The sequence below is a fragment of the Juglans regia genome, chromosome 4, assembly GCF_001411555.2.
Source record: "Juglans regia cultivar Chandler chromosome 4, Walnut 2.0, whole genome shotgun sequence".
Lineage (NCBI taxonomy): Eukaryota > Viridiplantae > Streptophyta > Magnoliopsida > Fagales > Juglandaceae > Juglans > Juglans regia.
Genome location: NC_049904.1, coordinates 30822146 through 30935917, shown reverse-complemented (window position 1 = coordinate 30935917; position 113772 = coordinate 30822146). Strand labels below are relative to the sequence as shown.

The window sequence follows — 113772 nt, the reverse complement described above, 5'->3', positions numbered from 1 at the left end:
CTCTTCCTTTTCTTCCCCTTCTACTTTCTAATATCCTTCTGAATCAGCTTAAGGTCTGTTCCTTTGAGGAATCACTTGAAAAAAAGAAACTTTCCAATCCTTTGTCCATAAACTTGAGGAGTATCTCTATCACTTGGTTCACAGTTAGGACCTGGGAACTTAATATCTTCAAGTAACTCCCAATCGGGAGCTTCGTTGTCTGGATTCCTTACTCTTTTGCTTTCTTCATGGTTATCCACCGATTACGATGCACTAACCCACCAACAATACATATCTTATTGGGATCAAGTTGTAAAAACACGAAAATACATGCTAGAAAGTAGAATCTGAATGAAAGAATACATAATACGAAAATGGTGAAGATGTACCTGCGGAAGCCATGTTTGGAGAATGCAAACAGACAGATCTTCCCCTCCTTGCTTCTCACAAATTATCAGCTATCAATGGGGCAAGCCAATGGACATATGGAAGGGAGGAGGGACATAGCCTCTTATAAAAGAAAATTTATGGAGTCTACCCATTAAGGACTCAAATTCCAATGGGTCTATAAAAATTTCAGAATAAAAACCCTTGAGTTTCCAGGCCTACATACGTAATTATACCACAATATAAATAGGATATAATCCTATATTACTAAGGTGCAATAAACCTCAAATGATCACTCAACTTAATGGATTAAAACAAAATACCATTGTGAGCTATATATATATGTCTAACTCGTTTTTATAAAACATGCAATCAAATGAAGCCCATATTTAAAATTATTCTAACATTCTCCCACTTGGGCAAACATTGATTGCTATAAAATAAAACTTGTTTGAAAAATGACTCTCGGGTTAGACTACATAGGTGGCCACACAAATACATAGCTCAAATGATAGTACCTTAGAAAACACGATCCGGTCCAACAAGAATATCAATATCGAACATGGAAATCGTTACACCACTTAAACGATGTAACACCACACCACAACTATAAATGCTAATATCCTTATCGACATGGATCCTCATCCTCCGACCAATGTGGTAGTATGTAGTATGAACTTAGCACTAATGTGATCAAAAGTTGTGCTAATTCATATTAGTCCTCATAATGCTTCAAAATGAAGCCATATGTCTCTAAAAGAGACTCATCTTATGTCTTTTGTTCATATATCTCGAGATCATAATGATATTATAATAAAAGATATAAGCCAAATACATGCTCAAAAACTTCGTGTATGAATAGGAGGGATTTATTTTTATTGGAAAGGGGCTGCACCCTAAAACAAATGGGTTGCCTATGTACCCTGTAAAGGAATCAAGCCAAAACGTAGTTCTTTTTACAAGTAACTCCTACTAACCAAAAAATCAAAAGTTTCCACGATACCCATATTAGTAACATGTGTCTTAAAAACTTTAGGAGCGAGTCCCTTAGTCAAAGGATCTGCAATCATCGCCTCTGTATTAATATGCTCTATATTTATCTGTCTTTCCTTAACTCTATCTCTGACTACCAAATACTTGATGTCAATGTGCTTAGATCCACTAAAACTTTTATTATTTTTTGAAAAGAACACCGCTGCACTATTATCACAATAAATAGTAATTGGCCTCGAGATGGAATCAACAACTTTCAGTTCAGAAATAAAGTTCCTTAACCAAACAGCTTGGATAGTAGCTCCATAACACGCCACAAATTCAGCTTGCATAGTAGAAGATGCCACCAGAGTTTGCTTAACACTCTTCCAAGAAATAGTACCCCCATCTAGCATAAAAATATAACCTGAGGTCGATTTCAAATCATCTTGACATCCAGCAAAATCAGAATCTGAGTAGCCTACCACCTCAAGGTGATTTAAACGCTGGAAAGTGAGTATGTAACCTTCGGTTTTCTTCAAGTATCTCATAACTTTCTTAGCTGTTTTTCAATGCTCTTGCCCTGGGTTTGACTAAAACCTACTAAGAACACTAACTACATAGGCAATATCTGGTCTAGTACAAACTTGAGCATACATCAAACTCCCACAATAATAACATATGGTATGTTCTTTACAGATTCCCTTTCGAGTTCATTCCTGGGACATTGAGTTTTGTTAAACTTATCTTCTTTTATGATGGGTACATCACCAGGTGCATAGTTATGCATTTCAAACCTTTGTAGTACACGCCGTATATAAGATTTCTGAGAAAGTTCCAACAAACCACGAGCTCTATCACGACATATTTCAATGCTAAGCACAAAAGAAGCTTTTCCTAGATCTTTCATCTCAAAATTAGCAGATAACATTTTCTTTGTTTCATGAAGTAATCCCAAGTCACTGCTGGCAAGCAAAATGCCATTTACATACAGTATAAGAAAAATAAAGTTTCTCCCACTGGTCTCGCGATAGATATACTGGTCAACTGTATTTTCAACAAAATCAAGTGAAGTTACAACCTCATCAAACTTCAAATACCACTGTCGAGATGCTTCCTTTAGGCCATATAAGGATTTATTTAACTTACATACCAAGTTTTCTTTTTCCTTCTCACCAAAACTTTTAGGTTGTCTCATATAAACTTCTTCATGAATATCTCCATTCAAAAATATTGTCTTTACATTCATCTGATGAAACTCCAAATCATAGTGTGCCACGAGTGCCAGGATAATTCTAAAAGAATCTTTAGACGAAACTAGTGAAAATGTTTCATTATAGTCAATACCTTCCCGCTGAGTGAACCCTTTTGCAACTAATATTGCCTTCTTTCGTTCAACATTCCATTTTGAGTCTAATTTACTTTTAAAAATCCATTTGTTGTCAATGGCTTTGGTAGCTGGAGGAAGTTCAACAAGTTCCCAGACTCTATTCTTTTCCATAGAATTCATTTCATCTTCCATAGCATTTAACCACTTATCTGACTCAGAACATGTCAAGGCTTGCTTAAAAGTAATAGGATCAACTACATGCCTAATGTTAAAATCACTCTCTAACAAATAGACAATGTAATCATTAGGCAATGCAGATCTTTTTTCTCTTTGAGATCTTATAACTTGTGGTTCAGAAACTAACTCAACCATTGTTTGATTTTCTTGTTGTTCATGTTCTTCACTAACAATCTCAATTGGTGGAGAAACTACTCTTTTCTGTACAACAGGAACTGGAACAACAACTGGATTAGGATCAGGAAATAGGTCCTTCAATACAAAACTCCCACTGACACTAACATCATTTTCCAAAATTTTTGTAGTAGTGGACTCAACAATTCTGGTGCCATGATTAGGACAATAGAATTTATATCTTTTTTTATCTATCTGGGTACCCAATAAAATAACCAGGAGTAGATTTTGGGTCTAGTTTCTTTTCAAAAGGATTATAAATCCTAACCTCAGCTGGACATCCTCAAACTCTGAAATGAGCCAAACTTGGCTTACCGCCTATCCACAATTCAAAATGAGTTTTTGAAACAGTTTTACTGGGAACCCTGTTTGAAATGTACATAGCAGTTTTCAAAACTTCACCCCATAAATATTCTGGCAAATTTGTTCTGCTCATCATACTCCTAACCATATCCTTTAGAGTCCGATTTCGTCTTTCAAAGACACCATTCTGCTCAGGTGTTCCTGGCATGGTGTATTGAGGTACTATTCCACACCCTTGTAAACATTTTACAAAATCGCCCATGTTTTGACCAGACTTATCATACTTCCCAAAATACTCACCGCATCGGTCAGATCTTACAACTTTAATACTTTTCCCACATTGATTTTCTACTTCCATTTTAAATATCTTACATTTCTCAAAAGCTATAGATTTATCATTAATCAGGTAAACATATCCATAGCGTGAGAAATCATCAATAAAAGTTATGAAGTACTTATTCCCACATATGGTAGAAGATAAACGTCCACTAATGTCGATATGTATTAAGTCCAAAATGTCGTCACTCCTAGTAGAACCATTTCTTGTAGATTTAGTCAGCTTTCCTCTTATACAGTCCACACATGTGTTAAAATCTGAAAAATCAAGAGAGAGAAGTATCTCAACTTTTATCGATCTCTCCATTCTTTCCTTTAAAATATGTCCTAATCTATTATGCCACAACATAGCAGATGATTCACAGATTAAAGACATTTTCTTCTCTACATTGGTAACACAAGAGACTTCACCAAAAGAAGCCAAAGACATTCAATGTAAACCATCACACAAAATACCATTTCCAACCAAACGAGAATCATAAAACAATTCAACTTTTCCATTGCCAAACTTAAAAAAAAAAAACCAGATTCATCAAGTTTTGATATAAAATTCAAATTCCGTCTCATTGACGGTACAAAAATTGTGTTATCCAAAATAAGAGAAAAACCAGACTCCAAAGATAACTATACTACTCCTATAAACTCGACCTTCACTTGAACTTCATTCTCAACGCAAGCTTACTTCATTCTCACTTGGCCTCCGTTTGCTTACGAATCCCTGTAAGGGATTCGCAATGTGAATACTTGCACCTGAGTTTATCCACCAAGAATTTAAAGGCACATCTACTAAAGAAAACTCAAAACAAACTAAGGTCAATGAGGTACCTGTCGAGTTATTCTTCTTCTTCTCCAACCAAGGTTTAAATTTAAAACAATCATTTTGCTAATGACCATTCCTCTTACAAAACTTACATTGATAATTTTTCTTCATAGTTTCTTTAGGACCACCAGAAGTCTGACCTTCAAACCTTTTACTGTAATGATTTCGGTGTGACTTATTTCCCTTGTGAAACTTAGACTTATGATTATGAAAGGACCCCTTGTTTTGTTGTGGCTGAAAAGCTAATTGCATAGTTTCAACAGTCTCACGATGCATCCTGCACTCCTCTTGGGCACATACTACTATCAAATCATTTAAATTTCATTTATCTCGCTGAGCATTGTAAGCTACATTTAGCTGATTAAACTGGTTAGGAAGACTGTTAAGAACATGATAAACTAGAAAAGGTTCAGCAATGAGAATTTTGAGGGCTTTTAGCTTAGAGGATATATGTATCATTTTCATAATGTACTCCCTTACTCCACTAGAACCATCATATTTCATACTCATCAGTCTATCCACCAGGTCTCCAGTTTCAGCTTTATCGAATTCAACAAACCTTTGTCCAATGGCACCCAAAAATTGCTTAGCATTATTATTGTCCGGAATAGCTCCCATAATAGAATCTGATATAAAACATTTGATGATATTTAAACAAAACCTATTTGCCCTATCCCACTTTTGATATTCAGTCACATATTCAGCAATGCTCTTGTCAGTAGGTTTTGATGGTTGCTCCTCCAGGACAAAATCCAATCCAAAAAGACCAAGAGCAATTTCTACGTCTCGTTTCCATCTCACATAATTATTCTCAGTCAAAGTTTCAATAGTAGATAATTGACTTGAAATATAGGAGGCACTCAAAACTGTGGAAATATGAAATAGTACATTTTATTAAATTATCATCCAAACATAATGCATGCAGTCAATGGATGATATCAAATTTTTCTATTAATATGAGCTATTAATTAGACAATCCATAATTAAGCTCGGAAACATATGAGTTTCATTATGGTAAGAGCCTTGGTGCATTATTGTAAAGTCACATTTGGGCTGACTAAACAACATGCTATAAGGTACTCTTAAAACATACCACAAAGCTAATTAATAAAGTCACATCAGTTTCGAAATACCATCACCTTTAGGTAGAAGGAAATTTCTAGACTAATGCAATCTCATTAACTAGTTCACACCATTTTCTAAAATGTCACACACAATAACACATTTGGGCAAGATATTATGTGCAATAAATTAGAAAACAAAGATATCTTTTTTTTTTTTAAATATCAATGAGTATGCCACTTTGGCGGTTACTACCCACTAATATTTCAAAAATTTCACTTAATGAAAAAAAAAAAACAAGGATAATCTGAATGCCCATGAATTACAATCATAAAATGATAATAATAATCATCAACTTGACACAATCAAAGTTAGAGTTCAAATGTGATTGTGAGACAAAAACAGTGTGAATAGATCAAGTATATAAGACAACAAATATGTCTAAAATTAAATATGAATTTGGAAAGCATATATATACAAAATACTTATAACAAGTCACAAAATTAACATGTATCCAAAACATGTTAAGAGATAGAGTACATATATGCACAGATCATATAAGATACTGACTATTTACCACAAAAATTATCATAATATACAGTACACTGTAGCCCTTAGAAAAATGTGTAAATAATATTCAAAATTATAAAACAGTGTCTTATGATGTTACAAAATTTTTTCAAAAAATATACAAAGAATTAATAGGGCGAGTACATAAATTCTGGAAAAATAAAATGAGGAAAAATACTGTTCACGGGGCTACACGCGATGCACGCGCCACCTGCTTCGCGTGGGCAACTTTCTGGCTGGAGGTGAATTCATCTTCAACCTCCAGTTGGGTCTGAAATCAGGTTGTGGGTCAGCAATCCGGGTCTACGGGTTTTCAAATGGATTTTTCTCAATTTCTTGCAATTCTTGGGTCAAAAAATAAAATTAATTTAGGAGAAACAATATTTAGTGCCCGAAAAATACATATATGATGTTTTAAAACAATGGGTATTCATATTTAATGAAGATTAATCAAACTTTGAAATGGGTATGAATCCTAGTTTTGTAAAAACTCAAAACCGAAACAAAGTAACGATTAGACACATCTAAAACAAGTAAATAGCATTCCAAAAACCGATTTTGATATGAGTTTGATCAATGGACTATGTAATACGATTTGCTTGCCCAAAAAATGGTTCCGAAAATACAATAATTTGATGTACAGAGAAAGAACCGAAAATACAATCATACGAAAATTTCTTTCATTGTTACGAAGATTCTAATTCTAGCAAAGTGGCTCTGATACCAAAAGTAAAAACACGAAAATACGAAAATACATGCTAGAAAGTAGAATCTGAATGAAAGAATACATAATACGAAAATGGTGAAGATGTACCTGCGGAAGCCATGTTTAGAGAATGCAGATAGATAGATCTCCCCTCCTTGCGTCTCACAAATTATCAGCTATCAATGAGGCAAGCCAATGGACATATGGAGAGGAGGAGGGACCTAGCCTCTTATAAAAGAAAACTTATGGAGTCCACCCATTAGGGACTCAAATTCCAATGAATTTATAAAAATTTCAAAATAAAGACTCTTGAATTTTCAGACCTACATAAGTAATTATACCACAATATAAATAGGATATAATATAATCCTATATTACTAAAGTACAATAAACCTCAAATGATCACTCAATTTAATGGGTTAAAATAAAATACTATTGTGAGTTATATATATATTTCTAACCCGTTTTATAAAAAATGCAATCAAATAAAACTCATATTTAAAATTATTTTAACACAAGTTTCTCAAGAGCAATTTCTTAGTTTGGAGGGAAGAAAATGAGGAAGAGGGAAGAAAAGAAGGAAGAAAAATGATGAAAAAAGAGAGTCATACCCAACTGGGTCGGTCGGTTACATGACGGTTGGACACGCCGGTTGTAGGTATCAAAATTTTTAATTTTATTCATCTGGCCGCGTGAAGAAGAACAGTACTCCACGAAAGAACACGTGTCATCGATTTACACCTATTGCACAGAATTTCGATCACACTCCGAGTTACGACCTCCCACGCCTTTACATTCAGCTTATTTTAACCCCCAACGGCTAGATAATCCCCAGACCAATCTTCTGCCGTTGGTTTTTTCTCAGATCCAACGGTTACAAAGGCAAGAAAATTCGACCGTTGGCCGCTCCACTTCAAAAGCCCACCCCGCTTCATACACTCTTCGTCCTCTCTTACTCTGTACTTGGCACTTGCGACCTAGAGAGAGAGAGAGACCAAGAAGGAATTAGTCGCCGGTAGGCTGTAGCTTTAGTTCTCGGATATATTCAAGCGATTAGAAATGGCGTCAAGACCTATTGTTCCACCACAACCCAAAGGTATTTCTTTACTCTCCGTCGAGGGATTCTTTTGAGGATTAGTATGTTCTTTGTTGTTTTATTTTTCTTTGAATATGAGTTTCCGTATGGTTATTTGTTGATACCCACCCATTTATTCAAACGCTTTTGTTTGGGCTTCGCTAATCTTTGGTAACATATCTTCTGTTATTTTCTTTTTCTTTTACTCCGACCCTTCAATTTTGTTATAATCTTTTTCTTTTACTCGTATTTCGACCACCTTTACTTCGAAAGCTTTTTTTTGGGCTTCGCTAATCTTTAATAACATATCTTCTCTTTGTTATTTTTTTTCTCTTTTACTCGGACTTCTCTGGTTTTACTGAGTTTTACTCTGAAGTGTAGATCTTGCATACGAGGGGTTCGGCTTCTTTGGCCTCTTTGGTTGATGTTCTCTATTCTTTCTGTTCTGTTTGTCTGTCGAGATAACTGTCAGGAGAGCATTATAAATATTATTTATGATCCGTTTGACGTTATTTTGGATTTTCACGCAAGGAAAAAATTACCTTTTTGTTTTTAATATATATTCTCAGGAACCGAACAGTAGCGGATTTCATTTTTCTGTTCCTATATCTTTTGTTGTCTGATATGTGCTGCGCCGATCCGTTTTTTCAGAAGAAACGTTATACTCTTTCTTATTGAAATTCCTTGGAGTTTTTTTTAGGTGGGGCGGTAGTTGGAGGTAAGCAGCAGAAGAATGATGCCCCCGGAGCACGAAACCGCAGAGCACTCGGTGATATTGGGAATGTGGTAAATATCAAAGGAATCGAAGGCAAGCCTAATCGTCCCATCACAAGGTCTCTCTTACTTTTCCTCTCTTAATGTATTGTTTTCATTTCTGATTTCACATTTGCTGAATGTTTATGATGGATTTTCTAGGAGTTTCTGTGCTCAACTGCTAGCAAATGCGCAAGCTGCTGCAGCTGCCGAGAATAACAAGGTTTCGTTTATCTTTCTTTTTTCTTTCATCTCTTCTTAATTGAAAATCATGCGTTTGGTGATTGAAAATAAGTCTGATTTCTTTTTTCTTTCATCTCTTCTTTTTTCTGATTGAAATTATGCTGGGTGTCTCGGGGTTTTGCAGAAACAAGTTTGTGTTAATGTGGATGGGGCCCCACTTCTTCTTGATGGAGTTGCAGCAGGTAAGAAAGCCGGGGCACCAAAGCCACCGCAGAAGAAAGCCATCGTTAAGCCGAAAGTCGATGAAGTAATCGTCATAAGCCCAGATACGCAGGACGATGACGCTAAGGCCAAGCTAGAAAACCCTGTGAACAAGAAAAATGATGGAGAAGGAATGTCTAGAAAGAAAGCACATGCCTTTACTTCGGTTCTTACTGCTCGTAGCAAGGTGACATTTTTATTCTCTCCTTGGGCTACTTTTGCTCTAAAGACTAAAATCTTATCGCAATTTGGCAGGCTGCTTGTGGTTTGACCAAAAAACCTAAGGAGCAGATTGTCGATATTGATGCAGCCGACGCCGGTAATGAACTGGCTGCTTTGGAATACGTTGAGGACATATACAAGTTCTATAAATTAGTTGAGGTACATTTTTCTCCTCTTCAGTTTGAGTTCATTCTTCAGTTCAAGTTCAACTCTGACGATTTAGTACTTGTTATGAAAAATCAGTGGTTTATATAATGGATCGTGCTACAGCCCCCGCTGGGGCTGTAGTGTATTTTTGTATGTGTTTTTTTTTTAAGTTATTTTTTATATAATTTTTTTAATATTTTTTAAAAAATAAAATAAATTTAGAACATTATTAAAAACACTTTCTTAATCAAGAAGTAAAAAAAAAAAATTATTAAAAAATACTTCCTTAATTACGAAGTAAAATAAAAAATCATATAAAAATATTTTATATTTTACTTCGTGATTAAGCAAGTATTATTTAATAATATTATAAATTTTTTTATTTTTTAAAAATATTTAAAATCATTAAAAACATCTACATAAAAAAAAGAATTAAAAAATACACATAAAAAAATACACTAGAGCTCCAGCGGGAGCTCCCAGCGGGAGCCCCCGGCGCGCGGGGAGCTCTAGCATTTTCCTTATATAATATCCCAAATACATTTAGAGGGGACTCTTTATACAAGTGTTACTTTTTTAAACTTTTTTTTCTGTGGAGCTTTCGCTCGAGCCCTGATTAAACTTTTCTTCAGCTTTCTTCCAGCAATCCATCATGTGACATAAACTCTAGACAATTACAAATCACGTAAAACCAGGTTTGTCACATATGCCAACACAAATTTTACATAACATGTTGTTCTTGTATGTGGTGCAGAATGAGAGTCACCCTCATGACTACATAGACTCGCAGCCTGAGATCAATGAAAGTATGAGAGGGATTCTGGTGGATTGGCTGATAGATGTCCATAGGAAGTTTGAACTGTCTCTCGAAACTCTTTATCTGACAATCAACATTATCGACCGGTTCCTGGCAATTAAGACAGTGCCAAGGAAGGAATTGCAGTTGGTGGGCATCGGTGCGATGCTCATGGCCTCCAAGTATGAAGAAATATGGCCACCTGAGGTACTTATATATCGTAACTAGTTCCTCTACCTATCAAATAGGGGTTTATAAGCTTTGACAGGAGAATCTGTGTTGTATGCAGGTCAATGACTTTGTACACCTTTCAGACAGCGCTTACACTAATGAACAGATTCTTGTAATGGAGAAAATTATACTTGGCAAGCTGGAATGGACCTTGACTGTGCCTACACCATACGTATTCCTCGTTCGTTTCATCAAGGCATCTCTTCCTGATCAGGACGTCAGTATACATTCTTTCTGATTTAGTGCACAAGCTGGAAACCCTTTTCTGGTATTGATTATATTGATAAGCTGTATATTGTCTGAAATTGTGTAGTTGGAAAACATGGTCTATTTTCTTGCTGAGTTGGGTATGATGCATTATGCGACCATAATGCATTGCCCATCAATGATTGCTTCCTCGGCAGTCTATGCCGCTCGTTGCACCCTAAAGATGATCCCAGCTTGGAACGAGACCCTTAAGCTCCATACCGGCTTCTCTGAACCACAACTGATGTAAATTGCCTTTTTCCTTTTCACTATTGTTCTCTTGCGTGTAAAAATGGATTTTATTTTATTTGAAATTAACTTGGTATTGCAACGAACAGTGACTGTGCTAAACTACTGGTGAGCTTCCACTCGACGGCAGCGAAAAGCAGGCTTCAGGCTGTATACAGGAAGTACTCGAATTCTGAACGGAGATCTGTGGCGTTGCTTTCGCCGGCCAAGGCTCTCTTGCCTGGCGGACTATGATCCAATCTTGCTTTCAAGGCGACAGTTTAGTTGACGGTCTAGAAGAGAGAGTGGTTGTGGGACACGACAATTTAAATATCTATCATCAGTGTAAAAGGCAAATTTGTTTGCTTTTTTCTTTTTGTCATTGATCCTTCTTGTTTCCTGCTTTTTGGAAACGGGAGCAATGTATTTAGGGTAAAAAATCAGAAAATTCTTTCGTTCAAACATTTCAGAATTCATCAATTGGTGAATTGCACTTTCTCATAAACTCCTTGGAACCTAATAATAAAAAGAAGGCATTCGTTTTCCCCAACAAATCTCACACCGAACCAGAAAATTTCTGACGCTCGAGCATCGCGTTCTAATCCAACCCAACCATATACAACAGGGTTGTATTTTCTAAGAATACTGATTTTTGATCATATCCAACCTCACCTTTTTCCCTTGGCGTTGGTTCCATCGTATTGGTAGTTTCGCCGTTTCCATATACAATATATAAAAGGTGATTGTTTTTATTGTATTGAACCGAGAAAGAAGACTATCACATTTTATAAGAATTAAGGTTGACTTTCTTCAAGAACGTTTCTTCACGGTCCTATGCTGCATTTTAGTTTTATTATTTGCTCGAATGCTTTTAGTTGCCGCCCTTTCCGAGTAAGATGCCATGACCTGGAACAGTGCCCTTTCGGTGATTCACTTTGTATGATATTGCCAAGCTGTGGATGGATGCCTTATATCTGATGTTTAAGCAGTATTCTAATCCCCCCGTGTCTATTAAAACTAACTGTTTTCATAAATATAGTTAGTGTATAAATGATGAAAGCAGCATGCTTTCATCATTGATGTTAAGTTTAGATATTCTTGTCATGATTTGGACTTCAGGTCAACATCTATTGTGCGTGAACATTTTTCTGACGTTACAATGGAAGGATCTGATTGCTTAGAAGATAAAAGAGGTATATCAAGGGTTTATGCAGATTCGGCAACTTCCCCTGTTTCAAATTTGTCTCTCTACTCAAGAGAGACTCGACCATCTTTGCACACGAAGGGCACTATTCCAGGGCATGAAGAAATGTATCTTGGATGGCATTGATGAAGAGTGTGTAGGTTAAGTAAGAGTTTGGTCTAAGACGAATGTGAGGCCAAGTGCCATGTCGGATGCTTTATGCATTCTTGTTACTTAAAACAATCATTTTTGTTTGAAATGTATTGTGGTACTGAGGTCTGCTAAATAACCTACTGTTATTTAGAGGAGGCCTATTGGCTCATTACTCTTTTAGATGAACCAACTATACCATGGACAAAGCATTAGATCCATTGGCCGCCACCAATCTCCTATTATATCTTGGATCCAACGTAATTGCTTCCATCTTAAAACTCAGGCACATTCTTACCTAATTATTCTCTCTCCTTTTGAGATAAGATATAAATTTCAGAGATAAATGAGCTCAAAAGAGGGAGAACAGGTACATGAAGAAATCTAAAATGAGCACTAGCTAGTACCAAAATGATGAGAAGTGTTGGAAGTGGGCAAGGATTGTGTTGTGGGACTAGATAATTAGGAGACCATACAATTCAAGCTTTATGTTTAAGTTTTCTTTTCTGTATTTGTTAGATACTATGATTTGTTTTGCTTCTGTCTCTGTCACTTTCTCTCCGCCTCTAATTGTATAAAGACATCAATTCCCAGCTACCCTTCTACTCTCAAAAGTCTGCTTCAAGTGTGTAGCCCAACTTTTCTGCAGCTTGCCCTGATCTTCCTGTCTTTTTTACAGTGGCATTTCATTTGCATAACCCCTCCACTCCCTCCCCTCCCCGCCTCCCTCCTTCCTGTCCTCTTTGAGGTTGTTACCAACTTGAGAGTGTTTGGTTTCGGGATTCAAAAATGAAATAGTCAAGTTCAAGTCCAACCACAGCATTTCATGAAGATGGTATCTTGTGTAAAGGGCGAGCATTCCAATCTGAGGTAGAAGGTTTGTTCTTGTTCCATATGGGCCTATCAAAGGTTTGTGCGGTTCTACCTTTTTGTGGATAATTGCTACACAAGCGGATATGGAAGACTTTTTGAGATTTTAACGATGGCATTCGACCTACCATGGAAACCATGATGGCTGAAAATGAAGGTTCCATGGCATTGACGCCTTTTAGTGAGGTTGGCCAAAAAGCACTCAACCTCTTTGGACTAGGACTTTTTTTGAGTCTACACGACTGAGTTTCTAGATTTTGGCCTATATCTTGAAGAGAAATCTCATAGTAATGAGTTTGATCTTCAACAGCATAGTTAAATGAGTTGGATGAATGAATTAGTACTAATGATCCCATCATTTTCATGTCATCTTTTTTATTTTGTTTAAATTTATTTTATACAGCATTATGATTGGATTTTGAAACCTGAAACTGAGCAGTCAAGGGAGAGGTAAAAAACAATTGCTGATCATTGATATTCCATATGAAGAATGATTGGATCTCAACACCTTCTTCACACCTTCTTGGAAGTTTAATACAAACTGTTCTGAGAAATCAAAAGGCACATGATTATCACATGGCCCATCAATTCCTTTCAATGTCAATTGATTCTCTTGGTCTGTGCACACTATTCATAGCATGTTCTCTATGAAGATTGAAGACATCAACCACACCAATTTCCAATTTTCTATTATTTGTCTGGTTTAAATAACGAGACAAGATGAAATGATTTTAAATGAATTAAATAAAATATTTTTAGAATATTTTTTTTAATAATATTATTATTTTAAGATTTAAAAAGTTGAATTATTTATTATATTTTATATAAAAATTTAAAAAAATTATAATGATGAGATGAGATAAAATCATATTTATATTCAAAGATGCCAAAAATTGATTGGTCCAAATATATGTTTCGGACCCAACAAGCAAAGTATTATCTTCTTGGCACTTTGTGACCTTTTGTTCCAACCTATGGGAGATAATTTGTCCTATTTTCATTGGGGGAATTTTTTATATTTAATTTCTCAACTTTTCTGCTGATGAAACCACACAAAAATAATCACAAAAACCTGATTAACATTGAAAGCTTGGAATCTGATTTACATTAAAGTCAACCCTAATTAATTATAGCTGGTGCTTGCACTGAACTGTTGCCATCCAAAAGAAACCCACCAACAAAAACAAAACATGAAAAAAAAAAAAAATTATATTCATCAATTTTACACATCACAAATTATATATATTTTTTTTATTTTTTTCTTTTATTAAATATGTAGTATATGAATGATGAGTAAAAAAATTTAATAAATTTAAAAAAAAATAATATAAAAAAATAATATATAATATATGAAATGATAAATAATAATAATAATAAATAATAAATAAATAATAAATAAAAAAGGGTTATCAAACCTTAGCTAGTTGATTTCCCACCAACAACGTTAAAGAAATGAATCTCAAAAAGTGATCTGACTTTAATACCATCCCTCCTAATCCCACCCAACTCCCTATTTTTCCGTACAGAAAAAAGAGCCAACTTTGGGAATATAAATGAATCATCATATCCAAACTCTGTAAGCGTCATTTCCGAAGTACATTTGTCTCTGCCCAGTGCCCACCTTCTCTTGCCATTTGTACCTCTCCCTATTCGGTAACACAATCCCACCGGCTGGCCCTATCCATCTGGTGTAGTGAGCAGAGGCGGAGCGTCACTCTCACGCGCCACCACAAGTATTATTGACAAAGGATGGAAAAGTTAAAAAATAAATCTTTAGATCTCGTTAACACTCGCTCACACTCTCGAGTACACAAATAATAATAAGAGGAAAGACCCTCATATCCTGGGGAAAAATATAGCAATAAAATAAAATAAAAATCCGTAAGAAAAGCATCAGCAACAGTAGGAAGCTGGAAAGAAAGCAACAAGATCCACCTCGAACCCCTCTCCAACCCTCCCTCTCACTCCCTCCATCTCTCCTCTTCTCCCAATCTCTCAACTATCATCACCTTCACAACAGCACTCTCTTTCTCTGTTCTCTCTCTCTCTTTCCTTCGTGCTCTTTGCTCAAATCGATTTGAGTTGGGAGGAGAAAGGTTTCTTTGTATACGAGTTTTGTGTGTGTCTCTCTCTTTCTAGCCACCATCACTACCACCCTTATTGGCTTTCCTTACTATTATTCTGCCGGAATTAGCTCAGAACTAAAGGAAGGGTCCAAGTAAAAGAAACTGTGAATTGGGTGTGAGAAAGAGCCAGATTTGAGGAGTAGTATGAGGGAGGAGGACTCGAATTGGTTCTCCAGATGGGAAGAAGAGCTCCCATCCCCTGAAGAGCTCATGCCCCTCTCCCAAACCCTAATCACCCCTGATCTTGCTTTGGCTTTTGATATCCGAAGCCCCAATAACATCAACAATAACAGCCCCACCCAACCACAAGCCCCACCCCAATCCCAGCCTCAACCCTCTCCTTCGAATCCTTTGCCCGCTTCGGCCACCACTCCTCCCCATCCCAACTCAGCGGAATTCGCTTCCGATTCCGCCGACTTGGGATCTGGGCCCGGCGGCGAGGAGCCAGCCCGCACGCTTAAGCGGCCTCGGCTTGTATGGACGCCACAGCTGCACAAGCGCTTTGTTGACGCTGTGGCGCACTTGGGGATCAAGAATGCTGTGCCCAAGACCATAATGCAGCTGATGAGTGTGGATGGGCTAACTAGGGAGAACGTCGCCAGCCATTTGCAAAAGTACCGTCTTTATCTCAAGCGAATGCAGGGACTATCCGCCGGCAGCGGTGGAGCAGGTGGCGCCGGTGGATTGCCTGCCACAGCTGACCCCGCCACTGACCATTTGTTCGCGAGCTCCCCCGTGCCGCCGCATTTTCTGCATCCTGGTCGCCCCAATTCGGACTTCTTGCCATTTGTTCCGGTGGCTGCCTTGCAGCACCATCATCACCAGCAACAGCAGCAACAGATGGCGGCTGTCGCAGCGGCGGCAGCCCACCCGCAGCTGCAACAGCAGTATCACAGGCAGGTGGGGCATTTCGGGTCACCACCAAGTGGGCAATTTGAACATCCATTTCTGAGTAGGCAGTCACAGCCGTTGCATAGGATGGGAACACCAGTGCACAATTTAGTACCGGGGTATGTGGAGGACTTGGAATCGGCTAATGGGACAGGGGGGAGGAAGGTTCTTACTCTATTTCCAACTGGGGATGATTGAGTTTTGGTAATTGTTGATGCCTTCTTTAACGTCGAAGTTATCGTTTGATTCCGTTTCTGGGTCTTTGTGACATTGGTGTCTGGTGGTATTTATTAGATTTTTGTTTAGCTTAGACTCTTTGTTGTTATTATTGTGTTAGTTGGCTTTATCCTGGTCGTAGTAAGTGGTATTGGGCTTCCATTGGAATCCGAAATTTCTGGGTCCAATAATCTGGGTTAATTAAGCTTCTGTTGACAGCTGGATGTCTTTCATCACCCTTTGTGAGGTTAACCTTGGGGGATCGGTTCAGTCATGGCGTCCCTCAGTTCTGTGGACTGCTAAGTGTATAATTACATTATTTTAGTGGTTTTATATGTCTTCTTTGACCTTCTGGTGACGGATATCGATCATGATGTCACTCTGGGCGGCAATTATGTTTCTAAGCTCCTCTATGACAGCAACTATTATGGTGCCATGCTAAGGATTTATTCAGGATGTCTTAGATATATCCCATGATATATAGTCTGGGAATCGGCTGGTTTCCTACCTCTCATGGTCTCCTCACTATTGAAGGGTTCTTATTTCCAAGGTATGCAGAGCTGAAGCATTCAATTGACAAACCATAGAGATTGAGGTGAGGATAAATAATGCTGGAAAGTGCTGTAATGTTTCTCTAGAAATCTCAAAATGGGGTTTAAGGTACCGAGTTTCTGAGCAATATGCAGGAATCTCGTGTATGTAAGCAAGACCTCATGTTAATTAGCCTAATTTCATGTAGAGTTGTACTTTTCGTACATTGTGCGACTCTATAGAAGACTAAACCCCTGAAACAAGGAGGCCTCTTTAAAAAGTCTGATGGTTATTACATTGTTGGTTCTATTTAATGGTCCAAGAATATTAAATAACTTAGTTCTCTATTTTTTTTTTTTTTTGGTTACTTAATTTTTCTGCATCACTTTCAAAATTTCAATTCTGACATAAGTTGTTTTTAGATTTCCCGGATAGATTAGAATTTTCCTCTATTGTCAGTTTGGGGTGCACAGTTTTCCAATTACCCTTACCTACATATGAAACATCCATTCTGTTTCAAATGAGTCTGCATTTTGCTTCCATAGTCCAAGTTTCTGACTCATCATGTATTAAAAGATATAACAGGAGAAAGGTTTTCTTTCAGTTCCCGGAATGAATTTACATTTATTTGGAGTGTGATAAAGTCCAAATTGTTTGCACTTTCTATATGTGATGGGTATTAATTTATTCTGCATCTGATTATAACATGCTTGAGTTTTTCTCTTTATACTCCAGCAGGAATTTGGCCTGAAGTTGCATTATGGTCTATTGTTTTCCAAGTAAATGTAAGGAAATTACAGAACACCTCCTAGAATTTATGGCAGGTTGCAGTTGAAATGATTGTTGTGATGTTTGAAGTCTTACAATTCTTTTCCTATTACTTATGCAAAGCATATACTTGATCATATTTTCTGCTTAACCTCCCTGGATTCATAAATCAAGCATTTGGAAGTTGGTTTATCTGTCTAATTCATTATTATCCTACCACATGGAGGGATGACTTGCCATTCTACATAAAAGGGTTGACTGCAAAATTCCTACTGGTTGACTTTATCCTAATGATTGGATACTGATATATAGAGGGAGATAAGAGAAATAATAGTTGTAGTCGTGAATAGACAAGCGCCGTGCAGTAACTTTTTTTCAAAACGACTGTATGCAGGAGATAAGCTTCCTATAGTTGTCAGACATTTTTCAGCATTCTTTCAAGCAGCAGAGAGTTTTCATCTCTGCCAGCATATATCACAATCATACTCTACTAAACTTTGTTTGCTTTGAAATGGCTGTTGGTGCTTTTCATATACAGTAGCCTTGGCCCGTGTGACAAATATGTTCTCTCGATTTGTAACGAACCCAATATATGAGTTGTATCCAAACGTCAATTTATAAGTGAGAGTTCCTACCTTTTTCCAATTTCCTATATTTCATGTTTTTTCTGGAAAGCAAATTATGTGTTGCGAAGCAAAAGTACTGATGTGAACTCAAATAAGAAGTATTAATGTCAAAGGCACTCCAATAATAGATAACAGACAGGAGTTGGGACTTTTACATTAGCAATGATGCTTATTTTGGCATGTCTCTGCTTTTAGCACGCATGCCTCACATGCGCCCCCATCAAAGTTGCGGCATTTTTCTTTTCTTTTCTTATATTTCTTTTATTGAAGTGAGCCCTTTCATGTCTTCAACTTCTAGGCTCTGGTCTGGAGCGCACATACAATTAATTTGCAAGCAAGCTGGTGGAAGACACCCTGGGGATCTCACCTAATAATTGTGCACTAAAGAACCAAGTACTATTTTATCATTTTTTGTTTTGTGGCTTTCAGACTTCAAAAGGCTTGATTTGCATCTGACATCTGCAGTTCAGAGGATGAAATCCTTTTTCCCTTGTCACCAGCTCATCATTCATCCCTGTGACATTAGAAGGAAAGCACTAGTCCCGGCTATATTAATATCCTAAAAGAATTCTAATTAAAATTAATTAATTATAAAGTCCAAGAAACTCACCCCCATGTGACATTATTGCCTTCATTTTAGGAGTCGACAAACTCAAGATGCGACTGAATACAATATTTGTCACTTCCTAAGCATTATAGAGTGTTGGGCATAATTTGAACACAAGATTTGTCACTTCCTAAAGCAATGTCTCTCTCCCCAAGAAAGACATCAAAATAAATAAGCAATATTAAAAGAAGAGCACCAAATGAAAAGCGTGGTTCCACTACAAAAGGATAATCGTTTTATAGTAAAACTATTACAACCCACTACCAATATTATAATCCAAAATTTTGAGAAAGAAAAGAAAAAGAAACAAGCTAGAAATTGCAAAAGAGTCTCAAAATCCATAAACCTAATAGCGAAGCACTCTAAAATTATAATGAGGTCTGCATGTGAATCATCAGCAGCAGGGCAATCACCACATAATTGGTACTCAATGATTCTGTGCATATTCAAAGGTCAGTGGCTGCTGACAGAGTGGAGCCTGCAAAGTTTTACAAAAAAACAGTAAATCAGATTTGAAAGACATTGAACAATGACATAACCACTTGTGCATGCTTAGAAACTATGAAACACAGATACCCCCAACTTGGAAAGTAAATAAGGAGAAGAGCATGTGCGAGCCGGTCTAATCAGAATCCCTTCAAAGTAGCCTCCAACAAATCAAGAGAACTCCACTGTTTTCTATTCAGAATTGGTATCAATAAACCCAAACCGTAGTATTGTAAACACAGGTTTTGACAGAATTCCCAATATAAATAAACAAGATGTAATTTCCCAAATATAATTTGTGAATCAGCAGAGAAAAAAAAGGGGCCCTTAACAGCATTCTCACCATAAATGACAAGGCATGTGAGCACTAGTTAAACACTTTTACAATACGTAGTCGATTAACATGGTCTGCCAACCTTTTTTTAAGCAACCCACTTTTTATTAGTCCAAACGCACTAGCTATTATCTATCTCTATTTTTATTTGTGTGACATAAGACCATTTATATGAAAATTGCAAAGCAAGCACGATGATCATACCAAGGCAGAAGCTAAATGCAGATCACAAACACAATTTTGAAAATAACCTAAAAAATAAGTGCACACACTCACCAACTATTTTCCACCAATTCTTGCCACAAATAATCACATCAACACTCCGTATTAAATTACTAATGCATTTTGAGTTAAAAACAGATCATTTCAATAACAAAGCCATGACGTGATAACTGGAAATTTCCATAGAGAATAAGATCGTGTATAACTCAACAGTCCGTACAAAATCCCCTTGTGGCAGTTATCAGAAAACCAGATAGACCCATAAACCTTTGGCCAGAATGTACGGAGCATCCGTACAATTGTGCACCACAACTAATGCATCCTCTTTATAGTCCTAAAATCATAATCAATAAGAATATCAAGGGACAGTGGCCTACCTGGAAAACAGCTTGTCTAAATGGCTCATACGACTGTGCATACATCATTACAGCACTCGGCCACTGCATCATGTATGCAGCATCTCCAGACGTCTGATTCGATCCCATGGCACAAAAAGGGCTCATAACGGGGTTCATTGGAGGCCTGTAGTTGGGTGTCCTTGGCATCTGACCCAACTGAGAAAAACCAGTATCGTACTGCACAAATGGATGTTGGCCCTTTTGCATATTGAAAGGCACTAAGTTATAGTTTTGATTGGCTGGAAGGTTCCTAACATACCTGCATCAGTACGAGAGAGTATTTCACAATAGAGGAATGCATGTTGGACAACAAAGAGGGAAAGAAAGCACCAAAATAGATATCGTAAAAGCTAGGATTGGACTCGAAGAAGACAATTAATTCCTTTTTCCGATCATCCCATAACCAAATCACTAACCCCCAAAATACAGGGGAGGGGGGCCAACACGCTAGACAGAAAGGGAAAAAACTTGAAAATAAAATTCTTGAAAAGGCAGAGACTGAGTAAGGTCTGCATCCAGGCTAGTGCTGTAAAAGGCCTGCAGCAACAGTGTAACTCAGATGTACAACACAGCCAAAACTGCTAAGACAGCTATGTCCTTCCTACATAAACATTCATAATCTAAATGGCTTCTTGATCACAAACCCAATAGAAACAACAGGACCATACCTCTCATAACTACGATCATAGTCTGGATCAGTACGATCCTTTTCCCTATCTCTAAAAATGGCAACTCGAGAAGAAGAACCAGCATCCTTGACATAAGTGTTCTTTTCTTGATAAATCGTAGAGTTCCTGCTACCCTCAGTCTCATCCTTGCTCAAACAAATATTTTTTCCATCAGTTGGGATCTGAGAGAATGTATCATCTGAGTCAAGACTGCTAGGACACCTGAAGATGCGGGCCCGTGCCCGGTCATACTCCTCCTTCCTCTCTTCCACACTTCTAACAGGACTTCGTCTGAGCCCAACATCATTAGCTCCATTTGCAGATGCTCTGTTTGGCCTAAGCCTGATGGCAATTTTAATCTTCTCAGATTTATCAGTTTCTGGCTGATTTGCAGGTATTTCAGATAAACAGACAGCAGGGTATCTGCTTTCTCCTATTTTCCTCACCAAAATTCGATTTCCCTGACCATCTAAGCCAATATCCTGAGCCATAGTTTGCAGGCCATAGTGTTGAGCAACACGATGTGCAGCGAGTCGAAGGTAGGAAGTAGGAAAATGTGGGAACTCAAATTGCTGCTGATCAGGAATGCTCAGAAACCTCTGGATATCGAGTTCCATTCGTAAAACTGAAACAGACAGATAGTGCAACAAACTTCATTTTTATAAAAAAAAACTAAAAAATAAAAAAATAAATTACCATGAAAATAAGAATCAAGAGTCTCAACAAAAATCTCTTAAAGAGAACAACAAACAAGCTCAGCAGATATAACAAAATGCAGTAGAAGATTCAGCTAACTTAAAATCATGATTTATCCGTAGCCACTCATTCAAGAACAACATCTTCATTCACAAGCAACATAGATTCATCACTCCACAAGTGAAATGATGGCCCAATCAGACTTATATCTAGGATCTATTTTTTCCTTGCCAAAATTAAATCCAAAGCTACATCAGAGCTGAAATTAAATAATTGCCACACCTATCTATAGTCACAATATGTGAAGCACCGTCAAAGGAATATCATGGTTCCAATCAGAACTTAGAAAGTTAACTAAACAAGTCAGTAATACTCCAACATCTGCAGATTGAATCTACTTACAATATGTATCAGAACCACCTATAGTTCTCTACTGGGATCTTAACAGCCAAGGACAAACTTCTAAAGCCATTTCTGCATAACCCATTGACTACCCAGTAACAGAAGGTATACCACAACAAGATTATCTATATATAATTTTCTTGATTCCAGATTCAGTTCATAAAATTTAGATATCTTTCAAGCTTGCTTAATTTTATGTGCTGGGATGAAGATAAATTGTTCTTTTTTAATTGTAGGATGAAGATGCATTTTGAACCATGCCAATACAAGGTTTACTTAATAAGTCAATTGTCAGAACAAAGTTTGGCCAAGGTCATGTGATGCATGGACCAATGGCCCACCAATTTCTATCGTAACTTGACAAAGAAAATGAGTGACTAGGCTGGTAACGACTAGGTTCCACCAGGCTAGAACACCTGATCTTTCACATCCTACTAAGACTGGCAGAAATAAATTCTAAAATACAAGTTCCATATATTCGGAATTGGAATCAACTCCTTCCATTATATCACAGTTTAATAAAGGCTACAAAGCACAATGCATTTAAGAGATACTAGCAGCATTCATTTACTATATAGATCATAAAAATTGATTGTATTAAATTTTTTTTATAGGGATTGTATTAAATGTATGAGGCATGAATACGAATTAACATCTTATATTCATTATGCAGCAGTGAGTCTAGAACAAAATTACTCAATAGAAGTATAAAAGATAAGGTTAACCCAAAGCTCTACTGAAATGAGTCAACTGACCCTCATACACCACCCATTTCCTACATTGAGCATATACTTTCAAATCCCACAAACCAATTTTGCATAAAACCATAAACAAACAGATTGATAGTCGTATTCTCTATCGTTTTGCATTAGTTTTTTCCAGCTACAAAGCAAAAGGTAACCCCCAAATCAAACCCATATCAGAAAAAAATCACAAACCCAACAGAACTAGATCCAACTACCATCGACCCAAACCCTAAACCCAATCCTATCCAATCAAAACAACTAAGACCCATAAACCCCAAGGCCAAAAGAATTGTAAAAATGATAATCAGAAACCCAAGAATTATAGAACACCCAGCACCCATAAACGCCGGAACCAAATTCAGGTTTGCAAGATGAGATTTGGGACAGCGTAAAAAAATGCGATTTTAAATTAAAAGGAAAGTACCGACCGGTGAGACGGTGACGAGGGTTATGGAGAGCCTCAACCAGGAAGGGGTCCACCATTGACTCCTTATCTTTGAGCCCAACAAGGCCACCACTGGTAGCAGAGGCGTCCATGGCCATGACGTCTCTCTGTCCAAAACCTCTCCAAAAAGATTCCTCTTCTCCTTCTTCAAGAGAAGAAGAAGGAAAAGGTTATTGCCTTCGAAGCATTCAGGAAGAGAGCAAGGAACCCTTTCCTTTCTTATCCCACCAACGAAGAGAGGAGGATGGAAGGGAAAGGACGAGATTTTATGTGCCAGAATCTTCTTCTTCCTCGATGTGAAAACCCATAAGACAAAAAGTCATCCCAATATTATCTTTTCTTTACTTTTTCGGGAGCCGCAGCTCTATCCTCCTTTTACATTATTCGTTTACGGTACGATTTGTTTCTCTACGGTTTTGCCACGGAGGACTGTATCATGTAATATTGGCCAATGTACGTATAACATCAACATGGGATCCCCATTTATCACTCATCATGGGTCCCATGTTCTGTAAGCACATTCCTTAATGGACTTCCTTCCTTAATAGAGGAAATTCTATGAATTTAGGCTTCGCTTGTTTTCGAATATGAAATGTGATGTGATGAGTTTAAAATTAAAAAATTAAATAAAATATAATTATAGTATATTTTTTAATATTATTTTTATTTTGAGATTTAAAAAAATTAAATTATTTATTTTATTTTATATTAGAAGTTGAGAAATATGTAATGATTAAATGAGATGAGATGTTTTTCCAAAACAAACGAGACCTTATTCCGCCGCGAGGGTTGTAAGTAAAATTCCGGATTAAGTTTTCTCATCATCTTTTTAATTATCTTTCTCAAACTCTCAATTAATGCAAATGATTATTGTTAATATGTAAATTTGCCCAACAAACTAGAAGGAAAGAAATAATAATTTTCGATCCACAATAATAATTTAGGTTTCGATACAGTGCTCTTTACATTCATTTATGAAAATAAATAATAAATAAGAAAATAAAAATAAATATAGAGAAACACAAAAATTAAGTAGTCTGGCATAAAAGTCTATGTCCAGAGGTTGTATGGGATAAAATCTACTATAATTGATGATTTTACAATCTTTTAATACAATAGAAGAATTTATGAAAGATTCTTTGAAATTGTTATGTATGGTGAAGTTTGGGCGTATGGAGCTTTTCTAGAGAGCCTGTTAGATTTGTGGGGATCTCCTTCTTATATAAATATCTATTTCTTTAGAGTAAGTGAGTCCAACTTGTCTTGTCACTTGTGAAGTATTTTTCTTTTAAAAGTTTGAGGCTTTGTTTGGATGACAAACATCTCTCAATTCATCTCAACTCATCATTACAATTTTTTCAAATCCCAATATAAAATATAATAAACAATTCAACTTTTTCAAATCCTAAAATAATAATAATATTAAAAAATAATATTCTAATAATATTTTATCATCTCAACTCAACTCAACTCAACTCACTTCAACATCCAAACGCAACCTGAGTCTCTTTTATTTTAGGAGTTTGAGTCACTTTTCCTTTAGGAGTGTCTTTCCTTATCTCTTCTTAACCCTATATCTTGGTTTGATTTTCTATTTTATCTATAAGTTAAATTATAGGTTATTGATTTGACCCCTATAATTATAAAATTAATCATCATCATTTATTTATAAGGAACTACTAGGGCCATCGAGAGGTATCTCGTCAACTCCCACTAATAAGTATCAAATAAACTTTTTTATTTTGTGCGTTTTATTTCATGCATTTTTAAATCACTTTGATCATTTTTAGAATATAAAAATAATCACAACTTCATTAAAAAAAATTTCCTAAAATATTAAGTAAGAAAAAAATCAAATCGATAGAATTTACTTGGAGAATGGGTCGGTAGCTTAAGTATTTTCCTTATTTATATTCTAATATTTTCGTAATAAGTAAAGAGATAATGGTTAAGAGAATGATAAATAATATTTTTTTAAATATATATGTTTATATATATAATATACCTAGAACTATTAACATATATCAAATTAAATTTGGATTGGCCGAACATTCTATTGTTGCCGGATCGTATCGGGTTGGGCCTAACTTATTTCAGGAGGTCCAACGACCAAAGCATAGCGGACTACGAGTCAGAGCAAGGGGAAAGAGGCCCAAGGCCCACGGGGAGGAAATTAGATGTAGGGACGCCAATATTTTTGACATCTGCACACACTAGTAGTCATGGGGCCACACTGCTCATAAGGAGAAATACTAAATGCAAATAAGGATCACAGTAAGGCCTTCTGTCCCTAACAGAATGCATGACATGAACCTCTATCCTTATCAGAGTGCATAACACAAACCCTTGTCCTTGATAGAATGCATAGAATGTGGTTGCACTCACCAACTTGCCACAATGACGTTGCCCATGGAGGCCATGTCGCATTAAAGACGAGAACATAGTGTCTTGTACAGAAGACAGACGTCAGACACATTTGACGTGAGATTCAGAGAACTATCTCGATAGACAGTATAAAAGCTGAGCACCATATTAGAGTTACTCTCTTACGTTCTCTCGTATAAAAAAATTATCTCTAAAGAGCAGAGTATTAACTTAGACATCAGAGATGTTTCATCAACCCTGAGCCCCCACTTTCATCGTGTTGCAGGTGATCGAGCCCGGTGACTGGTGTGTGAAACACATCATTAACAATTGCATTTGAATTACTAAATTTGGGTATTTAAGATTTGGATTATTTGTTAGATATATTAAAATTTAGATTTGGAGTAGATTTTAACATTTCAATTTACATTTAAAAAAAAAAGGGAATTTGGGCTTTACTAGATTTTAACAAGCCCAACTACATTGATTCCATGCCCAATGGACTTCATCTTGTAAAGTAAGAATGTTATGTAAGGCCAGTTTAGTTTCACAAACATTTATAAGCGTTTCATTCCATATAATCTCAACATAAAATCACCATTTAAACATAAATATTTTTTATTTTCAAGTTTTTAATTTTTCATCTAATCATTATCTGTTCATTACAACTTTTATAGACTTATAAATATAACATAAAGAAATAATTCAATTTTTTCAAATCATAAAATAAAAATAATATTATAATTTTCTCTTAACTTTATAATTTTTTTATTCTAATTTTTCTCTTCTATTTTTCAAAATTCCATAAAACTTTTTTAATTCAAACCACTTTATAACTATTTAAAAATTATTTACAAATTTTTCATCCCATCCATATAAATAAACGAAGCCAGCTATGCCACAATGACATTACCAATCAGGTCGCATTGTATTGGACAACAGAACCACACCAGCTGACCCGGCCCATGCCTTTGAATGCGAGTCATGCTTGTACCATAAATCAAACTTACACCATATAGTGAAAGGTCAATGCTAGACATTTTTTTAAGCCCAAACCCATATTGATTTTTTTTTTTTGAAAGGAAACCAATATTGAATTCAAACACGTAAACTCATCCCTTTGATTTTCGAAAATATTAGAACGACCTTGCAAAGGAATTATAAAAAACTCACAAATAGGATATATATATATTTTTTGTACAAGTTTAAAAATTGTATATAAAAAATACTTAAAGCCAAAGCGTGTGTTAATGTTGTGATTCGTACGTCTTTAGGTTGAGTTATAGCAACTCGAGTCTTAAGTCTTTCACTTGCATAATTAAGCACACACGAAGAGTTGGAGGTCTTGGTGGTGGCCTGTGAGTTTTCGATACTAAAGTCAGTATATCTCCTTAATAATTTGTGCGTAAGTTTAGAAGAATTAAAGAGAGTTATTCATACTTGGAGATCGAATTTTATACGAGGTTTCTAGTGGGACAACTCATACATGACTTTGAGGAGCCTATGTCATTTTCACTGTTTGTTTAATTAGAATCATTTAATGAGACGTGGCTTTTGAGGCGGCGTCATTAATGTGGTGTGACTCTCTGACTCACTCTACTCTGTGGACATTCCATGTTAAGTCCATTCATGCCTCATGTCAGGAGATCAATGGTTCTCTATATTTCTCATCCATTTGCCTGTGCAGGTTCTCGATGATAGGGTGTCATCAAAGTGGTGTCAAGGCGGCGAGTCCTATCTGCCCTTGCCGTCTACTTTCTCTATTCGTGTGTTGCTTCGTAGGTGAGTCTTACTCGTGGGTCGAGCATTCAGCAGAGGCCCACTGACTCCTTTTAGTGGAGGCTCGTTGGGCTTGGTTGAACTCTCTAACTTACTTCCGTAGTGGTCCCTCGTGGACTTACTTTAAAGATCGTTAGGAGGAAAAACTCCCTTACAACATGTATGATGTATTATTTAGAATTGTGAAATGTGTGACATTCTCCCATCATTTTTTAGGTCCTATTAATCTCTCTTTCTTTATACTGTTTTTTCTTTTATTCGCAACAACGTCTTTAAAGGAAAACACCGAATTTTATTTTGAAAAGTTCTCACTAAATCACGATTTCTCGTTACTATAGATATGTGCCGCACATTTCTAAGTTATTTTGACACATGGTTAAGATGTTTTGTACTTGTAATGACGTGCCATATCACAAACAATGAGTTAGATTTAAAAATTTTACAAAAAAATATAGCAACAGAGTTATACATACATACTCTTGGGGAGCAAAAATGGATGTAATATTTCGTAGATTTATTATATTATATATAGGAATATCACTCAATCATATGTGCATTAATCCATCAAATTATCCATTTCTAGTTATAGAAAGTTGATAGGACACCAAATGATTAGAATAGTAAGTGCAGAACTCTCGGGAGAGTCTAACATAGATTTGGGATAAAGTAAATTATTAAATTCATCACAATGATTCATATAAATTATCGAACCCATATTGTCTTAAAATAATAATTTTTTTTAATATAAAAAATCAGAATTTTTTTATAGCAAAAAAAAAAAAAAAAAAACATATCGGAGAGTGAGCGTGGGGCCTCTTCCCACTAGTTCTCCCAGTCCTCAAGCAAATAAACATAGCTTTAGATTAGGCGCGTTATGTCACGCGCGATGCACTCACTTGGGGAAGCAAATTCACTCCGATCGGGACTATTTCCACTTAGGGCCTGTTTGTTTTCAGAGATGAGATGAGATGAGATGAGATGAGTTGAGATTAAAGTTAAAAAGTTGAATAAAATATTATTAAAATATATTTTTTAATATTATTGTTGTTTTGGGATTTGAAAAAGTTGAATTGTTTATTTTATTTTGTGTGAAGATTTGAAAAAATTGTAATGATGAGGTGAGATGAGATGAGATGAGATGTTTTTGAAAAACAAACAAGGCCTTAATTAGCATGGAGACTTGACTTAGGAGAAGAGAAGACCCCAAAGAATACGGGTCTCTGAAACCCTCTTCGTTCCGAAAATCCTAACAATGGCTGACCGTGACTTTCAGAGTTTATCGTCTGCATTCGATTCCCTTCCAATTCCACCTCTTGATTCTATGTTCACATCCGAGGAAAACAACAACGTCATGAGCTCCGAGACATACATGTCGGATCTGGGGATGGAGTTTGGGTTGAATGAGAATGCAGATTTCGATTTCACTTTTGACGATCTGGAAGATCTCTACCTCCCCTATGAAACCGAACAAATCCTCATCTCCGACGGTGTTGATGCGCTTCAACTGCCCAGTTCTGCCCCTGTTCAACCAGTTCAGCTCTCGAATTCTTCGTCGCAGGACTCGGGCGCTTCCGGAATTTCCGGAGATCGGGGCTCCGAAGTTGCTAGATTCCTGAATTCCTCAGCGTCCGAGTCTGACCGCTGCGGCCTCGAGTCTTCTCCTCGTGTTTTTTCTGATAATTTCGGTGCTCAGTACTCCAGTGTCGATAGGCTTTTGAATGTTCAGTCTCTAGACTCTGGCGGTTGCGACCACGAGTTCTCGGGTGGCTCGGTATCTTCGCAGGGTTCAGGGTACCGCCCTCCTTCGCCCGACATGATTGTCGTCGATCAGAAGATTAAGGTGGAGGACGATAGGGGGTCGAAAAATTGCTCGTCGAAGAGGAAGAAACAGCAGAACGAAGGGAACGCCAAGGATTCGAGGACCACAAAGTACCTGAGGTCGTTGGATAATGCGGATTCCAATGGGACGACGAATGGCGAGGAAGAGAAGAAGAAGACGACGAGGCTGATGAGGAACCGCGAGAGTGCACAGCTGTCGAGGCAGAGGAAGAAGCACTACGTCGAGGATCTGGAGGATAAGTTGAGGTCTATGCATTCCAGTGTTTCCGAATTGAATTGTAAGTTATCTTTTATTATGGCTGAGAATGCCACTTTGCGCCAGCAATTGAGTGGTGGCGCCCATGTTGGAATGGGTGCACCGCAATCGGGAATGTTCCTCCATCCCGCGATGGCGCCTATGGGTTATCCGTGGGTGCCATATCCGCCCTATGTGGTGAAACCGGCAGGGTCTCAGGTTCCGTTGGTTCCGATACCGAGACTGAAACCAAAGCAGCCCGTATCGGCGCTAAAGACGAAGAAGTCGGAGACTAAGAAGAATGAGGTGAAAACTAAGAAGGTTGCGAGTATTAGTTTTCTGGGTTTATTGTTTTTTATCTTGCTCTTTGGTGGGCTGGTTCCTTTTTTGAATGTTAGATATGGAGAAGTGGGGGGCAAAGTTCCTGGAGGATTGGGCAATGTTAATTATAGGTTCTTTGGTCAACACCGTGGTAGGGTTTTGAGTGTTAACACAGGTTCGAATGGATCTGTGGAAAGCGTGGCAGTTGGATTTTCTAGTGGGGAATCTGATACTTATAACAGAGTAACTTATGAGAGAGGTCGCCTACAAGGGAATGAGTGCGAACTTGAACGGAAAGGACAGCGACCACAGCCTTTACCAGGTTCTGATGAATCTATTCGTCTCGGAAACGTTAGCGAGCCTCTTGTTGCTTCTTTATATGTGCCGAGGAACGATAAGCTTGTGAAGATTGATGGCAACTTGATAATTTATTCTGTTCTGGCTAGCGAGAAAGCTATGGCATTTCAAGATACATTTAGAAAGAAGAATAATAGAGAAACGGGTTTAGCAATTCCTGGAGATTTGGCTCCTGCATTTGCAATTCCTGAAGTCGGAGGGAATAGAGGGAGACAATCTCATTCGTATAAAAATCCCACTGGAGGACAGAAGGCCCTTGCCTCCGGTTCTACTGATACTTTGAAAGACCATTTGAAGCCGACTGCAGCAGATGGCAAACTGCAACAATGGTTCCGTGATGGCCTTGCAGGTAATAATTGTTCTCTCCGTTTGCCTATCCCCCTAGACCCTTTATGTATGTATTTAGGATTGTGGTGCATGGCTTGATATGTTGCATGCTTCGGGAAAAGTCCCGTGACTATTTTCTTCCCCTAGGCAATGATAATTATAGTGATGGGCTTGGTTTAGGTCACCTTTTGGTTCTTCTTCGTTTCTTTCATGACATATTGAGGAAAGTTGGCTACCTTCTGTCTGGCTTTAGTAATTGAGGAAACGGATTTGATCACCAAATTCAAGTTGTTTGATTCGGGTTTTAACTGCACTCAAGTTTATGTATATTTGAAGGGACAATTGATGTTTTCTCTTTGCATTCCTAGCCGCTGTAGCAAGTGCACACATGGATTCTAATCTAGGGTCAACATCTTTATCCAGTCAGTGCATTGGATAACAACCTTTGAGACACGTGAATTGAGACCCTCTAGCCTAAATCGGTGACGTTCTCCAGCTGCCATGTGCCATATAGGGAAGCTCAATTTGGAGCTCCAGTTTGATTTCAGGAGAACATTTCTCATCACGTCTGACTAAATTTGATTCGTTGCAGGCAAATCATTAATTTTATCCTCCCTTTCTTTTGAAAAATTATTTACCCGGTTAAGGTTATATTGGTTTTCATTTCTGGTGTCTGTGTGCTGGGTTGATGGGTGACATTTGCTCTCATGTTTCTCGTGTCTGCGCATGTTGTTTCGATTAAAACTGGTTTTGGAAATTGGCAGCCCGTTGTGCTTGGCAATAATTGAACACCTTGTTAAGTGCTTGTTATTTTTCCTTTTACAGGGCCAATGTTGAGCTCCGGCATGTGCACCGAGGTGTTCCAGTTTGATGTCTCGCCAGCTTCCACTGCAGGGGCTGTAGTTCCAGCATCCTCAGTTTCCAATCGGTGGAATGCTACTCGTGTTAACAGGGGGCGGAATAGAAGGATCCTTAACAATCTTCCAGCACCCTTGGCAGGATCCAATTCTAACTTTACTGAAGAGCACAATGGAAAACAATCACAGAAGGAAGGCTTTCAAGGCAATAAATCTACTTCACCTATGATAGTTTCTGTGCTTGTTGATCCCAGACAGGCCGGTGACGATGAAGTTGATGGCATGATCAAACCCAAGTCTCTTTCTCGGATTTTTGTCGTTGTGCTTTTGGACAGAGTAAAGTATGTCACTTACTCGTGTGTGCTTCCACGAGCTGTTCCTCATCTTATGACAACTTGAAAGTGGATAATTAGCTTTTGGAGATACAGAACACTAGTCCAATCCAACTCCAGCTCCCAGTTTTGTATATAACAGAATAATTAGCAGCATCTATAGCAGAATTTCTACTCGGAATTCAATACTTTACTAACCTCGACTTGTTATGTTATACGGTAATGTTCTTCAGTTGAGATTCAGTACCTTACTATTTTACTTGTCATGTGTATGTTCTCTCTCTAGTGTGTCCCGAGGTACTATTTTCAAGGAGACATATTTATCATTTCTAGATAGATAGTCGGCATGCATCAGGGTTCGGAAGTCACGCCCCGTTACTGAGAAGTTATTTGGTGCTATCAAAAAAGCAAGAGGAAATGACTTGACAAAGAAAAAAAATGGAGAAAATGATATTTCATTATAGGCCAATGGTGTAGATCCTGGCCAGTCATCCTTTGTTTCTAGCGCAGAAACTAATTTAAGAAATCTTCACCTGTCAATATGCAAATTACTCGTCTTGCATGGCTTCTTTCAACACCTTTGGAAAAAGTGTATATATCTGTGTGTGTGCAAACTCAATCCTCCACATAAACACTGATCAAATGCTACAGTTCTATCTAGAGTATTAATTTTTCATACAGGAGAAGTGGGTTGGAGACCAAATCAAGAATAAAAAATATCAAAAATTGATGAAATGCTTCCCGGTTCAGTGATGTTGTACATGTAAAAGTCAAGTAAACAAATCAAGGACAAAGCTACACGTGAAAGGAATCAAGCATGGCTTTCAGAATTTTCTCAGAAGTTTGCCACTGTTTATCACTTGCACTTGCTACAAATAAGACAACAGTGTTTCCCTTTGCTGTTGCCTTTGCAAGATTGTGTGAACCCGTCAAAGCAAAAGGAGTTTCAAGCTCATATTTGTAATACTGTAAACACCATAATAAGAAAAGTTAAGATTATGACCAATGAAGAACAAGAAGACGAGTAGTAAAAGCAAGATGGATAATACTAACAAAAAAAAAAAAAAAAAAAAGCAAGATGGGTAATAAAAGAAAAATCAACATCTGTACATATGCATATGTACACAAATATGTGTATGCCCGCGGTCGTCTGTTTATATTTAAACATATGGATACACTTAAAAGGTATTAAGTCTACTCTTTAAGAGCAATCCACTGTGACATATATCATCATGATTAAACATGAAACTGAGACATACACTTCCTAATTCCTCAAAGACAAAATTATTTCGTAGTGAATCACTCTCCCCCATAACTGATCACTCTCCATACACCATCATAAATATTACTCTAGCTTCTGTGAAGTCTTCTTCAAAACTCTGTTCCTTTGGGCAGCCTCGATAGACCTTAATGAGCTTAACTTTCATGATTTCCTTATTTCTAACTCCCCTTCTAGATAGGTATACTTTTTGTATATTCCCATGTATTTGGATTGCGCCTTCAAATGGCATCTTATTACTTAAAAAACATGCACTGAAGACTAAACTTATCACATTCTTGCCCACATATATGTGATGACAAGAATGCAATAGGCTTCATGCATAAGCAAACTTCACAGAATATGAATATGAAGCAACAGTGTCATTGTTGTTGCATTTATCTGTTGTAATATTTGAACAGCATTGAATGATAGAATGGAGGTGATTTTGTTTCCATTGCCACTTATCAAAAAATAATTTGTTTACGCTGCCCTACTTTGAGCATTAATTTTGTCATGATCTCAGATTCTCATATAGCATCTCCTAACACCAGAAAAAAATCCTGATTCAATTCCTCTGCTTTTGTGCAACCAAATCAAACATACTGTGTAGCCTATTTCTGTTTTTTTTTCCTCCTTTTAAGCAAAAAGAAAAGGGTGGGAACACGAGTCTAAAAGACAACATGAGAGATTACGAAAGTAAATCTTTTCTGGTAAGCCGTATAGTAATAAGAATTGTACCGTCTGATCACCACCCTTTTCAACTGATGTCTCAAGGAGTTCATCCGGGTCATATGTATTTCCAGTAACAAAAGGGCCAAGAGAAGCAATCAACTTCTCAGGGCTCCCAATTTCTTCAATTGATGCATTGGGTTTGTTGGTCAGGCGTATCAAAGGTGAAGCCACTACCTGGATTTTTCCCTGTTTCTCATCTTCAAATTTCACCTCCACCCAAGGTTCTGCACATTTTGGTTGGCAGTAATTACCAGATAATATGTTTGCCACTCGTGTCTGTTTCCAAGTTGGAGGGAGGATAAACTGGTAGGGTTGCACATTTCCTGCAAAGAACTAAATCTCAAGTATCATTAGCATATATAAAAGAAACAGAATAATTGGGAAAAAAAGTTGCTTGAGAAAAGTAGGACATGATATTGAAGTAGAAAAAAGAGTATGAATTGTATGGTTAGAAACTTATCACTACAACAGCATTTGATACGCACAATATCATGTAAAGTCTTTGTAAATGATTGATCACGTATTTGGTCAACTTATTTTTAGTTTTCAAGTACTAACTGAGAGAAAAGTCGGAGTTTAAGTCAGTTGATGGCAGTGACAAGTGACAACAACCAAAAGAAGCAAGGCATCAACTTGGTGGCAATATCAGAGGCCGTAGCAAGCTGACATATAACAGTGATAGTTGTAATGGTGATAGTGATAACAATTGAGTGACTGTGACCGGCGTAGCACAATTATAACAGTTCATGAAAGGGATGGTGTCAATGGGGTGGCCACCGTGATGGTAGTGGTGATTGGTCAGAAATGGTGTTGGCCCTGGAATCTATAGCAGTATTATTCTGGCGACAATGATTGTCGACTGAAGTGGCAATAGATGCATAACTGTTACAAAATTGTAATGGATCAATTGATGATGGAAGCCAAGGGTGTTGGCCAAATGCTGGAAGTGGTAATTGCTTATGAAGCACAAGTGCGCCCAGCAATTTCCGTCAAAACCATGCTATTAACCCAACTACCAGAAAGAGGACTATAGTTTCCCTGATTATCGCTAGTGGTGCTAATAAAATTAGCAAGTATCAGAATAACGATCAACATACAAGCCGACGGTATTAAGGAAAGTGATTCAAAGATGCACAGCTCACAAAATCAAGACATTCTCTGTAATTAGTGTAGGCTAAAATCTTGCATACGTTTCTATTCTTTGTAACAGTTAGTATCTTAACATTAATTACTATATATTTTCCTAAGATGGAACAGCTGCATTGTATATATAGTTACGGATCAAATCAATAAAATGTGTGGGAAAGTTTCCTTTGAAAACTGCAGTATCTTATTCTCTATATGGTATCAGAAGTTCTATTCTCAAACGAGTTTTTTTCGATCCCTTCAATGGCTTCCGCAACAAACACCAACACCCAAACCATTTCCTCCACTGAAAATCCTCTTGTCATCTTCAACATAACTGCACAAATCAATGAGAAACTCACACCCTCCACCTTTCCCCAATGGCGTGCTCAATTTGAGGCACTCCTAATCGGTTATGACTTAATGGACTATGTCAATGGCGACTCTCTATGTCCTGTCTCCGATGGAACCCCCCTATCACAGACCAAAAGAACTCACTGGATTCGCCAAGATAAGCTCATTCTTAGTGCTATCCTTGCTTCTACATCCACCACTATCACACCTCTCATTGCCACAGCCAAGACCTCTCAAGAGGCTTGGACAAAACTCAAAAATATGTATGCTAGCAAGTCGCGTACACGAGCAATGCAGTTGAAGGAAGAACTGACCTTGATTCAGCGAGGGAATCGCACGGTTCCGGATTATCTCCATGCTGTTAAAGCACTTGCTGACGAAATTGCTCTCATAGATCATCCCATCTCAGATGATGATCTTACCCTATATATCCTCAATGGATTGGGTCCGGATTTTAGGGACATCGCGGCTCCTATTCGCGCGAGAGAGAAATCCCTAGCTTTCGAAGAGCTCCATGACTTGCTCGTTGGACACGAAAGCTATCTGCGCCGTATGGAGGTTGCCGCCACGTAGCTTGTCGCCGCTGCTAATTTCACTTCCAGGAACCCCAGCTTCCATGGAAATCATTCTGGAAGAGGAGCATCCCACACGGGAAATGGTCCATCTCGTGGATCTTCTCACACAGGCAATGGGAAACAACGAGACCAGCGTCGCCCAAATCCTTCTTCGGGCCGTAACAACTCAGCCCAAAAACGGTATCAGCCCAAGTGTCAGTTCTGCGATCAATTGGGCCACATCGCAAAATCGTGTCCCCAGCTTCAGTCCACTCCAATGTCAGTTAACTGTGCTGCTACATCAAATTCTGGCGACACCAAATGGTTGATCGATTCTGCGGCGTCTCATAATATCACTGGTGATTTATCAAATTTGACAATTCATTCTGAATATGACGGAACTGATGAAGTGGTCCTAGGTGATGGCACAGGTTTGACTGTTTCACATATTGGTTCTCTTGACCTATATTCCCCAAAAAAAATTTTTCATCTCACTGATACACTTTGTGTGCCAAATCTTCACAAGAATTTAATTTCTGTTCATCACTTTACCAAACAAAATGATGTTTTTGTTGAATTTCACCCATTTTATTTTCTTGTGAAGGATCGGATCACGGGGGCGATATTACTAAGAGGGGCGTGTGAAAGTGGTGTCTACACGTTTCCGAACTCATTGGCGGCTTCTCAATCCAAAATGGTTGCAAATGTGCATGAACGAACTTCAATTGATGGGTGGCATAAGCGTCTTGAACACCCCTCACTTAAGATTGTTCAAAGTCTTGTCAATTTGTTTTCTCTTCCCCTTTCCACAAAAAAATTACCATCTTCATGCGTTTCTTGTTCTATTAATAAAGCACATCAACAACCATTTGGCTCTACTAGTTTTCAAAATCATTCGCCTCTTGAACTTATCTATACTGATGTTTGGGGACCCGCTCCCTACACTGGCTTAGATGGTTCTCGGTATTACCTCATACTTGTTGATCATTATACAAAATATATGTGGTTTTATCCGATGATCACTAAGTCTAGTGTCTCAACCATTTTTCCACAATTTAAAAATCTTGTTAAGATGCGCTTCAATTCAAAAATAAAAAGTCTATATTCTGACAATGGAGGAGAATTCATAAGTCTAAAAATTTTTTTATCTCTCCATGGGATTAGTCATTACACCACTGCTCCATATACACCTCAACAAAATGGTATTTCTGAACGACGTCATCGTCACCTTGTGGAAACGGGTCTTACATTACTTCATGATGCATCATTACCTCTTTCATATTGGCCACATGCTTTTCAAACCGCTTCTTACCTCATCAATCGTCAACCCACACCACTTCTTCAAAACAAGTCTCCCTTTGAGGTACTTTTCGGTCAAAGGCCAAATTATCACAAATTAAAAAAATTCGGATGCCTTTGCTATCCTCTTCTCAAGCCATATAATGCCAATAAAATGGAACCCAAATCCTCACCGTGCATATTTCTTGGCTATTCTCAAACTCAAAATGCATATAAATGCATGAATCCCTTGAACAAGAAATTGTATCTTTCTAGACATGTTCTCTTTGATGAGTTGCAAACCTACTCCTCACGGCTTGAGCCCGAAAGCCCAATTCCTCTCCCAAGCCCTAACGTGTCAAGCCCAATTGAGTTTCTTTCTCCGTTACCTTCTACGCCTTCCCCTTCCCGTAACTCTCAAATTCGAAATGAACCTCCAGTGCTCTCATCTCCTATTACTCTACCATCTCAGCCATTGTTGCCGCTCACAAGCTCGGAAACTGTAGCTGCTGCTACCGCCGCACCTCCAGGTAATATTTCCTCTTTCTCTCCTCATACTTGTTCTCATATACATGAAACCCTAGATCCCACACATTCACATTCGCATGACTCTGTGGCCGTCAATGAGATTCCTCAAAACCCCAACCCACCAACCCGAACCCATTTGATGACCACACGGTCCATGAATAACATATATAAACCCAAACAGCTTCATCTTGTCACCAAACATCCATTACCAACATCCATTGAACCTACATGTGTCGGTCAAGCCGTGTCTCACCCAAAGTGGCGTGAAGCCATGTCTAGTGAGCTTACTGCTCTTATGAGACATGGTACCTGGGATTTGGTATCACCACCGAAAGATTGTCACCCAGTGGGCTGTAAATGGGCTTTTCGGGTAAAAAGGAATGCCGATGGCTCAGTTGACAGATTTAAGGCCAGACTTGTGGCCAAGGGCTACAACCAACGTTCAGGAATTGACTATAAGGAAACTTTTAGTCCGGTTGTCAAGCCTGCAACAATCAGGTCTGTGTTAGCAATTGCAATGCTAAATGCTTGGGAATTGAAACAAATGGATGTCAATAATGCGTTTTTACACGGTAATTTGACAGAAACTGTCTATATGATGCAGCCTCCAGGCTTCAAGGATAGTTCCAAACCTGAGTATGTTTGTAGACTAAGAAAGGCTATCTATGGGCTTAAACAAGCCCCACGAGCATGGTATTCAGCACTTAAAAATGCTATTGCTCAGATCGGGTTTAAAAATTCTCATGCTGATTCCTCACTGTTTGTTTATTCTAATGCATCCACTACATGCTACTTACTTGTGTATGTTGATGATCTCATTATTACGGGCAATCATAAAAAGTTTGTATCATCTGTTATTCACAAGCTTGGTACTCAGTTTTCATTAAAAGACATGGGTGCTTTACATTACTTTCTTGGTGTGGAAGTTATTCCTACACGTGCTGGTTTATTTTTATCACAACATAAGTATGTTCGTGATATTTTGGAAAGCACAAACATGTTGGGTGCCAAAGATGTCTCCACTCCTATTTCAACAAGCACCTCTCTTCAACTTTTGGATGGCACTGCAGCAGTGGACAGCACTGAATATAGGCGTGTACTTGGCAGCTTGCAATATTTGTCATTGACGCATCCAGATATTTCTTTTGCCGTTAATAAGCTATCCCAATTTATGCACAAGCCTACTGTTACCCATTGGACGGCAACCAAGAGATTACTCCGATATCTCAAACATACAATCTTTCATGGAATTCAAATCCAAAAGTCAGCAAAACCTCAGTTAACCACCTACAGTGATGCTGATTGGGCAGGGAATCATGATGACAGAACATCAACATCGGCCTATATTACCTTTCTTGGCTCTAATCCCATTTCTTGGAGTTCCAAGAAACAACGTGCCGTTGCAAGATCAACCACAGAGGCCGAGTATAGAGCATTAGCAAATGCAGCAGCTGAAACCATGTGGTTATTATCTCTGTTCAAAGAACTTCAGTTTCCGATCCAAGCTCCACCTTCTCTCCTTTGTGATAATCTTGGAGCTACTCATTTAAGTCTCAACCCAGTGCAACATTCTAGAATGAAGCATATCCAAATTGATCTTCATTTTGTGCGGGATTTAGTTCAACGAAATCTGCTTAAAGTTTGTCATGTCCACACTCAAGATCAGTTGGCAGATTTAATGACAAAAGCACTGTCAAAGCAACGAACAGAAACTTTGAGGAACAAGATCGGTCTTGCCGATAGAAGCCCCATCTTGCGGGGGCGTATTAAGGAAAGTGATTCAAAAATGGACAGCTCACAAAATCAAGACATTCTCTGTAATTAGTGTAGGCTAAAATCTTGCATACGTTTCTATTCTTTGTAACAGTTAGTATCTTAACATTAATTACTATATATTTTCCTAAGATGGAACAGCTGCATTGTATATATAGTTACGGATCAAATCAATAAAATGTGTGGGAAAGTTTCCTTTGAAAACTGCAGTATCTTATTCTCTATAGGCGGGACATCTTCGCTTACCCATTTTGACGTTTGTGAGGCATTGAACTACTTATTGAAGAAGAGATAACAGACACAGACTCACAAAATTAGGTCGCCGGAGAGAATGATACACCCCAACTCAATTTCCTAATTAATAGGACCCTTCTGCCATTAAGGCAATGAATTAGACAGTAAAATATCAGCCCGAATAACTAAAAAGCATCAACCCTTCTTTCTAACACCAATGCATGAACCTCCGAGCACTCATTTTCAAATAAACAAATTTAAGTACGATGAATGCTCAAAGAAAAAAAGAAAGCATGAATCGTGTACCTGCGCGAAGAGCGGGGGTGTCTCTGGGAGAAGCCTTGAAGAGGACGAAGGAAGGGTCGGAAGGCGAAGGAGGGAGGTAGGAGCCAACCTCAATCTCTTTAGCCGCCGAAGGAGGAGGCCGCTTCAAGTCGAGAAGAGGAAGCAGAGAAATAGCCTTCAAGAAGTCTCTTCTGAGAGAGGGTTGGTTAATCTGCTTCAGAGGCAATGGGGCTGTGGTTTTGTGCTTGTGCGTGGCTTTGAGTGGAGATTTTGAGGTCAAGAATATCGGGTGGAATGCAGCTGTAGAGGCAGTCGCCATTTTCGAGACGACGAGATCTAGAGAGTTTTTGAGGTGTGTGATTGGATTTGGCTCAATACGGCCCCATCGGTCGTCTTCTTATCCATGTTGCAACTTGCATGGATAGTACGTAAATCTTATAATATTTAGAGTAATATTTCGTATATGAAATTCAGTTATTTAAAAAAAGAGTAGAATTTATTATTAAAAAAATTTATTTTTTTTTATGTAAGTTTTATTTTTATTTATTTATTTTAAAACGACTGTACGACACTTACACACTTACGATTGATTGCAAGTATTATTTTTTTAATATTTAATAATATTATTTATAAATAATATAATTTTAATTTTAAATATTTCTATAATTTAGTTTTCTAAAATATTGGAGACAAATAATTAAGGGAATTGTATCAATTGATTTTAAATTGCACAACTCTGCTCATTAAAAAGAGTAATATTAAGAACAAGTTTTGAATGTACAAGTTTTACAAAAAAATGAAACTTACAAAACAAGTAATTTTTTTACACTTTTTTTATTGTGTGGAACTTATATATTTAGGACTTGTATGTATAATTATTTTATTTAAAAATGCATCGCACTATGAAGAACTTTTATTATTATTTTTTATTAAAAGATCTTCTACAATTCAAAAAGAGATAAATATAATGATATGCATTTATGTAGATATTAGGTGTATAGAATTCAGCTTTGAAGCTAATAGACAAGTCATAGATGTTTTCACATACCACGTTAAATTACGTTAGTATATGTATATATTTATTTTTATAGAAAAAGAAAATTATAGACTATAGGTATTTCTCTTGATATTTGATGGTTTTAACTCTTTGGATTGAAGCTAAAGTTGTCCAACGGTGATGCGCTGCCAATCCACCCAACCCAGTGGAATCGGACATCCTTGTTTAGGTATGTCGTTTTAATCCATTTATTATAATTAATAATTTTCTTTTTGTCAGTATCAGTAAAAAAAAAATATTGAATTTTAACATCGTTTATTCTCAGTCTCATGAATATTATTATTTATTTTTCATGGTAACTTTTTTCACAATTTTATTTATAAATGAAAAACATACTTTACATGGAAATCAAGGATGGAGTTTGTGGCAACACGGCAGAGGACGCGGACAAACATAAGTGATCCGGGAAAAAAAAATCCCACTAAATTTAGACGTAGTGAGAGTGAGAAAATCCCACTAAATAGCGAGACAGGGAAGGGGAAGGTTTGTGCAAAGCATGTCATTTCCTTGTTAGTTTCGTGGAGGACCTTCAGATGGCGTAGCAGCTTCCATATCTATCAGTGAGTCCCTGTCATGATCGTAGCTTTGCTTTCACTGAATGTTATTTGGGCTTCTCATGGTTTTCGTTTTCCGTTTTCATGATTTGCTTGCTCCACCCATTTCGTCGGTGGGGGAAGATTTTTGCATTGCTTCTTGTTTTTGTCGCCTTTGTTGATGGTGGGTGGCCAAAAGGAGCACATATTTCCATTTGATTGATATCTCATTCTTGTTATGCTTTTAGTGATTACCTATTTTCGATTGATTTGTTTGATATAAGACCATTTGTAAATTCCCATTCCAAGAAAGCTTCACATTCTATTCAAAATATTTATTCTTTTTTTCTTTCTCGTTCTCTCTCCATTTACCCCCTATAAGCCTGAGCCGTCTTCACAGCTACCCCTATACTCGACGCTGGCTCCAAATGGTATAACTTAGGTTGGGAGAATTCTTGAAACTGTTATGTGGTAGCTCATTCTCCTTAACACAGAGAATATGATTTTGTTTGTGGAATTGGACCTCCCGACCGAGGGGGTGGTGGTATATGGAATCTTTGGGTGAACATGATTTGTATAGATGCATTATCTTATGAAATCTTGGGATTTTGAGTATCCCCCGGGGGATAACTTTCCACATCTCCTGGGTATGCCAACTTTTTAAAAAATAAAAAATAAAGAAGCCCATTTAAATATTTGCTGGCAATGAACTTTCAACCCGTTATATAATGACGTTTGAATGGTTTAGGATATCTACATGGGTAATGGAAAAAGTTCTCCAAGGCTTTGAGAAAGCTAACAGAAAAAATTGTGGGTTTCTTTGATATATTTATGTCCCTATTCATTTTTAGGTTTTGGTTTCTGGGATTGATCAGAAAAATGGATGCAAAACAAAGGAGGAGAGCTGCCACAGAAAATGGGGATGCAGGGGAGGACTTGGTCCTTGCAACTTTGATTGGGAATGGGGATGATCTGGGCCCTCTTGTTAGGCATGCGCTTGAGATGGGACGGCCCGAAGGGCTTCTTCACCAGCTAAAGACTGTTGTGAAGAAGAAGGAAGTTGAAATAGAGGAGCTCTGCAAGACCCACTATGAGGAATTCATTCTTGCTGTTGACGAACTTCGTGGTGTGCTGGTTGATGCGGAAGAATTGAAAGGTGAACTTTCAAGTGATAATTTTAAACTACAAGAGGTTGGCAGTGCTCTTTTAATCAAACTCGAGGAGCTTCTTGAATCTTTTTCGATTAAAAAGAATGTGACTGAAGCTATCAAAATGTCTAAGAGATGTGTGCTGGTGTTGGATCTTTGTGCCAAATGTAACAATCATATTTCTGAAAGCCAGTTTTACTCTGCATTAAAAACTGTGGATCTGATTGAAAAGAATTACTTGCAGACTATTCCTGTCAAGGCACTGAGAACGGTGATTGAGAAAAGAATTCCAGTGATAAAACTGCACATTGAAAAGAAAGTGTGTAGTCAATTTAATGAATGGTTAGCTCACATAAGGAGTTCTGCGAAGAATATTGGACAGACAGCAATAGGTCATGCTGCATCAGCTCGCCAGAGGGATGAGGAAATGCTGGAACGCCAGAGGAAAGCTGAAGAACGGAGTGTTTTTAGTTTAGGAGATTTTGCCTATATGTTAGATGTTGAAGAAATTGATGAAGATTCTGTATTGAATTTTGATCTGACACCTCTATATCGGGCTTATCACATTCACACTTGCCTCGGTGTCCAAGAACAGTTTCGTGAATATTATTATAAGAATCGAGTCTTGCAGCTCAGTTCAGACTTGCAAATATCTACAACACAACCTTTTGTTGAGACTTATCAGACATTTTTGGCCCAAATTGCTGGTTACTTCATAGTGGAGGATTGTGTCCTGAGGACTGCTGGGGGGCTATTGTCAGCTGATCAGGTTGAGACAATGTGGGAAATTGCTATAGCTAAAATGACATCAGTGTTGGACGAGCAATTCTCTTACATGGATTCTGCGACCCACCACCTCCTGGTGAAGGATTATGTCACTCTTCTAGGGTCTACTCTTAGACAATACGGGTATGAAGTTGGCCCACTTGTTGAGGTTCTTGATAGGTGCCGGAACAAATACCATGAGCTTCTTTTGGAAGAGTGTCGTCTACAAATTGTTAATATTCTTGCCAATGATACCTATGAGCAGATGGTAATGAAAAAGGATACTGACTATGAGAATAATGTTTTGGCGTATAATCTGCAGAACTTGGACATAATGCCAGCTTTTCCATATATTGCACCATTCTCCTCCATGGTACCTGATGTCTGCCGCACTGTAAGATCATTCATTAAAGGGTCTGTTGATTACCTGTCTCACGGGGTGCATTCTAATTTTTACGATGTTGTGAAGAAATATGTGGACAAACTTTTGATTGACGTTTTAAACGAAGCAATACTGAATACAATTAGCAGTGGCACCATTGGAGTGTCTCAGGCCATGCAGATTACTGCAAATATATCTGTTCTCGAAAGAGCTTGTGATTTTTTTCTTCGACATGCAGCCCAACTATGTGGTATCCCAGCGCGAACAGTTGAGAGGCCTCAAGCTAGTTTAACTGCAAAGGTGGTTCTGAAAACTTCCAGGGATGAAGCCTATATTTCTTTGCTGAATTTGGTGAACACCAAGTTGAACGAGTTTATGACACTAACAGAAAGTATCAATTGGACTTCAGAGGAAATAGCCCAGAATGGGAATGAGAATATGAATGAAGTGATCATTTACCTTGACACTCTTATTTCCACAGCGCAGCAAATTTTACCCATGGATGCTCTCTTCAAGGTCGGGAGTGGAGCCCTTGAGCATATATCCAACTCAATAGTCGCAGTTTTTCTTAGTGATAATGTCAAGAGGTTCAATGCGAATGCTGTTATGGGTATTAACAATGATCTAAAGATGCTAGAGTCTTTCGCAGATGAGAGGTTCCATACCACTGGCTTGAGTGAAATATACAAGGAAGGTAGTTTTAGGGGCTGTTTAATAGAAGCACGGCAATTGATAAATCTTTTATTGAGCAGCCAGCCAGAGAACTTCATGAATCCGGTGATAAGGCAGAAAAACTATAACACACTGGATTATAAGATGGTGGCCAACATCTGTGATAAATTCAAAGATTCTTCAGATGGGATCTTTGGAAGCCTTTCCAACAGGAATACAAAGCAAAGTGCTCGGAAGAAATCCATGGATACGCTGAAGAAAAGACTGAAGGACTTCAACTAATAAGGCTTAAGTTATATATTTGCATCAGAAGTAGGATTCTTTCCCCTGCAGCCTGCGAATATAAACTTTTGTATTGTTCTTGTTAATGTTCAGAATGAGTAGGATTCTTTAATTTTCCTTGCGATTTATATTCATATAATAGAATTTGCTCACATTCCCCTTCCTGATCAACTTAATAATGTCATGTAAAAGTTTACTGCTTCTATCTTTTATGCAGCTTGCTTTTTCCAAGAAATGAAGATGGTCAACTGATGTGGGGAAAAACATTTGTACGTGCGTAGCTTTAACGGTCTCGGTAGACGTGGTGCCAGCTCTGTATTCCCCTGCCTCCCTTTACATATAGATCCATGCTCAAATCCTCAACCCAATAAATTCTAGTTCTGGTGATCATAGATTATTAGAAAAAAAAGCCTAAGACAAGATGGTTGCAAGCTAGCAAGAGCCTGGGGGGGTCAAAGCACCAACACTATTTTATGTAACCTGATGTGTTAGACTTTCATATCAATGATGTATTAAGAGTACTCGGTTAGGTTCTCAATCAATTCTACATCGACAACCATATCTATTTGATACCCAAAATCAGACTAGCGTGTTTTCACCATGTAAAGGAATAAAACCCTCGGGTTTTCTGGATTCTAGAACATCTCTTTCACCCTTAAAAACTGGTATAGGTTTTCACCATATATCCTCTGTTTTTTTTTATTTTTTTTATTTTTGGAAGATGCAGAAACCATAACGCCCATTCTGTGAGAGAGTTTGAGAAAGCACAATACAAGCAGATATGTAACGCACATCCCTACATGAATTGAAATAATGTTATCCAACAAACCGATCATAGTATGCATAGCTAGTACTAGTAGCTCCTTTGGGGCAGGCATTATCCGAAGCCTCTCCTCAAAGGCTTCATTACCCCCAGAAACCCTCTCTTCCGCTAGCAGAGATTGCAAGTCACTACATTTGCCAGGCTGTTGAACTCAACGGCTTTGGAGGGCATTGCAGGGTACCTTCGTTGGCAAAAGGTCATTAATCTCTTGACTGATTGCAAGTATTTACGAGTGGTCTCATCATTCATGATGTGGGCAACACTATTGGTGTAGATCTTCTCACGGGCAGAACGTTCATGGATACCAACGCCATGGTGACACCAATAGGCCAGGGTGCATTTCCAATGGCCATCTTGATATACTGGTCCATTGCAGCTAAGTAGTCTCTTTTCATGCAGCATTCAACCACCACCAGCAACGCTTGGCGAATATCATCCGGGAGAACCGTCTTCCTGCAAAACTTGAAAAGGGGATTCAGATACCGAGCACACTGCTTAAACGTGGCCACCATGGACTTCCCCTTGGCCGTCCGCTTCTCGGCATCGGGCATCTCATCCAATTGATCCTGGTTCCACTAATTTAACAGCCTCTTGAAGAACACTAGAATCTTATCCTCCACACACAAGTCCTCGAAATTGGCTTTCACCATATATCCTTGATAATTAATTGTAGTACCGTTATACATGGACTGTGAGGACTAGTCTCGAACATATAGACAGTTCGATCTACTCATGATCAACCCATATCATGTACTGTTGATCATCGATCCGAGGCATATTAATTAGTAGTCGTGACAATTCCTTAAGCCATCTTATAACTTTGAATCACTTGCATTCATCCTTAATCATTACATAATTTTTATTAATAACCCAAAAGAATAAAGATAAGTAAATTTATAAACTGATGTATCTTGATGTAGTACTTTATATTATAAAATAGATCTAACGTATAAACTATGTCAGTTTATGATCAGTTTACTTTTATAAAATCTTTTTATCCTAGTAGCACTTCTCAAAAAAGATTATGGTAAACCACGTGATGTCTGTGCACGAAAATGACAATTGACAGCATCGCATATATGATATCATATACCATGCATATAGAATTTGTAACACACGTGAAAAAGCATACAAGAGTGGATAGATACGTACAGATTACATATATGGTACGATTTCTAAAATATTACTATCAGAAGAATAAAATTATACAACTTATATATATATATATATATATATATCACATATTGATCACACACTTTAACAGTCCATGCCCCCATGAGCTTTTATACAGCATGCTGTAATCCTTCGTCTAGAGCTTTTATACATTTACAGATTATATACATGAATTAATGGCATCCACACCTCTTCCTCACCTTTACGGGTAACCCGCCTTTGATCCTCAAAGTCAAGGACATTAATGGCTCAAGACCCTTGTTCTTATTTACCACATCTATTTCAAACCTCTCGATCATTGATGCTGCAATCGACTTCATCTGAATGTATGCTAATTCTTTTCCCAGACACATTCTCGGTCCGGCATGAAACACCGGAAACTTATACGGGCTCACTTGCCGACACACTCCTTTTTCCAGCCATCTTTCCGGCAGGAACTCACGACAATTCTTTCCCCAAATGCTCTCCATCCTTCCCATCGCGTATGTGTGGTATGCCACAATCCAACCCTTCTTCACAAATGTGCCGTCCGGCATGATATCATCGTTCAGACACGCTTTAGTATCTATCGGAACGGGAGGGTACAGTCTCATCGCTTCTTTGATTGCTGCATGTAGATACTGCATGTCTCGGAGCTCATCAAAGGTATACGAATCGCCGAGGTTTTTTCCTCTATGAACTCGGATTTTTTCGAGCTCCTTCAATATGTTTCGCTCTACCTCCGGTTTCGACCATAGGAGCCAAATGAACCAGCTCAAAGCCGAAGAGGTAGTATCCCGACCCGCAAGAATGAAGCTTATGACAATATCTCGGAGAAATTCAGGTGAGTTTGCCTCATTTGCGATAAAACGAGAGAGTAGGTCTGCATCTTTATCCACCTTTTGTTCCAATCTCGACCGTATAATATCATCTGCAAATTCATGGACGGTTTTGATTGCGTCTCTTAGCCTTCGCTCTGATCCAATGTTGAGAAACTTTTTAAGCTTCCCCAAAATTGGGATGGCATACAAGAACCTCCCAGAGCTAAGCGTGGCAGCGTCCTCGAAAGCCCGCATGAACTTGGCCCCGACGGTTCCATCGCCGCCAAGACTACACGGGTCGACGTTAAATGCCAGCTTGCAGACGTTGTCGAATGCGAAGCGCTCCAACATGTCCTGAAAATCCAAGATTCGTGCTGTTTCCGAGGCTTTTGATAAGATCGGAACCAGTCTCGTCTTGGTCTCCACGTTGACGTTTTCCATGACGAAGTTGCGGAGCGATTTGGTGTTGAATTCGTAGCTAGCCGTTTACCTCTGTACCATCCAGAATTCCCCGTCAGAGTTGAAGATTCCTCTGCCTAGAAAATCTCCTAGAAGCGTTATGATGCAGTCGCCTTTGGGATAGTTCTCGAAGTTGGTCTTAAGCACGTGCTCAACGTTGGCCGGGTTCGAGGTGATGACGCCCTGGATCTTGCCGGGACGCCTAAAGACAGAAGTATTTGTGAGGCAGTTATCGAGAGTTTCAGTTGTCCAGTCAAGAAAACGGTGTCGGTTCTGCAATAATTCAGGCAGCGTTCCGAGTATAGGATACACTTTAAATCCTTTGTGGATGGGTTTCTTTTTGGACGTGTACTTAAAGAGGAGGTAGACATAGATCATGGAAAGAAGAAAGAAGAAGAGGCCGAGAGATTGGACAGATAAGAACTGATCCATAAGCGAATAGAGAGAGCTGGGGGAGAGATCAGAGGGAGAAAGAGAGAGCTTTTAGGGTTATATGAGCGAAATGGCCGGACGATAGCAATGGATTGGATGCGTGAAGATCGAGGAGTTTTCGATGGTTAGTGTATTATTTATGGTGGAGAAGATAGCAGGTAATTATTGTTTTTGGAAAGTAGATAAAACCCTTGCAGATAGCAGTTGAGCTTAACTGCAGTAAGACAACATGTACGTACATGTCTCTGAAATTGGAGCATTGTGATCAGAATGTTCGAGGGTTGTGCATGTGTTTCAATTTGTACCAGCTAGCTTCTTCTTAGATATTGCTCACTTGAAAGATTGCAAACCTCAGTGTTTGTGTATGTGTCTCCAAAAACTAAGTGCTTAATTAGCATAAATTTTTAAAGAGGTACTGATGATTTGGCCTTAATTTGAATGAGGTTTTCTACCGGCAGGCACACTAGTACCATTAATTAATCCTGAAGTAATTATTGGTATATATAATAAGAGTGGTGATTAAAGTACGTAGCGGTTGTTCAAAAAACCAAACTCAAACTAGTTTATTTTGAATAGAAAAATAATATTTACAATCTTGAAATGTGCAATGGTGATCCCAACATATTTTATTTGGAAAAAAATAGATAAATTTGATATCCATATAAAAAAAAAATTACTTTTTTAAAAATGATTTATATTTTTTTAAAAGGAAATACACAGATATTACATAATTCAAGATTGTATAGTATTTCCCAAAAATAAAATAGATCATACCATAGGATGAAAGTATTTAAGGATGAGAGATCATGGGTTCGTACTTCGTACGTACACAATATTTGTGCAGGTAATATATAGTTTGATGCAAATAGACTTTCCTTACTAGTCATGCATGATTTGAAAAGAGCAACAAAAGAGAAAAATGATAACGTATATATCGTGGATCAAGACTTATTTTGTTGTTTTCATTTCAACTTATTATTATAATTTTTTTAAAATTTTAACATAAAATATAATAAATAATTTAATTTTTTAAAATTTTTAAATAATAATAATATTAAAATATAAAATTTTAATAAAATTTTATTATCTTAACTCAATTCAATTCAATATCTAAAATGTAATCTAATTACGTGGCACGAAGGAAATCAAGCTAAGCAAGGACAACGGTCCTGGATTTATATTGTTATATATATATATATATATATATATATATATATATATATATATATTAATTTCTATGTACACTTGACAGTCTTATTGATCAGACTATCCTTACGCACACTTGAGGCTTGATCAGTGATAATTTTTATTTTCATTTTCATTTCCATCAAAATTGGGTGAAGTGTAAAGTCAAGTTCAAACTCAAGATTTAATTTTGATATTATATAAAATTAATATCACTTATCTAAAAAAAAATTTAAAAGAAGATATAAAGTTAATTATTTATATCCTTTTAGCACATGGACTCTCCATTTTTATTCAAGAAAGATCCTCATTTTCCGCCTGATCCATGAGCTCAATTGATCGAGTACGTTTTTTTGCTCTCTCTCAAATAGTATATAAGTTGAAACGAACAGGGCTTTCTATGTTTTATATCTTGGAGTGAGTAAAGATTAATAAAATTGGGAACGTGAACATTTTATAACTTGTTAAAAAAAAAAGGCCCCCATTCCATTTTCATGATTACTTAATTAGCAGAACCTCCATTAATTGCCACATGAGCATGCAGTGAGTACCATAGCCAGCGCCTATCCAAGTCAGGATCGCATATATATTTGATCGGATCCTAGCTAGCTACGAAGAGAAATTAGTAGGCAAACTTTGATAGATTGTCCCTGCATGGTTCCTTTCTCGTGGAAAATGAGCTGCAAGAAAAAAGAAGAGACTGCAAAAGGTTTCGTTTGTTTTTTTATATAAGATGAGATAAATTTAAAGTTAAAAAATTAAATTAAATAAAATATAGTTATATTTTATTTTTTTAATATTATTTTTATTTTAAAATTTAAAAAATTTATAATAATTAAATAAAATGAGATGAAATGATTTAAAAAATTTTTTGAAAACAAACGCAACTGACATGAAAAGTGGGTCAGGATCATCGAAGTGGAGCATGCAATTAAAAGCATTGTTATCAAAATCTGATGAGAGTGATCTGGCCATCGAGTACTACTTGGTGCCTTTGTGGAGCTTTTAAAAGAAACTTATGCTTTAATTTCAATGTCGATTTTTAATCATTCACATGATAAGACTAAACAACAGATATATATATATATATATATATATATGTCTATGCATAGTATTTCTTATCATGTATCCAATCTAGCTAGCGTCGGCATGCACTACCTAATTGATCTTGCGGTGGCAATTACAAAAGATATCTGATTAAATCTCAATATGGAAGCGTGGAGCCAAGGGCGCGAGTTAGATAATAGTACTACCACCTGGCCAGGTTTTGCTCCTAATTCAACTCTAAACAAACTTATTTGTAGTGATTTATTCTAACAAACATTCTATTATTATCACTTTTACGTATTTTTCGTATATTCTGTTAATGTTATTGAATCCGTCATTTTTTTAATATAAAATAATTATTTTAATTAATCATATTAATAAAATACACAAAAAATATATATAAAAATAACTTAATGTAACAGAACTTTTATTTTAATTAACCATACGATCGGATCGAAGCATAGCACTAGAAAATATTAAATGAGAGAGATAAACGCATGAAGTGTGCATTACAATATTATTAATTGTTCATTCAAATTTCAATATTACTCAGAATATTTATAATGACACTACTAAATGCTCCATTTTATGCCTCTATTTCTCTCATATACCTTATGCTTTGGAAACCTTATCCGAGAAGGCCGACCTCAAGCCGTACTAATGCCTGCTAATAAAGTTTGTAATTGCTTCAATTAGCTTATCCGCTTGAGCCGCAGTCTCCGGATCCATGTCAATGGCTAACTTGTTGAAATAGAAGCTGTGACCCATCCCATGATTCATCAAAACCTCTACGTCCTTGCCGGCCGCCTCCATGGCCTTGCAATACTCCAACTCCGAGTCTCGAAGGAGGTCATTCTCCGCCACCACAACCAGAAACGGAGGCAGCTTAAGGCCGGCGAGCGGGGGCGCCAGCGAGCCCATTGGGCACGTAATCGGATGATCCTTCGTACTCCCAATAGGCAATGCCAAGCCGATGAATTTATTCACCATTTCACGTGTTAGCAATGGCGTTTCGGGTGTTTCCAAAAATGACTTGCTCGGTTCGGCTCTTAGAAAGCCCGGGTGTAAAAGTACACCTCCCGAGAGATGGACGGGGTCTGTATCAGTATCCCCTGTTCTTGCCGACAATTGATGCACCAAATTCCCACCTGTGCTATCCCCGACGAGAAAGACTCGTGCAAAATCAGCGTAAGTCTCGAGCCACGGTTCCGAAGATTCACCCCGAGCCACGGCAAGAAGCCAACGGAAGGCAGCGTAAGCTTCATCGCATGCAGCTGGGAGCCTGTGCTCGGGAGCGAGTGGAAGGTAGACAGAGACACAGATGGCTCGTGCCGTGCGCACGAGGCGTGCATAGAAGTGGTAGTACATGAACCAATCAGCACGGCTGATGCAGAAGCCGCCCCCATGAAATTGAAGGAGGAGGGGAAGCTTGTTCTTGTCCTGGGTATCGATCATGTTCTTTTCCGGGATATAAATCCGAACGGCGAGACCGCTGTTTGTATCGACCACCACGTCGTGAGTTGCAACTCCATCAACGAATTCTCGATGAGGTGGAACGGGTTTCATCATGAACTCAACCTCCGGCGGTCCGGTCCAGGTGCGGTCGGCTGTACCATCAGCGAAAACACGCAGCCAGCCGGTAACCTCTTCAACGATGGACTGGTTGGGAGCCATGGTGCTGGAGATTCAGAATTAGGGCCAGGCAGATATATGAAAACCCAAATGGATTAACGAAGAAATTAAAAGGGAGAAGTCAGATTATCCGGTCTCATTAGGAAACACCAGAACTAAACCAGAAAAGCCAAATGAAAAGAAATCACGAGGGTGAAAGAGAAGAAAAAGCAGAAGAGAGTACAGATAACTCTTGGGCACTTAGGTCAGTATAACAATGAGATGACATTGTTTTTTCCATACCCCAAAACCAAAGAGAGAATATATTTATAATTATGGATTGTATAATTATTAGTTAATTATTTAAAAAAGATAAATAAAATATAAAATTTATATAAAAAAATTAATTTTTTAATAATAAATTTTATTTTTTTAAATAATTATACGGTAAATATATATTTTATAGTTATATATAAAATTATTCAAAACCAAAAGGATCCCTCACGATCTGAGAGTATAAATTAATTATTTTAAAAAAATTAAATAAATACGAGATTTATATAATAAAAAATTAATTTTTTAATAAAAAATTTTATTTTTTAAAAAATAATTATATAATATTTACCTATTTTATAATTGTATATAGTATTATTTTATAACTATATATATATATTGCAAAATAATATATATTAAGTTGTAGACTCATCGACTTAGATGTGGTGCGATGGGTGATAATAATTTGTTTACGGATTGTTTTCAACTTCTTCAGTTGGCTAGAGACTAGGCCTGCAACCTGACCTGGTCCAACCGGGTTTAGACCCGAACTGACCCGAATAACAATGTTTATGGCGCCAAACCGATCCGAACCAACCCGAACAAAATGAAATTGGGTCGAACCGTACGACCCGACAAACCCACCTTCATTTTCACAGGAGTTTCGACTCTAAGTCGGCGAGGTAAAACTCGAACTCGTCCGAGGGGTAGGTTGGGTTTAGCGGCGCAGCGATGGCCCTGGTTCTTATCATAACCATAAACATTATAATAAACTGTAATTACAAGAGCAAATAAACAAATTACTCTCAAATAATCTTCTATATACAATAAATATACAGTAAAATAAAAACGAAGAAACTCATTCAGGTACCCAGGTGGGTTGATGAGAAGAGTTATCACAAGCCTCTTCAAAATGGGTCGCTTTCAAAAAAACATCAAAATGCAATCTTTTCTTAGGTTTTAAATTGTGATGGTACTGCATAAAAGAAATTATTACCAACTCTTCAAAACCATATTCAACCCACTCCCACTTCTATCTTCTTCCTACTCTCCAATCCCATGCTCCTCGCTCACCTGCAAAACCCATACTGTTATGACCATGGCAATGAAGATAAGAATAGTAGTTGTCGAGGAATGAAGAAGAAGCAAGCTGGGCAGCATCGTTCACTAGATGGAGAAGAAGCAAGCTAGGCGGTGCCGTACCAAGACCCTACTCTTACGGTCCTACCTGTAACCTGCGACCCGAATAAGCTCTGCGCGTGGTCTCCTACGTAGACACCTCATCCAATGAAGGCAACCTCGCTTACAAATTAATCGGCCAGTTGGAGATGGGAGGCAGGGTTCTCATCCGGATTTGGGAGGCTAGGGTTTGAGAACTGAAAATAAGTATTATTTCTAGTCGGACGGGTTGACACCCAAAACACAGACCCGCTACTTAGTCGGGTTGGAGATCCGAAACGATTGCACCCGATAAAAGTCGGGTCGGGTCGAGTTATTTTGATCGGGTTAAACGGGCTATCGGATTATATGCACAGCCCTACTAGAGACTTGTATAGATTGGACAAAATAAATACGGTTTATGTTAGACGTAATTTTTAATGTGTATAGTTTTTTATTGGGATAGGCTTATTTCTTTGTTTGGGAGGATTGATTTGTTTGTTTCAAAGGTGTTATTCCGTCATAAATGAGATATAGTAAAATTTATAGAGGTACTTTCCTCGTTTTCTATACATATACATATATATATATATATATATATATATATATATATATACACATATATGTGCAAGGTAGGGACAACGTGTTTTAATTGAGTGAAAACACTTTTTTTCTACAAAAATGATATTGTTTAATAAAATGATATGGTTTAGTAAAAACAAAAATAATACTTATTATAATATTTGATTAGGTGGCATTTTAGAATTTTAGAGTTATACTAAAAACTAACTAATTTTATTTATGTATTCTTAGGTAATGTATGAGCCTTTTAATTAGATAGAGACTTTAACAAAATCATATTCTCTTTATTAATTGATAATTTATTTATTATATATATATATATATATATATATATATATATATTGGTAATGAAAAAGTTAAAAAGTCCAATTGCCTTAAAATATTAGTAAAGAGAAGAATTGGTAAAGCAGTCAATTGCCTTAAAAATATTATATTTTTTTTTCTTGATCCGTACTGTTTTCTTGGCCATTAGAGGCTTAAAGCAGGTTCTTGTATGTGTTTGATAAGGATGGTCTTGAAGAAAAAAAAGAAAAAAGAAAAAAAAAATTCAAGCTAGCAAGTGTTCCTGTCTCACAGATATGCTATATTTTAATGGCCAGCAAATCAAGCTACACTGCAGAAGATGAGAATACTCAACAAGTCAGGCCACATTCATGAATAATGATCATACGATTTCAATCCCAGAGCACAAAATAATTATCATGATCTTGAGAATTCTACTGTATCTTCTTCTCAGATCTAGGCCAACTGGCCTACTCCACGATATTAATTTATATAAATTCAGATGTCGTACGTCAAGTTTATCTTCTTCTTTTTATCTTTTGCTTTGGGGTCCATGCATGCGTCAAAGTCTAAAATCCTTATCATAACATTTAAGACAAAACAAAAAGTCCCTATCAATTGACAATGTATCTCAGATTCTCTAGTTTCAAACTTAACAATTCAAAAATTTAAGTTTCATTTTTTTTTTTTTATGTATCAAACTATCAATCGAACATACAAAGTACTTCCCATTTTGGAGATTAACTTCTTAACATACAAAGGCAATATACACAACCGCAAGAGATCAAAAAATCCTGCTGGTGAAAACTAATTATCAAGCATGAAAAATAAAAGTCAGATGACAAAACCTCCACATGCAATGGTATAAACATATGTTTTAATACATATATTGCTGAACTGTCACAAAGATCTCTCAAAAGGTTAAAAAAAAGTTTGATACTACCAAATGCAGCCAAACACCTAGATTATAATATATTTACAAATATTGGCTCAAGGTTAAAAGTGTTTGTGTGGGAAAAGAAAATTCCAATATATTCACAGATGCTCTCAGCCAGCATGGATACAAAACAGTTCCCTAGTAGATTATGTGCTTGCTTCACAGAATTAAGGAGAACAATAAAAACAGCTTCCAAAGTAAAACCAGAGGATTCTCATTGGCCTCAATTTAACCATAAGCAATCAATTGTTCAATATGATGATCCAGCAACATTGTCAACAGCTCTCAGGTGGCACCTTGCTCAAGTTCATGCGTAAGAGAAGCAAAACCATCCACACAAAAAAGTCGATAGTTTTGCTGGGCTCTACAACTGGCTATCACGAAATAACTACAATATAAAAAATCGAAAACCATGAGCCAACAGAGAATATTTAAAGGGAAGAAATGAAAGTTAAATATCTGTCAGGTTGCTGGATAGAATGGTTTTCATTTCTGTTCAAGACAACAAAACATCAACTAACTACTGGAATTATGACATTCAGAGAACAAGACCAAAGGAATTTGATTCCATCTAGTTCATTTCCACCAAAATTTCCATCATCATTGACTCCTTGGTGCTCTACCACCTGAAGTTTATCATTCTGCCTTTTCTTCCAGTCCTCCATTGGGTCCTTCCAAGCCACACTCCCATACCCATATACTGCAAGATCTTTTTTAGGAACCTTTGGTCTGGGTTGCACTGTGACACAGACGTTAAAAAGCTCTAAGCTCACTATCTAAGTAAAACTGAAATCTAAACCAATAGGAAAAAAATATGGAAAAGATGATGCAACTACTTCGATGAAAATTACATGGTACATATGGTTCAGTATAAGGCACTGAATGGATTCTGTTTCCACGACCCATGAATGAGGGACAATAAGAGCATGCTGATCAGCAGAAATCTCAGAATCTTAAAACAGAAAAAAAAAAAAAAACATCATTACAAGGTGGTCATCACATCACGCATATCTGCACCCATGTATACATGAAAATAAACATTTACTGACACAAAGGCGAGGAATAAGATTTGAATTCATACTGATTTACCTCTTCTCCATAGGTCAATAGAGGGAAATCAGAACTAAGGGGAGAGGTCTCATGTTCTAAGTGTGTAGGTATTCTAGATGCATTAGAGTGATAGCCACGGCCAGTGTTAAGGCGTGCAGAGAGCATTTCCTCTGAAACTTCTTGTGAACCAAGACCGTTGAGGTTTCCATAATCAAACTCATTGTCCAAATCATCAATGCCATCTATCAAACTACCTTATAAAATAAACTTTTTTTTTTTGTTTAATAAAATAAACTGCGTTCATAATAACGGACATTATAATTTTGATCTGAAATATTCATTACAAGCCAACTACAATATTAATGGTTTCTCAGTATACAACTATAACTGACATGGTCTAGTCCATGCTGCAAACCTCTATCAAACTACCTGAGAGACAACACAACTAATCTGTCAAATACAAAGTTAACAAATCTCATACTCTGTCTAAAACGGAGTAGAGGACACACTCTATAGACAGAAGTCCAAGAGACATACTCTATGGATAGAAGTCCAAGAAACAATGTGTTTTTTTTTTCTACAACAAAAGACATAACATAAATTAAAGATACATGGAAAAAAATGAATTACATCTTGGAAAGATATAGATCCGCATTTTCAACATTTGAGGAAACAATAACAAACAAAGTGACTGTGATGGCGCGTCAAAGCCACACGCCATCCTAGAAGTATGGAGGTCAGTCAAGTTTGAAATAACCGATGGCCATAGCGCTCACTGTGTGACATAGTTACAGGCACTTCAGCCTCCACTGCCGGATGAGATTTTCTCCTATGCATTCGACCACTTACTCAGTCCCATGTTTCAGCCAAGATTTCTAGCCATGAATGATATACATCGGCGAGCATGGGCCATGCATAGTTGAGAGATATTGCTTATCCATTTGGCAGCCTATGAATAAATTGTTATGTTAGATGTTATTTTTCATTTACGGCTTTGTGTTGAGAGATATTTATTTGATGTTGCTATTTGTTATGTTGATTTGAAACTCAGTAGACTTGATTGTATTATGTTAGTTGTTATCGTTTGATCTATATTTGGATATGATTGGATATTATTATTATTATTTTGTTAATTGTTAATGCTATGAATATATTGCCATCGTATGACTTTTTACTTATGTCTACAAACAGTATACACTCCAGTGTTAGATAATGGATGGTCTGATCCCATGGAGCCAATATATATCCCTAACCTAATTAGGGTCCTATCCTCCCGACGGGGAATGAATCACCTAATGCCACAGCATAATATAGGCTTCTGCGAAGATCATATATTATACAAAGAGTAATGTTACATACAGTCGTGGAATGCGCAAACGCTGTGCAGTCGCTTTGAAAAAGAGTGGGTCTACTATTAAAAAAATAATTTATTTTCATATGGGTCCCATATTTATTCACTTTTTTCAAAGCGACTGCACGGCGCTTGCACACTCACGACTGCAAGTATCATTTTTCTTATACAAATTTTGAATGGACATCCTGATAACTGTAAGGAGATGTTCCGCATGGAGGTACCCACATTCCGTGCATTATGTGCATTGTTACGTACCAATCACTTGTTGCGTGATTCTAGGAGATCAATGATGGTGGAGGAATCTCTGGCTATGTTTTGTGTGCTTGTGGGTCACGCACATGCCCAAATCCAACGCATTGTTGGAGACATGTTTCAACATTCGTCACAAACAATTAATAAACATGTGAGAAGGGTGATAAAAACACTATATAAGCTTGGGAAACATTTGATTGTGCCAACACACAGAGACGGCATTAACCCCTATATCTCAACTACATAAATTTTCCTTGATTTCAAGTAAGAAATCAAATTCAAACTTATTAAGTCCAAAATAAAATTGGACTTAACTTCATCTAAGGTAGTTGTTTATTGACAATTTTATTTCTGACTCAATAGGGATGCATTGGTGCGATGGATGGCACTATGATGGAGGTGATCATACCAACTGAGGTACGTGAGGCATATCGAAACTGATTGGGGCGAATTATCCAAAATGTACTGCGTATAGTTGATTTTAATATGAAGTTTACATTTGTATATACTGGATGTGAGAGATCAATGCATGACGCTCGTGCCTTCCACCATGCGTGCAGTGATTCATCTACTCATTTTCTATGGCCGTCCGAGGGTTAACCTCTTATGCTTTTCCCTTTTGCAATATTTACCCTTAGAAGTGATTTATTTTTCCCTTTATAAATATTGAATTGTGTGCTTTGGACTTAAATAGATCTCTCAGGTCAGTATTATCTTATGGATTATTTTAATTACCGCCATTAACAATTCGTAATATCATAGAACACACTTTTGGTGTTTTAAAATAATAGTTTAAAATTTTGAAGTTAATGCCTGCATATTCTGTTGGGAGGCAAAGACTTATTATTACAGCTTGTAGTGCCTACATAACTTTATTAGAATGGTGACTCCCGATGACTAGCTATTTTAGAACTGCAGCAGGGCGCAGCTCCCTGTTATTAAGCGTGAGGTTGGTGACGGGGCATCCTTATCTCTTAATGTGGACATAACGACTGAAGGAAGCCAAAATATGACTGCAATAAGAAATGAGATTGTCATTTCTATATGAGAAGCTAAGGGTGGCCATTGATGATATAATTAAAAACGAAGCATATTTGTAAAAACGAAGCTTTTGTTGTGATGGTGTAATTTGTTATTTTTCCTATATGTATTTCATACATCCCCTTGTTATTTATATTGTTACGATTGGCGCTTTCAATTGCATGATATTTCATGACACTACCTGATTTTGGAATGACAAATGTATAACGTGCACGTTATAATGTAAATAACGTGTGTAATCGGAAGCAAAGTTATATAGAATATTAATGAGAAATGGTAGGTCCTTTGCGATTTTAGACTGAATTATTTGTGAGTTTATTGAGCTTGTGATTTTTTTTTTTTATTTTAACAAATGTTTAAAAGGGTTTGCAAAATATTTGATAAAAAAAAAAAAAAGAAGAGAAAATTACACATACATAATGCAGGTAGGTGAAATATGCCTGGGGATGCTTGGATATACTTATGAAATAAAAGTAAGCAATAGAAAAAACCATAATGGTCTGAATGGCCCTACATGGATGCAAATTTTGTCATCTCCAGCCCTTTTCCAGTTGCATGGACATGGGGTTTTTATTAAAATATTATCCAAAATACAAAACAATAATTGCTGGGTCTCATCCAATCAAATACTATAAAAAAAAGTTAAAATAATATCATCTTATCTCTATAAATAAATAGATATTTTTAAAATTAATCTCATCTAATCTCAACTCATATATCTTAATATTTTTTTAATAAAATCATAAATTTGATTACCTCTCCCTTACCCTGGAGGAAACGTTCGAACAAAACAAACCAATTCGAAACAAATAAAACTTCCCCCTAACCAATAAAATAATTACCGATTGCAATGAACATAGGTAGTGCCCATTTTATCCAAGCTATACAACCCTCTAGTCAACCTAGGAAATTGAAGACAATATGTAAACAACCTATTTTCCCCCAACGCCCCACCTTTGGCCAAAGATTCCGCTACTTGATTTTCTTCTCTATACAAATGCTTAATAGAGAAATCAAAATCCGCCAACATCGACATCAATTGATCCCAATAATTCTAAAGATACCAAATTGTACATTTTTTTACTAAAATCCAAAAAACCACCACCAAAGAGTCGCACTCAATATCTATAGACAGATAACCCAACTGATGGCATAATTTTAGTCCTTCTATCACAGTCCGAAGCTCTGCTTCATTATTAGAACAAGAACCAAAGAATTTAGAAAACCTGAAAATCAACTTACCCCCAGAATCCCGAAGCACACCACCTGAAAATCAACCCACTTGAGAGGTCGGAAGGAGGGATTTCAAATTTTCAAGTGGTTTTGTTTTTGCTTTCCTTGTTTCACTCCCTTGGATTCCGGCTGTGGTGTTTCTGTGAAGGAAAACGATGGGTGTGACAAAGCAGAATATATAACTACAAGTTGTTATGATTTAAATCATTTTATAACTACAAGTAGCTTTAATCCCCAAAAACTTTTGAAACAGAAATTCAAACAGAAAAGCTACAAACCTAGGAATTTTCCTGGTAATAAGATCTCGGATGGGGGTTTCATCTTCGGGACGAACTTGATGATCAGATCTTTTACCTAGAACAGAGGCAGAGAAATAGATTCTAGTCACATAACACATTAAATATATATGGGTAAACGTACATACATCATGCATACATGTGAGTAATATAGATATAGTTGGTGCTCACCAACTATATTAGTCCCATTGTTTAGGTAAATAATAAATAAATCGACTTAAGTTGGAAATTGATATATAATTACTATATATATGGATAGGAATTAAGAAATTAAAGGGCTTATATATATACTCATCAAGTTTCGAATCTCTGTGACCGAAAATATTTCAGAGATGGGCTTCATAGCATCTATGGCACTTTTCTGTCTCATATCCAAATCTCCTGTAATTAATAAAAGAGAAATTTTATTTACAGTTTCTATTTGGAGACTGTATGTGTAGACTCTTTACTAAATGAGAAAATACATTATTTTATGAGGGATATTTTTATAATTTTAAAAATTTTTAAAAATAAAATTACCTAAACTTGTATTATAGTCTCCAAACGAGAACTGTATGTAGTATTCTTCTTAATAAAATTAATAAAATAAATGAGCTTTGCATCACTTTCAGGTTCCAAAATTTGTGATCAAATTTAGATTTATTTATTTATTATTTTTTGGGGGGAGCAATTTAGCTTAGCTGTTGAACATGAAATGAAATTTGCAAGTGAAAGGAATGAATTGCATGGATATCATAAACTAACCACCCTATGCATTGAAAACTCTCCTTGTGCAGCAAGTTATTGGAACCATGCCATATTTAATTTAACCAGATGATGAGTTTCTGAGTTATATGTTTTTATAGAAAATCATCGTGTTCGACTTTACTCGGGCCTCAGGGTAGGTCCAATTCTAAATTAGAACTCGTACATTTTATATATGAGCAGAGAACGTGATTCATGAAAGCCCATATGTATGGAGCAAAGATTCTTTTGTGCTTTATTAGTTGGGCCATGTGTATCATTTCACAAATGAATTGTAAGTTTGAAGAAACTTGCACTTCAAATTTTCAAATGGTATGCGCAATTAATTAGGAAAAAAAAGATCATGTCATTACATTTTCTGGGTACATAATCGATCAACTTTTTTTTTTTTTTTGAGAAGTTAGAAACATTAATATCAAATTCTGGAATTGCTATTTTTAAGTAGAATTCGAGGATATTTAGTATGGACTATGGATATATATAGTTCCATTAAAGCCAAACAAAAGCGTGGTGAATTTTTTGGAGAAATGATAGTTGCAGTCATGAGTGCATAAATACTGTGTAATCATTTTGAAAAAAGTGAATAAATACATGATTCATGTAAAAAAAATTAATTTTTTAATAGTAAATTTTACTTTTTTTTAAAACGATTGTATGAGTATGACCCTTATGCACTCTACGATTGCAGGTAGAATTATTCGTGTTTTGTATATTTGATTTTCATAAATTCTAGGTGGTTTTGAAGATATAGCCCCATCTAATAAATAGTGGGACGTGGAAAAACGTAGGTGTGGCAACTTTTTTATTATTTGGGTTAGGTGATCATGAGGAAGACAAGAACAATCCAAGAGAGCAGGTAAAATATAGAATAGCAAAAGGGTTTTCTTTTGTCCATGAATCAAAGTGGCACTAGTTATTGTCTCGTAAAGCTAATTAAAAAAGACAAGTTTAATTCCATGTTGTCATGCATTGTAAAGATCCGTGATTATGTGCATAATTGACATGTAAAATTTGTACTATTTTTGACATAGAATAATCTGAATTTGTCCGCCTATCAATTTTGAATATATCATATTGCTCTATATATGGAAAAACACACCAGCTAGCACAAACTGAAATATTTCTTTAATTAAGCAGCTCGATGGTGGTAAATAAAGTAGCTAGTGATAATTGACATGGTGATAATTATGTGGATTCCACTCGCTTTTTATGAAGGACAATCTCCTAAAAAAAAAATGGACCTGATTGTGAAAAGATATAAAACACGGCCACTTTATTCTGGTAGAGTACTGATACACATTTTTATAAAAGACTTATACGAGACTTTATATACTTTGAACATTATTCTTATAGTCATATCATTAATTACAAGTTAATTAAGTCCTATATATATATATTCTTTAGTTACAAAGTGCAATCAGCCTGATTCATTTGTTTACAGGCAAATTAACTTTGTTTTCTTTTTCTTTTTCCTTGTCGAGACCAGTTTAATAATTTGCTGGAAAAATTGAATTTAATGGGAACAATATTACTAAGATCTTAATCATGATCAAGTATAAGAGACTGAGTTGAGATAAGATGAATTGAGATGAAAGTTAAAAGTTAAATAAAATATTGTTAGAATATTGTTTTGAAATTTAAAAAAATTGAATTGTTTATTATATTTTGTGTGGTAGTTTGAAAAAGTTGTAATAATTAGATGAGATGAGTTGAGATGGGTTAAAACTATCTTTGTATCCAAACCCAGCCACATTTGGTCCAACTTCTCAAAGCTGCTAGCTTCTGTGTCATGATCCCAGCGGCGAGAAGCCCTAACAGAGGAGAGAGAAGCCGTGTGAAGGGGGTCGGTGGAAGAGTGTCGAAGTGGATGTAATTAAGTTAATCGAAGTGTGTGGAAGCAAAGGATTCGTGGAAGTGAAGGGACTTACGTGTACAAGTGAAGACAACGTCGTGTGGGTGTTGTGGCATGAGTCAAAGGCAGGAGAAGAACGTTGTCGCTGAAGCCTTGCTGGAAGAGTCATGCGGTGCATTTTAGCAAACCTGTCAAAGGGGAGTAAAATGCAGCATTTAGATTGGGTTAATTGAGTCAGTTGAATGTAAGACGCAACGTTTGGACTTTAGGCCAAATGGTGTGTTTCCTTTTGCTTTCTAAGTGGTTACTTGTCTATTATTTTTAGTAAAGTCTCGCCTGATCATACTAGCATATTATCCAGTTAGTTACATGTCAGTAGAAGGAATAAATAGGAAAATGAGAGAGAGAAAATAAGAATATTTTTGTAGTGATCTTGAATATTTCCGTAGTTGAAATTGGAGGTTTAGGGATTCCCTCGAAGAACCCTATTAACAATACAACTTTCTGGCCTTTGAGCCATTTCATCAAACACGTTGTGTGCATTTTCCATTCTTCATTCCATAGCATTTCTTTCCAAATTTTCCCATCCTAAATACAAACAGCAGTAGAAAAAAGAGTGTAAGAAGAAGGGTCATACAACAGAGAACAAGGTTCTTAACATTGGTATCAATGTTATGATCCTGAGGGTTAAAGGTTTAATGAAATCAGTATCCAACAATCCTATAACTTTTGGATCAATGGTTGGTTCTTTAACAATTAGTATCAGAGCAGAGGTCACGTCATGGGTTCAAGTCACAGAGGGAGCGACTTATAAGCTTGATTAAAATGTCTTGGTATTTTGTATGAGCATAGTGTTAAGTCATTGAATATTGATAGATGTGTGAAGCCACAAAAAGAGAAAGGGCTACCACTAAGTTAGTGTCAATAGAGTGAGTCCTCGTGGACGTCGGATTTAAAAGCATGGTGGAATGTTATGATCCAGCTTTAACATAAAAGTTGTAAAGAAGATTTACCTCGCATGAGGTCTGAAGGCTCTTTGGTTCCACCACACTTTCCTCGTGTCCTTCCTCAACTGGAAGCTCCTTACTTACTGGGGTTACTCCACCGCTTGGGAATTGTATGCTCTAGCCAGTACGCGTGGGTTCTCTAGCATAAAAAGCAACAAGGGTAAGTATTTTGTTGTTTTGGAACCGTGGGTTCCTTAGCATTAAAAGCAACAAGGGTAAGAATCTTGTTTTTCTAACCAATATGCTTGAGAATCGTATGCTCTAGCCAGTACGCGGTGGCATGATTGTGGGCGGAGAAAATCTGAGACGGAGTCAGAGAAAGAGACAAATTGATCGAAGTCGTTTGATCTATCCTGCAGAGAGAGAGAGAGAGAGAGAGAGAGAGAGAGAGAGATAGAGAGTTATTGGCTAGGTGATGAGGTGATGACAGTGTGGGAATGGGCGGTGTAGGGCACTATGTGCGATAGATAGAGACATTAGGGTATTAAGCTGAGCGAGAAGAAAAAAATAGAGTATATATAATTCACTTTCTTTTTTTTTTAATGGCAAAAAACTTCGCTGCAACTAAATGGAAACTAGCAGATTTTATTGAAGCGATTAAAATTTTCCGTAAAAAACCAAAAACTGCTAGAAAATGACAGTCTCAGTCAAAATGTATCTGACGACTTAATTTTAGTCACAAAAGTTAGTTTATAGCGTCACGATTGTAGTTGCCATAAAAGTATGGACTTCAACTCGTTTTTGCGTCAAACGCATACAACGTCGGAAGTAAATTTGCCGTAAAAACTAGATTTTGTTGTAGTGAGTCCTAGAGTTTTTGGATCAATGGTTGGACCTTTAACATTTTGCGTTTCTTCATCAGTACTCTATTCGATCAAAAAATACCAACGATCATATTCATGGTGCATGTAACACTTCACGGACCAAAAAGAAGATTGTCGTCATCATCAACAAATAGCAATAGTTTTTTATGAGTAGAAGTAGTGCCTCTTCTTTTATGCGATATATATTAAGGCTCCATTTGGATGTTAAACTGAGTTGAAATGAGTTGAGTTCTTTATGAATAGTAGTGAGTTGAGATGGTAGACTGAGTTATGTAGGGCTTACATAAGATGAGTTAAGATGTGTTTGGATATTAAGACCATGAGTTTAGATGTATTTATGGAAAGTTAAAAAAAGTTGTGAGTTCCGCATGTAAATATGTGTTGAATTGAAAAATGTTATGGGTCTCACATGTGTAAAGAGAATTTGAGTTAAGATGAGTTTAATAATTTAAGAGTTGAGTGTTTGGATGTTAGATTCAGCTTAAAATTACATTGAACTAAGTTGATCTAATCAATATCTTCCAAGTTTCAAACGGGCCCTAAAAGAATTAGAGAATTAGAGAACCGGTGATGATCAATCAGCCTCAATATTCTTCAGTGGTTGAATAACTTTTTCATGTTGATTAATGGGTTTTTAGAGCATCCACATTGACTTCTTCAAATAACATTTCATCTCTAAATTTAACTAATTTTATCAATAGTTAGCCCACATTGAATTAACCAAACACTTTTCATCCTAAATATTAGCTAGAGTAATTTCATCATTTTCTTCAAAGATGAAAAGAACTGCTTTACCTCTAAATACATTGTTTATTAATTTCGGCTCTCTCTCACTCTCACAATTTCTTTCTCTTTCTTTTTCCCTCTTTCTCTCCTGCGTTTCTTCTTCTCTTCCTCCTTCTCTTATTCTCTATTTCTCTCTCGCGTCTCTTCCTCCGTTCTCTTCTTCTATTTTTTTTTTCTCTTCTTCCCTCTCCCACGTCTCTTCCTTCTTTCTCTTTCGTTGGTGGTTTTTTTTTTCTCTTCTTCCCTCTTTCTCTTCTTTCGCAACCATTCTCTCCCGCAACGGCACCGCGGTTGCTTTTTTCCAGCACGACAAGCACACGGTAAGATTCGAAACCCTAACCTTGATTTTACTCTTGATTTTTATTGTTTGGGTTTGATTTTGTTGATGTTATTTGGGTTTGATTCGAAACCCTAGCCTTGATTCTACTCTTGATTTTATTGTTTGGGTTTGATTTTGTTGGTCTCGGGTAGTTTCTTCGGTCTCGTTTGTCTTCATGTTTGCTTGTTTTCATGTTCGTTTGGTAGTTTCTTTGCTTGTCTCGTTTGTTTTTGTGTCAGCTTTGAGCAAGATCAGAAAAATATAGCACTGAAACTATGAAAATCTAAGAAGATGAACAAGAGAAAAAACTAATTGGGAAGATGCAATATAGAGACCGAGAAAGTTGCTCGAGCAAATGCATTTATAAAGAACATAATTGTGAAGAAATTTTCTGATAGGAAAAAAAAAATAGAGTTACAAAAATTAAAAACAACCCAGGAATCCAGTAAAGTGATAAAAGCTGGTGAAGTGTAAAGTGATTTCTTTTGTTACAAATTATTTTTCAATTGAATGGAGGACTTTTTTCAAGCCATATTTAAAGAGTTATGGTGTACGGAGATAGAGATGAAACAAATATTATATGTTGATATGCAAAAAGCCATGTTTTAAGCTACAAGCTGCTGGAAATATGTTCAGTTACACCCTCTTGATCTATGATTCTCTATCTAACTAATTAAATTTAAATCAGGTATATCCTGCCTCCAATATATAATTATGTGGGGGCTTTTATCTCTTGCCTCACACAATGCACCCCATTACCCATCTCAAATATTTCATGCGTTGCTTCCTTCTATCTCTACCAAATAGCTAGAATATAAAGTTACAAACAAAATGAGACGGGACTCCTACCATTTATTAATTATAAATCTAAATGAAGAAAAGTAATGAGTCACAAGAAAAGAAATGTTTAGAAATGGGTCAATTCTGAAACTATATATCTATTTTTGTTTGTAAATGTTAGCCATGCTTGTAATGTTTAATATACTTATTTTTTTGAAAGGAAGTGTTGTCTTTAAGCAATGGTTTGATTAGACCTGCTTGCATGAGATTATGTGTGAATACTTGAGATTGTGGTTGCTGTTCAGTAGCAATGTTTCTGATTCTAGCCCTGATTTTTTACAATTATACTTGAATTAAGGATGGATACCACATTCAATGAAGATCCCTTCTTTACCACTCTATTGCAAAGTGGTGAACAAGGGAGATCCACAACCGTAATGACTAGTAGCCATGATAATGTTGGACTCCAAGCAACACTATTGGAAGGTGAAAAAAGGCCACCTAGTAAGAAAACACAACGAGGTGTGTCTTTCACCGTAGAGGAGGACAATCTCCTCGTGTTGGCTTGGCTCAATATTAGTATGAATGCTATACGGGAGACGGATCAAAAATATTCTCAAATGTATGAAAGAATTCGCAATTTTTACAATGAGCATAAAAATACTAGCATGGCAAATCGTTATAGGGGCTCATTGACCAATCGATGGTCGGTGATCCAAAAATACACAAATAAATTTTGTGCTGCTGTGGCTCAAGTAGAATCTTTGCATCCAAGTGGTGCGACAAAGCAGGACAATGTATGAGTTTCTCACTAGATTTCATTCTAAATCTTCTTGCTGAAATTCTATTATCACATTCTTGTTACATTAGCATATTTAGATTGAAAGAGCTAAAATCATGTATAGAAAGATTGAGAAGGCCACATAAAACATGGAACATTGCTGGTGTCTATTGAGACACCAATCAAAATGACAACAACACGTGTCCATGTTGTCTACGAGAAGGAAACCACATGGGAAACGCGTTGCTATGGTGGAGTCAACTCCACTAGGAGACGACGCGATAGATGAAAACGTAGAGGTCTTTTTTGAGAGACCTCCAAGCAAGAAGGCTGAGAAAGAAATGGAGAGAGAAAGGAAGGTTGCAGAATCTTACGATTTAGAATTTGTTGAGACTTTAAATTGCATGACAAATGATAGAGTTGTCTTCATGTCTGAAAGAATGCAAGCGACCAGTAAATTGGATGCTGATAGGGCTCAATTACTAGCGGAGAAAAATATGAGAAATGATACAGAGAATAGGAAGATCAATATGGAGTTAATGAAGATGGATCTTGCTGGTATGAATGGAATGCAACGAGAGTATTTATTGAATCTTTAAAAAGAGGTTTTTGAGAAATCCAGGAAGCGATTTTCATCTCCATCTCTATCTTCATCTTTTGAAGATGTGTAGCCTTTTGTTAGTGAAACATTTTGAGGTTGTTTTGTATATTGTGGTTGTATTTGTTTTGGAGTTGTAGCCCATGATTATTTTGTAGCTTTTTGTTATTTTGGATCACAAATATGAGTGTTTGAGAATGTGGGCAGCAACTAGGATGTCAGCCTCTAGGATGTTCATAGTTTTATAGGTTGGTTACCACCCTATTCATTACTCTTATTTTGTATTAGTTGTTGATGATGTTTGTGAGAATTGACTTGGTTGCATTGAAAATCGATGGAATTGTTTTGATAATATTGATATTGTATGATGAAATTTTGTTTATTGGATTATGAAAATGAAAATAAATATGATTGTTAGAGATTATAGGAGGTTATGAAAATAGAATTAGTTATAAAATAATATAAAAATAAAAAATAATAATATTTTATTATTATAGAGTGTGTAGTGACTAATCTAATATAGACTTTAAATTTTGAATGATTAAGTAAAAATAAAAAAATTACATATTAATCAAATTTTAAAAAATAAAATAGTCAATTTAATATTAATGCTCTTATATCTTTTTTAAACTTGGTGTTGGAGGAAAAAGCCAGACGTGCATGATGGACTTCTCCTTTTTTTTTTGGAAGGAAAGTATATAGTGCACGATTTTGTATTTAATTAGCTCATGCAAGCACATGAAAAGGCTTAAAGCACAGACTTTGATTGGTTAGAAGATTGTTCATAAAGGTTAAGTGATTTCATGATTGGACGAATCATGATGAATCTTTGACCGATCGACCAATACTGCTTTCAGGAGAGTAAAGTGATTTCTATAATTGAGGTCTTTTTGTTAAAGAAATGGGAGTCTTTGCAAGCAAAAGTTTGCGATAGATGTTAGTGTTTTGAAGGACATGATGACCAATTTGCTAGCCGCAAGAGACTGACACCTACATGTCTCCATTTGTTTCAATCTGATCTCTAAATTGAGAGACATTATTCAGTCAAGGACGTAAAAAGAGGCCATGCAGCCGGCCAGTATGGGTGGCAAAGATATAATATCAGTCCTTATAATATTAGTGCAGGATAAAAAGGAGAAAACTTTTATTTTCGTCTTTTTTAAAACCGGCCAAGTGCTGCAAAGAATATTAATAGTTTATATACATTACAAGAAAAATGAGTATTTATAATATATTATTTGTGATGAAAATATACTTATTTTAATAAAAAATAGTCATTTTCATAAAAAATAATTAATTACAAATAAATAATTTTATTATAATGTATATATATATATATATATTATTATTTAGAAATATTAGTGCAAGATAGCAAAAATGATAGAGAACTAATTAGAGAAGGGTGTCTTTCTGCTTTCATGTACACAAGTTTGAATGGAATTAAAGAACGAACGAAAATCGTGCATCGAAATGCTGGCATGTACGTACGTACATATCAAAGGATGATTTGAAATTCCTAGCTAGAGAGGAAGAAGATCGATGATCATTTTGAGTGCACGTACGAGTGCAAAAGTGGGCCTATTTCATAAAGTTGATTGTTTCTTTTTGTTAATTATAGAGTAGATCAAAGTGTTTTTATCAGCTTTCGGTGGTGATCTCGAGCAAGTGGTTGCCTGCAAATTTATAGATTTAATATATTAATTAATTCGGAAACTTATTTATTTTTATTTTTTCTTCATATTTTTTCAATATAAAAAAAATTAATCAAAATGTTGAAATTGATGATGATCATACATGACCATAGTTGAGACATACTCATACTGATCATGATCATCACACGTACATACCATTTGTACGTTTTCAAAAAGAGATATCTCTTTTTGAACACATGAACACACATGCAAGTGCAAACTCATGATATTCACGCATCATGCATGGATGATATTGAAGTTTAATTTACGTATATATAAAGTCATGAATACTTTGATTGATCGATAATTATAATTACGAGGTAGTAGTATATATAATCAATTGTATAACAGAACTATCTTTTTATGGCCTTTTGCCAAGATCAGTTGAATCTTACGCCTTGGTTTCTTACTAAGAGAACCAATGATCGAATCCCCCGACCTCTCCTTGTATTAAAAAAAATTAATCAATTGTATAACAGGGAATCATGCATGGGTTTCCAAAACTTGCTTATCTAATTTACTACTTTTCACTCATCTTTAATCCTCCCAACCAAACCCACCGATCGAGCTCCAATTCTAGAAATTGACAAAGAAACACGTTCATATATCACATTAAAGGACAAAAATTCATGCGATGGAAAAATGTGAATTATCTATTAATATTAATTTAGATATCAACATTCCTGATCTCATGTGTCATGCATTAATAGATTTAATTCTTAATGGAACAATAAGTGTAAAGTCAAAATTCAAACTCAAAATTTCCATTCTAATAGATATTGTCCTGAAAATTACTTAAATTGATCATTTAGTGATCAATTTAATCATTTAATTTATACTCTTACAAGCACCAACAAGTTCATCTTGTATCCCCGTATTCAAGTGCATGGGATCTTACGCACACCGCGTACACCCTACTCTTTGAAACCGTACGTACCTTTGGAGTTGGAGACAGATGATCATGAAAAGAAAATGTAAAAAGATGGATCGTTCATTAATATTGGTTCCTATCTCTAATTGGAATTGCAGCAAAAAGATGTCAAACATTCACAACCTAGCGACTGATCGATCGAGACGACCCATTCATAAGACTCTAAGAGCCCCGGTATTCACTCCCTGCACCATTCAAGCTTTTAGGCCCTCAAACACAAGTAGTACTTTTAGGTGTCGTTTAGATTCAAAGATGAGTTGAGATGTGTTGTGAATAGTAGTGAGATGAATTGTAAATAATAGTGAGATTTATGAGTTAAAGTTACTGAATAATAGTGAGATGAATTGAGATGAATTGAGATGAACCGTGAATACAAACGAAGCCTTAGTCTTTTTTCCCTCAAGTTTTTGTTTTTGTTTTTTTATTTTTTATTTTGTTTTGGGTGCTATATATATATTAGTGCGAAGCCATTATTATTTGATCAGTCTCGTAGAAGCTGAATCATTTGTCTGTGAAATTTTGACCAGACCATTCTTAGTTGCAATATCGAAAACTGGAATGGATTTTGCAGTTGTCGCATGAGGTACGCGATAAGGTTGTGATGATTGGAAGGTGATTAGATACCCACTTTGCCACAATTACCTTGTGGAGCCATGCATGCATTAATGGTGTTAGGGTCTTTTGAAACAAACTAAGAAATTAGATATATGGCGTACGTACGCGGTTTTTGTGGATTTGATGGATCGATGCACGTACGTACAGTATGTTAATACTACGCAGTGTGGAGCCGACCTAATTCTCTCCCACCTTGCTCGTGGCTTAGGCCGGGAACGCATGCATGCACATGCAGCGCCCTCACACATGGAAGCTGAGATCGATCGGAAAATGCAAACCAAAAAACGTCGTTTCTTGGTACGTAATCCCTAATTTATAACTAGCTATTATTCTATCTATTTTCGTGGGGTAACTTTCTTTCTTCATTTCCACTGATGTATATTGGACAACGAATTAAGAGCTAGCGTACATATAATTAGCCAAAAGGCCAATACAGAGAAAGAAGAAAAGCTGCATGCATGTTTAGAAGATCATGATAAAACATGATCACTTGAATGTCTAGAATATTTATAAAAAGTTGATAATGCTTTGCATGTAGTAATTTCATGCTATGTATATATCACGCGTGCTTAATTTCATCTTATTATAAATTTATATTTTGTTATGTAGATATAACGTACGCTACAATAAATTAAACGTTAAATCGGCTATTTTTTTTCCTTAAAAAGATTAATAAAGATTAACGGATAATATTTTATAAAATCAATGAGATAAGAGTATATATAATAATATTTTATTTAATTTTCAACTTTCATCTGCAAAAACAAACGGGTCTTAATGTCAAGAACTCCATCCGCAGATTCCTTATGTTGAGATTCTTCAGCCTATAACATGAGTCGCAAGTTGCCAACTCGATCAGATATGCAACAAAAAACATATAATAGCCAGGATTTGTTATAGATCGATATGTAAGCATGAAACGGCATCTTGTCAATTCATCATCTTGCCATGTAATATCTTCGATCATGATCGAAGATCATTGATCAATAACAGTATGTGATGATAAATTGAGAGTACGGCATATCTAATTAATATAGAAACATGCATGTTTTATGCTATATATATTAATGTACGCACTTTACATACTATATATCAATATATATATATATATATATGATATTGATCTATAGCTTCTATATATTATTCTATACTATGACGTTTAGTTTCATCCACGTCACTTGGGAGTACTACTACATGAGTACTGCATGCGCTTTCAAGCAAAACCATTTGGCACCGGTAAAAAGAATTTCTATACGAAGTTCTCTTGGAAAAAGCAGAGAGTACTCCTTATTTTCATGTCAGGAAGATTCTTGAAACCCACATTCCAAATGAAAATTCTTTCTTCATCAACTAGCTAGCTAGCTGCAGATACGCATATAATTATATATAAACATGAGTAGTACATGTAAAGATCAATCCAAGAAAGTGGCCGCGGGCATAATTGCTTTTGTCATTGTTATTTATTCCAAACAAGAGATGCATACGGCCAACTTAATAAAGTAACCTGTGTTCTATAGACAGCAAGAAAAAACAATTAATTATTAAAAAATTATTTGGAAACACTCACTACAAGAAAACATGTTATTTGTGGTCAATATTTTTACAAAAATGATTATTTCTTATTAAAATGAGTTTGTTTTCATTACAAATAGTTGTTATTGTAGTATATAATCCGTCACTCGTAATTTTGATTGTAGTAATTAACTTATTGACACAACCAAGCTAAAAGCCTAGCTAGCTGTTATATATATCAACTGATAGCTAGTTAGCTGGTATCAAAAAATATTTGTAATTCTGATCACACGATAAGTAGTATGTTTATATACAATATCCTATATACTATAGATTGAGCATATATAATACAGTAAATTAAACAGCCGAGAGTGAAGATCAACACCCACAAATTCTAAAAATTTTGTGACGGATATACAAAAAAACTAAAATCTTCATGTGGAAGCTAGCTTGCTAGCTAGGTCTTGATACCAAAGATAGTACTGAATCTGACTATTTTGAAGGATGATATCATGCAGTGCATCGACGCGAGGCCGAGTCGGGGTCCCATTGGAGGCGTGTGCTAGTTAATTAGCTGAGGCCAACACCAGCGAGCATATATATAAATATATATATATATATAATTAGCCTGTCAAAGACATCAGCAAGCACCGAGCTCACCTTGTTTTGGCAGGTCTCTAATCGCTTGCCCACTATGGGAAACAAAATGGAACCCTTATCCCCCCACAATATAAAGCAACCCCCACTTGTAGCTACGTGGAACCCATATCATGGATACATGCGCGCAGGATCATGCATGTACATATGTATAATTAGGTACAAATGGATTAAATTACTTCAGTAACTAATAGTTTTTAATCATATGACAATATTCCTATATGAAAATAGTATATATTTACTTGTAGTTTGGACTATTTAATAAGATAAAAGATATTTACAACTGTGAATTATGTACCAGTCCCGTAATCATTTTGAAAAAAATAAATAAAACATAGAAACCACATGAAAATAATTTTTTAATAGTGGACTCCACTATTTTTCAAAACGATTACGCGACGTTTATACACTTCACAGTTGTACGCAGAATTACTCATTTAATAAATAGTGTTATGTCCTCACACACTTAAAATTCTCAAAATGATCATTCTTATATGGACATCGATGGTTTACCGATAGAATGACCGATTTTTTTTTCACCCAATTTGGATCCTAAATCCATCCCAACTCTCTTCAACTCATCTTATCTAATCATTACAACTTTCTTAAATTTCAACACAAAATATAATAAACAATTTAACTTTTTTAAATTTCAAAATAATACTAATATTAAAAAATAATATTCTAACAATATTTTATTTAACTTTCAACTTTCATCTCAGTTTAGCTCAATTCAACTCAACTTAGTTCAACATCCAAACGCAGCCTTCTTAATGTTTAAAAAACAAAAAACAAAAAAAAAACCAATTCAATACATTTCTTAACATGTAAAAACAAAAAAAAAAATGCACCTATGGTGCAAATGCTCGATAGACCATCGGTCTACCCAGCATTTCTCTTCTCAAAAATATTAGTTTCGATGATAAATAATTATTAGGTACTTGAATATAAACGAATGATATTACCATAATTTATTATAGAATGTGACATCACTTAAAAAAAAAAAAAACTTGATTCGAATTTCATTCCTAGCTACTATGTGACTGCCTGATATCATTAATTTTTTGGACAGAATTACGTACCCTTCCCAAGGACCGCTTATAAATAGAGTGATTAGTGGTTCCCATTTTAAACTCAGGAGACGCAAGAAACTTGAAGTGTTTCTCCTCTTAATTTTCTTCGCTCCCTACTCGATCTTCCTGGGATTTTTTATCTCCTTTCCCTTCTCATTTAGAATCCTTAAGCTAGGATTAAAAACGAGAAAGAAATGGAGGGACAAGGATGCGTTGGCAATTTTCTTCAGAGATGTAAGCCTTACATAGCCATGATTTCTCTGCAATTTGGCTATGCCGGCATGAACATCATCACAAAGGTTTCGCTCAACCGAGGAATGAGCCATTATGTGCTTGTGGTCTACCGGCATGCCTTTGCCACCGCAGCTATCGCTCCTTTTGCTCTAGTTCTCGAGAGGTAAATATGATCGATGTTTAGGAGAGAAGGGTGTCTTGGTTGAATCGTGGTGGCATGTTCTTATCAAATTTCTTTGCATGCTTACAGGAAAGTGAGGCCCAAGATTACATTTCCGATTTTTATGCAAATTTTTGTGCTGGGGCTTCTTGGGTTAGTATATGCTGATCAAGATTTCTAATACAACATGCTATTAAGACTAATTCATAAAAGACAATTTGTCTAAAGATTGTCTTCCTCTGTTTTATCTATTCTGCTTTCACAGGCCAGTCATTGATCAGAACTTCTACTACGCCGGGTTGAAATTCACGTCGCCTACCTTCTCTTGTGCTATGAGCAATATGCTCCCAGCGATGACATTCGTCATGGCAGTCTTTTGCAGGTATTTATCTTCATCATTCATCGTCATAATCATCTTCGCGTCTCTCTGCCTCTCTGCTATATTGGCTTGCATTAACGTTAACTGTTGCGTGTAATTGCGATGAATAATAGGATGGAGAAGTTGGACATGAAGAAAGTTAGATGCCAAGCAAAGGTGGTGGGAACAATAGTGACAGTGGCCGGAGCCATGTTGATGACACTTTACAAAGGACATGTTATTAATTTTGTGTGGTCTGGGCACATCCATCACCCTAAATCCTATGCTCCTGCAAATGCCACTGGATCCACTGATAAGGACTGGATTAAGGGTTCCATTCTCCTCATCATTGCTACCTTTGCCTGGGCTTCTTTCTTCATCGTTCAGGTAAAGACACGATCATGATTTTTGTCGTTTGATTTTACTTTTTCCGTACTTAAAAGTAGAACTTTCTGTAGAAATTTGGGTGTTTTGGAACGAGAGAGAATGAAAAAAAAAATCTGACTTGTTTTACAGGCAATCACAATGAGGAGATACTCAGCTCAGCTTTCACTCACAGCCCTTGTGTGCTTTTTAGGCACACTACAGTCTATAGCTGTCACTTTTGTTATGGAGCGCAAGCCCTCTGTTTGGACCATTGGCTGGGATATGAATCTTCTAGCCGCTGCCTATGCTGTAACTCTCTCTCTCTCTCTCTCTCTCTCTCTAGTTTTGTAGAGTAATGATGAAAAATGTAATTTTGGCGAACAGGGTATAGTGTCATCAAGCATTGCATACTATGTACAAGGGTTGGTCATGCAGAAGAGGGGGCCAGTCTTTGTTACTGCTTTTAGCCCTCTGATGATGATCATTGTTGCCATCATGGGCTCTTTCATCCTCGCTGAAAAGATGTACCTCGGAGGGTAAGTAATTTTCTTTACTCAGCTCATACTTCACTGAATTTTGGGAAGTATCTCACGATCTGTTTTTTTTTTTTTTTTACCCTTTTTGAAAAAATCATTTTCAGTATTGTTGGCGCAATATTAATCGTAATAGGACTTTACTCGGTTCTGTGGGGAAAGTACAAGGAGTACAAAGAGAAGGAAGCCATTGAAGCAATTCCTGAACCAGTTAAGGTTGGTGGAGAGAATATTGGGCGGATGACAACAGTGATGGAAGACATTGAGGCGAATGACTTTGACTTTCTTGAAATGCAAAAGACTAGTGAAGCTAACAAGGAGATCACCGTTCAAGTCCTAGCGATTAGTGCTCCCATCCCACAGTCTCCCATGATAGCTGTGGAAGCACCAAAAGCCAGCCTAAGGAGAACATAATGAGACAGTGATCGATGACAAATAAAGAAGTAATGGATTGGGCTGTTGCATGGTGACGAGGAAAAGATTTAGCTTCGGACATGGACTTTAGGTCCACTTCATGTCCGCGTCTTTATCTCTCTTGCTTTTAAGCCTTGAGATTTGGACAAAAACTTTAAATATATATATTGATCATAATTTATAAGGACGAGGGAAGGGATCGAGTTCATGTGGATGGAGGAAGATAATGGATGTTTTTGTACCTTATTTATCTTTTTTCATGAGATGCAAGCTGTCTGTGTCTGGCTTGTACCTTTGTTGTAAGCTTATATTTCAGAGAGTATTAAAGAGAGGAAAGTAATCAGAAGCAAAATCTCTCGTCCCACTTCGATTAATGGAGCATGACTGCTTGTACTCGCTAGATTAATTCAGCATGCATGCATGCATCTACAATAAATTGATATTTTTGGGCTAATTGGTTGATTTGATCTCACCCATGTCATTTTGTGGCATTACTACTCTTGCATAGGGCATGAAATAAAATCCACTAAGTGAGAAGCTCAAAGAATTCAGGCTAAAAAATGAAATGTTCCTCAGCTATCTAGATCTATCAACACATAATATCTCATGAAGATCATAAAAAAAAAATATGAGCACAGAAAATGGAGTTGGAAATGAACGATGTTGGTCAAGCAAGGCGCGCTATAGTTGAGATCATTTAACCTGCAGACAAGGACTAGATTTCCATATAATATCTAGATTCCCGCGGCTGTATTCTTCGAATGTAAGCCTTGACTCGACTTCAATTCAGAGCAAGTACTCCACTAGGTAGAGTCGCTGACTCGCAATATATATGTCGTGCACGTAGACTAGCTGGCGCGCGGGCATTCGTTCAACAACATAACGCACGCGTAAAGCAACAAAAGACATCCAAACAAGGTTATAATGTTTATGTGCTACAAATCATGTCCGAAGTACCATGCAAATTATATGCTAGCTGATCTTATAGAAAAAAATAAATTTTCAAGTCTATATATATATATATAAGGTTACCCCTCCAATATATCAAGTTTAGGAGACTGCTAACTACAGCCACCGAATGTGTAATTTTTTTTCCAAACATTTTTTAACTCCCTTAAACCTTTTTTTTTAAGACAAATTTATTAACAAACACTTCCTTAATCATTAAATAAAAAAAAAACAACAAATCGGTAGCATTTATCAATGGGTATCCTTGGTGGATACAACATTTTCCATCAAGCTGCTTATACGCGTGTACGGCTTTCAAGTCACCATGCATGCACATGTGTTGTGGATTCTTGAATCAACGGTATCATGTCCTTCTTGATCGGAGCATGTTGGCTTCCGGCCAACGCTAGTCACTTAGGATAAATTTTAAAATTTATCTTTAAATCAAATAATGTCGATGTGTGGTGTAAAGACATTTAAATAAAATTATTCATATTAATAAGTATGCATGTATATGATTATATATGGTACTATGTATGTATATATCTTGTTTCCCCAGTTCATGACCCAGCTTGGCCCTGTTGATAAATTGAATGCGATAGGTTAAGGCCAAGATCATAGATAAGATTGCATCGTTTTCGGCAGAGAAAATAATGGAATAGAATAAAAGAGATTATTAATAGAATCTTGGCCGGATTAAAATATGATCAAGTTTCGCCACCACAAATGAATATTCCTGCAGCCCACAACCCTTTTTCCTTGATCTTCGATCCTAGCTAGCTAGTATATATGTCTTTGATCAGGAGAGTATATAATAAAGAAACTTAGGTACCACTTAGTGACGCAAGTGATCATGATGTGGTTGGAATTTCCAATTGGCTAGCGCAAAAGCATCAGAAAGATCATGTCTAGCTTGCATGCACTTGATCTGGATCAAAGCCGACGGACAATATTATAAACATCCTATACCCAAACTCAGCTCGGAGTTCTGATTCCAAATACCTTTTCCAGTGAGTGGCCAACTTGTTTTCCAAATACCTTTTCCAGCGTCCTAGCTTCTCATGATCACAGCATCATCTTTATTATTACGTCCTCATGTTCTGTCAGTCATGTTGGCCGGACATCTATCTCTTAAATTAATTTCCTTATATATATGTATCTATATATCCCACTCATGCATGCCATGCATTGGTTTGAGCGAGCCTACTTTCCACTTTCATTATTGGCGTGAGGTTAACTCCTCGAGTACATCCACAACAACTCGATCGAATTGTGATCAGCTCCGAATTAAGTGGAATCGATTCCTTAATTCCACCGGCTTAATTCTAAAAAGGTTTCCACAATACTGTCATTATAATCCACAACCAGACCGCCCATTAATATATCAGGTTCAAGATCAGGCCGGTGCAAATGGCCAGAACTACTATATATGCATGACTCAGTTGTTCTAAATGACTGCAAAATGGCTTCAAATTGGATATATATGACGTACCAATTAGTGGAAATATATTGGTTTTCTTTACTTAGAAAAATTTCAGAGCTAGAGCACGCCAAACTATACACACACGTAGACCCTGATGATCGGGGAAACATGTTTTGGATTGTCGAAGAGCAGTACTACTGCGAAATGTGCAGATCAAGATCAAACCTAGTTGTTCTGAATATTCTTGAAGGAATTCTAGAACACTACTCATGACAACCAACCCATGTAAAACTATTATTATTATTATTGTTATAAAATGCTAGTTTAATTTCTGTCTTTTTTAGGCAATTTATATGATCTTGTATTTGTGTGTTTTTTCTTTTTAATATTAAATTGATTTGCTTTTAATTTGTTATTTAAAGCCAGATATATATATAGTCTGCGAGTATTAATGTTATTCATCATTTCAATTCTCATCATCATTTCATCATCTTATGATGTGATATTAAATGATTGGAGACTATTTATTATATTTCATTTGTGAACCTATATATCATCTAATACCACATCATATAATGATAAGAGGATGATGATAAAATAGATGATGAATAGATTTTTTTCATATTATGCACTGCTATTATGTTAGAGCAACTTTCGGCCCAACCTTGGCCCTTTGACTAAATGTATATATATAAGCTTTAGAACAAGCTTGGGCCGACCCAATCACACAACCTATTGATTTTTTGCCCAAGCTCAAAATTAAAAGCTTAGCCCATTTTTCTTTTTCTCAAATCAAGGAACGGGATCTCTCTAAGTGAAGTCAATATTAGATTAATTTCATTCATAAATCACCAATCAGTACTCTAGAGGTGGCCTATTGTATGGAAAATTGTTTTATATTGTTTTTTTTCTTTATTAAGAAATGATAGTTCTAAAAATAATATTATAAGAAAATAACATGATTTGATGTGATACAATCTATTATAAAACTCTCTTATTCTAAAATAATTAATTTGTAAAATAATTTTATTCCAGCCCTTTTTTTTTATTAAAATCTAATTTTTGAATAACAAACATGGTTAGATAACTTGGGCTCGGATTTAGCATATACAGCTGCTTCAAGCTCTGAAAAGAGAAATTATAGTTACAGTCGTGAATGTGCAAGTGCCGCACAATCACTTTAAAAAAAATGAATATATATGGGATCCATATAAAAAAAATTAATTTTTTAATAGTAGACTCCATTCTTTTTTAAAACGATTGTATGATACTTACACACTTCACGACTGCATGTAACATTATTCTAATACAGTAGAATATAGATGTCATTGGATAATATTGTGAATATTTATTAAAAAAAAAATGTAGAAAAGATTGCAAAGTTGCTTTAGGTAAACTTATCCAATCCAAGATTGCTTCACTTTTACAGGTCCATCACTTTGATGATTAGCTTTCATTGCTTTACAGGACATATGAATGTGGAGCTGATGATGATGAGATTATAAGACAGAGAATACGTCTCGACGGTTGATTTTGGTCACCCCTTTTGTACTCAGAAATTGATGGGTAATGTTTGGTGAACCACAGTGCTAGCTTATATTATACATATACAATCTTATATTTTTTTTGCTCTACTGTGAAAGCCAAGATTGATGATTTTTTAATAGAAAATATTTAAGTTATAAATGGATTATACAAAAATAATTCTATAAATTAATGTGATATAATGTAATTTATTAAATTATAAAATTATTTTATTATAAAATAAATTTAACAAATTATATAAATTCACGTCAATTTATAAAATTATTTTTTTATAATTTTTTTACAAGCTTTTTTTTTTTATCCCTCAAATTCTTCACCACTTTTTTCGTCTCACCAACCCATGCACTCACTCCCGGTGGACCCCAGGGCTACTCAACTTTGACCCACCCCACCACCACTACCACCAATTCCTCGGCTCCCACCAAATTCAATATTCACCCATCAAATAAAAAAAAAATCCCCATAATTAAAGAACAAACCCTCCATGGACCAAAAAAGCCTAATGATTTTAGGACCATTTTTTGGTAGGTTTGGGTCCAACTTTCGTCATTTTATTTTCCACATTAAGTAGCTTAGAGAAAAATCTAAGACCAGATCTTTCGTCAAGGTTTTGTAGCCAGGAGTGTGAACTATTTACTTATAGAGAATTGTTAGATCTACATATAAATTTTATACAAAAAAATTTACACACTAATGAGACTCAATACAATACGTCAGATTTACTTTACAATAAAAAAAATTTTACAATCTAATGAATCACACTATACCATGTCATTCTATAAAATTTTATTGCATAAGATTTATGTGAAGATTAAACATTTCTCTTGCGTGTGTTAGAACGTAGACCACTTAGAAGGATCAAGTTGATAGCCCTACAGCTCACACACCGTAACTCTAGGAGTCTGTTCATACATTATGTATAGAAACTTGTTTTTTGAATATTTGTAATCCCCACAATTCGTCCTGTAAATCCTCTGGATCATCCATTTTATAGTTCTTTCTTTGTAATATTTGTTGCTATATATTCTCAATACAATCAACATCTCACGTAGGTGAGACAAGTTTAGCAAAAGTCTTCATGGTATTATAAAAGGAATAGCAAGTTGCAAGAACTCTCTACACAATACCTAAAACATGTCCACTACCTCCACTCCTTCCGCTTTCACTCCACAGGAGGACTACACAATACCTCAAACATGTCCACTACCTAAACAAAATCTTCTTCTTTGAAAAATCCAAATGCTGAATATTCTTGAGAGTTATGATCTCCAAGGATTTATCTCTGGTGGAACCAAGCCCTTTCCTCAATATGTTGATAGAGATGATGTTGGTTCCCAACTCAATCCTTCCTTGTAAAATGGCACAAATCAAATTGTTTGGTCAAAGGTTGGCTTACTGCCACTCTATCGGAAGAGGTTCGTTGGCCTCAACACTGCCATTGAGTTCTGGAATGCTCTAGTTCATGCCTCTGCCCATAGCTCCTCTGATCAAAGTCTTGCTTTAAAGCAACGGCTTATGTTGATTGCTCGCGGCACATCTACGTTGCCTGTATACCTTCGCAAATTCAAAACAATATGCAATGATCTTGTTACGATTGGAAAACCCGTTCCTGACAACAAAAAATCATGGTGGTTACTTCACGGCCTTGGGAAAGACTATGAAATGTTCACCACTACCATGCTTTGACCCCTTGTTCCTGTCTACTAAAAAATGGTCACCCTGCTTGAAAGGTATGCTAAAAGGCACAATTTAGATGCTAAAGCAACACACACCTCATATGGCTTTCTATGGCTAACGCAACAACAATAAAAATAAAAGGCACAACGGTAGTCAAGGCAACTATTCATTCAACATTCTCTTCAGCCTTATACTGGGTCCGAGGGTCTCATGGTGGGCAATGGTGAATTTCTCCCTATTATTCACACTGGTCAAGCACAACTTGGTACTGGTTCCTCTTCAATTTCATTGTTATCCATTAACAAGCTTACAACTTATTACCCACTTGCTGTGGAATTTAATGGTGATGGTTTTGTGATAAAGGATAAGACAACACAACGGGTAATGGCGACGGGGCATAGGAGTGGCCGCCTTTACGTGCTTGATCATCCACCTAGTGCTTTCTTCTCAAACGAGTTTAGAATGTGACCTCTGATCGTTGGCATCTCCGACTTGGACATCTCCACCCTCAAGTCTTGAATAATTTACATTCCCGTAAACTTATCTCTATATTGAGTCACAAAAATAATTATAGCAGCCCCATTTGTACAAGCTGTCAAAGGGGAAAATCTTGTAAACTTCCCTTTCTCAGTAGTGAAAATAAAGTGACCTTCCCTTTCCAAAAGATTTACTGTGATTTATGGTGTTCAGCTCCTATTGTTTCTCATGAAAAATTTCGCTTCTACGTTATATTTGTTGACAACTATACAAGCTTCACTTGATTTTTTTTCCATGCACTGCAAGTCAGACTTATCGGCTAGCTTCACTGTGTTAACTCTAGGAGTCTGTTCATACACTATGTATAGAAACTTGTTTCTTGAATATTTGTAATCCCCACAAATCCTCCTGCTAAATCCTCTAGATCATCCATTTTATATTTCCTTCCATATAATATTTGTTTCTCTATATTCTCAATACAATTAGCATCTCACGTAGGTAAGACAAGTTTAGCAAAAGTCTTCACAAGTTTTCTAGTAGATTTTCCGAGTTCTACTCCATCAAAGGATTTGTGTTATGGATCCTTCATGGAGGCCTTGAGGACTGTCGAGTCTGGGTTGTGGGTCCTTTAGTGTGTTAAGGTTGCAATCCTTCAATGAGGTTCTCAAGCCATAAGTCGTTTGTAGGTGTTCAAGTTGTAAGGCCTTTAATGGGTTTATAGGAAAGAAGAAAAAAAATGTTCTACGAAAATTTATGATTTATTAAGATTCGATGAGTCAACAAGATTATTGAGTCAGGGGCATATATAGTATGAAAATATATGCTTTCAACAAAGCACAAATAATATGCTATGAAGTAGGGCAAAAAGACTTGTAACAACACCATATTGCAATGTTTGTATGCATATGCTATGAATCTTTTTTTTTTTTAGTTGATTGGAACTTTGTCAATACTTCAGCCTCACCATGTCCATCTTTCCACTTTTTTCTTTATTCTGGTGTCTATATCAAGGTTTTGAATACCGTGCCGGACTAGTAACCAGCAAGGGGGAGATGTGTTTCGTACCGGATTAAATATCAGTCATTTCAATGTATCTCGGTCAATACCAGCCAGTTTTCAATGCGCCAGCCGAAATTTTATATTTTTGTATTTTTAGTGTATTTTCATAATTTTTACTCAAATTCTCACATATGAAAGTTATTTTCTTAACTTTTTTTTAATCCCCTTTTCTTGAAAACTGAAAATCACATCCCTATTCCCCTTTTTGTGATGAAGATGAATGATTTTTTTTTTAATAGTTGGATTGAAAAGTTAGAAGTATTTTTTAGTTTTATAAATATGTGTTTTAACTTTTTAAGTCTTGCATTAATGTTATTTTGAAATATAATTTATACATATATAATTAATTTATCTATATATATTATCCTGAAACAATACCGGTAACGAAATATTTCGTTCCAGTGTCTTAATCAAAACGGTATTCAAAATTTTGGTCTACATTTAATATAGATGGGAGCAAATTAGCAACATCCTAATTTTCTTAGCAATGTCAAAAAGTAGACCAAAACTTGGCTCGAAGGGTTTAGATAAAGCTCCATGGGATGTGCGAGGGTAGTAGTCCCCAGGGTCAGACCAGGGGGAGTAGGCCCGGTCCATAAGGCCCAAAAAGTCTCGGATCCCAAGGACAATGGCTAGGCTGGGCCAGGTCGGCCAGGGAAGGGAAGCAATCGTGCAATGCATGCTGACTAAAGGAGGGAAGGCAGAGCCGTCTGACCCCACAACATGCCAACAACCCCTGTCCCTAGACCCTGGCGTCCGGACAGGCCAAAGGGATGGATGCACCTAACCGAGGTCACGCCACATTTAATGGGACGAAAGCAGACACACCACGCCACATTTAATACATCATGGGGTTGGGCACGCCACGACGTGTCTCTTGGGGTGTTAGTAACAGTCACAATCAGGTTTGACACGTCTACTATGCAGTAGGGAGATGGTAAGGACACCCGACCCCAAATCAGAGTGGCACACCCATCATCCCCTTCCTAAGAACTACCCCAACCAAGTATATATACATTCTCCCTCAACCAAGAGAGGGGTTCAGACACTTTAACACTTTAGTTCATTATTTTTCCAATGAACTCACACTGATTTTAGCATCGGAGGTATCTCCTACTATCCCGAAGATTTCATTGCAGGTGGACGAATTGGGCTCCATGGAGTTGTTCGGACTGCAAAACACAACATCAACAAGATGTATAAAGAGACGGGGTGAGTGGGGTGGGATGGACGATAATGGGGTCAATTCACCTTCCGGCATTTGGACGGAATGTTCCCCCGTCCACGGGAGGCGATACCAGTACGGTACGGTAGCCCAAACTCTCCTCTTACCCATGTGAAGCGGGTTTGGGAGAGAAACACCCGATCCGGGGTGAGCACCCCTGGGCCCTCTACACCATACTCCTGCATTTCATCGTCCTTTTCACGTTATTGAAAAAGCTTAAATCTGTGGGCTATATAAATACAAAGGTCAATTATCTCACCAAACTTTGATTCCATCACAATCCCGTTTTTACTTTGAAGTATCTCACCCTTTTTCACTTTACCAACCACCATCAACGAACTAATCCTCTCCCCTCCCCCACCCGTCACCCTCACAACAAAACGTACCACCCTTACTGGTCCACATGCCGTAGGCCCCACATCTGTTTGCAAATCAGAAAACGGCGATTAACTATATCATTCCACGTGTATGATCTCATTCTAATGATGAATGTATAAATTGTCCAGGTATATTCAAAATATGAATGGCATTATATTATTATAAAATATCATGTCATTGAAATCATATACATATATATATATATATATATTTTTAATGAAATAAAAATATTTAAAATTACCTCATGAGTATTTTTTTTTTATAATATATTATTATTATTATTGAATGCATGCGTTAGGAGCATCATAACTTGGACAGTAGTGCATTCACCAACTCCTCTTCTCTGATATATATTGACAACTCTCCAACCATTTCTTTTACTTCACCAACAACAGAGCAATCCATACGTTTTCTTTCTTCTCCTGATCCTCCTAGTCCTCCTCCTCCAATGGCTCTCCCTCTAATATTACCCATCTGCCTCATCCTCCTCTTCCTTGCATTATACATGCTCTACCAACGGCTAAGATTCAAGCTCCCACCTGGCCCCCGCCCGTGGCCGATAGTCGGCAACCTCTACGACATAAAGCCGGTGAGGTTCCGGTGCTTTGCCGAGTGGGCGCAGGCATACGGTCCCGTTATATCGGTGTGGTTCGGATCGAGGCTGAACGTGATCGTGTCGAACTCGGAGCTGGCGAAGGAAGTGCTCAAGGAAAATGACCAGCAGCTGGCTGATCGGCACAGAAGTAGGTCGGCAGCGAAGTTTAGCCGGGACGGCCAGGACCTTATATGGGCGGACTATGGACCTCACTATGTGAAGGTCAGGAAAGTCTGCACCCTCGAGCTTTTCACCCCAAAGAGGTTGGAGTCTCTTCGACCCATTAGGGAAGATGAAGTTACTGCCATGGTTGAATCCATTTTCAAGGACTGCGCCAATCCTGGTACGTACGTACGCTTTTTTTTTATTTATTTTTCTTATTTGTTTTATATTATATAAGTTAGTTGAAATGTTGTAGTTTTTATTATGAAAAATTCTTCTATTTTTTATTATTCCACACTCTATATTCTATGAAAAACACCATCCATTACAAAAAAACAGGTATTTGTGACATTTTTTTGCTATGAAAATGACTATTTACGATAAAAACAGGTTCATTTTAGTTAAAAATAATCATTTCATTAAAAATAACTGGTTGCAAATAAGTAATTTTCTTGTATTGATCACATCCAGTAAAAAAAAAAAAAATTATAGATATATTATATGAAAATAAACAGTAACTTAATTGATACATAACATTCATCTATTCCTCTTTTATTATTGTCGTTACTATATATATAATTATGTTATTAAATAATGATATATGGGGTACGGTAACTCGATCAGTTTTTTCCCTCGAGTAATTTGCAAAAGAATTTTAATTTTTTTTTTATGTGTAATGATAGCCACATGTCAATAATTAAAAAAAAAAAAAAAAAGATGGGATAAGCTAGTCAGGTACCATAATAGACCAGTTCACTAGTTTTCTTGACTTCAAAAAATAAGACAATAAAATAAGGCCTTGCAAAAGCTTATGATATATATTGGTATCTAATTTCTAATAATTTTAAATATTTAATCAATATTTTAAATTAGCTTCGTATATCCTATTAATTTTTTCACAAAATCTATGCACAAAATGGGACAAGGATCCTAAAAAATCAACGTTTAATTTGTTGCTTGAACAGTTTATTTCTGCTAAAATAATTGAGACAGGAGTTAAAGCTGTTAGTTGACAACAGTATCGTTTAATGTATTATTTCAAACTCGTTGTGCTTGGGACCGGAGCAGGAAAGGTCGTGGGGATTGATAATTTGATGCCACTCGTAGCCGTCAAAAGTAGGCAATTTTAAGGTGGTCTGAGTCTAATCTTTTATTAGAACTTGGACCAGAGTCCACAGTTATTCCACCATCCATGAGATCTGCTGGCTTTAATTCTTAGTAATAGTATTCAACATAATAATGTCAACCTATTAAAAATAAACCCACTTTAGTTTTATGAGAAAAAGTAAGCTGAAAATTGTTTGATGTATTTATGTTGCAGATAATGATGGTAAGAGTTTGTTGGTGAAGAAATATCTGGGAGCAGTAGCATTCAACAACATAACAAGATTGGCATTTGGGAAACGGTTTGTGAACTCAGAAGGGGTAATGGACGAGCAAGGGTTGGAATTCAAGGCAATAGTGGCCAATGGATTGAAGCTTGGTGCATCACTTGCCATGGCAGAGCACATTCCATGGCTTCGTTGGATGTTTCCACTTGAGGAAGAGGCTTTCGCCAAGCATGGTGCGAGGAGGGACAGACTCACCAGAGCTATCATGGAAGAGCACACGCAGGCACGCCAGAAAAGTGGCGGCGCCAAGCAGCATTTTGTCGATGCATTACTTACTTTGCAGGACAAATATGATCTTAGCGAGGACACCATCATTGGACTCCTTTGGGTGTGTGAGAAATTGGAACTAATACATGAGAGTTTCAGTAAATATGAAAGGCATTTCCCAAGGGTTTTGTAAGGTAATGATCAGAGTTTATTCTATGATCTTGTGCAGGACATGATCACTGCGGGCATGGACACCACTGCAATCTCAGTAGAATGGGCTATGGCTGAACTAGTCAAGAACCCAAGGGTGCAACACAAGGCCCAAGAAGAGCTAGACCGCGTCATTGGGTTTGAACGAGTCCTGACCGAGGCCAATTTTTCTAACCTACCTTACCTGCAATGTGTAGCCAAAGAGGCTCTAAGGTTGCACCCTCCAACCCCATTGATGCTCCCCCACCGAGCCAATGCCAATGTGAAGATTGGTGGCTATGACATCCCCAAGGGGTCAAATGTTCACGTTAATGTCTGGGCCGTAGCGCGTGACCCGACCATGTGGAAAAACCCGCTCGAGTTCCGCCCGGAGCGATTTCTGGAGGAGGATGTTGACATGAAGGGTCATGACTTCCGGCTGCTTCCATTTGGTGCGGGCAGGCGAGTGTGCCCCGGTGCACAACTTGGTATCAATTTGGTCACGTCCATGCTGGGTCACCTATTGCACCATTTTGTTTGGACACCACCGGAAGGGATCAAGCCAGAGGAGATTGACATGTCAGAAAATCCCGGATTGGTCACTTACATGCGGACCCCGTTACAAGCTATGGCCACTCCCAGGTTGCCATCTCACTTGTACAAGCGTGTGGCGGTGGACATGTAATTTTTTGTATGGTTTTTATTATCCTCCTTAAGTTTTTTTCATCATGAACTTGTCATGATGAAAATGTGATTATCTTTTATGTATGATCATTATGCATGAAGTACATTAATCTGAACGACATGTGTATGCTATATCAATCGGTTAGTTTCCTGGATAGGAACTACAGAGCACTGTCACACAAAGTGAAGAAAAATATACCACATGAAATAAATATCTAAACCTGAAAACCAAAAATTGAATAAAAGATAAGAGGTTGCATATATAAAATAATCAGTAAACAGTAGGTGTAATCAACAAGCGCATTAACACAAATAAACCCATATCCATCTGGATTAAAAGGTCAGAAAGGAGTAAGTTCACACATCATGTAATAGGCTGAGTGCCAAAGAGTTCTACTTTGTTCAATAATCACATTGCCCAAGTAGCACCATGACTCTTCAAATGCATTTAACACCTATAAAGGTATAAGGTGGATGCTGATTTAGGAGTTACTTGTTCAAACTTTCAAATAAAACTTTCCTTGATATTCTTATCTATTTTTTTTATAAGCCTTCAATATTTGTTGAACTTCTCTTCCATAATCCAAATCCCCCCCGCAGAAGCAAATCAAATTTGCCACATTCTTCAATGGCCTGCATTTAAACAGAAGTAAATTCCTTCGGTAACAAACCAGAATTCTAGATTTTAAAACCCGTAGTCAACCAGAACAAATCCCATCACTCAAAAACCATACATCTAAAATCAGAAAATAGGATCCACATGGAATAATGGAAAGAAAAATAGGAATCCAGATGCTGCCAGTGCAAGATCTTGGATAGATAGAGGCAATGGGTAAGGCACAACATTAAATTATGTTTTCAATGGATAAGGGTAGGGAGGCCTTGGCCCAAGGGGAAGAAAAGGAGTATGGAATATGAAGTAGCTTTCTAAAGCACATCAAGCCTACACTATTGTAAATATACTTGTAACATGATAAGTAGCAGAAATTACCTATTGAAAAAGGTTAAAAAAAATTAACTCCCAAAGATTTGAACCTGTAACTTGAAACTCTTAAATTTAGGGCATGCTTGGATAATGAAATGAGATGAGAAATTGTGAGAATTCTGTGAATAGTAGTGAAATGGTTTGAGTTAAGATGTTTTATTAGATTTGAGCTTTGCTACTCATCATCCCCACATACCACATACCACACTTATCTATATTTTTTATGTATTTTTGGTTTATTCTTTCTAAACTAATTGATTTCTTTCTACTCATCATTCATACACCAAAACACCACATGGCAAAGTTGATGGTTCCTACTTATCAAAAAAAAAAAGTGATGCTTCCTATTCAACTTAAGAAATCATAGAAGGGCATTACAGCATACGACTACTGTATAATCTACACACAGTGAAAACTCCTAACTTAGATAGACACATTACTCTAAACTTAGGTTCATTGGAAACATTAGCCATACCAATACCTATCTCATGCACTGTTGATGTGCCCATTACAGATAATTCATGTATAATTACAACTTAAGTGGGGGGAAAGGAAAAACACCCAACACAGGAATTTAGGAACAGATTGAAGTAGTCAATTACCACGTTTAGCACCGAGGTCTGATTGGGTAAAGGAAGGGGCATCATGGGCATTCTTAAATTCCTGCAACTGCTTGAAGTTCATCCATGGCTTCACCCAGACTTTAGCTTCGTATATCTTCTTCTTACCAGCATCAATTGCTTCTAGAGTCAGATGGTATATCTTACCGGAAACCACCTGTTCTTTGGCCTTCAAAACCCTTGCAAACTCGAGCAGGGTATTCTGCACAATATGTCAATCACTCGTATGCATAAAGATAGAACAAAAATCCATAATTCGTAGATATATACCTGTATATAAATTTCAAAGTAGACTGGATATTGTAAGAAGTAAATAAATAATCACTTTATTAATTCTCCAACTTCAATATTTAGTTTTTCCTTCTTTAAGTTTTTAACAGGTAAATAGACCCAGCAGTGATCGCATGGGAGTAAGGAAACAACAATAACACATGAGAAACAGAAGAAATACCCATTAAAACTGACAAGATAAACAAAATTGAGACGAGATATTAAATGCCCGAGAGAAATAAAAGAAACCCAATAAGATGGGGAATGAAAGGGAAAAACGACCGACCTCTTTCTTGTTGTGTTCTTGGACAGCGAAACGCGCGAGTGTCTCGATCTCACCGCTGTTCTGAGAGCCCCTGCAGTCGTGAACCCCTCCAAGCTTCATCCTTATGGACTGGTCGTCTTCAAAGCAGAGCCCAAATTCACAGACCCCAGAAAGAACTACTACAGTGCCCAGCAACAAAGCCACAGAGAACCTATCAATGGTCAGCTTCATCGTCGTTATGCTTGTGTTTGATAATATGTGATGGAATCTGATTCTGTGTCCTCCAAAGCGCTTTGCTTTTCCACCCTCACGAAAGTGAAAAAGATTCGAAACCCGTCGGTATCAGAGAGCGTTACGGGATAGGAGGAGGTTCCTTTGAACGTTTGGTGGTGACCAAGCTTCTTGATCGTTGAGGAAGACAAATAGAAGTGGAAAGATCTTTTGGGCGGGTTCGACCCGACAATGTCCTTTATCGGGTCTGGTTGGGATAAAAACTTCGGTCCAGGTCGAGGCCACTTCGGCCCTCTTAGAAGCATGCTGGTTTAGGATCGACCCGATTTTGTTTCTCCTCCTCAAGCCCGCATCTACAAGGTAGGAAACTTGAACGGAGAACAGAATATTCCTCTTTTATAACCCGAAATATCTCTTTAGAATAATTATTTTTATCCGTCATTATTTATTATTCTACATCTCATATTTCACATTTTATAAAAAATAAAAGCTATCAAGTATAGAATATAAAGATAAATAATAACTGATGTATAGCAAAACTCATCCCATTAATATACATATGCATATATATATATAGGGATAAAATTATTCTATTCTTAAATTAGTATGTAAAATATACTATCGACATTATTTAAATGATGTTAAGGTCTTATTCATAAAATTTAATTTTTAAAATTGATATTTTAAATCAAATTATGTTATGTAAGCATTTTACTACGTATGATATCCACACGAGCTTATAAATAGAATTTCTCTTTCAGATATATTTTTATCCAAACTCTAGAATTAGATATAAAATATTTAGATATATATTTAACTTAACATAGTGATTATGCTAAGCATGGAATAGGAGAGAGATAAAATGGTGAATGTTAATTTTTTCGAGTATAATGGTTGTTAGGAAGTGGTATGTTAGGGAAGAAGACCGGACAGTCACATGTGTCACATAAAAAAAATTAGGTGAAATTGTATTCAATATCTTAAACCATCACACATCTTATAATAAATTAATAATACCACACGGTCAATTTTTTGTTATAAGGGAAATGTTACAATCTTTTTTCTTAGGACATTTCCCTTAGGACATGGTGCTTATAATTTATCATAGCGTGTAATGTTATAAAAATTAATATTTATAAAAATAATTTTGATATTACTGTCATATTGTAATAAATTGAAAGTATCAAATCATTTATAATTCCAGACTATGTAATAATTTCGCTATATGAATATATAAATATATATTTCCCGAATAAGAAAAGAAAAATTGCCAGTGGCAAAGCACGTGATATATGTCGTGTGCTATCTTGTAGTTGTACGACAGAAATTCACAACTAAACAGTAAACGAAACTTCAGAGACCGGAGAAAGCCCCTGCTGCTGCTTCCTATTCCCTCTCTGTCACTCTGTCTTTCTCATCTCCACAGAACTCCCTCTCTTTCCTCTGTTTCTTTCACATTCCTCATAACCACACAGAGAGAGAGAGAGAGATAGAGAGAGAGAGATGGGGCTGGAGATTGCGGAGCCAAACACGTGCATCAGAGGTTGCTGTACCAGCAAATCGATCCCTCTGCATCTCCCACCTTCTTCGTATGCTCTCCTATCCCCAATTGCCCGCGGTAAGAAACTATTTGTCTCTGCAATTCGCACTTTGATTTGAGGCTTTGCTCAGTTATAATTTCTAATAGAGTTAAGGCTCATTTAACCTTTTCTTTCTTTGAATCTAACAATTTGAGTACTCCTAATGGAAATAAATGCTGATCGTAGGGGCGGAGAGTGTTGTTTATGCAGCAACTTTGTATGGTAGAAAGGTTGCTGTGAAGAAACCCATCTTGTCTACTTCTGAAGACATTGACAAGTTCCATAAAGAGCTCCAGTTGTTATGGTCTCCTCTCTCTCTCTCTCTCTCTCTCCCTCCCTCCCTCCCCCTCTCTCTCTCTCTCTCTATATATATGTTCGTGTGTATTTAAACACGTAATGTGTTGAGTTTGATTTGAGTTTGATGTGATGAGTTTTGGTGAGAAAACTGTGCATTTTTTTTTCTCAGTTTTTTCCTTTCTTTTTAAAATCTATCCAAATCAAGTATGCTAGATCATCCGGGATTAGCAACACTGGTTGCAGCGCATGCCAAGCCACCCAATTACATGTTCTTCTTCGAATTCTATGAACATCTGAATCTCGCAGAGAAAGTACATGCGGAAGAATGGAGTCCGGGCATCGATCAAGTGCTCACGATTACTTTCTGTTTAGGTATAAAATTTCATTACCTCGGGTTTTTCTTAAATTCAGTTTTTCACTATTTTTGCCATGTTATTTGTTTATGTAATACATATTTCAACATACGAAGCATTGCCATGTTGGTTTGATAATCTTTCACTTGAGTATATTGTTTAACTTGTATCAAAAGATTAAGATGTAATTCCCTGACTTTTAGAAGTTTCATTTGGATAACTTTTCCTTGCTTTTCCTTTCCATTACTTCCTTTTCTCCAGCAAAGGCTTTGCAATATCTGCATAATCTCGGGATCATACATAGGGATGTGAAACCAGCAAATATTCTTGTAAATATCTTCTAAAGTTCTTCTTTTCAATTGGTATTCTATTTCCTAATTTAGTATTCCAATCTTGATTTTGACTTGTAGGTAGAACACTAATGTTTACGCTTCTGCGATGCAGCTTGACAAAAACCTGTTCCCACACCTAGCAGATTTTGGTTTGGCAGAATACCAAAAAGATCTGAAAGGCGTTTCTGTTGAGAACTGGAGATCATCTGGCAAGCCAACTGGTGGTTTTCACAAAAAAAATATGGTTGGGACGCTCATATATATGGCACCTGAAATCTTAACCAAGAAGATCCATACAGAAAAATCAGATGTCTACAGTTTTGGGGTATCTATCAAGTAAGAATCTGATACCAGTTGTCGAATAACCCATTTTAAGTTGCATTGTTTCTTTCATTCGTTGAAATTACCATTTGTTAGGGGTCTTTGAGTGTTCATTTAAGTATCTAATACTCAATATAGGAAAATCTCTCTTCTATATGTTATCAATATAGGAAAATCACAGCAGCTCATATTATCAATAGAATACCTACCCCTCTTCTTGATAATAAAACCCCTTATGAAATGCTTTTCAATAAAACACCAAAACTATCTCATTTAAAGGTGTTTGGTTGTCTTTGCTTTGCTTCTACACTTCAAAATCATAGACAAAAATTTGATCCTAGAGCTGTCAAATGTATATTCCTCGGGTATCCCTCTGATGTAAAGGGTTACAAAGTAATTGATCTCAACACTAATAAAGTGTTCATTTCTAGAAATGTTATATTCTATGAAGATATTCTTCCTTTCACAGATATACCTTCTAATCCACAAAGTCATACAATTTTATTCCCACCATCAGAAAACAGCTATTACTTTCATAATCAATCCATTCCTACCACTTCTACTGTTGTTCCTAATCAGTCCATTCCTACCACTTCTACTGCTGTTCCTAATCAGTCTATATCATCAACTTCTCGTGATGATAATCTCCCAAACACTGACCAAGATGTGTTTATATCTCAGAATAATTCTATTTCCAATGATCAACCACAAACCAGAAAATCAACTCGAATCAGAAAATCACCTATTTTTCTATAGGATTACTATTGCAATCATGTTATCTCAAATGCAGCCCCTTCAAATTCTTCTAATGATGGTTCTGTTAAAGGTAATCTCTATCCTATTTCTTCCTTTCTTTCTACCAGCAGATTATCATCTTCTCATAAAGCTTTCCTTACTTCAATAACAGCCTCATCTGAACCCAAAACATATAAACAAGCTGTCCAATTTCCAGAATGGCAAAGAGCTATGAAAAATGAAATAGATGCTTTAGAGTTAAATCAAACATGGGAGCTTGTCACTTTACCTAAAAATAAACAGACCATTGGTTGTAAGTGGGTATTCAGAATCAAATACAAATCTGATGGAACCATAGAAAGACATAAAGCAAGACTAGTGGCAAAAGGCTACACTCAACAAGAAGGGTTAGATTTTTTTGACACTTTCTCACCTGTTGCAAAGATCACTTCCATTCGACTCCTACTTGCTGTTGTTGCAATTAAAAATTGGCACATTCACCAACTAGATGTGAATAATGCATTTTTGCATGGTGAATTACATGAAGAGGTTTACATGGACATACCTCCTGGATTGCCTAATCAAAACAATCAAGTTTGTAGACTTTTAAAAAGTCTTTATGGCCTTAAACAGGCATCTAGACAATGGTTTGAAAAATTGTCTAAATCTCTCATCACTTATGGTTTCACTCAAGGGAAATCTGATTGCTCATTGTTTATCAAAAAGTCAGCAACATCTTTTATGGCAATACTTGTTTATGTTGATGATGTGTTGCTAGCAAGTGATGATTTGGAACAGATTCAACTGTTAAAGAAATTCTTACATGATCAGTTTACAATTAAAGATTTGGGACCATTGAAATACTTTCTTGGTCTAGAAATAGCAAGATCTAAAGCTGGAATTTCACTCTGCCAACGAAAATATATCTTGGACATATTACAAGACACTGGTAACATTGGATCAAAACCTGCTGCATTTCCAATGGAATCAAATCTAAAGCTAACTGCTAATCCAGAGCTTTATGAAGATCCATCAGAGTATAGAAGACTGGTTGGTAGATTGTTGTACTTGACAATTACCAGACCAGATCTTGCCTATTCAGTCCAAGTGTTAAGCCAATTTCTAGCAAAACCTGCTGTCAGCCATCACCAAGCAGCAATGAGGGTACTAAGGTATCTGAAAGCTACACCAGGGCAGGGTTTGTTTTTCTCATCATCATCAGAACTTCAATTGAAAGCTTTCTCAGATAGTGATTGGGCAGACTGCATTGATACTAGGAGAAGCATAACAGGTTTTGCAATATTTTTGGGTAACTCCCTAATCTCGTGGAAGTCCAAAAAGCAAGCTACAATTAGTCGATCCTCTGCTGAAGCTGAGTATCGAGCTCTTGCAGCTACAACATGTGAGGTGCAATGGTTAGTCTATGCATTGCAAGACTTGCAGATTGATCATCAACAGCCCACAGCTTTATACACAGACAGCAAATCAGCAATGTCTATTGCCACCAACCCAGTTCAACATGAAAGAACTAAGCATATTCAAATTGATTGTCACTTGGTTCGAGAGAAATTGCAAGAAAAGCTTATCAAGCTATTTTACATTCCCTCTCGGTTACAATTGGCAGATATACTCACCAAGTCACTGGGTTCACTGCCTTTTCATCATACTCTCCGCAAGATGAACATTCTCAATATTCATGTTCATCTTGAGGGGGGGTGTTGGAGTATAGCATCGCATATAGAGAATATGGAATTAAAGTCCAAAGAAGAAAAGATCAAGGCTAAAATAGACAATACACATTAGTTAGTTATTTTCTGTTACCTTCTTTTTTCTGTATAAATAGATGTAAATACAATGATCAGATTACTCAATTCATTCAATACAATTCCTTTCTATACTTTCATTTCCAGATTATAAAGTTCTTAACACTATACTTTAAATCACGAGTGCAATTGACACTTTTTTAGGCTTAAAGAGGTATGTGACAAACTTGTCGAAAAGAATAATAAAAAAAGAGGCTTATGATAAAAATTATGTTTACGTGGTTTATCTATATAAGAAGTCATACCCATGGGTGGAAATCTATAAAAGCTCTCTCTCTCTCTCTCTCTCTCTCTCTCAAATCAGAAACCTGGGCATTTTGAGCAATCGATCTCATCTGTTCTTTCTTTTTCTTTTTTTCCTCATCACTTTTTTCAGTCTGTAAGAAGTCCATACTAAATTTCATATATCTATGGCAAGTTTGATTGAAAATACACTCTGCGGCATATTTCCCAAAAGGAGACATGATCATGTCTTATATGCTCAAGTTTAATTTGATTCCATATTTTTCATGTGTCTCTGTATGGTCATGTCCTATTTATCAGTTGATTGGTTATCATCATTGTCTCACTGTTCATAGGACAGCAGGCAATTTGCATTGCACATCTTGAATGTATAAAACGGAAGATGTCAAATTAGGAAGCCAAGCTTATAAATTCCAGGCATTATGGCATGCAAGATGCTTTCATATTATCATATTATCGGTTTCAATTTGATAAGCTTTCTTATAAATTTGAATCATTTGAATTATTATAGTCTGCATGTGTATGACATTTTTAATTCATCAGTTCTGCCTTATTGCAGTGAGCTTATTACTGGTGTTGTCCCATATACTGATCTTCGTGCAGAAGCACAGGTCAGCTTTCTTAATTGTGTTTTTCTTTTCTTGTCTTGGGGGAAGGGGGCGTAGGCTTACAAGTAATGTTCTTTGATGTTGAATGGATGGGGAAGACAGAGGTTCGTTTTAATGGAAGACAGGATTGATATTAATGATAGATGTTGGGGAGTTACAGGATACTAACTGATGCATGACATATATATACCGTTGGCAGGCCCACACAGTGCTGGAGATGAACTATACTGAGCAGCAACTTACAGCAGCTGTGGTTTCTGGTGGATTGAGGCCAGTACTTGCTGGTCCAGAGTTGGGTGCTCCATCAAGTCTCCTCTCACTGATACAGAGGTGTTGGGATGCAAATCCGCTGAGTAGACCTTCTTTCAATGACATAGTTGCAGAACTTGATTTGATTTTAGAACACAGAAAGACAGCAAAGGATATGACACTGGGTGAACCTGCTGTTTCTCGTGATGATCACCTAATGGACAACATCAACAGCCTCCCAACTTATCAAGAGAGTATCAACTGGTCCACACAGGGAGAACATTTCTCCCGGATAACTTATCGTGACACTGAACCTAGTTTGAGAGTCTGGCTTAATAATTCAAATGATCCTCTGGCATACCATCCTATACTTTCTTGGGGGTCCTTTGCTTCATGTGGCCGAAGAGAAACCATGGAGGATACACATTTTCTTATGCCCCATATGTGCAATGAAAAGGATATCCATGTTTTTGGGATCTTTGATGGCCATAGAGGTGCTTAATGATGATTTACTGCCACTACTTAATGTTGAATTTAGATCCTAATTCCAGGAAGAGAGGATTATAATGATCGGTAGAGATCAGTACAGCATTTAGTTTTGTGATCATGAGTCTTTTCACTTAATTTGTTGATATGTCTCTTTTTTGTCATCAAAAGCATACTAGCGAATTGTTGGAATCATTAAAGGAGCTATGACTTCATGTACCTGGAAACCAAGACTTCAGATTTTAATGATTTGGTTATGGTGTTTCTTAGTAAGCCTCGATGTTAATGCTTTAGTTAGGACATGACCTGGGGTTGTGGCTGTAACACATGCAGGTGCAGCAGCTGCTGAATTTTCTGCTCGAGCATTGCCAGGATTCTTGCAAAGTTTCGGCTCCACGAGCAGGTTTCTTCTGCTCTGGTTTTTAAATCCATATTCTATCTCTTGTATTAATATTCTTCATTTTTGAAATAATTATTTTTATGTATGAATGTAGTCCTTCAAAAGCATTATTGGAAGCATTCGTTAAGACAGATGTTGCATTTAGAGATGAACTAGATTCTTATCGTAAATCCAAGAGAGGTACTCAGAAAGACTGGCATCCTGGTTGCACTGCAGTTGCTGCTCTTATAGTTAGAAGCAAGCTTTTTGTTGCTAATGCTGGTGATTGCCGGACAGTACTATGCCGGGCTGGTCACCCCATTGTTCTAACCAAGGTGAGCTGGGACTATGTTCACTGCATTACTGTTTGTCTTTTCTGGTTCACCATTAGGTGTTATTGTTCTCAAAGACATCAACTTTGATATATTAGGATCATGTTGCTAGCTGCTTTGAGGAGAGAGAGCGTGTTGTTAATGCAGGAGGACAAGTCAAATGGCAAGTTGATACATGGAGGGTTGGTCCTGCTGCTCTCCAGGTTTGTCACTTTGACCTTTAAGATTGTAGGGTTGTTTCACTTTCATGATTTTGTGACAATGTCCATTTTATGCTTTTCAGTGTACTACCTCTCTGCTTTAAGCTCAGTTCTGGTCATTTGATTTGGGAAGAGTTCATAAGAGAGAGAGAGAGAGCAATACATATAATTGAGCAAGCTATTTTGTTCCTTTACTTTTTGGTTCTCATATAAACAATAAGACCACAGTTAGATGGCTGAAAGACAATACTGCCTCCTTCCCTTCTATCACCTCACTTTTTCTTCATTTCCTTTTCTTATTTCTTCTTAACACAAACCCTAAATCAGTATTACAAGTAGAAAGATTATTCAAAAGCAAACCCAAACCTATAATTCTCTGCAAACTGGTACTTTATTGCTATGATATTGCTTATCCTATGTTATTTCTCTTTGGAAGAATGTTATATTTACCTTTGGTTTTATAATGGAACTGAATATTGCTGGGAAAGCCAAATGAGAAGTTTCCCTTGAACGGAGAACAGACTTTTCAGTTTCCCTTCAAGAGAGAGATTCCAACAACTAATTTACAGTATTACTTATGATTCATTTTTTTCATTTTGGAGATAAGGGAGGAGACGCTCACAGCTGTTGGAATAAATGCACACGGGTGATGTAGTTGGCTAAAGGGTCAAGTCCCATATTGGATAGTTGTGAAAAATTAAGTGGTTAATATTAATTGTTAGGCCCAAACCCACTTGCTTAAGTTTTTGTGTTAATTTGGTGTACTAACATGTTATATCAAGCCTTCTGATACAAACTCCCCAAGGTGTCAATGTTCAACTCTCACAAACCAAGAAGTTAAGAACCAAATAAGTGGTATCATAGCCAAGTGTTTGCTAGGTAAGCGTTCAATGCGAGTGGTGTGTTGTTGATGGCTCCCACAATAAAGCAATGGTTACTCCCCACATTAGCAAGGTGATCATGCTTGTATTTTGGTGGCCACCATAGTAGTCCCATGTGACTATTATGTTGGCTCTACCCATGGTTGAGTAAAGGTGCTCTGGTGGTGAGTATTGGATTATGCGATAATGTATGGGGCTTAGATTGCCTAAAGTTTTTTTTTTTTTTCAAGGGAGAGTGAAGCTGGAATGCTTGATGTGCTTTAGAAGAAGACCCACAGATGAAGGGGGAGATTTGTTGGAATACTCAATTCTCATACTAGCCTACTAGGTAGTAATAACAAGAGTGAGCAGTTAATATTACCTTACTGAGCCTAAACTTACTGGTTTAAGTTTTTATATTTAGTGATCCTAACATGATGTATCAATCTCTCATATGAAGTCCTCCCTGTGGTGTTAGCTTTCAAATCTCTCAAACCAAAGACCCCGCAATTAATAATTATATTGAAGAATCTAGTACCGCACTAGAACACATCCAAGTAATAAACTCCGTTTTCCATTCTTGCATTATAACTTCTTTTGTCACTGATCCAGTGGTTAGAGCACTAATTCTTTCCCACTAATAGGTCACTCGCTCCATTGGTGACGATGATCTGAAGCCTGCTGTAACTGCAGAACCTGAGATAACTGAAACAGATCTGTCTGGAGAGGATGAATTCTTGGTAAGGACCCTTGTAGTTTCACATCGAAAAGGCCCATTGTTTTTTTTATTATTATTGAAATGTAAAAACTCATAGACCCTTATTTAAAACTGAAAAGTGGCATAAGATTTTCATATTGAAGTTTCATATTTTGTTTTTAAGAAAAGATGTCAGTGAATGAAAACGCAGAAAGGCAAATCATCAAATAATTTTTGTATTCGACACCTCATGGCATAGTTGGGCAATGGGAACCATATGTAAAGTACACCGTATACTTTGTACAGTAGAGATGGTTGTTAAAGCATACGATAAAGTACCCTTGAAAATTAAAGAAATATGTGATTGCTTACCAGGTAATGGCTAGCGATGGACTCTGGGATGTTGTGAGCAACTCGGATGTTATAAACATAATTAGAGACACGGTCAAAGAGCCTGGAATGTGCGCCAAGAGATTGGCAACAGAGGCTGCAGAGCGAGGCAGCAAAGATAACATCACTGTAATTGTCGTCTTCCTGCGTCCTGTGTCTACTGCAGAGAGGATCTACTAGGTATATTTTTATTTATTTTTTCCTACTACTATTATTTGAGTTGCAAATCAACAAGGGTGATGAATTAAGTTCACCCATGAACTTCACTGGTAATTGTAAAATACCAATCATTGTTTATTATTCAATTGGGCATCGCCGAGGATTATAAAATTCTTAATGTATGAATTAGCATTGAGAATTGGTCTTGTTTGTGCCTACTCTGATGTTTCTTAGATGGTGGTATTTTTAAGGTGGGGGAGTCCCGAATGACATAGTATGGTGTCATTGAGAGGACCAAATTACACAAATCAAGATTATCAGGAAGCACTGCGTCCTAATGTAATTTAACTAGAAAACTGCTACAGATATAAAAGTAAACTCACAAACTGACATGGCTTTATGAGATTTGTTAGATCTACTTTATAATAAAAGTAATTTTACAATCTGACATATCTTATCAAATCAAGTCAGTTTGTAAATTTATTTTTGTGTAATCATTTTATGGCTAAAGTATTATTTAACTAACCCAAAAACATTTTTCTGGAGGTCGATCTCAAGCACGTTGGGAACCCCAAAGACGCAAGGATTTCTACAAGAAACTTCTAGCACTGAATGGAATCTTGTCTGAAACTTTCTAATATTGTTGTGTTAGATATCATAAACTGAATCACGCGAAAAAAAACCGGAGAAACAGATTTTCTCTTGCAAGTTTTGTAGCAAAATGTTTTCCTATTAACAAGTCGTGGGTGGCCACCAAAACGCCCATGCAAAAACATGAGCGATTGCCATAAACAAAGAGAAGGTGGTTGGTTATACATTTTTTTTCTACTTTTTAACACGTGAATCCTATGTTGTAATACACATATTCGATTATGATTGCAAATCCTTTGCATGTATCTATGAGCAAAACCTTAGGGGTTCAACCACGCTCGCTCGATGATTCATAAGCCTGGCCTACTACAACACTAGGCCACAAGGTAGGCTCCGGCATGGCTGGCTAGTGTCAAAGGTTGCAAGCCATTGATCAATCACTTTATAGGGCCATAAATGGCTAGTTTCGACCGTCGGACGATATGACTTCTCATCACGGTATCTTTAGAGGTGTTTCAATAATGATGACATCGCATTCTAATAGAAAACAACAATAGCAATTACCTCATGTTCAGCAGTTCTTCACAAAATCAGCAATGTGAAAATCCCAACATTACATCATTAAATCAGAAAGTAATTTCTTAGCATTTTCAATTAGGTTGATGAACGCTAGCATAAGAGTTATATGATTATGATAGAATATGGTGCTTTTTAATTTCTAGAGTGCCAAGAAATTGACTCTTTTATTAAAAGAACGTTTGAACTTTTTTTGAGTTGTTAAAAGAAGTTTTGTACAAACAAGTTAGCAACTTTGCTATAGAACACACAAGAGCCTGGCAACAAAAGTCAAAAAATCCCAATCAAGCAACTTGGTCAAGCCCTCCCCTCAACCTCATGAAGGTCAATTATGATGCAGTAATTTGAGAAAAATTCACCATTATTGCAGACATATGTAGCAACTCAAGAGGAGAAATTCTTAAATTATGGGCAAAAAGTATCTAAGCATCTACCCCTCTCTATGGTGAAGCTCAAGCAGCATTACTGGCAATCAAGGAAACTTTGGCACTTAAAGCTCAATTTATTTTCCTAGAAGCCGACTCTCAACTTGCACACAAAACCATCAATGATAGCCACAAAGACATAGATTGGTCTATTCAAAACATCATTGAGGATTGTCGACATCAACTCAGTCAGTTCACAGACTGGAGATCCTTACATGTCTCCAAAAGTACCAACCACAAGGTACATGAGCTTGCTCAAAGGGTTACTAACTCATTACGTGTTACCCAGGATCCTGTCACTCATGACTCTCTCTATTGGACTCATATTGGATTTGACCTCCCTCTAGTTTTTCTTTATGTTCTGTAATAACTCTATAACCTTGTATTCCCTTTTGATTAATATACGGTTGGTTTGAGCAAATAAAAAAAAAAAAAATTTGGCAACGTTGCAACAATGATCCCCTTTTTCCTATCCAAACGTGCCCTTAGCAATAGTTCTCCCGTGTATGAAGGCGAAGTGCATTTGTCCTTTGCTTTTTTGTCGCCAGACTTTCTTCCTTTCGTTATTGTAGTAGTCAGGTGCTCACATTCTTCACGCCCGATTCGAAGTTCCTCTACGAGTGAAACAAATTTACGTTGAAAATTGACAAATAAATGAAAAAAAAAAAAAAAATCCAAGTGGAAGAATAAGGTTGTGTTTGAATATTAAGAATTTATCAATCTAAATAATAGTAAAATAGTAATAAATAATAATAAAATAATTTAAAAATATCTAAGATTTTGTTCTTGAGCAGGCCTGAAATCAAAACTTCAATCTAACAATAACAAAAAGGAAAATGATGCATCAATGCATTCCAACAAAAGTCATCAATTTTTTATTTATTTATTTAATTATTAAGAAAATATTTTTAAATTAAGTTTGTGAATTTTGTGTTTTAATGTTTAAAAGGATACTTAAAAAAATAAAAAAATTAAGAAATCGTCGAGAGTCCCAGCAGCGTCCTAACAAAAAACATTGTGCACGTGGCGAGTTTTTCCGTAATTCCGGAATCGCCAACGTTAAATGCTCGCCCCCTAAAGAAGATTATTTTTCATTGGGGCATTGTCCTCTCGTACCAAATGGCGAAGAACAGAAACACGGACCAGAAAACACCCACAAGCCTAGAATTTTCCAAAACCCCAGAATCAGAAAACGACTCACAGATCTCCTCCAACTGCCAAGACCCTAAGAAGGAAGACAGCCCAGATACTCTCCGAGAACCCAAAAGGCGCAAGAACTGTCCCAAATCTCTAGACAGCATCCACGAATCCTCAAACTTCAACTTCACTTTCGACACCAAATTCGTCAACGGTTTTCCTCCACAGTTCACTCCTAAATTTGGGTCCTTCAATTTGTTGTTTCTTACCGAAGAAAAGGTCAGAGAAGGAGGGGAGCAGCAAGAACAGAAAGAAGCAGCAGAAGCTGAGGTCCTTGAAGGGTCCGAAGTTGTGATCAGTTGATGATGGAAGTGATGAACAAACGACTTTTGGGTGTAGATTAATTAATTAGTTCCTAGTTAAGCTGATCTACCATGTGGTTTTCTCTGTATGATTGGCTCTGAATGAAGGCCATGGTGGTTGACGTTTTGGGAATCAAACCAAAAGGCTCAATAATTAATGGAATCTTTTTTTTTTATCTTTAATTATTTTCTTTCTTTTCACAGTTTCTTCTGCCTTCAACTTGCTTTGTTCATCTTGTTGGGCTGTCGTTTCAGTGTAACGTTTAATTATTTTAAAGCACGGCTGCGTGGGCACTGAGAGTCTGGGGCTCAGTCAGTCCCACGCACGTGCATCTTCATTTTACAAAGAAAAATTTCCCAACTGGGTCTGGTCTGTCTATTTATCTCCCAAATAACAGACTTCCAATGAAAAAAATCACGTATTCGTCTCATTTTATCTCCGAAAAATGATACATTACTATTTTTTTTATTATCAATTTATTATTCTTTTTATATTTGATTTTTTTTATTTTATTTAATAATTAAAAAATTGATTATTAATAAAATTATATTTTTTTTAATTTTTTAATAATTAAAAATATTAAAAAAATACTTAAAAAAATTAAAATTTTTAAATATAATATAAATAATAAAAGAGTAGTGAACCGATTGCAAGGGTATATTACCTATTGAGTAGTGATATATTAACAATTCCTTTATAATTTATCTATTATTTTTTTATAAAATATAATTTTTTTAAATTTTAAATGCATCAAATCAAAACTAAAAAGTAAAATTAAATTTTAAAAAAATATTATTTTATTCAATAATAGTTTGAGAGTTGTTGGTATCATTTCTCTTACCCTTTATCTCCAGACCGCACCACAGACCAGCTTCACAGGAGAGAGAAAAAAAAACCTCACCAAGAAAGGATAATGATATCCTTACCTTCTGTTCCCACCGAACTCGATGCAGTCCCCTCTGCACTCGAGCTCTTTCCTCCGCACCCACAAGCCTCCGTCAATGGCGACAAAACGAGACGGGTCATTGTTGCCGACGAACAATGATACGGCAAAGCCAAAGATTTGGAGTACCAAGGCTGCTAATGGTTGTTTCATGGAACAACAAGAAGAACAAAAACTACGAAAAAAAATATTTCTTGGATTAGGAATTACATGGCTTTGTTCCATCTAGGTTCAATCCCAAATGACTAAAATTCCACTTATTCAGCTCAGAATCCAAGAGCCTTGCCTAGCAAAGGGCTAACGTCTGAACATTGAAATTGTTTTTTGAGCCTGGGTCTGTAAGATTTTGTATCTCAAAATCAACCAAATGAGTAAAATGGATTTGGTCTCAAGTGGTTGATTTCTTGTATCGGAGGATTTAGAAAAACTGATCAAATAGGTCTGGTCCTAAATGACGTATTTATGAACCAAATTTCAGTAATTCATGAGACTAGGGACATGAAGGAACCAGAATCGGGTTTGAATCTGGGCGTTTGCAATTTTTCTTTCACTTGTTTGTTTTGAGGATTAGAAGAATTGGTTGATTGCATGGAACGTGTAAAGAGGTGGGGGCATTGAGGAGTTCTCCTCTTCACCTTCCCATAAATGGAGAGAGAGAGAGAGAGAGGTTTTTGGGCACGGATGGGACTCATGGGAGCTCGGAGACGGGACGTGTTCCTCAAGAGTGCAAGAGAGAGAGAGAGAGAGAGATAGAGCTTGAGGAGAGAGACAACTTGAGAGCAAGTGAGAGTTTTAAATTCAACTTGAAGAGAGGCGACGGAACTAGTGTGGCGGCAACGGAACTGGTCTGGCACCGACGACAGAAATGGTTTGACAAATTGCAAAGGAACGTTGGACGACGGAACGAAGAACGAAGAACGAAGATGATAAATGAAATCTTGAAATCATTCAGTATGATAATCTTATGTTCATTTGTGTAGAGTTGCTGACGTGGCAGCCTTTGATTGGAGGCAGTTAAACGCTTAATATCAACCCAACCGTTCCAAAGAAGAACTGTCGGGTTAACAGCATAGAGGGTGTGTGAGTGAATCTTTTGGCCGGTTCGTCTTACATCTCTCAAATAATTGCCATTTAATAGTTGAGTGTCACGTAGGCTTTACAGCTTAACTTTCATGTGATCGCACATCAAAAGATCTGAAATTCATCCCCTCGACCCCTCTCGAGAGATCTTCCCCCCCTCCCTCGCAACGGTGGCAAGAAAATCAATAGACCTCTTCGCCCACCCTCTCCTGACATCAAAATATCCTTCACCAAAAAGCAAGCAACCAACAACCAGATTTTTTGGGTGACTATAAATGAAACTAAAGCATATCTACTCTTACCACTTCCTGCCACACAATAGCGGATCTCCTCTTCGGTGTGCAGATATTCTTCAAAAAAAATATTTGATCTTCTCTTCATTTGCAGAACCAAATGTTATCTACAACGGATTCAAAATAGCAGCGCTACGAAGGTACAAACCAAACAACAAATTTAACCTTTGAGAGGCTGGCGGGGTTTGAGGAGAGAGAGAGAAAGAGAGGCGATGATGGAGACGCCTAATTCCAACTGAAACTATAAAACTACGGTCAGATTGTGGAATTACTTTTTTTATAATCACTTTGACTGTAGGACTCCTCTTCCCCATTCCTTACCCTTAGCACTTAGCACTTCTTTTAGTGACGATTCTCTACATTATTTTGCCGAAACGCTTTCTACACTATAGGAATCCTATAGCATTTTATAAGTAACGTTTATTCCAGCATTAAATATTATAGAATTGACATGTTCTATCAATTTCTCTCAAAATTTTAAAAAAAAGGACTGGATTGACACGGAATGTGTGAAGAAAAAAAGGGGTAATGTTATACATCAATTGGTTCTTATCTTCCCCTTACATTTCTGCAGATTAGAATACACAAAACAGCGGTAATGCAATGCACGTATCATGGCCTGCCACCACCGTGACTTTGACCCGAAAATGCATCCACCGACTGGATTCTTTCATCAAATATTTACACGCATAAAACCAACATGCTTCCCACTCCGATGTGAAGCACGCACTTTGCGTAGCTCACACTCGCAGAACTCCTCCAGTTTGCCCAGTTGAAAGATGCGATCCTGTCTATAGACGACCAGAGAAGTGATTTTAACTAGAATAGAGAATGCTTCTCTGTTATAAATTTAATACAAGAACTAGGAACAGAGAAAATGGCCATTGAGCAGTAAGAAGAAAACCTGCAGAAGCTGCAAAACAGTGTATTAGTCTGCTGACAGTGTATATATCTTAAGTCCATAAATCGGATATTCAATAATAAGTTTCAAATCGTGCTCATGGTTCTAAGTCGCCAGCCCGATGCCCGCAAAAAAAAAATGTCCAGCAGAAAACAAGATGCAAAAACAATAATTGCATGCCACAAATTGTATCAGAAGTGTCGAAACTATCAGCTATGTTTGGAGCAGTAAATTAAGATCATTGTCTATACTCACATGAAGATGGTGATGGTGATGGCGCAAGTTGTGGCACAGAGTCAGAATGTTCTAAATCTGATTCACTCTTTGATGGGGGCTGAACATGAGCAAAAACCACACTTGGCAAAGGACTAGAAGCAGGACTTGTATGAGAAATGGGTGCTGGTGAGACTACTTGCACTTGTGGTGACGCTGCAGGATAATGAGAAATATATGGTGCAACAGTAGGGGCTAAGTGAGGGTGCTTTCTGGCATACCCTTTAGAACTCCTTCCATTTCCAAGTTGGCAACCAGGAGGCTTTGCTCCATAACTTTTCTCAGGTGCAGGCACACTTCTCTTCGGGTCAGGAGAAGCAACCCTGGGTGTAGGTGCACCATTTGGAGTTGCACGTACACCCCTCTCAATTGAAGGGGCAGGAGAAATTGCAGGAGCCAGATGTGTATCGCGGTGATGGTGATGGTGATGGTGGTTGTGGTGGGGATGAGGCAGTGGTGCAGGTGAAGGTGAGGTGCCACTGCCATCGCCGCCATGGAGGGAGTGTTGCAAGATAGATGATAGACGAACTTGCTTGACCCTACCAAATACAGTGTTATTCAGGCCAAGATTTCTTGAATGAGACCCAGTAATGGTTTGAGCAAGTTGCTTTAATCTTTGAGTTGAGGGAGTATTCCCAACAGCCAGAACAACGGATGACTGCACAACTGTGGGAGCAGCCACCGTTGAACCTTTTGAATTTGATAGGCTAACGTACAAGTTCTGCATACAGAAGACGGAAAAAATCAGTATCTGTATGGTGCATACCAAGACTACAAATCATCAGACTCCTGAAAAAATGATTGGGGATATCTTCAAGCATCTAACCATAGAGCTTCCATGATCTATAAGAGGTTTCTTTCTTTGTATCAGGAAAAGAGACCCAAAATGGTTAAGATAGGTCCAAGTATAAATTTCAGTTCCTAGATTAGAATTGCCTTCTGATTATGTCTTCAAACTATTGACAAATTATATTTCAATTTTGCTACTTATCATCCCCGCACACCACACTTTTTTTTTTTTAATTTTTTTAATTTTATTCTTTAACTTATTGAATTTTTCTACTCATCATCCATATACCACACATTTGGTAAGATTAAAAAATTAAAAAAAAAAAAAAAGTGTGGTGTGTGGGGATGATGAATAGAATTTTTCATTATATTCAGTCCTCAGAGTTTTAAAAACACCTCAATTGTGCCTTATCGTCACTTTGCAAATAGCAGTTACCGATATGATAAGCGTCTTTTTATACGAGCAATACCGATGCGACAGGTTAGAGCATATGTGGGTGTTACAAATTCAAAATATATGAAGATACACGAGTTTAGTTTTGGAAAAAAAATAGAACAAATTGTTGCTAGCCCTCCTACACGTTATGAGGATAATGTGCGGTCTAGGTTAGCATGTTAGTACCAGGAAATATGTGCCAAATAAAAACAAGAAGGGGGTTACCATGAGCAATTGTTGCCTTAAGTAATTAAGTGAGACAAGATAATGTCAACGCTGAAGCCATTTTGAAACTTCAAGGACTAAATTGAAACAATATATAGTTTAGGGACAAAACTGAAATATACATACAGTTCAGGTACTAAAATAATATTTTAACCTTAAACTATATATATCCACCTTCCTACACAAACTTAAAGGCCCTACCCACTAGCTTCAGAAAAAATAAAAGAAAATATATTTATGGATAAAAATATATGAAAATAGCAAGCAGGGTTGGGCAATCAATTTGTTCACTGAAATCAAGAAAATTGTAGAATTTGATACATTGAAATATGCAACCATCACATCACAGTTATGTCCCAAGCAAGATATGCATGATGGAAGTACTAAAAAAATGTCAAACCTCATAGGGTGCCAGATGTAATCCCGACTTCAGCTGGCTCCTCAGTTCATCAAAATTTGATTGTATTTCATAGATGGAGAAGTTTAAGGTAAAATTGAAAAGGATTTGTACTTTCTGCAAAAGAAATGCTCTCTGATAGGGGATTATAGTAATTCCTCCTGGGAATTTTAGCACCTCAAAAAGAAATGGTTCCCCAAATAGGGTTGTAGTCAGGCGAAGAGAATATAGTCGCAAGACCAGAGAAACAAAACTTTCCCTGATCAAACTTCGGATGGTTCGGGATATTTCGGAATATTTTGCATCAGGATCGACCCCAAATACAACCTTTGTTGTGTTTGATCCATCTTTGTATTCCAGAGATAAAATAACAACCTGGTTCAAAAGAATGGATTAATAAAAAAAATAGAAATATGAAGTATATAATAAAGAAAATAACTGAGAGCTGATACTTTGGTGGTTGGAAAGCCTATCTCATTCCATATGTCTTCCTTGAGCTGTGAGATATTGTCTTCGAGCAAATAAAACGGCTTCTTAAGATAAAAACTTGCTACTATGTCATGATCTGGACATATTTAAAAAAAGAAAAGAAGTCACACGATATCAAATATGACCATCCATCAAGATAACAAGACAGATCATTTCCATAGATAGTCACACCAATTCCAGAAATTTAGGTCCACATCCTTATAAATCTGAATGCTAAAAATGGAAACTCATAAGATAAACTACCTTCAATAAGAATAAGATATAGAATTTCTTATTCTCTATGCTGCCTCGGGGATAAAATACTTTCATGAACAAGCAGATCGTGATAATTTGTCTATATTTGCAGTCATATTTTGACGTATCACAATGGGTTCATAGATTTTCCGCTTATTATTAGCATAGGTCAAATTGGATATGTAACTATCGGAATGCTTGTGAGACTCGAATGTACCCTATTGCCCAAAAATGTACGAAAAGTGTCATTTACAAATACTGAATCGTAGTGTTTTCATCACTTGGACACCAATCAAAGCAAAGACCTAAACCAAGTCAAATTTCTCAAGTTCTCTCAAATTAAACAACATAAACAAAATACTCCATTTACTTCTTTTTCTGATACCAGTATAGGAACAGCATACTATAACCCATAACAGCCACCCAGAAATACATCCCAAAAACCCCAAAATTCGTAATCAAATTTAAATTATTACCGACATTAATAAATCTTGATGGTAAGCTTTTCCTTTACCAATAAATAAATAGTAAGCTCTTCCTTCCCCTACATTTTCTTTGCAAGCAAACAATAAGTTACATCCAACCCCGAAATGATTAAACTATATACATATAATACCCAACTCCAGAAAAGATCTAGATCCATGCCGATCAGCCAATGTTGCCAACTATAACCCCAAGAGAAAAAAAAAAAATTAAGACCCATAAAAATTAAAATTGGGAAATGAAAAAAGAAACACGACCTTTGAACTTTGGATCAAGATCTGGATCCCGCTGATCTGCGAACTGAAGAAACGGGGGCAGCCAAAAGATGGCAGAGAGGAAGGCAGCGGTGGCGAACAGCAGGACGAAGAGGCATCTGAGCCCAATGAGCCTCCGAACCCCACCAAAACACCACCCAAAGCCACAGTTCCCATAACCACCACCGCCACACCACTGGGTCTGCTCATTCTGGTCCGGCGACTGAGGACCCACTCCGGGCGGCACCGCGTGTTCATCCTCGGCCTTTCCCATAGTGAACACACCGCAATGCAGCACTCTCAAGTGGGTCTCGCTCCATGCCCGATTCTCTCAACTGGGTCAGGCTTGCATGCATCCATTCTGGATTCTTTTCGTGAGAAACTGAAGGACACAGAGAGAGAGCCAGAAATTTCAAAAAGGCAGAGCTTGATGCTGGTGTTTATTGTTCACGTTTTTTCCTTTCTTTTCAAAATTTTTAATATAATAATTTAGGGTTTGAAGAAGCAGTGACGAGACAGAGAGAGAGAGAGAGAGAGAGCAGTAACTTGTGCTGCAAATGAAAGAGATGGTGGTGGTTTATCTGTTTTCTTTCAACTTTCTGTTTGTATATTTTTTATAATTTATTTGTCGTTTCTTTTTTTAATATTAAAGAGGAAGCCACCAACAGCAACGACTAGGTGGGGGTAAGGATCCTCTTGTTCTGTAAAAACTTCTGATTGATTAAGAAAATAAAAAATAAGTGGATAATTTTTTGCGATACAAAAATATTTTTAATTTATTTTATTATTATAATTTTTTAAAATTTTTATATCAAATATAATAAATAATTTAATTTTTAAAATTTTAAAATAATAATAATATTTTAATAATATTTTATTTAACTTATCTAAAATCATCTCATTTTATCTCATTTTAGTATTTAAAATAATTTTAAAAGATAATATTAAACAAAAACAAGATACTTTAATGGAGAAAAGTGGGAAACATTACTGTATTTATATAAGCTAAACAAATTTAAGTGTGTGAATTGGCTTTGACTTTGATTCAATTAAGATTCAAATGACGAAGAAAATAAGGATGTTTTGACCATTCATTCCCGCTGAGTCATTCTATTTTTAAATCAATCATTTAAATAGTTTATAAAATTTAAAATTTAAATTTTATTTTTAAAATTAAATTATTTAATATAAATATTTTATTAAATGTATTCTTCATGCTGATTTGAGAATAAGATTTTTCTTATGTATATGGATCCATAATTTGTATTGCAAGTAATTATTAAGCTCTTTTAATATATGAGTAATGTTATATATAGTTGTGAAGTGCATAAACGTTGTGCAGTCATTTTATAAAAAAATGATATTCATTATTAAAAAATTATTTTTTTCTTGTAGGTCTCGTATTTATTTATTTTTTTTAAAGTGATTGAGCAAAACTTACGTACTCACAATTACAACTATCATTTCTCTTAAAATATAAATATAATATATTAGATTATCTCAAGATGTGATGTTATTTTATTATTTATGTTAATAAATTTAATAATTTCGCATATCATTGAAATGCTACATTATTTGTATTTCAAAATTACCTAATTATTTGTTCACTTTAATTAAAAGAGAATTAGAGAATAATATAACCTCCGAAGAAAAAAGAAATTGTTGGATTCACGAATCACTATACTTGTGCACCGTTTTCTAACCCAACTTAGAAGGCAAAAAATATCTTTCTAACATTATCCTTATCAGTACCATTGTTACCACTTATTATGGATGAAGTTTTTTTTTTTTTTAATTAAAATAAGTTTTTTCTAAATTGGACTGCATAAAACTTTCTCTATTCCATCTATAAAATTTATGTGTCATTTTAGCATGTGACAAGTATATATTTTTGTGTGACATATTTTAAAAGTACATGTTTATCATATGCTTAACAGATATATGATAATTTCTCGAATGAGTTTGAAGAAATTTCTTACAATCCAAAAAAAAAAACTATTTATTTATTATGAGGATGAAAAGCATTAAGAAAATCAATCGCCAAGTGAGATCGTGACATTGCGAATCTTTTCCGCAACTCAAAGGACATTTAGGCTGCGTTTGGATATTGAGTTGAGTTATATTGAGTTGAAATAATAAAATATTATTTTTTAATATTATTATTATCTTATGATTTGAAAAAAGTTGTAATGATGGGTTGAGATGAGACTGTTAACCAAACATACCCGTTTCGTTTGGATAGTTAAAGTGTTTAATCTCATTTCATCATTACAACTTTTTTAAAATTTCACACAAAATATGATAAGCCATTCAACTTTTTCAAATCTCAAAACAATAATAATATTTAAAAAATAATATTCAAACAATATTTTATTAAAATTTCATATTTCATCTAAAATAATCTTATCTCATCTTACTATCTAAACCGCACCTTACTTCTTCTCCTATGTGTTCTACCATTCTTTCACTCACTTCTAATTATGCAGCAAAAGGATTTTCTAATCCCATATTGAACCACAGAATCATCA

At 36.6% G+C, this 113772-nt stretch overlaps 13 protein-coding genes and 1 pseudogene across 16 annotated transcripts; 7 read left to right on the top strand and 7 right to left on the bottom strand.

The window, feature by feature from the left end:
• Nucleotides 1-4859: 4859 nt before the first annotated feature.
• On the bottom strand, nucleotides 4860-6997 carry LOC118348233. Its single transcript, XM_035689291.1, has 2 exons — nucleotides 6985-6997; nucleotides 4860-5404 (listed from the first exon to the last, which is right to left on the bottom strand). Exons 1-2 carry the CDS (start codon nucleotides 6995-6997, stop codon nucleotides 4860-4862), a joined length of 558 nt encoding a protein of 185 aa, XP_035545184.1.
• Nucleotides 6998-7820: 823 nt separating this feature from the next.
• On the top strand, nucleotides 7821-11559 carry LOC109019752 (G2/mitotic-specific cyclin S13-7-like). The gene is made up of 9 exons (XM_019002116.2): nucleotides 7821-7972; nucleotides 8652-8784; nucleotides 8867-8927; nucleotides 9072-9335; nucleotides 9404-9529; nucleotides 10272-10520; nucleotides 10603-10761; nucleotides 10858-11036; nucleotides 11129-11559. Exons 1-9 carry the CDS (start codon nucleotides 7936-7938, stop codon nucleotides 11271-11273), a joined length of 1353 nt encoding a protein of 450 aa, XP_018857661.1. The 5' UTR covers nucleotides 7821-7935; the 3' UTR covers nucleotides 11274-11559.
• A 3471-nt stretch (nucleotides 11560-15030) lies between these two features.
• On the top strand, nucleotides 15031-18395 carry LOC109019757 (transcription factor MYBC1-like). Its single transcript, XM_035689843.1, has one exon. It carries the CDS (start codon nucleotides 15492-15494, stop codon nucleotides 16434-16436), a length of 945 nt encoding a protein of 314 aa, XP_035545736.1. The 5' UTR covers nucleotides 15031-15491; the 3' UTR covers nucleotides 16437-18395.
• A 772-nt stretch (nucleotides 18396-19167) lies between these two features.
• LOC109019756 (cAMP-regulated phosphoprotein 21) lies at nucleotides 19168-23724 on the bottom strand. The gene is made up of 4 exons (XM_019002121.2): nucleotides 23367-23724; nucleotides 21095-21719; nucleotides 20406-20685; nucleotides 19168-19464 (listed from the first exon to the last, which is right to left on the bottom strand). The coding sequence occupies exons 1-4, from the start codon at nucleotides 23479-23481 to the stop codon at nucleotides 19414-19416; spliced, it is 1071 nt and encodes a 356-aa protein (XP_018857666.1). The 5' UTR covers nucleotides 23482-23724; the 3' UTR covers nucleotides 19168-19413.
• A 4983-nt stretch (nucleotides 23725-28707) lies between these two features.
• Nucleotides 28708-32009, top strand: LOC109019758 (bZIP transcription factor 17-like). The gene is made up of 2 exons (XM_019002124.2): nucleotides 28708-30627; nucleotides 31431-32009. Exons 1-2 carry the CDS (start codon nucleotides 28779-28781, stop codon nucleotides 31859-31861), a joined length of 2280 nt encoding a protein of 759 aa, XP_018857669.1. The 5' UTR covers nucleotides 28708-28778; the 3' UTR covers nucleotides 31862-32009.
• A 340-nt stretch (nucleotides 32010-32349) lies between these two features.
• Nucleotides 32350-40292, bottom strand: LOC109019759 (psbP domain-containing protein 6, chloroplastic). Its single transcript, XM_019002125.2, has 3 exons — nucleotides 39940-40292; nucleotides 33794-34110; nucleotides 32350-32760 (listed from the first exon to the last, which is right to left on the bottom strand). The coding sequence occupies exons 1-3, from the start codon at nucleotides 40235-40237 to the stop codon at nucleotides 32590-32592; spliced, it is 786 nt and encodes a 261-aa protein (XP_018857670.1). The 5' UTR covers nucleotides 40238-40292; the 3' UTR covers nucleotides 32350-32589.
• Nucleotides 40293-41354: 1062 nt separating this feature from the next.
• LOC109019751 (exocyst complex component SEC15A-like) lies at nucleotides 41355-45359 on the top strand. 3 transcript variants are annotated; one of them, XM_019002114.2, is made up of 3 exons: nucleotides 41464-41535; nucleotides 42360-44787; nucleotides 44975-45359. In XM_019002114.2, exon 2 carries the CDS (start codon nucleotides 42388-42390, stop codon nucleotides 44755-44757), a length of 2370 nt encoding a protein of 789 aa, XP_018857659.1. In that variant the 5' UTR covers nucleotides 41464-41535; nucleotides 42360-42387; the 3' UTR covers nucleotides 44758-44787; nucleotides 44975-45359. The 3 variants fall into 3 exon arrangements, with proteins under 3 accessions (XP_018857660.1, XP_018857659.1, XP_018857657.1); XM_019002115.2 differs by lacking the exon at nucleotides 44975-45359 and having other exon boundaries at nucleotides 41355-41535; nucleotides 42360-44956; XM_019002112.2 differs by lacking the exon at nucleotides 44975-45359 and having other exon boundaries at nucleotides 41471-41535; nucleotides 42384-44956.
• A 1567-nt stretch (nucleotides 45360-46926) lies between these two features.
• LOC109019754 lies at nucleotides 46927-48444 on the bottom strand (annotated as a pseudogene).
• A 2648-nt stretch (nucleotides 48445-51092) lies between these two features.
• LOC109019753 (probable carboxylesterase 15) lies at nucleotides 51093-52582 on the bottom strand. The gene has a single exon (XM_019002117.2). It carries the CDS (start codon nucleotides 52348-52350, stop codon nucleotides 51334-51336), a length of 1017 nt encoding a protein of 338 aa, XP_018857662.2. The 5' UTR covers nucleotides 52351-52582; the 3' UTR covers nucleotides 51093-51333.
• A 22390-nt stretch (nucleotides 52583-74972) lies between these two features.
• LOC109021862 (WAT1-related protein At5g07050-like) lies at nucleotides 74973-77434 on the top strand. The gene is made up of 7 exons (XM_019004590.2): nucleotides 74973-75312; nucleotides 75400-75462; nucleotides 75575-75691; nucleotides 75802-76054; nucleotides 76184-76342; nucleotides 76418-76569; nucleotides 76674-77434. The coding sequence occupies exons 1-7, from the start codon at nucleotides 75110-75112 to the stop codon at nucleotides 76978-76980; spliced, it is 1254 nt and encodes a 417-aa protein (XP_018860135.2). The 5' UTR covers nucleotides 74973-75109; the 3' UTR covers nucleotides 76981-77434.
• Nucleotides 77435-86081: 8647 nt separating this feature from the next.
• LOC109019007 (cytochrome P450 98A2) lies at nucleotides 86082-89041 on the top strand. Its single transcript, XM_019001218.2, has 3 exons — nucleotides 86082-86650; nucleotides 87791-88188; nucleotides 88297-89041. The coding sequence occupies exons 1-3, from the start codon at nucleotides 86161-86163 to the stop codon at nucleotides 88939-88941; spliced, it is 1533 nt and encodes a 510-aa protein (XP_018856763.1). The 5' UTR covers nucleotides 86082-86160; the 3' UTR covers nucleotides 88942-89041.
• Nucleotides 89042-89175: 134 nt separating this feature from the next.
• On the bottom strand, nucleotides 89176-91515 carry LOC109019009 (cysteine proteinase inhibitor). Its single transcript, XM_019001219.2, has 3 exons — nucleotides 91102-91515; nucleotides 90528-90747; nucleotides 89176-89573 (listed from the first exon to the last, which is right to left on the bottom strand). The coding sequence occupies exons 1-3, from the start codon at nucleotides 91309-91311 to the stop codon at nucleotides 89566-89568; spliced, it is 438 nt and encodes a 145-aa protein (XP_018856764.1). The 5' UTR covers nucleotides 91312-91515; the 3' UTR covers nucleotides 89176-89565.
• A 1125-nt stretch (nucleotides 91516-92640) lies between these two features.
• Nucleotides 92641-101571, top strand: LOC109019011 (protein kinase and PP2C-like domain-containing protein). Its single transcript, XM_019001226.2, has 12 exons — nucleotides 92641-92929; nucleotides 93078-93195; nucleotides 93394-93560; nucleotides 93803-93870; nucleotides 93986-94209; nucleotides 97555-97606; nucleotides 97803-98346; nucleotides 98672-98741; nucleotides 98833-99052; nucleotides 99148-99252; nucleotides 100754-100849; nucleotides 101182-101571. Exons 1-12 carry the CDS (start codon nucleotides 92815-92817, stop codon nucleotides 101374-101376), a joined length of 1974 nt encoding a protein of 657 aa, XP_018856771.1. The 5' UTR covers nucleotides 92641-92814; the 3' UTR covers nucleotides 101377-101571.
• Nucleotides 101572-107271: 5700 nt separating this feature from the next.
• Nucleotides 107272-111808, bottom strand: LOC109019002. Of its 2 annotated transcripts, XM_019001211.2 has the most exons (6): nucleotides 111248-111808; nucleotides 110237-110349; nucleotides 109788-110159; nucleotides 107920-108658; nucleotides 107668-107676; nucleotides 107272-107554 (listed from the first exon to the last, which is right to left on the bottom strand). In XM_019001211.2, exons 1-6 carry the CDS (start codon nucleotides 111516-111518, stop codon nucleotides 107445-107447), a joined length of 1614 nt encoding a protein of 537 aa, XP_018856756.1. In that variant the 5' UTR covers nucleotides 111519-111808; the 3' UTR covers nucleotides 107272-107444. The 2 variants fall into 2 exon arrangements, with proteins under 2 accessions (XP_018856756.1, XP_018856757.1); XM_019001212.2 differs by lacking the exon at nucleotides 107668-107676.
• Nucleotides 111809-113772: the final 1964 nt, after the last annotated feature.

Coding starts and splice junctions, on each gene's coding strand:
- LOC109019752 (XM_019002116.2), top strand. CDS start 7,936: ATGGCGTCAAGACCTATTGTTCCACCACAACCCAAAG. Junction 8,785..8,866: donor CCTAATCGTCCCATCACAAG/GTCTCTCTTACT, acceptor TGGATTTTCTAG/GAGTTTCTGTGCTCAACTGC. Junction 8,928..9,071: donor CAGCTGCCGAGAATAACAAG/GTTTCGTTTATC, acceptor GGGGTTTTGCAG/AAACAAGTTTGTGTTAATGT.
- LOC109019757 (XM_035689843.1), top strand. CDS start 15,492: ATGAGGGAGGAGGACTCGAATTGGTTCTCCAGATGGGAAGAAGAGCTC.
- LOC109019756 (XM_019002121.2), bottom strand. CDS start 23,481: ATGGCCATGGACGCCTCTGCTACCAGTGGTGGCCTTGTTGGGCTCAAA. Junction 21,720..23,366: donor CCCTCGTCACCGTCTCACCG/GTCGGTACTTTC, acceptor TGTCTGTTTCAG/TTTTACGAATGGAACTCGAT. Junction 19,465..20,405: donor TTAGACAAGCTGTTTTCCAG/GTAGGCCACTGT, acceptor AAAACTTTGCAG/GCTCCACTCTGTCAGCAGCC.
- LOC109019758 (XM_019002124.2), top strand. CDS start 28,779: ATGGCTGACCGTGACTTTCAGAGTTTATCGTCTGCATTCGATTCCCTT. Junction 30,628..31,430: donor GTTCCGTGATGGCCTTGCAG/GTAATAATTGTT, acceptor TTCCTTTTACAG/GGCCAATGTTGAGCTCCGGC.
- LOC109019759 (XM_019002125.2), bottom strand. CDS start 40,237: ATGGCGACTGCCTCTACAGCTGCATTCCACCCGATATTCTTGACCTCA. Junction 34,111..39,939: donor CACCCCCGCTCTTCGCGCAG/GTACACGATTCA, acceptor AGTTCTTTGCAG/GAAATGTGCAACCCTACCAG. Junction 32,761..33,793: donor AAAAGGGTGGTGATCAGACG/GTACAATTCTTA, acceptor TGGTGTTTACAG/TATTACAAATATGAGCTTGA.
- LOC109019751 (XM_019002114.2), top strand. CDS start 42,388: ATGGATGCAAAACAAAGGAGGAGAGCTGCCACAGAAAATGGGGATGCA.
- LOC109019753 (XM_019002117.2), bottom strand. CDS start 52,350: ATGGCTCCCAACCAGTCCATCGTTGAAGAGGTTACCGGCTGGCTGCGT.
- LOC109021862 (XM_019004590.2), top strand. CDS start 75,110: ATGGAGGGACAAGGATGCGTTGGCAATTTTCTTCAGAGATGTAAGCCT. Junction 75,692..75,801: donor GTCATGGCAGTCTTTTGCAG/GTATTTATCTTC, acceptor GATGAATAATAG/GATGGAGAAGTTGGACATGA. Junction 76,343..76,417: donor TTCTAGCCGCTGCCTATGCT/GTAACTCTCTCT, acceptor TTTGGCGAACAG/GGTATAGTGTCATCAAGCAT.
- LOC109019007 (XM_019001218.2), top strand. CDS start 86,161: ATGGCTCTCCCTCTAATATTACCCATCTGCCTCATCCTCCTCTTCCTT. Junction 86,651..87,790: donor CAAGGACTGCGCCAATCCTG/GTACGTACGTAC, acceptor TTTATGTTGCAG/ATAATGATGGTAAGAGTTTG. Junction 88,189..88,296: donor CCATCATTGGACTCCTTTGG/GTGTGTGAGAAA, acceptor GATCTTGTGCAG/GACATGATCACTGCGGGCAT.
- LOC109019009 (XM_019001219.2), bottom strand. CDS start 91,311: ATGAAGCTGACCATTGATAGGTTCTCTGTGGCTTTGTTGCTGGGCACT. Junction 90,748..91,101: donor AAGAACACAACAAGAAAGAG/GTCGGTCGTTTT, acceptor CATATTGTGCAG/AATACCCTGCTCGAGTTTGC.
- LOC109019011 (XM_019001226.2), top strand. CDS start 92,815: ATGGGGCTGGAGATTGCGGAGCCAAACACGTGCATCAGAGGTTGCTGT. Junction 99,053..99,147: donor ACCCCATTGTTCTAACCAAG/GTGAGCTGGGAC, acceptor TTGATATATTAG/GATCATGTTGCTAGCTGCTT. Junction 99,253..100,753: donor TTGGTCCTGCTGCTCTCCAG/GTTTGTCACTTT, acceptor TCCCACTAATAG/GTCACTCGCTCCATTGGTGA.
- LOC109019002 (XM_019001211.2), bottom strand. CDS start 111,518: ATGGGAAAGGCCGAGGATGAACACGCGGTGCCGCCCGGAGTGGGTCCT. Junction 110,160..110,236: donor TAGGCTTTCCAACCACCAAA/GTATCAGCTCTC, acceptor CTTTTGAACCAG/GTTGTTATTTTATCTCTGGA. Junction 108,659..109,787: donor TACATCTGGCACCCTATGAG/GTTTGACATTTT, acceptor TTCTGTATGCAG/AACTTGTACGTTAGCCTATC.